The sequence below is a fragment of the Grampus griseus genome (genome assembly GCF_964374135.1).
Source record: "Grampus griseus genome assembly, chromosome: 5".
Lineage (NCBI taxonomy): Eukaryota > Metazoa > Chordata > Mammalia > Artiodactyla > Delphinidae > Grampus > Grampus griseus.
Window position 1 is genome coordinate 76,307,955 of NC_138998.1, and position 134,447 is coordinate 76,442,401.

At 40.1% G+C, this 134,447-nt stretch overlaps 1 protein-coding gene and 1 pseudogene across 2 annotated transcripts; both read right to left on the reverse strand.

The window, feature by feature from the left end:
- Positions 1 to 2,952: 2,952 nt before the first annotated feature.
- LOC309823334 (large ribosomal subunit protein uL22-like) lies at positions 2,953 to 3,505 on the reverse strand (annotated as a pseudogene). The gene has a single exon. The product of its transcript is annotated as a large ribosomal subunit protein uL22-like (transcript).
- A 52,404-nt stretch (positions 3,506 to 55,909) lies between these two features.
- CD86 (CD86 molecule) lies at positions 55,910 to 116,010 on the reverse strand (the record flags this gene model as incomplete). The annotated part of the gene is made up of 7 exons (XM_082654799.1): positions 115,887 to 116,010; positions 82,669 to 82,718; positions 71,453 to 71,788; positions 69,555 to 69,863; positions 66,450 to 66,602; positions 58,811 to 58,856; positions 55,910 to 56,006 (listed from the first exon to the last, which is right to left on the reverse strand). The coding sequence occupies exons 1-7, from the start codon at positions 115,937 to 115,939 to the stop codon at positions 55,910 to 55,912; spliced, it is 1,044 nt and encodes a 347-aa protein (XP_082510925.1). The 5' UTR covers positions 115,940 to 116,010.
- Positions 116,011 to 134,447: the final 18,437 nt, after the last annotated feature.

Consider the following 134,447-nt stretch of genomic DNA (forward strand, 5'->3'; position numbering starts at 1 on the left):
AAGTGAAACTATGAAAAAGAGTTAAGATTCAATCTTAATTATAATAGTAGAAAATAGTCACCGTAAATGGGATAAAGTTATGCTAGTTTATGTTATTCAATCATGTTCTCCTGATAATAAAGTTCTGAAAAACCTTTACGTTTTTAAAGCTTTGAGGATTTTCGAATTGTAAACCTATATCAATTCATTTAAGTCACAAAACTACCCTATTGTGATAGGTACTCTGGTCATCCCCAGTGTATAGATGAGGAAAGTGAGACGTGGAGAGGTGTCTAAGCTTAAAGGGCTAAAAACTGGCAGAGCCAGGATTTGAAGCGAGGCGGTGAGACTCCAGATCCATGCTTCTAGCTGCTAGTCTGTGCTGCTTCACCCCCACCATAAATGACTTAGCCATCCCCTGACTATTGGGCACAGTGGTTGCTTCTAGTGTTTCAGGTTCATTAATAAACACTGTGAAGAACATATTTGGGTATAAGTTTTTAACCATATTTCTGATGATTTCTTTAGGATAGAGTTCCAGAAATTGAAATCCTTGGTTAAGGGTGATCAACAATTTTAAGGCAATTGTTTTCCAGACAATATGTTAAGAGGGTAGCCACTTCCTTACTCCATCTTCATTATCTTTAAAGTCTTAGTATTCTTGATCAACAAACTGGTATATCATTCTAAAAATTCTTACTTCTTTTGTCGAGTCAAAATGTTTGTATATGTTCACCAACCATGTGCTTTTCCTCATTTGAAAAGTGTTATAGCCTTTGCCCAATTTTTTGAAGCCATGGTTTTAAATTCTATGAGCTCTTTAGATATTGAAACTTTTAACCAACTGGCATACTTGCTACAATATTTTTTAGTTTATTTTCCTTTTAATTTAATTATGACTTTTTATACATAAGTATTTTAAATATTTATGTAATACAATCTATCAAAATTTTCCTTTATGATTCTCTGTTACTTTCTCACTTTGAAAGAACTTCTGCATTCTCACAAAAAATATCCTCTGCTTTCCTCCCCACACCCCAAAATAGAAACTTTCCAAACTTCAAGTTTTAACTTGAAGTTACTATTTGAGGATATTTACAGTAAGATTCATTTTTTTTCAGAGAGCTAAACAAGTTATGTGTGTTCATTTTTTTCAGGTGGATATTTTTTCAGGTGGATATTCACAAAACCTGTATAGGATCGAGAGTCAGATAGTGGGAAGAGCAGAGGGCTAGAGATAGAGTCAGGAGCATTAACCAGGTGTGTCATTTATATCATTTATAGCTGTGTTTCTCTTGCAAGTCACTCTACCTTTCAGTTTGCTGGTTTCCTCATTTGTAAAAGATGACACCTAGCCTGCCCATATCCCTTATGAGTGCTTTGTCAGTCACTTACTGCTATACCAGCCTGTGTATTAGACTTGTTCATTCCATATGCTCCTCCAACGTACCAGGCACTGTGCTGGATTCTGGGGTTTCAGTGTTAAATAAGACATGCTGTCTGTGCCTGACGACCTTGAACAATGTGTATTAGCTCAATGAGTCCTTTAACAATCAATGAGGTAGATAATATTAATAACCCCAGTTTATAGATAAGGAAAGTAGGGCCTAGAGTGATTGAACAACTTGCCCAAGGTCACACAACTGATAAGCTGTAGAGATGGGACATAAGCCCAGGTAATCTAACTACAGAGCCCAGACTTTTAACCAATGTACTGCACTGCCTCTCCTAAGATGAGGCTGAAAATTGACTGACAATGGCACAGAGCCATACTTTATTTGGAATATTTTCATTTTTAAGAGTGCAGAAAGAAAAGGTCACTTGGCCTCCTCACTCCCTTCTTCTCCTGATCACTTAGCACAGAAGGTGCCCTGTGGACGTAAGGATGAGCAGATCTGGATCCTGACCTGAAGGTGCTCAAGATCTGATGGACTTGTGGTCTGAAGAAGCTCTGAAGCTTGTGGTGGAGAACCTTGGCCTGAGGGTTCCCCTCTCACCAGTTCTTTCAGATCAGCTGGCAACCCTCCTCTCCCTGGCCACCCTATTCCGCAAGGGCTACCAGACTGGAGATCTGGGTACCACAGCTGGCGTCTCTGAGTGAATGGTGCCAACATAATGCCTGACAAGCAGTTGGAACTCAACTGATGCTTGTTGAACTAAACTATGTCAAATTATAGAACATTTAGAGAGACTCTGAGGATAGGATCATTCTTTCAACCATCAACCTCCATTATGAGGTGAAAAACAAAACTTTTTCTCTCCTAAGTACAAACAGTTCACAGTTATTAGGGGGAACAATTACAATCTCTTTGAGCCTGCTTCTTTCTTTCTACATGAAAAACAACAATTTAAACAAGAAAAATGCATATTAGGAACTCCACCAACAAAGCAACATGGGTGAAAGAAGTCAAATAATTCCATTTTTCTATTTGATAGTAATTTTGCTTGTGTGTAACTGAAAGATTTGTTGAAAGAAGAATATCTAAAATTAGCTTCCTCTCTGCAGGTATCATATTACCTTTGCCCTCATCACTGATAAGCATTCCCTGAGGGTGGAGGAAAACAGGTTTCCAACCCGGTTCCCAGGGGGCGGGGGGGTGGGTGGGAGGGGGGTGATCAATCATAGATGAGAAATACATAAAAGCCAATTAATTCAGTTTACTTAACCTAAGAAACCTTCATCCTTCCTGTTTTTTCCATGTAAGGATAAACCTCAGAGACAAGCAGGGGCAAAGGATACGGGCCAAGTAAGCAGCTACCATATGCCAAGCACTGTGTTAAGCACTTTCCATATATAGTCCATTTAAACCTGACAACTACCCTTTGGAGGAAACATTACCTCAGATTTATAGATAGCAAAGGGATAGCCACCAGTGAAAACTGAGGCTCACAGAGCTTAGATATATTGCCGAAGGTCACAGAGATGGAATGTCCACTTTTTTTACTTTTATTTGCATTTATTTTTTGTGGCATTTATTCCCAGGCCATAAGTTTTTGTTTCTTCAGTTTCTTCTAGCATATCTTTTTCTTCTGTGCAACGTCCTCTTCTGGTTTAGGAACAAACTTCTTTTTCTGTAAGGATCATCTCAATGTGGCAGAGAGAGCTCATGTATGGGTTGATCCAACCATGATCTCTGTAAGTCCAGTGCCGCATCTTGGCGGCTTTGTTCACCTGGATGTGCTCAATGACCAGAGAATCTACGTCTAAGCCCTTAAGTTCAGCATTACTCTCTGCATTTTTGAGCATGTGCAGTAAAAATTCAGCACTCTTTTTGGGTCACCGACCCTGCATCCAGCCCCACTGTTTGGCCTGGGCACACCTACCAGCTCCACCATCGTAACGACGGAATGGCACACATTGCTTCTTTGAAGTGACATCCTTCACATACTTGGTGGCTTTTTGGATATGCATACCCTTAATGGCCTGGGCAGTTTCACGAGTGTTCTTAAAGTGAACATGAAGATTTGAACATCTTGACTTCCATGGTTTTGTGGGGTTTTCTGGGTCAGGTGAATAGTGAACCATTTTTAGAGGTCACCTCAGGCTGCTGTCCCTTAAAAGGGAAAGTCCACTTTTAATCAAATTCTAGACTGTCCACGGCAGAAACAGACCTTTTTTTCCCCTCGTTTCACATTTTGCCACCTCACTCATTGGCCCTGCCTAATTTAAGGTCTGTTCATTTCTGTGGCTTCAAGTAATTAGACAGTTGTTCAAGCAACTGAATCCAAGAGAACCACATTCAATCAGCATTTCCCAGGATCCACATTTGGGGGATACAGGCATAAAGCTCCCAGCAACTTTTCAGCAGACACTATCCATATGTCTGGATTATTTTCTGTCTTATGAATGGACAAATGTGGTTACCAAGACTACACTGTATTATAAAATAGGAACCACCTAAATCCTCTAATTCTCACTGACTTTAATAAAGGCACCTCGGCCAGAGGTTATTGGACTGTGGGAGGACACTTGAGAAAAAAAAAGGAAAAATTCAGTCATGCTAGTGTCAGGCAAGAATTGAACCAAAAGTACCAGGCATGAGTGAGGGTTATATGTGCCACATTATGACAATGGCAAATGGATGAAGTCTAACGTTCGTCCACCTTGAGCTAAAAGCCTCCCAGAAATGAGAGAGAGAGAGAGAGAGAGAGAGAGAGAAACAGAGAGACAAGATGAATGAATGAATGAAATTTGTTATGGATGAACTAGACTTTCCTGATCCTTTTTAATGTTATGAGATGGAAATTGTCAAGGGGTCTCCTAAATTAGAAAGGCAGCTTTTTTTTGGTACCAATCACTGAGTCCTCAGTATATAAGCACTTCCTAAATATCTGATCCCCAGTTCTGCTTGACACCTGGCTTCCTTTTGTTTATCCTAAGAACACTTGGATGACAGTACCAAAGGATGACAGACCAGAATCCCACTTATCACAGCTAAGGAGTAATTGAGTTCTGTGGTATTTACCTTGCAGACATCTCAAGCACTTGTCTCCTTTTCTCCATGCCCATGGCCACCATGGTTCAGGCCATCATCACCATCATCTGAACGGTTATAATCTCTTTAAATGGTTGCTCTCCTCCAAACTTACCCCCCATTAACTCAGCCATCCACATGCAGCCAGAATGACAGCACTCCAAACAAAAATGCTCACTAAGTCACTTCCCTACGTAAAACCCTCCAGTGGCTCCCTTTGCCCCAGGATAAAAAATGAAGATAACAGCCAACAACAAGTGGGTGCATAAAGTGCCAGGTACTCCACGACTTAATTCAGTTCTTGCAGCAACTTTATGAGAGAGATACAACCTTCGTTACCATTACTTATTGAGGCTAAGTGACTTGACCAAGGCCCCACAGCTAGAAAATGGCAGAACCATGACTCATACCTGGGACTGTCTGACCTCAGAGCACATACTTTAATCACAATGTTATCGGTGTGATGGCATGCAGGTTCTGTGACCTGGCCTGCCCGCCACTCCAGCCTTATCTCTTCATAAGACCCTCTTTGCTCTTTATGCTTCAGCTCTTTGAGACACTTGCAGGTCCTTGACCTTGACACTCTGTTTCATGTGTGTCTTTGTTTGTTTGGGCACATGGATCCCTCTTCTATAATGCCTTCTCCCCTTTGTCTATCTTGTGGTATGTCTCATCTTTCAAGATTCAGCTCAAGTATTAACTCTTCCTTGAACCTTTTCTGGACCCCTCCTCTCCTTTTCTACTAGAATTGACCACTCCCCTTCCTTGTGCATCACTGTACCTTAGTTATGCTTCCATTCTAGCAATCACAATGCTTTCGTACCCTTACATAGATAAGTATGACTCTCTCCTCTTACACTTCTGGGAATTCCTTAAATGCTGGGACTGAATCTTACTAATCCATTTTACCCACAGTATCTAACAGAGTGCTAGGCATATTGAAAGTTCACTGTAAATATTGTTGAATGAATAAAAATATTTGCACATGAAATATGATGCTTGGTCAAAACTCACCATGCCACTATATTGTGAGATTTATGTTAATTTTACTTACAGCGTCAATGCCATTAGTAATTTTTTTCTTTACCTAACGACTGTATATGAAACTTTGAAGAGGTACATGCAGCTTTAGGGTAACTAAAACTAGAGCAGTGGATAGGGGTGGAGAGAAGACACTGTAGCTGACCTGCCACACCTGTTTTCACCTGGGAAAGTATTCAGTGACAACAATGAGCTATCACCATACAAGCCAAATTTGGTATGGGAGTTATGTACATATCTACCTTAGCAGTGGAAATATGGATGATTCACATTTGAACCACAATGCACACATTTTATTGTGCGCAATAAACTAAACTGACAAGAATAAAATTAATCTAAACATTTAATTTAGAAGCAAGAACAACAATAATGGAAAACCATGACCAACTCAGGGCAGTACAAACAATGCTGTGATAACAAAGCATCCTTGCCCCAAATTCCAGAAATTCCAACTCTACATGTGTGCATATGCAGTATTGCAAACAGTAAACCTGGCTTCTTGATTACTGGCAGCCAAATGGAATTCCTAACTGATACATTCTGGTCCTACCTCAAAGCCATATACATCCCCAACATTCCCACCTACCCTTGAATCTCATCTCAAGGGAAACCTCCTTGAGAAAGCCTTCCCTGATCTCAGAGGACAGTCTGTATACACCCTCAAAGACCTTTATTTCTTTCCTTTAGAAAGCTTATCTTAGGGACTTCCCTGGTGGTGCAGTGGTTGAGAATCTGCCTTCCAACTCAGGGGACGCGGGTCTTGATCTCTGGTCAGGGAACTAGATCCCACATGCATGCCGCAACTAAGAGTTTGCATGCCACTAAGCAGGCCGTGAGCCGCAACTAAGACCTGGCGCAATCAAAATAAATAAATAAAATAAAAATGAAAAAAAGAAGGAAAGCTTAAAAAAAAAAAGAAAGCTTATCTTAGTTTGTAATTACATATTCAATACTCAGTTATTTTACTAATGGTGGCCTCCCCAAAGCATCTGTAAACTCCAGGAGATCAGAGACCTTGCCTGGTTTTATTCATCATTTTTCTCCCAGTGATTGGTACATAGCCAGGCATTCTGCAAACATTTTGAATGAACGAATGAATGATGAATGAGTCCTTCACGTCTTACTTACTCATTATTGCCTTGTTCTAAGAATTATACCCGATTCCTTACCAGTCTCAAGCTGGTACTCAGTGCATCCCTCTTCATTATTCCCCTACCCTACCACAAGGCTCAGTCCTTATTTTCCAATCCTCTCCTCTCCCAATCCTTCATTTAAAAAGGCTCTTAGAAGTGGCAGCTTCTAACCAACCTGAACTTCCTGAACTGTGTGGGATGCAGGTCAAGGTCATGCAACATGAAAAAATGAACACAGCAAAGGAAAATGTAGTGACTGGAGTAGCTATTAGGTTATTTTAAACAGTCTACACAACTCCTAAAAAACCCTATTAATTCAGGAAAAATAATTTAAACCACTTCTATTTTATCACATAGACTAAAGTGGGTTAATTTGCTGATTTTTTCCCCCACTTCTCAGTATGTTTTTGCCTTGCATAGAAAAAGTCTTGGAAAGTAGTTGATTGTGTTGGTTGATGGCAAGAAGTAAGCTGCATGTGTGGTCTGCTAGCCAAATTATCTAGAGGTTGTTCCTAAATGACAGGGCCCCACTTCCAGGATTCTTCTCCTCTTAAGGGTCTTGGCCTGCTCCTCTCTTTCTAATCCCCTGATCCCCTCTAACTCCTTCTTCTATATCTTCCCCTCCCGCCTTGTCTACCACAAAGGTATGTCACTGAGCCCCTTCACAAATATAAAACATCCACCCTATGAGATTCCTACTGATGAAAAATCCTATTCCTGTTACTTTGCTGGTCCTAGGTGAAGGCAGCAGAGAAAATGGGAAGTGTGACTGGCAAAGTTCTGCTTTCAGGAATAGGAACTAGTGAAGTGTTAATTTCTGGAAATCTAGAACACTTTAGGAAATTTCCTTCATTAATTTTCCTCAGTACCAGACTCTACTTAAACTGCATTTGCAAAGTCCAGTTTAAGGGAAAGAACAGGTAGTACAGAATTCATCAGGGGCTCTTTCCCAAAGCTCCTTTCTTTAAATCTCTGGGAGAGTTAAGACAAGTAAAAGAAATGTCCTCTCGGGAGTGGGCTCCCTACCCCAAGGGCCACCCGGGTGAAAGACTTTTGAAGAGAGCAGGGGTGGGACCAGCGAGTAACCCAGGAGATTAAGGGATGCAGCCAGTGGCAGTGACGTCATTTTCTTTTGGTACTTTCATTAGGCAGGAGGTGAGATAACGAATCAAAGGGAGGGGACAGAAGAAGTAGAGTTGAAAAAGATATGGGTAAAAAACAAGGAAGGTATAAATAGACACAAATACAAGTATAGGAATATCTCTAGAAGTTAAACTTGCATTGTTTGATTTTTTAAAAAATCATCTATTTAAACTATAATTTATTGATTAAAAAATAATAAAAGATTCTATCAAACTGGTACTTCTTTTTTCTCCCCAAGGAATATAGCGGCTGGTGATAAAGCCCTGGGACTGACACCTTAGTTTGGTGTCACTGAGACAAGGTCCCCAAGGCAGCTGGAGGCTTGGGCCAAGGATTCTGCTAGGGGACTCATGGCCCAGAAGGATGGGTGCTGACGCTGTAGCCTTCCATATGCACACACATTAGAAAACTGCCCGTTCTCTCATTAACACACGGAAAGGGAATACTTTCTGATTGTGTCACGGGCAGAAACAAGGCGGAGGCGCAAGACGCTACCCAGAAGCCGCGTCTTCGTGCGCACTCCCGTTCATCCGCGAGGGCGACCCACTGCCCCTTCTGAGGACCGGTGAGCCCTTGGTCCGGTAAGGTGGACCCTGACTTCCCCCACGCCCCACGCCCAGTGTCCCGAGGCCTGAGCTGCTCCAGCGTGCGCCCTTCGCTTAGCCCCCAGCCCGCGGCCCCCAGCCCCGTCACTGCCCCTCCCCTACTGGGCCCTTTCTGACCGCCCTCGCGGCCGGTGGTCCAGGTTACCTGGCGCCCCGGCCCGGGCTGCCTCACCGCGGGCAGCGCTGGCCCGTCGGCCGTGGGTTTCCACAAGGCGCGCTCAAGACGGCGCGCGGGGTCAGCTCCCGAAGCCAAGGTCACGGTCTCGGAGAGGCGCTCGTCCTCGGATATGTCCAAAGCAGCCCCCGCAGACCCTCTGGGCTGCAGCCGCTGCCCCGGCCTCGGAGCTCCGCCCCTCTCCCGCTCCCGCCCCCTCGGGGTCCCCGACTGCCGAGTCCAGCTCCCCTCGGACCCGCTCGCGGGCTGCTCTTCAGCCCTCCACCCCGGGCAGCTCCGTTTCCCTCACCGGCTTCCCAGGTCGTGCTGAGCTGACTCCGCTGGAGCCAGGAGCCGAGGGCCACGCGTCGGGTCTGGTTCTCGGGGCGGCGGGCCCCGCGCTCGCGTCCTCTCCTGTTCTTTCCGGTGCCGCGCTGGGAGGTCCCGGACCCCAGATCCTGCTCCGGAGGTTGGAGAGACCCCCACTTTCCTCCTCCTCCTTGGAGATGGAAAGAGGCTTAAGAGGTTGGGGGCCTACGACTCCTCCAACGTTCTCTGTGCTCAGTGCTAAGAGTGGGAAACTTTTTTTTCCCCGATAAAAGGCCAGAAAGTCACCGTAAAATAAATACAAATCGCGTACCAAAATTCTTACTCATTCTGCAAGACTCAGGTCAGGTGCTGCCTACGTTGCGAGATCTCCTCGGTGCTTGCAAACAGCTCCCTCCTTCCACTCTCTTGTGCGAAAGGGCGCTTCGGCCCTCCCTGGTTAGAGGCAGACACCTGTTGCGTGTCATTTCCTCTGCCCGACCTGACCGTGCTCTCCTTGAAGACCGCGACTCGGCCTGCCCTGCTCATCCCTGTACTCAGTCCCTGGCACGGCACCTGCCACCTATCAGGGGATCGAATCCTTTATGAATAAGTGGAAAATTGATTTCTTTTGTAAACAGCCAGTTATTTCTTTTTATCCTCAAATAACACATACTCCTTTGGGTGAGCAATTTGCTAGTCTCTATAAAGAGCCACAAAAGTTGTTATCCTCTTTGATGCATTAATTCCATTCTTGGAGAAATTTCCGGAACAAAATAATACTTATGTGCAGATGTTTGTAGCAGGATCTTTTATTACAGAAAACAATAAAAAAACCACAAAAAGCAAAGAAACAAAATCAAACTGTCAACAATAGGAAACTGGTAAAATAAATTATGGTAGGGTAACTTAATGAGATATTATACAATCGTTAAAATGAGAAACATCAAGGCAGGAGTGCCTCAAGATGTTTTTAGAACAAGGAGGGAGTATTTATTTACTTATAAAGCAAAAAAAAAAAAAAAAAAAGGAAAATATGAAGCAATGTGATAAAGTGTTTACAAAATAATATTAAGCCAAAAGAGTAAGAAATTGCATAGTTACCATGCTTAACAACTTCAAGTGAAAAAGCAGATTTCTTCTCAGTAAAATGGGGTTAACACCTACCTTAAGGGGTTCTTGGAGCATTAAATAAGTTATTGTAGAAAAGTGCCTGATACCTAATGGGAACTCAGCAAAAAGTTTCCATTTTCCTACTCCAGAAGAACAGATACATCTTGAATCACAAATACATCCTCATCCTAGCCCAGTTCTGCTGACCTCCTTCTCTTCAAATGTAGGGTAAGAGAAGGAGTTGAACAAATGTTGAAGCACCAGGTTAAAGTGAAGGGGAGAATCTAGTTAATAAGAATAAATGCCTAGTCCTCCCTCAGGCCCAAATGCCCAGCAATACAAGTTCACAGTGGGGGATTTGGCTCAGCAGCCGTCCATATCAAAATATCTTAGAGATTTTAGTTGGCTACCAGCACAGCCTGGTCAGTGCCCAAAGGCTGAATTAATTCAGCCCAAAAGCTGAATGACACTGCAATCTTAGCCTGAATTTATATTCTTCAATCATCAACTTACAACTGGAGCAAAATATTCAAATGTCTTTAAGAAAACATCACTCTGAAGAGCTATTGTTACTTCCACTTTGAAGATGAAGAAACTGGTTAAGGTGTATAGGATTGGGCAGCTAGAAAATGGCAGAACAATGACCTGAATCTGATCAGGTTGACCACTGCCAAGCTGCTTTGCCAGTGGGTCCCAGTGTGTACATCTCCCACTAGAAGTATAGGCAGTGCTTTTGAGTGGTACACAGACAATGTTAAATAACAGTGGATCACATGGTGAAAAAAGTTATGCTTTCTTCAATTCTCTTGAACCTATGAATGTTAAGAAAGAAGTATCATTTCTGTGGTGCTTTGTCTTCACACCTCTCAACACTTGCTAATCTCCTGTTCTAACAAAGCGAGAGCCTGCCTCAGGAGCAGCACTCTTGCCAGGCAACAGTTCCTGAGTAGAATTTAACATCATCACTTTCTCTTCCTTCTGATATTATTCCTTATGCTGTTAATTTGTAATTGGTGTGAGGTTTTCACTTACAAGGTGATGTAGTTTCCATTTAAGGCAAAATTACTTGGCTAAGAAAATTGGGTAATTTGAAAGGGAGATGTTAAGGAGCTAATAGGACCAGTGATACTTAGATATGGTAAAAAAGACAAAATGTGGAGGTGGTACACAGGTGTTTGATGTTTGGGAAATACTGCCCTACACTCTGTTATGATCAGTGGGTGCAAGGTATGGTGAGGTGGGTTTCAGTTCAAAATGAATGAGAACTTTCTGACAATCAGAGCTGTCTAGGAAGATGAAAAAGGGCTGCCTTGGGGGTGTTAACCACATTTCCCTCACTCTGGGGTTGAAGCAGAGGTTAGATGCCTGTTTGTCATGAATGATGCCATGAGAGGTCAAACACCAGATAGTCTAGAAGCTTTATAGTTCCTGCGAACCAGAATCTGAGATTTTTGAAAGCAGAGCTTCCCAGGGATCTGACCACCTCAAAGACTGGATTTTGGAGTAAGTTACATTAACTTCCTTTGAGGACAAATCCCAAAGAAGAGTTCCAAGTGAGCTTTGAGCAATAGCTGCACCACTGTGCCAACTGTATAATTTATGGAGCACTTGAAAATGTTAGGATGCTTGTTTACAATTCAATTATCTACTCTCTAATTACACTTTCTTTTGAGTAGCCTGTATTCATAACCATCCCCAAGGGCCAAGAGTATGGAGTTGCTCCTTCCTTCCACACATCAGCATCTCCCAGCTCCAGGCTTTTGTGGTATCTGCTTACCCCAAAGCAGCTGCTTCTGCTGTTCACTGTAACCTGTTTTGACTGGAATAAAAATATGTGTGTGGGGAAAAAGGTAAATAGCAGTTAAAAAGTTACTTTGGTTTAGGAAATTTACTTCGCAACCATTTAGCCTAAAATTGATGATGTATAGACCACGTTCTGACTGCCTTAAAGTTCTAGAATATTTTGCACATGAACTATCTTAGAGGTCACCTAGGTCCACTGCCTCAAAGGGCAGAGATCCTCTTAGTAGCTTGTTTGGCAGGTGAGCTGGAGGGAGAAGAGCATTCAGAAGGCCCCATGAAGTAATAACTGCTTCCACTCAGATAACTGCATCAAGGGAAAGCTCATCTAACTGTCAGACAGCTCTTTGGGTTAGGAGGTTCTTTCCTGAGGCATTCATGATACCTTTCTTTCCCTCACACTCCATATCCAGTCCATCTGCAAGTCTTGCTGGCTCTGATTTCCAAATACATCCAGAATCAAACTCTTTTCTCCACCTTCACCACTACCAGTTTCTCTAAGCCAGAGTGATCTTACTCTTAGAAAACCTCCTAACTGGTCCTGCATCCACCCTTGCGGATATCTCTATAGTCTATTCTTCACACAGCAACTGGATTGATAGATTTGGAACAACTTGGATATGTAATTTCTCTGCTTAAAACCTTGTCTGTAATGGCTTCCTGTCTCTCTCAGAGTAAAACCTAGTAAAATCCATGCCCCATGGAGACCAGCATTATCTGGCCCCTCGCTATTTCTATGACGTCATCTCCTACAATCTTTGTTGGCCCCATACACACTGGTTCCTTTACTGGTTTTTGGATGTGCCCAGCATATCCTGCCTTGGGGTCTCTGCATTTACTTTTCTCAGTCTGGAGCACTCTTCTCCCTAACTTCTTTTGCTCTCAATTCTAAGTGTTACCTTTTCAGAGAGACCTTCCTTTGGGATTCCTGTCCTCTGATAGCATAGCCTCTCTTTCACCCCTCTTCATCACTGTTTATTTATCCTGCTTTACTATGTTTTAAAGATGTTGTAAAGTTTACTGATGGTTTGAGAGCAGTAAATTTGCGGGGTGTGTGTGTGATGGGGTCATAGAGGGATTAGAGCAAATCACAGCACAGAAAACAACTTAAAAATGAATATTAAATACTCTGTTCTTTAAAAACACTTAAGGAATCCAGCTACTGTGAATTTCTTGTTGGCCGTCTTTCCTCCATGGTTCCCAGTCTCCTGTTTCATTGCTGTCGGGTTTTCTCACACTCTCACTTGTAGCCCAAGTGCTCTTTTTATTCTAACCCCGCTCAGGATACTCTAAAAAACTCAAATGGGGCCTATCTCTTTTGTTCATTTTTGTTTTAATTAACTAATTTCATTTAAGTATAACATATGTTTAGAAACATGTACAGTTTGACCAGCGCGTATATCATTTTCCATCTAAACCCTCCAGAGAGTAACCACTAGCCTGACTTCTAATACCATAGATTATTTATATTTATACCAATGGAATCATTCAGTAAACACTCGTTTACGTCTAGCTTCTTTCACCCAATAATTTGTGAGATTCAACCATACTGTGCAGTAGTTTGTTGCTTTTTCATTTCTGTGTCCTATTCCAATGTGTGACCATGTCATAATTTATTGATTCATTTTACTATTGATGGGCATTTGAATTGCTCTCAGTTTTGAGCTATTATTAATAATGCTGCTGTGAAATTCTTGTATATGTCTCGGTGTACATGTGCTTGCATTTCTGTTGGGCAATATGTAGGAGTAGAATTACTTGGTTAAAAGATATGCATATGTTTAGCACTAGAAGATATTGCCAAAGAATTTTCCAGAATGGTCATACTAATTTATATTTCCACCAGTAGTAAATGAAAATTCTTACTTATCTCCTTACCAACACTTGGTGTAGTCTTTTAAAAAAAATATTACTCTTGCGTGTGTAAAGTGATGTCTCATTGTAGTTTTACTTTGCATTTCCCAGATGACCAGTGAAGTTGAGTGCCTTTTCATATGTTTATTGACTATTTAGATATTCTCTTTAATGAAGTGTCTGTTTATGTCTCTCTCCCCCTTCTCGTTTTAAAAATTGGGTTGTCTCTCTTTTTCCTTATCAATATATGTTTTTTTCTGATATGCTAGGCTTATATTTAGGGTTTTTTTGGTCAATTATTGATATTGAAAATACCTTTTCCAATTCTGTGGTTTGCCTTTTCACTCTTTTTATAAATTGAAGTATAGTTGATTTACAATATTGTGTTAGTTTCAGGTGAACAGCCTTTTCACTCTCTTGATAGTGCCTTTTCATGAACAGAAGTTCTTTTTTTTTTTTTTTGCGGTACGTGGGCCTCTCACTGTTGTGGCCTCTCCCGTTGCGGAGCACAGGCTCCGGACGCACAGGCTCAGCGGCCATGGCTCACGGGCCCAGCCGCTCCGCGGCATGTGGGATCCTCCCGGACCGGGGCACGAACCTGTGTCCCTTGCATCGGCAGGTGGACTCTCAACCACTGTGCCACCAGGGAAGCCCAGAAGTTCTTATGTTTAATGTAGTCCAGTTTATCTATATTTTCCTTTATGGTTAATGTGTTTTGGTCCTGCTTAAGAAATCTTTGCCTACACCAAGTCATGAATATATTCTCCAATGTTATCTTCTAGAAGCCTTTTTGTTTTGTCTTTTACATTAAGATCTACAATCCTACTGGAATTGATTTTTGTACGGGTCAACTTTCATTTTTTTCCCAATGAATTTCCAATTGACTTGGCACCATTTATTGAAAAGATCAACCTTTCTCTACTGTTTTGTGTGTCACCATTGCTTTGAAGTACCCATATATGTGTGGTTCTGTTTATGAACTCTCAATTGTGTCTGGTTAGTCTATTTATCTATTCTTTTGCCAAAATACCATACTGTCTTATTTATTGTGGCTTTATAGTAAGTTGTAAAATCTGGTACAGTAAGTTCTCTAACTTTATTCTTCTTTAAGATCATCTTGGCTACTCTTGGACCTTTGCATTTCCATATACCTCTTTAGAATCAGCTTGTCACACACACACACACACACACACACACACACACACACACTCACGAATTGTTCATTGGGGTTATGTTAAATCTCTAGAACAATTTTGGAGAAAATTGACATCCTGAAAATATTTAGACTACTAATCCACAAACACAGGATATCCTTCCACTTATTTAAGTCTTCTTTAGTTTCTCTCACCAATAATTTACAGTTTTTTGTGTATGTGTCATGCACATACTTTGCTGGATTATTCCTAGGTATTTGATGCTTTTTGATGCAATTGTATTTGACATCCTTTTAAAATTGTATTCTTAATTGTTTGTTGCTGATACCTTGTTATATTTAACTTCTTAGGATACATCACCTCATCACTTGATATACTATATATTTATGTTATTGTCTATCTCTCTTCCAAAATGTAAACTATGTGAGACTAGATAATTTTGTCTATTTTGATCATTTCTTTATGCCCAGTGCCTTAACCAGTTCCTGACACATAATAGACTTCATATATATTTATTGAATTGGATTGACTTATATTGAGCTGAAATCTTCTTGCAACTCATACTTCCTTCCTCCAGAACAATACAGAATAAGTCTCCTTCTTCTTGTATACTGTGGGTTGTCATCTATCCCCCAGCACTGTTCCTTTCCCAAAGCCAAGCACTTCAGTACTTTCAGCAGTTCCTCATGAGGCAGGTTTCAGAATTCCTTCATTATATTGTCTGCTTCCCCTTAGTACATGCTCTGGTTTGCCAATATTCCCTTTCAATCTGGGCTCCCAGAATTGATCTGATCAATGTATATGGTAAATTTAGAATATTAATTGCCTGATCTGGATCATTTTTATTTGCTGTGTCACAATATTGATGCATAGTAAGATTGTGGTCAAACAATATCCCCCAGCCTGTATTTTTGAAATAAAGTTTAATTATTTTAATATATATGAAGGAGTATTGCCAGAAGTACTTATACCCTGAAGCTAAAAAAGTTTAAGCTTCAGGGTCTTTTATTTGTATGGCCCCTGTGAATGTAGGGAGATGTTGGGAGTTGGATAAAGAGATCTAGCTCCAAGCCTGGGGTGATTTCTTTACCATGCTGATAAATATTCACTTTTGTATTTTATTTCTTTTTTTTTTGTATCTATAATTTTTTTAAATTAAAGAGGCCCCTCCAAATTCTGTAGGCTTCAGGCCCCACAATTCTTGGATCTGCTCCTGCTAAATTTTAACCTAGCATTACAACTCATTGAGATCATTTTGAGTCTTGAACCTGTCATCAATCATATTATTAAACCCTTGTGTATCTAGAAAATTTGATAAGCAGGTCCTCTTATACATTATTTAAGTAACTTAAAACCTACAAACCTAGATAGGGTTAAAGACCAGGCCCTGCAGGTCTTCACTTATTTACACCTCTGGGTAAATACCATTCTCTTTATCAACTCTCTGAAGATACACTTGGTCAATCAGCTGCAGAATTGCTGGCTATATTATCATCTAGCTCTTATTTAACCATACAAGTAACATTACTATCACGAGAGACTTGTCCAACTCAAGGAATCTAATAACACCCTTCCTGTTATAATCCTAGTAATTCTGTAAAAAAAGAAATGACATTTGCGTGTTTCAACTTGTATTATTGAACTGAATGACCCTTCCTTCTAAATACTAAAAAAAACAAAAGTTTAGTTTTTAAAAAATTTTGTCTGGAATCAACACCTACCTTATTGGTCTTTTGTGTCCAGAATCCATTTGTTGCCCCTTATTTGAAAATAAGGAGAGTATTTGCCTTCTTTATCCATTCTTTACGGTTTCTCAGTGTTGCATACAGGGACTTTTAGATCATACCTTTAATGTTTTCTACCTCATTAGAATGAGGTTTTCTGGACTCTGAGGATTCAAACCCGTTCATAGGGGTTAGGTATCTTTATTATCTCTCCATCTACCTTAGACTTTCTTTCCAATGTTAATTCTCCCCTTTTCTGTTGGAAGGCCACTTTGATTGATTGAGAAGATAGAGGCAAAACAGATCTAGAATAGTTTTGCCTTTTCTGCACTGGTAAACAGCTACCTAGGCGTATGGTTGGAGGAAATTTAGTTTTCCTCTCTTTGCCCCAGTCCCAGCACAGTGTCCTCCCTGAACTACCATCCTTTAGGAATGTTAGGATTGCTAAACTTTTCGTATTTACCAGGTTCTATTTTCCTAACCCAACTTCTTGCCAGTTTTTCATGATTCAGCACTGATAGCCTGGTTATAAATTATTTTTGAGCTAGCTATTAAATTCCTTTTCCATAGAGAGTTTTAGTCTCACTGGGAAAAAGAGACCACACTCATGCAAGTGTCAGAGAATTAAAAAAAACACAAAACCCACACAATGAAGTCTTTTGTTTAGCAGAACTGGCAAAAGTCCTGGGACAGACAGACACTACTCTTCAAATGGGTGTAATTTGCAATTTGAGATAGCTCTCTGGACCCAAGCTGTTGACCGTCACCCTTCTCCAGCTTCTATACGCATAAGAACATTCCTTCACCTTCCTAACTCCATGTACCAGTCTTGATATCATCTGTAACAACACAGGGGCCAGCTGGGCCAGTGGTAGGTGTGCTGTAGAGAACATATACCCTCTCCTGACCTCTGCTTCTCTTTCCTCCCGTTGATTCCACCTTTGCTTTTGTCTTTTCTCTCAAGTCTCCTCCTTTTCCAGCTTGGAGGAGAAGGGGGAGGAGTTGGAGCAGCTCCCAGGTACTGGAGAGAAGATGGAGCTTAGCCAAAGAAGCAATTTGCAAGTTTTCTTCATCCAATTTTATGGTGGCAACAAAGGAGAGCTAGGAGATAACTTTTTAAAAACCATTAGAGGAAAAAAAGTGAACAAAGGAAACTTGATCAAGGAACAAAAAGCAGGAAACAGAAAAACAAGACCCAACAAGAAGGCATAATAAATGGAGAACATAAAAGAACATGACTGGAATAGATCCAACACATCACTAATCATAATAAATTATTAAAAGGCAGAAAATCGCAAGGATAGTTTTAAAAGCATCCAGCTATATGCTGTTTCAAAAGACACACCAAAAATAAAATGACGTGAGGATATTTAAAATTATAGGAATAAAAATGTAACTGATAAACGCTTACAAAAACAATAGTAGTAACAGAAAAGGCTGAATTAAAAGCTAAAAGCATCAAATGGAAAAAAATTTACACTGGTAGAAAGTATGATCCATCTAGAAGATAGGACAGTTGTCAATTCTTTATGCATCTATCAAGTTAATTTTGAAATAGATCTTGTGGGTATTGTTTTACACCTTAGGTATAAAAATTAAAATGAAACAAATTTTTATGTAAGTGAAATTAAATTTTGTTTCAACTGTTCATGCTGCTAGATGGCAGAAATGTAATCTTATTTGGTTTAGGCGAATCTCAGTTAGTTCAGATTTTCCGTATTCCATTTATACTACCTGACAAATTCTTTGAGTTGAATTTGTGTTCCAGGGGACATACTTAATGCCAGGGGGACATGATTTTCTGTCTGTTCTTAGCATCTGCTGAAATGCTTGTTCCTGATAGGTCTCTAATCATTGGCCCATGTGAATCAGTGAGGCAGTATTCTTCTTGTCCTCATTTCAAGACCTCTTCAAGTCTGACCCTCTCTTGGTTACTTCTATGCCCCTCTTGGGAAAATTTGGAAACCTCTACAACACTGTATGAAATATTTGCCTAGTCAGTGAATGCAGCCACCTCTACTCTACTGCTCCCATTCCATATTTCATGATAGAGAACTCTGAGTATTTGCCACTTCTTCAAGCTTCACTCAGGAAGCAACGTGCAGGTCCTCTATGCTCTTAGATCTTTCATCCCTGTCTGGAGTTTTTAGTGTGTCCTCTAACCAAAGTAAGTTAGCCCACAGTGGGGAGGGGAGAGGGAGCTGGTCACTTTCTCAAGGAGACACACCAGTCTCCAACTCTCTTAATTCCTTTCCAGTCTCCTGATCCTAGCCCAAGGAATACTGATCTAGTCTGAGAAAGTAAAACCTAGCTATTATAACATCAGGAATTCTTGCAAATTTGTTTTATGGCTTTGGGCTTCTAATCCATCATGATTTAGACCTTTGAAAGCCAGGCATGTGCAACTCAAAAGCTTTTGACTAATATCGGACTTTATTTTCTTCTGTTTTTGTGTAGAAGCCTTCCTCTCTCAAAGAAATGAATGATTCAAGGTCTAGTTTGAATGGGGGAAGAAACACTGGGAAAAAGACATTACCAAGAGGAAAAAGCACATCAGCTGATACACCAAAAATTATCTTGAAACATATAAAAGAATATGTATTAGAAGCACAAAGATAATTGTCAAATTGACATTCATAGAGGGAGAATTGACACTTTTTTTTAAAAAGATACATTTTTAAAGAAATTAGAAGATCAAGTAAATTAAAAAATGAGTAAGAATATATGCTATGTGAGTAGTACAATTGAGGTTAAACACACACGTGTATGCATAAAATTTTGTGGTCCATAGAGAATATTAATTCCTTTCGCTCACTTCTAGAATATATTTTTTAAATTGTCCATGTATTAGATCACAGAGAAAATCTCAACAAATTCTCCAAAGTAGACGTCATAAAAGCCACATTTCTCAATTATAATAAAATAATGAAATACACAGACATTTAAACTCTCTACAGTTGGATATTTAAAAATCTTTATTTAATTGAACTATAGTTGATTTACAATTTTGTGTTTTTTTCAGGTGTACAGCAAGGTAACTCAGTTATACATACAGTATTCAGTTATACATACATATATATCTAATTTTTTTCAGATTCTTTTCCCTTATATGTTATTACAAAATACTGAGTATAGTTCCCTGTGCTATACAGTAGGTCCTTGTTGGTTATCTATTTTATATTTATTAGTGTTTACAGTTGGATATTAACAAAAATTATTCTAAGTAACACTTAGATTAAAGAAGTAAAAACTGACATTATAGATTACTTAGCAGTAAGTAGAACATAGAAAAACCTGTTGAATTTAGCCAAAGCATTATTCAGAGAAAAATGTATAGTCTTAAATTTTCTCCTTGGGAAAAAAATAAAGACTAAACATAAAGTACCTAAACATTTAAGTCCATAAAAGGACAATAAATTGTCTAAAAGTGTAGAAGACAGGAATTAATAGATGTTAAAGACAGAAATTAATGAAATACAAACATACAAAAAAAAAATCCAGTGCTTCAATTAAATCAGATACTATTTTTTCTTGGGGAAAACCAATAAAATAGATAAATGTTGTCATTCAAAAAAACAAAAAAAATCATAAAGTCATTAGAAACAAAAAAGTACACAGAACTACAATGGTTGAAAGGAAATTCATTATATCAATATATTAGACAATGTGGATAAAAATGGAAAAATTAATAGGAAATCATAAATGATCAAAATTTAATCAAGCCCTTGACTTCTGGAATGACAGAGTAAGGACTTCTGAAAATCTCCATAAAAGCAATTAATTAGAACACTGGCAAAAATGGACAGACCAAGTTTTTCAGAGCTCTGGAAATTCACTAAAGTCTTACAACAATCAGAGGAGTGTTTATTCAAGAAAATCTGCTGAAGCTTACTTGGAATGGCAAATCTTGTGGCATTTTACCTTGCCTTAATCCTATCTCCCTCTCCCCAGTTGTGTGGTAGCCTTGAAAGCCAAGAGTAATGCAGTTATGGTAGCTGTGAAAAACGCAGGCTAGAAGCTACTGAGTGAACAAAAAGAGTTGGAGCTCCCCAAAGCCCCATCCCCAGAGAAAAATCACCATTTTACCTGCCTAGAAACTTGTTTAAAAGCTCCATTCTCAGGGCTTGCCTTTATTAGACCTCACTCAGAGCTCACCACATGCAAACTGCCCTGCCTTCTGGGTATTCCTTGGAAACAAGCAGCAGTAATTAACATCACAGCTGCCTGATGTGGCATTACCAGTGAGGCTAACAAGAAGTTGAAAAACTTGATAAAACATGGGGAATAAGATGTCCATAGGGAACTTTAAAAAGCTGTGACATATTCCTTGGACTCTAATGTGCAGGGCTGTGTGGGAAAGTTCTGAGAAGGCTCTAACTTCTCACTTCTGGCCTTGAGATTCTGTGCAAACAGGAAGTGGAGGCTAAAACACAGTTGTAAACTGCCTGTGGGAGCATTGAAGGCATATCCCAACACACAGAGCCTTTCAGCAAAGGCTGAGGCTATTGGTCCCAGGCATTTAAGGAAATCCCTGTCCAATCATTAGCTGACCACTAAACTAACTAAGCAGAGATTTCAGTGGCTGCACACCACAAAGAATATAGACTTTACAGAATTAGTCCAGGAATGTTACCAAGCAAACAAACAAACAATAAATAACAACAGACTTTGCAAGAAGGATCTGATTTCCATAATTGATACACTATGTTATTTTAAATGTCCAGCTCTCAACAAAAAAATTACGAGACATGCAAAGAAACAGGAAAGTATGGTCCATACAAAAGAAAAAAGCAGTCAATAGAAATTGTCCCTGAAGAAGCCCAGACATTGGACTTAATTAGACAAAGACTTTAAATCAGCTATTTTATATGTGGTAAGAGAACTAAAGGAATTGATGTCTAAATAATTAAAGGAAACTTTGAGAACTATATCTCATCAAATAGAGAATATCAATAAAGAAATAAATTATGAAAAGAAACAAATAGAAATTCTGTCACTGAAAGGTAAAATAATTGAAATAAAGTTTTTACTGGACGGACTCAACAGCATATTTAAACTGGCAGAAGAAAAGAATCAGCAAACTCAAAGACTGATTAATTGAAATTATTCAGTTCAAGAGAAAAAAAGAATAAAGAAAAAATAAACAGAGCCTCACAGACCTGTGGGATAATATCAGGAATATCAATATACACATTATGGGAGTCTCAGAAGGAGAGAAGAGACAGAAAAGGGCATAAAGGATTGTTTAAAGAAATAATGGTGGGAAACATCTCAAATTTGATTAAAAAAAACAACTATTAATCTGCACATTCAAGAAGCTCAATGCATCAAAGTAGAAAAACTCAGATAAACCATATCTAGACATCATAATCAAACTGGCAAAAGGCAAAGACAAAGAGAAAATAACTAGAGAAAAGCAACTCATCACATACAAGGGATCCTAAATGAGATCAACTGCTGATAGAATTCTCAGAAACTATACAGGCCTTCAGGCCCCACATGATATAAGGCAGAGGGATGGCATGTTCAAGTACTGAAAGAAAAAAATGTCTAACAAGAATTCTATAATCAGCAAAATCATACTTCAAGACCAAAAGAGAAATTAAGACATTTTCAGATGAACAAAAAGTGAGAGACTGGCCCTACAAGAAATATTAACTGTTATACTTTAGATTCAAATGAAAGGGCACCAGATGACAACTCAAATCCACTTAAAGAAATAAAGAGCATGAGTAAAGGTAATTACAGAGATAATTATAAGAGAGGATATAAATGTATTTTTGTTTGTAATACTTTTCTTCTCCTATCTAGTTTATTATTTTTTTTCTACCAAGGAAAAAAATAATTTTTTTTTCTTCTCCTATCTAATTTAAAAGATAACCACATAAAGAATAATTATAATGTTGTGTTGGTGAGCTTTGAAAGAATTTTATACACTATTGAAATTAAGTTGGTACTAATCTAAATTAGATTGTTTTAAGTTAGGGTGTTAATTGCAATCACTAAGAAAATAACTAAAAATTATATACTTAAATAAACAAAAAGGGACTTAAGGTGTTACACTAGAAAATATTTTATCTGATAAAAGGCAGTAATGGAGAAATAGAGGAACAAAAAGACCTAAGATTCACACATAAAACAAACAACAAAATGGCAGACATAAATTCTACTTTTGCAGTAATGTAAGTAAATGTAAATGGATTAAAAACCTCAATCAATAGGCAGAAATTGGCAGAATGAATTAAAAAAAACATGCTCCAACTATATACTGTAATAAGAGACACAAGATTCAAAGACACACTTAGGTTTAAAATAAAGGGATGGAAAAAGATGTACCTTGCAAACAGTATCCAAAACAGAATTGGAGCAGCTGTACTAAACCCAGACAAATATGCTTTAGGGCAAAACTTATGACTAGAGATAAAGAATGTTATTTTTTAGTGATAAATGAGTCAATCTATCAGAAAGACATAACAATTCTAAACATATATGTACATAACAAGAGAGCTGCAAGATACATGAAGCAAAGACTGATAGAATTGAAGAGAGAAATAGACAATTCAACAATAATAGTTGGAGATTTCAGTACTCTAGTTTCATCAGCTGAAACAACTAGAACAACTAGGAAGAAGATCAACAAGGAAATAGAAGACTTGAGCAACAGTATAAACCAATTAGACCTAAACAGATAACTGTTTAGAATATTCTACCCCTAAACAGCAGAATATGCAGTCTTCTCAAGTACACATGGTCATTCTCTAGGATAGATTGTGCTATAGACTAAATGTTTGTATCTCCCCCAAATTCATATATTGAAACCTAATCCCTAATGTGATGTTATTTTCAGGTGGGGCTTTTGGGAGGTGATTAGGTCATGAGTGCTGAGCCCCATAAAAGAGGCCCAGAGAGCTCCCTTGCCTCCTTCCCCATGTGAGGGCACAGAAGAAAGACATTCATCTCTAAACCAGGAAGCAAGCCCTCACTAGACACTAAATCTGCTGGTGTCTTGATATTGGAGTTCCCAGCCTGCAGAACTGTGAGAAATAAATTTCTGTTGTTTGCAAGTCATGCAGTTTATGGTGTATATATTTTTAATAGTAGCCTGTACGAACTAAGACAGACCATATGTTAGGCCGTAAAACATACTTCAATTAATTTAAAAAGATTGAAATCACACAAAGTATGTTTTCTGACCATGATGGAATGAAGTTAGAAGTTAATTACATTAAAAAATTCAGGAAATTCACAAATATGTGGAAATTAAACAGCATTACCCTTAACTAACAAATATAGCAAAGAAGAAATCATAAGGTAGATTAGAAAATTCTTTGAGATGAATAAAAATGAACAACATACCAAAATGTGTAAGATGCAGGCAAAGCAGTGCTTAGAGAGAAATGTATAGCTGTAAGCAACTCTATGGGAAAGGAAGAAAGATCCCAAATCAATAATCTAGTTTTCTACAATACCTTCCATAAGAAACAATCTGCAAAAGCAGGCAAACTAAATCTAGAGCAAGCAGAAGAAAGGAAAAAAGGACTGGAGTGGAAATAAGTGAAACAGAGGCTAGAAAACTAATAAAATCAGTAAAACAAAAATTTGATTCTTTGAAAAAATCAACAAAATTAACAAACCTTTACCTAGATTAACTAGGAAGAAGAGAGAAGACACAAATTATTAAAATAAAGAATGAAAGGGGATAATGCCTTTCTGACTTTACAGAAATAGAAAGATTATAAGAGAATATTATAAAAAATTATATGCCAACAAATTAGAAAACCCAGGTGAAATGTATAAGTTCCTCAAAAGACACCTACCAAGACTGACTCAGGAAGAAATAGAAAACTGGAATAGATCTATAATAAGTAGATATTGAATTAGTAATCAAAATTCTTCCTACAAAGAAATGTCCAGGCCCAGATGGCTTCACAGATGTATTACACCAAACGTTTAAATAAGAATTAACACCAATCTTTCACCAACTCTTCCCAAATATAGAAGAGGAGAAAGAACTCCCTAACTCATTGTATAAAGTCAATGTTACTCTGATATCAAAACCATTGAAAGAAACCACACAAAAAGAAAACTACAGACCAATATCCCTTATGAACATGGAAACAAAAATTCTCAACAAAATACTAGCAAAGCAATGTTGGGTTAACATCTGAAAATCAATTATTGTAATACACCACATTAATAAAATAAAGGACAATGTTCATCTCAATAGATGCAGAAAAATTATTTGACAAAACCCAACACCCTTTTATGAAGATAAAAACACTGAAAAAACTAGGAATAGAAGAGAATTTCCTTAACCTGAAAAAGGGCATTTTTGAAAAATCCACAACTATCTTCACACATAAAAGTGAAAGACTAGACGCTTTCTCCTTCAGATAAGGAACAAGACAAGTATGTCTGCTCTCACTACTTCTACTCAGTTCTGAAGGTTCTAGTAAGAATAGTTAGGCAAAAAAAAAAAAAAAAAAGCATTTAGATTGGAAAGAAAGAAGTAAAACCATCTTCATGACATGGTCTTCTATATAGAAAATATTAAGAAATCTACAAAAAACTATAAGACCAAATAAATGAGTCCAACAAGGTTGAAGAATACATGATCAATATAAAAATCAAGTTACTATACACAATGAGCAAGCTGAAAATGCAATTAAGAACAAAATTCCATTTACAATAGTATTTAAAAAATGAAATACTTAGCAATAAATTTAACAAAACAAATAGAAGATCTATACTTTGAAAATGACAAAACATAGTTGAGAGAAATTTAAGAAAACCTAAATAAATAGAAAAACATATCATATTCATGAATCAGAGGAGCTAATATTATTAAGATGACAATACTCCCTAAATTGGTCTACAGATTCAATGTAATTCCTATAAGAATCTCACCTGAACTTTTGGGTAGAAATTGGTGAGTTGATTCTAAAATTCATATAGAATTGCAAGGCACTCAGAATTGTCAAAACAATCTTGAAAAAGAACAAAGTTAAGAACTCACATTTCTTGATTTCAAAGCTACTATAAAGCTACAATCATCAAGATTATGTGGTACTGCTATAAGGATAGACATATAGATCAATGGAATAGAATGGAGAGTCCAGAAATAAACCCATGAATCTATGGTTAACTGATTTTCAACAAGGGTGCCAAGACCATTCATTGAGAGAAAGAATAGTCTTGTCAATAAATGATGCTGAGAAAACAGGATGGCCACAAGCAGAAGAATGAACGTGGATCCTTACTTCAGATCACATACAAAGATTAACTTAAATAGATCATAGACCTAAATATAAGAACTAAAACCAAAAAGCTCTTAGAAAAAAACATAGGAGTAAATGGAAGACATGAAAAGATGCTCAATATCATCAGTCATTTGGGAAATGAAAATCAAACCCACAATGAATACAACTTTATTCTCACTAAGATGGCTATAATAAAAAATGGACAGTAACAAGTGTTGACAAGGAGTGGAAGAAATTAGGATTCCCATAAATTGGTGATGGGAATGTAAAATGGTATAATCACTTTGGAAAACAGTTTGGCAGTTCCTAAAAGTGTAATAAATAGAGTTATCATATCACCCAGTAATTGCAGATATATATAGGTATAAGTATATATGCCTATATCTATACCCAAGAGAAATGAAATCATACCTCCACCAAAAACTTGTACACAAATATTCATAGCAGTATTACTGTAACAGCTAAAAGTAGAAACAACCCAAAATCCATCAACTAATAAATGGATAAACAAAATGTGGTACATCCATATAACAGAATATTATTTGGCCATAAAGAGAAGTAAAGTTCTGATAACATTCTACAACATAGATGGACATTAAAATCATTATACAGGGCTTCCCTGGTGGCACAGTGGTTGAGAGTCTGCCTGCTGATGCAGGGGACGTGGGTTGGTGCCCTGGTCCAGGAAGATCCCACATGCCGTGGAGTGGCTGGGCCCGTGAGCCATGGCCGCTGAGCCTGTGCGTCCGGAGCTTGTGCTCTGCAACGGGACAGGCCACAACAGTGAGAGGCCCGCGTACCCCACACACACACAAAATAATCATTACACAAAGTGAAAGAAGACAGACACAAATGGCCATGTATGATTCAATTTAAATGAAATGTCCAGGATAGGTAAATTCACAGAGACAGAAAATAGATTAGTAGTTGCCAAGAGCTAGGGGGAGGAAAGGAATGGGGAGTGACTGTTAATGGGTATGAAGTTTCTATAAGTAATGATAAAAATCTTCTGCAATTAGACAATGGTGATCAATGCACAACTCTATTAAGACACTAAATACCAGTGAATAATGCACTTTATTTTATTTTATTTATTTTTTTACATCTTTATTGGAGTATAATTGCTTTACAATGGTGTGTTAGTTTCTGCTTTATAACAAAGTGAATCAGTTATACATATACATATGTTCCCATATCTCTTCCCTCTTGCATCTCCCTCCCTCCCACCCTCCCTATCCCACCCCTCCAGGCGGTCACAAAACACCGAGCTGATCTCCCTGTGCTATGCAGCTGCTTCCCATTAGCTATCTACCTTACGTTTGGTAGTGTATATATGTCATTGCCTCTCTCTTGCTTTGTCACAGCTTACCCACGCCCCTCCCCATATCCTCAAGTCCATTCTCTAGTAGGTCTGTGTCTTTATTCCTGTCTTACCCCTAGGTTCTTCATGGCATTGAATCTGTAGATTGCTTTGGGTAGTAGAGTCATTTTCACAATGTTGATTCTTCCAATCCAAGAACATGGTATATCTCTCCATCTATTTCTATCATCTTTAATTTCTTTCATCAGTGTCTTATAATTTTCTGCATACAGGTCTTTTATCTCCTTAGGTAGGTTTATTCCTAGATATTTTATTCTTTTTGTTGCAATGGTAAATGGGAGTGTTTTCTTGATTTCACTTTCAGATTTTTCATCATTAGTGTATAGGAATGCCAGAGATTTCTGTGCATTAATTTTGTATCCTGCTACTTTACCAAATTCATTGATTAGCTCTAGTAGTTTTCTGGTAGCATCTTTAGGATCCTCTGTGAATAGTATCACGTCATCTGTAAACAGTGACAGCTTTACTTCTTCTTTTCTGATTTGGATTCCTTTTATTTCCTTTTCTTCTCTGATTGCTGTGGCTAAAACTTCCAAAACTATGTTGAATAAGAGTGGTGAGAGTGGGCAACCTTGTCTGGTTCCTGATCGTAGTGGAAATGCTTTCAGTTTTTCACCATTGAGGACAATGTTGGCTGTGGGTTTGTCATATATGGCCTTTATTATGTTGAGGAAAGTTCCCTCTATGCCTACTTTCTGCAGGGTTTTTATCATAAATGGGTGTTGAATTTTGTCAAAAGCTTTCTCTGCATCTATTGAGATGATCATATGGTTTTTCTCCTTAAATTTGTTAATATGGTGTATCACGTTGATTGATTTGCATATATTGAAGAATCCTTGCATTCCTGGAATAAACCCCACTTGATCATGGTGTATGATCCTTTTAATGTGCTGTTGGATTCTGTTTGCTAGTATTTTGTTGAGGATTTTTGCATCTGTGTTCATCAGTGATATTGGCCTGTAGTTTTCTTTCTTTGTGACATCCTTGTCTGGTTTTGGTATCAAGGTGATGTTGGCCTCGTAGAATGAGTTTGGGTGTGTTCCTCCCTCTGCTATATTTTGGAAGAGTTTGAGAAGGATAGGTGTTAGCTCTTCTCTAAATGTTTGATAGAATTTGCCTGTGAAGCCATCTGGTCCTGGGCTTTTGTTTGTTGGAAGATTTTTAATCACAGTTTCAATTTCAGTGCTTGTGATTGGTCTGTTCATATTTTCTATTTCTTCCTGATTCAGTCTTGTCAGGTTGTGCATTTCTAAGAATTTGTCCATTTCTTCCAGGTTGTCCATTTTATTGGCATATAGTTGCTTGTAGTAATCTCTCATGATCTCTTGTATTTCTGCAGTGTCAGTTGTTACTTCTCCTTTTCCATTTCTAATTCTATTGATATGAGTCTTCTACCTTTTTTTCTTGATGAGTCTGGCTAATGGTTTATCAATTTTGTTTATCTTCTCAAAGAACCAGCTTTTAGTTTTATTGATCTTTGCTATCATTTCCTTCATTTCTTTTTCATTTATTTCTGATCTGATTTTTATGATTTCTTTCCTTCTGCTAACTTTGGGGTTTTTTTGTTCTTCTTTCTCTAATTGCTTTAGATGCAAGGTTAGGTTGTTTGTTCGAGATGTTTCCTGTTTCTTAAGGTAGGATTGTATTGCTATAAACTTCCCTCTTAGAACTGCTTTTGCTGCATCCCATAGCTTGTGGGTCGTCGTGTCTCCATTGTCATTTGTTTCTAGGTATTTTCTGATTTCCTCTTTGATTTCTTCAGTGATCACTTCGTTATTAAGTAGTGTATTGTTTAGCCTCCACGTGTTTGTATTTTTTACAGATCTTTTCCTGTAATTGATATCTAGTCTCATAGCATTGTGGTCGGAAAAGATACTTGAAACAATTTCAATTTTTTAAAATTTACCAAGGCTTGACTTGTGACCCAATATATGATCTATCCTGGAGAATGTTCCATGAGCACTTGAGAAAAATGTGTATTCTACTGGTTTTGGATGGAATGTCCTATAAATATCCATTAAGTCCATCTTGTTTAATGTATCATTTAAAGCTTGTGTTTCCTTATTTATTTTCATTTTGGATGATCTGTCCATTGGTGAAAGTGGGGTGTTAAATTCCCCTACTATGAATGTGTTACTGTCGATTTCCCCTTTTATGGCTCTTAGTATTTTCCTTATGTATTGAGGTGCTCCTATATGGGGTGCATAAATATTTACAATTGTTATATCTTCTTCTTGGATCGATTCCTTGATCATTATGTAGTGTCCTTCTTTGTCTCTTCTAATAGTCTTTATTTTAAAGTCTATTTTGTCTGATATGAGGATTGCTACTCCAGCTTTCTTTTGGTTTCCATTTGCATGAAATACCTTTTTCCATCCCCTTACTTTCAGTCTGTATGTGTCTCTAGGTCTGAAGTGGGTCTCTTGTAGACAGCAAATATATGGGTCTTGTTTTTGTATCCATTCAGCCAATCTGTTTCTTTTGGTGGGAGCATTTAGTCCATTTACGTTTAAGGTAATTATCAATATGTATGTTCCTATTCCCATTTTCTTAACTGTTTTGGGTTCGTTATTGTAGGTCTTTTCCTTCTCTTGTGTTTCTTGCCTAGAGAAGTTCCTTTAGCAGTTGTTGTAAAGCTGGTTTGGTGGTGCTGAACTCTCTCAGCTTTTGCTTGTCTGTAAAGGTTTTAATTTCTCCATCAAATCTGAATGAGATCCTTGCTGGGTAGAGAAATCTTGGTTGCAGGTTTTTCTCCTTCATCACTTTCAATATGTCCTGCCACTCCCTTCTGGCTTGCAGAGCTTTTGCTGAAAGATCAGCTGTTAATTTTATGGGGATTCCCTTGTGTGTTATTTATTGTTTTTCCCTTGCTGCTTTTAATATGTTTTCTTTGTATTTAATTGTTGACATTTTGATTAATATGTGTCTTGGCGTGTTTCTCCGTGGATTTTTCCTGTATGGGACTCTCTGTGCTTCCTGGACTTGATTAACTATTTCCTTTCCCATATTAGGGAAGTTTTCAACTATAATCTCTTCAAATATCTTCTCAGTCCCTTTCTTTTTCTCTTCTTCTTCTGGAACCCCTATAGTTCGAATGTTGGTGCATTTAATGTTGTCCCAGAGGTCTCTGAGATTGTCCTCAGTTCTTTTCATTCTTTTTTCTTTATTCTGCTCTGCAGTAGTTATTTCCACTATTTTATCTTCCAGGTCACTTATCTGTTCTTCTGCCTCAGTTATTCTGCTATTGATCCCATCTAGAGTAGTTTTAATTTCATTTATTGTGTTGTTCATCATTGTTTGTTTCATCTTTAGTTCTCCTAGGTCCTTGTTAAATGTTTTTTGCATTTGTCCATTCTATTTCCAAGATTTTGGATCATCTTCACTATCATTATTCTGAATTCTTTTTCAGATAGACTGCCTATTTCCTCTTCATTTGTTAGGTCTGGTGGGTTTTTATCTTGCTCCTTCATCTGCTGTGTGTTTTTCTGTCTTCTCATTTTGCTTATCTTACTGTGTTTGGGGTCTCCTTTTTGCAGGCTGCAGGCTCGTAGTTCCCGTTGTTTTTGGTGTCTGTCTCCAGTGGCTAAGGTTGGTTCAGTGGGTTGTGTAGGCTTCCTGGTGGAGGGGACTAGTGCCTGTGTTCTGGTGGATGAGGCTGGATCTTGTCTTTCTGGTGGGCAGGTCCATGTCTGGTGGTGTGTTTTGGGGTGTCTGTGGACTTATTATGATTTTAGGCAGCCTCTCTGCTAATGGCTGGGGTTGTGTTCCTGTCTTGCTAGTTGTTTGGCATAGGATGTCCAGCACTGTAGCTTGCTGGTCGTTGAGTGAAGCTGGGTGCTGGTGTTGAGGTGGAGATCTCTGGGAGATTTTCGCCATTTGATATTATGTGCAGCTGGGAGGTCTCTTGTGGACCAGTGTCCTGAAGTTGGCTCTCCCACCTCAGAGGCACAGCACTGACTCCTGGCTGCAGCACCAAGAGCCTTTCATCCACATGGCTCAGAATAAAAGGGAGAAAAAGTAGAAAGAAAGAATTAGTAGAAGTAGAAAGAAAGAAAGAAGGGAGGAAGGAAGGAAGGAAAATAAGATAAAGTAAAATAAAATAAGATAAAATATAATAAAGTTATTGAAAAAATAATTATTAAGAAAAAATTAAAAAAAAAAAAACGTATGGATGGAACCCTAGGACAAATGGTGGAAGCAAAGCTATACAGCATAAATCTTGCTCTCAAAGTCCACCTCCTCAGTTGGGGATGATTCGTTGTCTATTCATGTATTCCACAGACATCAAGTTGATTGTGGAGCTTTAATCCACTGCTTCTGAGGCTGCTGGGAGAGATTTCCCTTTCTCTTCTTTGTTCTCACAGCTCCTAGGGGCTCAGCTTTGGATTTGGCCCCACCTCTGCGTGTAGGTCGCTGGAGGGCGTCTGTTCTTCGCTCAGACAGGACGGGGTTAAAGGAGCCGCTGATTCTGGGGCTCTGGCTCACTCAGGCCGGGGGGAGGGAGGGGCTCGGACTGCTGGGCGAGCCTGTGGCGACAGAGGCCGGCGTGACGTTGCACCAGCCTGAGGCGCGCCGTGCGTTCTCCCGGGAGAGTTGTCCCTGGATCCCGGGACCCTGGCAGTGGCGGGCTGCACAGGCGTCCCTGAAGGGGGGTGTGGATAGTAACCTGTGCGAGCACACAGGTTTCTTGGTGGCGGCAGCAGCAACCTTAGCGTCTCATGCCCGTCTCTGGGGTCCGCGCTTTTAGCCGCGGCTCGCGCCTGTCTCTGGAGCTCCTTTAAGCAGCGCTCTTAATCCCCTCCCCTCGCACACCAGGAAACAAAGAGGGAAGAAAAAGTCTCTTGCCTCTTCGGCAGGTCCAGACTTTTCCCCGGACTCCCTCCCGGCTAGCCGTGGCGCACTAACTCCCTGCAGGCTGTGTTCACGCTGCCAATCCCAGTCCTCTCCCGGCGCTCCGACCGAAGCCTGAGCCTCAACTCCCAGCCCCGCCCGCCCCGGCGGGTGAGCAGACAAGCCTCTCGAGCTGGTGAGTGCCGGTCGCCACCGATCCTCTGTGCGGGAATCTCTCCGCTTTGCTCTCCGCACCCCTGTTGCTGTGCTGTCCCCCGCGGCTCGGAAGCTTTCCCCCTCCGCCACCCGCAGTCTCCGCCCGCGAAGGGCCTTCCTAGTGTGTGAAACCTTTCCTCCTTCACAGCGCCCTCCCACTGGTGCAGGTCCCGCCCCTATCCTTTTGTCTCTGTTTATTCTTTTTTCTTTTGCCCTACCCAGGTACGTGGGGAGTTTCTTGCCTTTTGGGAGGTCTGAGGTCTTCTGCCAGCATTCAGTAAGTGTTCTGTAGGAGTTGTTCCACGTGTAGATGTATTTCTGGTGTATCTGTGGGGAGGAAGGTGATCTCAGCGTCTTACTCTTCCGCCATCTTCAATAATGCACTTTAAAAGGATGAACCTTATGATACATGAATTGTACCTCAATAAAGCTGTTATTAAAATTTAATCAAGACAAAGTGAAAAATTTGAAAATACCAATAAAAATAAATTGAAAAGTAGTCCAGTAAATAAATGAATGGAGAGTAATGCCATTTTATGCATAGAAAGATTTAATATTATAGCAAGGTACTATTCATCCCCAAAGTAGTATATAAATTCAGTGTAGTCTCAACAAAAATTAATTGTTTAAAAAAATGCTCTTCAGATGATTCTAAAGTTCATCTGGAAAAGTTAATATACAAGAATTACTCATAAAATTTTAAAACGGGAAAAATATCAAGGAGTAACTTGCTCTAGCAGAACAAAACCTATTATTAAGGTAATAATTAGAGAGTATAACACTAGATCCAAGGGAATTCCCTGGTGGTCCAGTGGTTAGAACTTGGCACTTTCACTGCCAGGGCCCAGGTTCAGGGAACTAAGATTCCCTCAAGCCACGTGGCCCAAAACAAAAAAAGCTAGATACAAGAAGACTATGAATTTATTATGTGATAAATGGACAATTGCTAATTGTTTTTGAAAAATAAAATCACACTTTATTCAAAACTAAATTCCATATAGATTAAATAGCTAACTACAAAAAACAAAAATATTAGAATAAATCTTCTGAGAATATTTTTATAATCTTGGATGGGTAAGACCCTTCTAAGGTAGGTAAAAAGCACAGGTGTTCAAAAGGGAAAGACAGATGGATCTGACTACATACAAATTAAAATTTTCTGTACAATAAAAAGCATTAAAAACAAAGAAGGAAGGAAATATTTGCAATATATGTAATAGGCAATATATTTTTGTAATATTTAGAGCTCTTCTACAATCAGTAAGTAAAAAATGAACAATCTAATAGAATAATGGTCAAGGTATGTGAACAGGCAATTCACAGATGAAAAAAATACAAGTGGCTGATAATATGAAAAGACAGCCCCTCTAGCAGTTGTGGAAATGTAAGTTAAAATAATAATATATCTTTGACCATCAGATTGACCAAAATAGTTTTATGATGAATTTTATAATACCCATGTTTGCAGAAATGTGGAGGAATGAGTATTTGCATACATGGTTGATGAGAGTTTAAGTGGTCTAGCCTTTTTGGAAGGTAATTTGGCATTATCTACCAAAAGTTCAAATATGCATATCTTTTGACTTAGCAATTATACCTCTAAGAATACCAATCAATCTTAAGAACATCTCCCTCCAGAGAATAAGTGGAAGTTAACAGAGAGCTTCTTTTGTGTAAAGAAAATGGGATTCCCCTAGTATTGATGGAAGTAGAAACTACTTTACCCATATTAACAAGAGTTCAAAAATTTCATGTCATCTGAACTGGTAAATTCCATTGCTGGCAATTTATCATGAGGAAGTTATCATAACTACGAAAAAGCTTTATACATAAAGATATTCATAGCATCATCCTTAATAGCTAAAATGTTGAATTTATTTAAAAGTCCAAAATAGGAAAATGTTAAGTAATCCATGGTAAAGCTGCTCAGTAGACTATTATGACACCACTGAAAATGATATTCATGAAGATAATATATTATTAACATAGAAAGTGCTACTGAGATTATATTTTGCAAAAAATAGTCAAGGTACTAGATTTTCATGAATTATCATCCCAGATGTGTTAAACAAGTACATGCCTATCACTTGGAAAGCCCCTTTCTATGTAACAGCCCCAAGGCCTTCTAGCCCCGTCTACCTGTTTTCCCTTCCCTGTCCCCTCGACTGCAGGGTTTCTCCTGTGTCTGTCTCTCTTAGTCTGTCCACACTGCAGCCAGCCTCTCTACTGTTTCCTGGCTTCTACCCTGTCTTTCAGCGTCGGTAGCTGTGGTCCTGTCTCCCCCTGCTTCACCCCACACAGGCACCACCTTTCTTCCTTTATTCCCCAACTCTTCAGGAATACAAGGTGGCTGTCTATCCTAGACTCTGATTGAGGAATTAGGGATAACAGAGAGGAATTTGAAAATAGCACTGGAAAGAGCATCAACATGAATGTACATTACTGTTGGGAGAAGTGGTTGTACTCTTCCCTTAGTGGAATTCTGGTGTCAACTATTAAAGTAGTAATGTGTTTTCTTCTCCTAGTGAATAAAAAATATGCATCTTTGAACTGAGGAAATATATGATGGTTTAGATCACACATGCCTCCTGTGGTTGATGCGGCTGCCAAGAGCTCTGTATTCTGAGATTGGAGCGAGGTTCAGTGAGAAGGATCCGCACTGCATCTGTGGTGGCCCAGGGCTGGCCATCTTAGTAAGGTTAGTGTTAATAGTTTGTGATTAAATAGGCTTATATGCTGAACCCATTTCCACAGGTAAGACAGGAAATCAAATTCTCTCGCCTCAGATTAGGGACAGCTTGTGCTGTCCCAGAACCACATTAGACAAATTAAAACAAACCTGTGCTTTCCTGTGAAATGGTGCTGCCCTCATATCCATATGCTGGAAGAAAGATGACACATGTGGCTCCGTGCCCTGGTCAGCCATGCCCACAGGCTGTAGCCGGTAGTCAAGGACAAGGCAGGAAATGACCTTGAGCTGCTCACCACAATTTGCTGCTGGAGAGGGAAGTGGCTGGTGTCTTCAGGATATTTAAAGGGTCTGCAATCTTATTAAGCTCCTGTTAATAAGCACAACTTCCTTATTTATCAGGATAATACGGTCTGGGATTAGAGAGAGAGCCTGGTCTTTAGCTTTCAGGAAATAAACCTTTCTTTGAGTCTTACCCCACAGCCGTGAACCCAAGATTAATCATTTTACTCTTTCAGTATTGTCCTTAACTGCGATGTACCAAGCTCATATCTGAGTGTTTAATTCTATCTCAGTTCTCAATTTTTAAAATTATTGTCAGCTGATTACTAAGAAAACCATAATTAGAAATATCAAACTTCCTTTCCAAGTAGTGGTTCAGGCTACTTTGAGAAGGAAAATTCTGGCCTTATTTTTCTTTGCGGTAGAAGAAAATCTCCTTGAGTTTCAGATGATCTATTGATTGGGTCCATCAGAATTTCCATCAGAATATCTCGGATGATCCTTCCCCTTTCAGGTGGAGATGTGCAGACTGCCTCTCTACTTCTCTGAGCAAATCCCATGTCACAGACTGGTTTGGGACTGAGTGCGGTTCAGAGGGAGCTCCTTCTGGGCCCCCGTGAGCAGAGTTCCCTGCAGAGCTAAAGCTTCCATTAAACAATCAGGGAAGCAGCCAGAGGTGGTGCCCTTGCAGGCAGGCCCCGAAGCCATCCTCTGACAGTTCATGATTTGGCGTGGGGTGGTGACGAAGCAGATGACAGAATAGAGAAGATAGTTCCTGCTGCTCCACTGGGAAAGTTAAAACATGTGAGCTGACTGAAGACCACCACAGTGTGGGACGGATAGAGCTCTGGTTAGGAAAGAAAGCTCCAGATCCAGGTATGGGGCTTAGGACAGGGTTAGTGTCCAACTAACATCATACAACCTTATGTGTTGAGCAGGTGGTTGGCAAAGCCTCTGGCCAGCTTGAGATTTCCTTTTAGCTAAACTTGACTAAGAGTGTGCAATATACATTACCCAGTGCTTTTAATTTATTCACTTAAGCAAAGAATATCCATATTGCTGTCTGCTTTTGTGACTAGGTCTGCCTAGGAAGTTGGAAGGTAAATAAGTCCAGCAAGGCACTTGAGCAGGTAAATGGAGGAAGGCTCTTCTTTTCCATCCCTGAGGGCCTTATCTAGGCTCAGCTGTCTTTGAATGCCCCTGAGTCACTCTGTAGACTTATCACCAGGCCTCTGAAAGCCTCTGTGGGGTCACAGAGACCACCTACTCATTTATCTCAGAGATGCAGCCTCACTATTTCAGAGAGCCCCCAGTAATAAAAGCACGGCTAATCAAACAATAAAACGTTTATTGGGTACCTAATATGTGCAGCACTGAGCTGCGTGCTGAAAAAATTAAATATTATAAAAGTGTAATGCCTTTTATATATTAAATATTTAAAAACTCCTAGGATTCTTAATAAAACTGGGGGGTGGGAAACATAGGAGACCCATTATTATTCACATTTTATGCATGAAGAAACTGAGCCCAGGGTGAGTAAGGTTAAACAACCTGCCCAAGACCACGCAGCTGGTGGAGCAGAGATTTGATTGGAAATGCCAGGCCCTGAGTTCAGGGAAGACACTGGAAGGCACTTTCCTGTCATTTTAGGACTTCTAAGATTCTGAAACCCTGAGGCTATAATGGCTTGTTTCCCAGATGATGAACAGAGAAAATGTGGATTCATTGACTGCATGTTCTATTTTCTGTTTTTTTCATAGTCCATATATTTAGGTTTGGTTTTGTGACAAGATCTCCCCTATTATTGTGAGGGCCTCTCTCAAGGTATAGGAGGCATTTACATGCCAGTGCTTCAAACAGTACTCACAATGTACTTTTATTTACCGTACTATCTGTTTGTTCATCTAAGCACAGAGTATGTTATCTGGATCAGGTTCATCTGACAAACTCCAGAGTGATTTTTCCACCCCTACATGCTCCAAATCCCTTACGCTAGGAGTTTTATTTTTCTGTCACCTGTTTGTTGGCTCAGTTTTCTCAGAACTTTGTTTCTCAGAGCCAGAGTGACCCAGGCCATGCTGAGTCAGCAGGGCAGCCAGAGAGAGGGAAGCAGAGTCAAAGTAGAGTCTATCACTGTTAGGGAGGAATGGTGTCAGGCAAAATAATAGCCACAGGGATCAGACAATTAGAACAAATCATGATGAGAGCTGTTGTGGAGGTGAGCCAGGCACAGTGGAAGCGCTAACACTCATTCTCTCTCACAGCACCTTGTTTTTCTCTTGCATCATATTTACTACAATATGAAATGAATGTTCTTGTTTAATTACTTGTTTAATGTATGTTCTTTCCACTAGACTGTGAGCTCCATGAGAGCAGGGGTCTTGTGTGCTTTTCACCACTGTATATCCAAGGCCTAGTACTGTGCCTGGCACATGGAAAGTACTCAGTAAGTATTAATTGAATATATGAATGAATGCATGGTAACCATTACATCCCGAGAAGGACCAGGGATTATATTTCATAGTAGGTACAATGTCAAAATATTTAACAGCAAATTAAATATAGGTAAAGATATATTTAGTGAATTACAAGATAGGACAGAAAAAAATGTCTAGAGAAAAAAAACTGGGGGGAATACAAACGAACAGTTAAGAGACAAGGAGGATAGTATGGGAAGGTCTAAATCAATTCATCAGAGTTGCAGTAGGAGAGGAAAGAGAAATTCGGAGAAATAATATATGAAGAGATAATGGGTAACTCACTGAAAATGAAAAAGACACAGCAATATACCAACTTAAGAAGCTAACCAACATAAATAAAAAGAAATCCATATCTAGGCACATCATAATGAAACATCAGAAAGACAAAGACAAAGAGACTATCTTAAAAGAAGCCAGAGGGGAAAAAATACAGACTGCTTTCAAAGGTGTGACAGCTTGTCAGTTGACTTCTCAACTTAACACGGAAAGCTAGAAGACAGTGAAGTAGTATCTTCAATGCAAATAATTGCCAAAATAGAATTTTATATCTGTCAAAAATAAGGGTAAATAAACAAGAACTGAGAGAGTTTTTCAACAGCAGAGCATCACTAAAAGAAATTCTAATGTTTGAAGTGATGGTTTGACTGGGGTGTACTTATCTCCAAACTCATTAAGTTGTATATGTTAAATATGTACAGCATTTTGTATATTAATTATATCTCAATAAAAAAATTTTATTAGAAAGAAAAAAATTCTAGAACATGTACTTCAGATAGACAGAAAATTGTCCTACAGGGAAGATCTGCAATGTAAGAAGAAATAAAGGACAGGCTTCCCTGGCAGTCCAGTGGTTAAGAATCCGTGCTTCCACTGCAGGGGGACCAGGTTTGATCCCTGGCCGGGGAGGTAAGATCCTGCATGCTGCATGGTGTGGACAAAAAAAGAAAAAAAACAAGAAATAAAAGGACAATAAACTAATAAATATGTGGGTAAATTGACTATATAAAACAATAATGACATCTTGTGGTATAAAAAAGATATTAAAATGCATCATCAAAACAATAAATGTTGGAGAGGGTGTGGAGAAAGGGGAACCCTCCTACACTGTTGGTGGGAGTGTAAATTGGTACAGCCACTATGGAGAACAGTACGGAGGTTCCTCAAAAAACTAAAAATAGAACTGCCATATGATCCAGCAGTCCCAATCCTGGGCATGTATCCAGAAAAGATGAAAACCATAATTCAAAAAGATACGTGCACCCCAGTGTTCATTGCAGCACTATTTACAATAGCCAGGACATGGAAGCAACCTAAATATCCATCAACAGAGGAATGGATAAAGAAGATGTGGTACATACATACAATGGAATATTACTCAGACATAAAAAAGAATGAAATAGTGCTATTTGCAGAGACATGGATAGACCTAGAGACTGCCATACAGAGTGAAGTAAGTCAGAAAGAGAAAAACAAATATCATATAATATTGCTTATATGTGGAATCTAGAAAAGGGGTACAGATGAACTTATTTGCAAAGCGGAAATAGAGACACAGATGTAGAGAACAAACTTATGGATACCAAGGGGGGAAGGGGGAGTGGGATGAATTGGGAGATTGGGATTGACATATATACACTACTATGTATAAGATAGATAACTAATGAGAACCTACTGTATAGCACACGGAACTCTACTCAGTGCTCCGTGGTGACCTAAATGGGAAGGAAATAAAAGAGGGGATATATGTTCACTTTGTATACAAAGTGAATGTATAACCAATTCACTTTGCTGTACAGTAGAAACGAACACAACATTGTAAAGCAACTATACTCCAGTAAAAATTAATTTAAAAAAATACATAATAAAAACAACATGTAAGTTGGAAGGGGTTTAAATGGTATTAAAAGTGTTCTGTGGGCTTTGTATTGTCCAAGAGGAGATAGTGATTAACTGTACACTTTGGTAAGTTTGGCTGTTGTAATTTCTATAGTAATCATTAAAATAATGGGAAAAAATTGTTTAATTTCACACCTAGTAGAGGAAAAAACTAGAATGTTTGGAAATAATCTAAAAGAAGGCAAGAAATGATAGAAAAATATACACTGAAAAGGTGGGACAAATAAAAATCACAAAATAAAATGATATAAACTGAAATATATCAGCAATTACAATAAATATAATAATAATTGATAAACTGCATTTATCAAAACTAAAAATAAATGTTTAGACACATCTAAAATATAAGGACACTGAGAGGTTAAAAGTGAAAGGACAGAAAAAGATACAGTATACAGATACTAACCAAGAAAAGCTGGTATGTTAATTAACATCATGCAAAAAAGACTTCAAGGCAAAAAGAATTACTGTTAATGAGAATCATTCTATAACAATAAAGGGCTCAATTCACAGGAAGACATTACAATTTAAAATTTATAATGCACCTAATTATATAGCCTCAAAATATACAAAGCAAAAATTGACAGAATTACAAAGAGAAATAGAAAAATGGACAACTATAGTGGGAGATTTTAAGTTTCTCTCAGTAATTGATAGAACAACAGTCCCCCCTAAAATTCAGTAAGGATTTAAATGATTTAATTAACATGATTAAGAGATTTTTACATAATGAACTTATATAGAACACTGCACCCAACAACTACAGAAAGTACTTCCTTTTCAAGCCCAAACGGAACATATTAAAGAATTTGACCACATGCTGAGCCATAAAGAAGTCACAACAAAACCAAAGGCTGGAAATTATGCAGATCGTGTTCTCTGACCACAATGTAATTAAGCTAAAATTGGTAAAAGCAAAAAGAAATAAAAAAACTAAAAAATCCCTAAATATTTAGATAAGAAACACATTTATAAATGACCCGTGTGAAATTTAGAAAATAGTTTGAACTGAACAATAATGAAAATGCTTCATAGCATATTTTGGGGATACAGTTAAGACAGATTTTAAAGGGAAGTTTATAGCCTTAGGTAGATCAGAAAAGAAGAACGAAAAGACAACTTATGGAATGGGAGAAAATATTTGCAAACAATGCGACTGACAAGGGGTTAATATCCAAAATATACAAACAGCTCATACAATTCAATATCAAAAAAAACAAACCACCCAATCAAAAAATGGGCCGACTTAAAAAGACATCTCTCCAAGGAAGACATACAGATGGCCAACAGGCACAGGAAAAGATGCTCAACGTTGCTAATTATTAGAGAAACGCAAATCAAAATCACAATGAGGTATTGCCTCACACCTGTCAGAATGGCTATCATCAAAAAGTCTATAAATAATAAATGCTGGAGAGGGTGTGGAGAAAAGGGTACCTTCCTACACTGTTGGTGGGAATGTAAGTTGGTGCAGCCACTATGGAAAATAGTATGGAGGGTCCTTAAAAAACTAAACTAGAGCTACCATATGATCCAGGAAGCCCACTCCTGGGCATATACCCAGAAAAGATGAAAACTCTAATTTGGAAAGATACACACACCTCAATGTTCATAGCAGCACTATTTACAATAGCCAAGGCATGGAAACAACCCAGGTGCCAATCAACAGACAATTTGTTTGAGAAGATGTGAGATTATATATATGTGTGTGTGTGTGTGTGTGTATAAAATGGAATATATATAATGGACTATTACTCAGCCATAAAAAAGAATGAAATATTGCCATTTGCAGGAACATGGATGGACTTAGAGAATATCATACTAAGTGAAGTAAGCTAGGCAGAGAAAGACAAATATCATATGATATCACTTATATGTGGAATCTAAAAATTAATACAAATGAATCTATATACAGAAACAGACTCACAGACACAGAAAACACACTTATGGTTACTGAAGGAGAAAGGAGGGAGGAGATAAATTAGGAGTATGGGATTAACAGATAGAAACTACTGTACATAAAATAGATAAGCAACAAGGATTTACTCTACAGCACAGCGAACTATATTCAATATCTTACAATAACCTATAATGGAAAATAATTTGAAAAAATATATGTAACTGAATCACTTTGCTGTACACCTAAAACTAACACAATATTGTAAATCAACTATATGTCAAAAAAATAAATAAAAAATTTAAAAGATTTAAAAAAAAGAATAAGTGGATTCTCAAAATTATGCTGAGTGAAAGAAGCCAGTAACCAAGCCAATACACACTGTATGATTTCATTTATGTAAAATTCTTGAAAATCAATCTACTATCTATAAACTTATCTTTAATGACAAAAAGCAGATCAGTAATTGTCTGGGATCAAAAATGAATGAGATGAAAATTGAGGTCAAAAGCCCACCATTCCCCCCAAAGGTAGTCTTCATCCTGCCTTTGTGATAAACCTTTTCTTGTTTGATTTATGGTTTTACAGACTATGTATTCACCCTAATGAATATAGTCTAATTTGTCCAGGACTCCAAATTTTATATAGAGTTATACTGTATGGTTTTTTATGTGTGACTAATTTCTTTAAAATAATATTATGTTTCTGAGACTTATACATATAGTGTGTGTACACCTATAGCATCTTCCTTTTAAATGCTCTGTGTTGTTCTATTGTATGAATATTTTATGCAGGGTCGGCTTCATGGGGCATACAACTAGGGCAGTCACACAGGGCCTCTGATGGCAGCCTATCTCCTTGCCCCCAGGAATACCGTGTTCTATGAGCCATCTCTAGGCATCTCTGAGGCCCCCCTGGCTGCTGTTCCAAACTTGCTGCCCATCACATTAACTATGACCAATACCTCTGATGTTTAAGTGCCACCCCTGGTCTCTGCTATTCCAGAATTTTGTCATCCCCATTGATACTGTAAAGCCCACTTCTGTAGAAGTGTCTTCTACTGTCAGTCCTGGCCTACAGAGAACAGATATTACTGGACTTTTGAAAATGTGTGTCCCTCTCTCACCAGCATGTTTCTCATCTCCTTGGTTAATGAAGTATCTTCCAGGCCCTGCTGAGAAACAAAGACAGTGATAGGTTTTCAGGTTTATAAGCAGGCTTATTCTAGCATTCCAACTTCCCAAAGCCCTTTGAGACTTTCCTCCACAGTTTGCATCTCTACTTCATTTGCTACGTACGTGTCATGTTTTTTTCTAATCTTCAGGCACCATTTCAGTGGTGTATTAGAACTGTCACTCAGAAGCCTTTAATAACCAGATGTTAAATCCCTTTTTTAGATTTTTATTCTTCCTCCCTCGATCCAGCACCCCCAGGATCTACTCCCAGTTCCTGCCAGTACATGTTAGCCCGGTCCTGCAGTTCTTTTGGTGTATTTTCTCTTTCTTCTCTTATCAAACCTGTATTCCCTCAGTCAGGTTTTACAGAGTCTTGGTCATAACTGTGCATCTCGTGGCCAGATGGAGGTGGGAACAGATCCTGAAGAGGGCAAGGATTGCCTTGAAAGTGTGGGTGCCAGATTTAGCAAATAAAAAAATAGGATACAGGAGATTAGGATACTAAAATATTATTCATTATTTATCTGAAATTCAAATTTAACTGCACATCTTGCACATTATCTGGTGACCCTACTGCCTCATTTGAGGCCTCTTTATAGCCTTTAAGCAGCGGAAGTCCTCTCTCTTCCAACAAGGGAGAGTTGGTCACTTCGGTAGGCGGAGAGGGTTCAGGCAATTCAACGTTCTCATTAAATCCTCAGCCTGATCTTCAGCTGTGCCTCCCCTCCAGCTGTAGGATATGAGTGTCTTTTTAAACGCTGTCAAGGAAATACTCTGACTCTTTCACTGCTTAAAGTTGTTGATGAGTACAGCTGAGCCTGTGATTTTCTCTCTGCAAAGAATCAGTGGTGATTACCAACAGCTATCTGATTCCACGGTTCTTCCTTACAGTTATTATTGCTCCCATACCCCTCAACTGCCTGACACAGTAGTTCCTAAATTGGTCAACACATTGGAATCATCTGGGAGCTTCTAAAAATACTGCTGTCCCTGTCCTACCCCAAGAAATTGCTATGTCATTAGTCTTAGGTGTGGTCTTGGTTCGGAATTTTTAAGAGATTACCAGATGACTTTAATGCTAGGACATTGTACCAGTTAGTACATCCCATTGTACCTGTATCCCTCTATAGCTCATTACAGGTAAGTTTTAGTCTACTACCACAGCATCCAGGCAGTCTCAAAATCTAGTCCTCATGGTCATCCAGCTGGTGAGTAATCCAACTACAAAATCTCACACTTAGTGTCTACTTCCTAGGACCTTCTTTGGTATCAACTATCTTAGGTAGGGTTCCCTGAAGACAGGGAATCTTTTTTTTTTTTGAAAGTTATAATTCTTTATTTTTATTTATTTATTTATTTATTTATTTTTTGCGGTACGCAGGCCTCTCACTGTTGTGGCCTCTCCCATTGCGGAGAAGACAGGGAATCTTATCCAAGTAACTTGCCATGAATGCTCTTAGAAAAAGAGAGTGAGGAAGGCAGGAACAGGGCAGGAATGAAAACCAGCAGGAATGTGGTCCTAGCTAAAGACTAGCTGTAGAATCTGATCCCATGGGGAGTTCTAGAACAAAGTTCAGCTGCAGAGTTAGTCCTATCTTGAGGCAAGGGGGCTAACCTTTTGTACCGCTACATCAGTTAATCATTGGCTGAGGTCTGCTCCCAGAGGGGATGGCAGAGGGCTGGAGTGCAGCTTCTTAGCCAGGGCTAGGACTAGGGTGAGGTGAGCAGGGTAAAGTTAGAGGAGTGCCAAAATCTCAGTAATCAAGGTGAATACTATTTTAATGCAATATTTTAAATAAATCAAAATTAACCCCCAAAACTCACAACGAACAAAGTCAAATTTTAAATAAAGAGAATTAGGGGAGGAGGTTCCTATTTGGCCAAGGGCAAGTCTCAAAGAGAGGGCAGCTGTGGCTCGTTGTCAGTCAACATTCACAGCATCTGGGGGATCCATGCATATAAAAGGGGCCTGGGCGGGGCACCAGCAGCATCCGGTACACCACCTTTCCCCAGTTCCATGTATTTAAGTTTGGGTTGACTCCATTCCCCTAGCATTTTGGAGAGGGAGAAGAGGAGAATAATACTTGGACCTGTTTCATAAGGTCAAAAATCTCTGGCCATGGTGATTACTTTAGGGATGAACATGTGACCCAAACAAGCCCAATCGGCTTCCTCTCAAGGATATTTCTGCTGAAGCTAACAGAAAAGATGCTCTGGACAACATAAGTTAGAGTTGCTTGTGGATGTCTTTTCTAGCTCCACCGAAGGAATATGCCTGTAATAGGAGAAGAGATCAAGATGCAGAGAAAATCTGAGCCAAAACTGAAGCTAGAGAGAGAAAGAGAGTGACCTAAAAATATTGATTGTCCTGGACTCAGGTGAGCCAACGTTTTTCTGTTCTATGATGTTTCAATTAGGAATATAGTTGTTGTATAGAACAGAAAGTAGGACTTAAGGAATAAAACCAACTTGAGGAATAAAAAGGGTGGGAGGAGAGGAGAGGGAGAGAGAGAGAGAAGGAAAAACATAACTGGAGAGCCCAGGAGTACATTTGTTTCAGGTGAGGTGGGAACAGTGCCTGCATAACATCACCAGGATCTATCTCCTGGATCTGCTTCTTAGGACTGGCTCCATCTTCAGGCTAAACATGAATCAGACAATAAGCTGAGGGACAGATACTCTGGTTTCCTCAAAATCTACTTACCTCTCTTGGCAATAGTTCCATGATTCTTGAATCAAACATCTATGCCTGGATTCTCTCTTTTTTTAGGATGAATTATTCCCTAGCATCACCAGTTCTTCCCCACCAGTTCTCTCCTCATGATCACTTATACCTGTCTTAGTGTAGGACGATTTGTGTTTAGACTGCACCTCCCCACTCTGCCCCACTACAGTAACATACTTGCTCACTGTTCTGATGCTCTCATAATTTTTTTTCTTCTCTGAATTCTCATACTATCTCATATCACTACACTTTCCTTTTGGTTCTCCCTTCTCGTCTTAAAATGAGTTCTTAAACTTCTACAAGATGATGCAGCCTTTCTTCCTTCTTCCCAAGATAATATATGTAAACTGTTTAACACAGTGCCTGGCATGTAGTGTGCTCAATAAATAGCTATGATGATGATGATGACGATGACAATGGCAGTGAGGCAGCATCGACCCCTTACCTAGTGTTGGGAAGATTTGACAATTGTTTCCAAGGCTAAACACCCTGATACGAGATCTTTTTCATATCTTACCTATATTTCCTGCTGCAAATAAACCATTTCTATCAAGTTCTTAATATAAGCAATTACTCAGGGAGAATGAAAATTCTTAAAATTCTCATTGATATGTCATCTTGTTTCTTTGAGTCTTGCTACAATATTTTTTTTCCAGCCAGAGTTTAAACCCAGGGGACACTCACCCATGTTAATATGCATGGCTGGTTTGGACACAGGAACAAGATTTATTTTTAATGTTAAAAAAGCATTCCTTCTTTTTCCTTTCTTTTTAAATTGATAATGAAAGTCTCAAATATAACTCTGAAGCTGTGACTCCAAGAGAGTTCAACAAGTAAATTGAAAACTGGAGAAAAAAAAAAAGTAAAGGACTGATTTAATTGTTTGGTTTGGCTTTTTTTTAATGGAATGGGCTTGATGTTTTCCCATCAAGTGGACACAGCTCAGCTGTTCTTACAGAGATTGTGAGACCTGAAGCCTGAGGGTAAATACTTGATGTGTGCAGTTAAAAAGTGGCAGGTGGACTGGTGGAAACAGCATGCAACTAGTTTGTGTTACCAGTTAGCAGAGTGACCATACCCTGGCCTGTTCTAATAATAAGCTTCAGGTATATGCTCTGGGTTGAAAATATGAATTTAAGGGAGGGTTTTAATTATTAGGTAACCAGGGTTCTGGGAGCAAAGAGCCCCTGCTTCCCACTCTGTGTCTCTGGGCTCTCACATCTTTGCCCTAACCCCATGTTGGGTCTATAACATAGAAAAAGTTTTTTTCACTTTGGTGACTAAATCAAAGACTATGATTGATAATACTATTTTCAGTCTGCCGGCTATGCCTGAATCATATAGTTTTTCTAATATCCAGTGTTAGGATTTCTTTCCTCCCATTAAGATTGAGTGCAGAGAACTCCCGTGGTCCATATCTTCTAAAGCAGCTCACTTAAGTTTTCATTTCCCTGTCATTTGCATCTGCTTCTGTAGTGGAGTCTACTTGATCCTGCCTTTGGTCTGATGAGCCTGGGCTCTGGGGTCCAGCCTGGAAATGTCAGGAGGCTTCTCCTAGCTCATCTCCTTAGAAATGCCAAACTTGTAGGGGTTAATTGTACCAGTTTCCTGTTTTTCCTGTACACCCCTCCCCCAACAAACCATCCTCTGCACGACTTTAAGACTAAGTCCTCCAGAATCTTAGCAGGGAGGCCCTAGCCCTTGAGAGATCCCCTTTTTCCTCTCAGTCCAGCTGCTTAGAATCTCATGGTATACTTAGTAAGGACAGAGCTCTCTGCCACCATGACAGAGAAGTAGATATTATTGCATGTCTGGAAATAATCTTGACAAAGGAAATATAAAGAGGGTCTTAGAAAGATGGCTTTGGCCTCAGTCGGTAAGGATGGAAAAGTCCCATGAGCATAACATGATTGCATGAATCATCTCAGTCCCTGGGTTTAGATGCTGAGAGACTTCTTCAAGTGAGGCTGATGCGGGAGGTATTGTAGGAGCATTTCTGGCTTTCAGCAGGGTGTGGAGGGACTTCTGTGCTGAGTGTTATATGAAAGAACCCACGCCTACCCCTATTACTCCACGATGGCTTCCTGTTCCCATCCTCCTACTTCTAATGCTCCCTCACCACCGCCAGCCCCACCTTGCTGCAACAAGGTACGCAAATTGCTTGTTTGCTGAAGCCCCTTCCCTTCCCTTCTTTAACTGTATAATCCTTGTATCTTTTGGATTGCCCCTGATTCTATGAGGTACGTAAGGAGGTATTATTAACCCTATTTTACACATAAGAAAACCTAGAATCAGAAAGATTAAGTAATTTGCCTAAGGTTACATGCCAACTATAGCAGTGTCTGGTCTACTTGACCGAAAGTCCACGCTTTTGCTGCGTTATACTCTGTCAATGCCCATTTCCCAGATGGTCTGGGTAACAGGAAGCGTGGAAAGCACCCTTGACTGAAGCTGGGGAACCTGACTTTTGGTCATAGCTCTCTTTAACGATTGGTGAATCCCTCTCCTCTGCCCTTATTTGCCACATAAAATGGAAGGGCTCTACTGGATGCTTTCTATGTTTCTTCCATTTCTAATAGACTGTTAGGACTATTTAGTGGCTCTTTACTCTGTACTCTCCATATTTAGGAAATCCATGAGTTCACAGCATTTAACCTCAGGAACAATGATTTACAATCAGATCATGGGAAGAGATGCCACTTTGCCATGTGCTGAGTAGTATCAAGCTGGCACTACTGCCAGGGTGGAGAGCTACTTTCTGAAATCAGTTTATGTGTATTTTTAAAAGGCATCTTTTCATAATAAAAACACTTAAAAGGTACTAAGCACTCTAATCTTTGTTGAGTTACACTTGCTTATGAAAAATGCTTCATTGTTCTTGTGTACATATGAATAGGGAAGAACATAATTGGTACCAGCATGAGGAAGGCTAGGTATAAGTTTCCTCTGAAAGCGTCATTAGTAGACAGCCTTGACCTAAGGCATAGCATCTGTGGTTCCCCGAACTCTGTGATTCTGATTTAGACTCTACTAAAGTAGAGTACTACTTTAGGACACTATACATACTGAGACGTATTGCCCTCGTCCACTAAAGAAAATTTATTAATCACTCTAATTGAAAGTGTAGATTAATAAGAAATAAGTTGAGCAGTGGGAAATCTTATGTGCTTCTTATAAGATGTGGAAACTACTGATTCTGATCTCTTTTTGTTTCCTTCATTATCATGCCTTTTATCCTTAATGTTTGTTAATGCACTGTCAACAGGAAAGTATTTTCTTAAGAAAGTTATAAGGAACAGATAGATAACTGCCTACATAATTAGAAGCATTTTGTTACATGCTGGCAAACAAAGTGTAGCACGGTTCAGAAATGTTGCTCTAATGGACATTTTTCCTTTTCTAGTCTAATTTAACCTTGCCACCACCCCACCCATCTCTGACTGAATCTTCACTTTCTTTCCCACCTCTCCAGACCCTGCTTCCCAATTCCTGTGGTACCTAGCCTCCGTCTCCCATGAGACCAAGGAATATTTGACTTCTTTTAAGCTCTAGAATTATATGATTTCATGAAATGAGAGGTTTTACTTTAGTTAATAAGGATCTCTACTAAAATTGAGGGGTAGATACAGGGTAGATACCTCTACCTCCTGTATAGAGTCAAGTATGTACTCTGTGATCCTGCTTCCTGTTGGCTGGGAAGAGCTCGTCTGGTGTGAACGCTCTGAAATAATGGGTTCTGAAAGCTGAGATGATGGGGGGTTGATTATCCCGGGTGGCCAGAGGCAGCTTTTTTAAGGGAGTAAATCCAAGTCATTCTTAGAGTGGAAACTAAAGTTCTAACCTGGGAGGTGGAGCTGATTGTCAGGTCTGAGTGTTGTGGCAAGGACAGGAGGCAGCTGGGCGGTTGAGAGCTAGGATGGTTGGGGTGAAGATGGCAGGTAGAGCATGAAACTACCCAGACCAAGAAGTTTAGGACTAAGGCTGTGAACAAGAACACTTGCTTATTCAGTGGCTTGAGGTTCCCCTTGGGAAACCTGGAGCTGCTCTATATACTGGCCAGTGACCAGAGTCATGGTGCTTGGTGGGGAAAGGAAGTGTTGGGACAGGAATGAATTATTGCTGGAATGGGTATTCTTGGATCACAAGATACTGTGTCAATTGTGTGCAGCCTGGCTAGTGGTGAGGTATGTGGCCCAACAGAAGCAGTGGTATTTGAGCTGAGCTCTAATGATGAACAAGAGTCCGATAAGCAGAAAGAGATGGTGAGAAATATTCCAGAGACAGAATAGCACAAGTGAAAACAACCCAGATAATACAAGCTATATTTTGGAAACTATTAGTAGTTAAATTTGGCAGCATCATGGTTATCCAATATGAGAAGAGGGAAAAATAAGGTTGGTAAAGAGTTGAGTTAGTTTTGAGTCACATTGTTGATGACTTTGGATTTTAGGCTGAAGGCAGTCAATGGTAGAGTCCTTGAAAATTTTGAATAGTGGAGTTCCAGGTAAGAGGGTTGATTAAATACACACATCTAATTCCATTACCTCCTGAAATTCCACTAAAACTAAAGAAAAAATATTTTTTAATTTCAAGTACAAGAATAAGAAAGGAGACAACAGTTTGGAATCTGAAAAATAGACGGATGCCTGGTAACTAACTTAGGAAGGCAGGATAGCCAAATCTTTCCTGTCAGTGTAGAAACCAAGAAACAACCCAATTTGTACCCCAGAGTCATCAAAAGCCTCAGGAAATGGCAAGACTGGGAGCCAATTGACAGTGAGTGTGAGGGCCAAAATAAGGAATACTGGGTAAAAGTTGTTTAAGAAGCTGAGCTCTCTTTCCCACTCCATACCACTGGACAACTTTCCTCTCCCACCCTGGCAGAAATCTGGAGTTTTATTATCTGGAGAGGGAAAAGCAGAAAGTTTTTGAAAAGAGGGACATCTCACACATTTGAGGATGGAGTTAACCCTACTGAAAACATAGGAACAGAGTAAATTTGTACATACTGAATAAAGATTGCAGAGACTCCACCACTTGTACACACACACCCCTCTTCTCTCACTTGTCTCCCAAAATTCTGACAGCCAGACTTCTACCTTTCAGGCAAGATACTGGAAAACTACCAGCCCAACAGGAAAGACGTAAAGATGGTTTCCTGACAAAGCGCTCCTGCCAGATCCCTTTACAGTAAAGCTAAAGTTAACAAGGCCATCCATAGACTCAGATCCTCCAAACAGATCTTCAGTTCTGCACTTTTAACATGAACAGGCAATCAAGGAATATTAGATATTTAAGGAATCCCCCAACATGGATGATATATACCAAATCAGGAAGAAACAACTTGGCGTATACAGAGACAATGCAGGAAAAAGAAAGCTTAACCTATCATTAATATCTTCAGAGAGTTGATAGATGATATTGCAACCATGAAGAACAAGGTTCTTCAAGGTCCTTGAAGAATAAAGAAGTATTCAGAGAACAAAAAAGAGCTCTTGGACATGAAAACATGATAGCAGAAATTAAAAAATACAACAGACAGATTGGAAAATTAAGTTGTGAAAACCTTTAAGAAATAGAACAAAGACAAAAATACAGAGAAGAGGAGAGAAAGATAAGAAAATAGGAGGATCATTCTAGGAGGTAGAACACTGGAATCCAATAATCTAGAATGAGAGATGAGAGAAACATAGGGAAAAATAATCAATGAAACAATTCAAGAACATTTTCCTGGAGTGAAGGACATGAGTTTCCAGATAGAAAAGGCCACCTCAGTGCTAATAACAGTGGGTGAATAGGTATTTCATTACAAAATTTAAGAACACTGGAGGTAAGAGAAGATCCTAAAAACTTCCACATAAAGATAAGGAATCAGAATATCTACCGATTTTTCAAGGGCAACACTGGAAGCTAGAGACAATGGAAATGATTTCTAGTCCAAAATTCTCTATTGAGCCAAATGATTAAGTGAGAGTAGGATAAATACATTTTCAGATACACAAAATCTCATTAAATTTAATCTCTACATACCTTTCTCAGAAAATTACTGGTGGATATGTATGTACAACCAAAGTGATTGAGTAAATAAAGACAAATACATGAAATGCAGGAAACAGGAGATCCAGTGCAGAATTTGTTCACCAGACCTAGGATCTAGCTTGTTCAGATTGGAACAGGTTTGGAAATTTGTGTCTAAAGACACTGCAGGACTCTGTATCTATATGTATTTTTTCTCCTGGTGTGAACAGGTAGCCATGGTGAAAGCCAATGGAACCTCACTTTTATAAGATCCATAATAATTCTGGCATATGGGTGAGACTGAAAACTGACACATGAAAGAAGTACGTTTTTAATTTGAAGGGTCATACTAAAGACTGGTATCTCTCTTAATTATCTTTGCAAGATCCTTAGTTTAGGCTCTTTTGGTTGCTTAGGTATAGAGTAAAAGCAAATCTGCCTGAATAAGGGGAAAACATACACACAAACACACACCCACATATAAATGTATGTGTATGTATGTATATGTATACACATACTATATATGTGTGTATATATGTATACACATGTTAAACACACATGCACACTTACCTAGAGGCATAGTGTATCTATAGAAAGATGCATAAGAAGCTGGAGATCAGTGCTGCCTCTTCATGGCTAGGGAAAAGGAATGTGAGGAAGACCTTCATTTCACTATTTATCTCCTTATTCCTTTTGATGTTTTGGACAAAATGCAGGGTAAGAGAGACAGTAGACTGGGATTATTTGGTTGGTGATTGTCATGTTCTTGGAACGAGGAAATACGGGCTTGAATGAGAAAAAAGTGGGTGGATGCTAAAGCTGGAGGAATCTTTGCCTGGCCTGGTGATGACCAGATGTGGCAGGAGGGTGGGGGTGGGCAGTGGGCGCCAAAGGAAAGGTCAGAGGGCAGTGGTCAGAGATGACTCCTTGCTTCCTAGCCTGGGTTCACAAATGTGAGGACACTGAGTAGATGAAACTGGCTTCAGAATGGCAGAGGGAGGAGGGTGGATTGCAAAAGTATAATAAGGGGAAGGAGTTAAGAGTCGGCAACCGTAGCTCACGTTTTCTCTGACCAAAAACATTCATTGGTCATATCATGTGCCTTATCATCCACAGCTTCTGGACTTATGAGATGATGCAATGGCTTCTGGAAAACTCAGTGATGGGACTTCTGGAGGCACCACCTTGGAAGGCTGAGGTAGTGTAGTGTAAGATGGAGTGTAGGCACTCAACCTGTAACCAACCAAGATGCGGCCTCTTCCATGGCCAGAAAGCACAAGGCTGGGAAATAAAGAGGTGGAAGGGATGATGATTCACAAAATTTTCCCCAGCTCTGCCACTTACTAAGTTAATGACCTTGGGTAAATCACTTTGACTTCTCTGTGCCTATGTTTCCTCATCAGCAAAATGGGCATAATGGCCCAGTACCTTCATCACAGGGTTGTTGTAAGGATTAGATGGGATAGTGAGTGTAAAGGTTTATAAGAATGCCTGGTACAAAATAAACACCAGTAATATTAGCTAGTACTGTTTCACTTTTCACCTTTCTTGGGGTTCTTCCTCTCAGACTTGGAACACAAAAGGCCTAGAGAATTTAATGTACAAAGAATGGATGTTTTCACCAGAGGACATGTTAGTGTTTTATTCAATCTTTATTTTTTAATTTATTCATTTTTTTAATTTAAATTTTATTTTTGGGCTGCATTGGGTCTTCATTGCTGCATGCAGGCTTTCTCTAGTTGCAGCAAGCAGGGGCTACTCTTTGTTGTGGTGCGCGGGCTTCTCATTGCGGTGGCTTCTCTTATTGCAGAGCACAGGCTTTAGGCACACGGGCTTCAGTAGTTGCAGCACGCAGGCCCTAGAGTCCATGGGCTTCAGTAGTTGCAGCACATGGGCTCAGTAGTTGTGGTGCACGGGCTCTAGGGCACGCGGGCTTCAGTAGTTGTGGTGCACAGGCTCAGTAGTTATGGCACGTGGGCTTAGTTGTTCCACAGCATGTGGGATCTTCCCGGACCAGGGATCGAACCCATGTCCCCTGCATTGGCAGGCGGATTCTTAACCACTGTGCCACCAGGGAAGTCCTTTTTAAACAAATAGTTTTGAAGTACTACCTTAGGTGCCTGGGATCCACTGGTGAAGAAATTAGACACATTCCTGCCCTCACAGAGCCTGGACAGTTTTCTTTTTTCTGTAATTTCCATAATTTCCATAATGACTCTTCTCACATGCCATGTATTTATTTATTTTTAATTGAGATATAGTTGACATATAACATTGTATTACTTTCAGGTGTACAACATAATGATTTGATATAGTGTATAGTATGAAATGATCACCACAATAAGTTAACATCCATCACTACACATAATTACGAATTTTTCTTCTTGTGATGAGAACTTTTAAGGTGTACACTCTTAGCAACTTTCAAATATACAATTACATGCATTTATTTTATAATCAAAGTATTTTCAATGAATAAATTTTTATACTAAGCTTTTGTTTAACGTACATGCAAGCACACATTACATGGAATAAAACATTACAAACTGAAAAGCAAGAATCCCTTCCTTAACTTCAGATTTCCTAGTTATCCAGAGAAACAACATCCCTTACCTGACATATGTCTCAGTAACTAGATAAACATAGAATCATATGAGACACAGAGGAAAGGGAAGAGGAGAGGGTTTAGGGTGAGTCAGAGGCTTTTAGCTAGGTGACTGGAGAATGGGGCTACCTTAGAGCTGTTAAGAGGAAGGACATACATTAGGAGGATAGAGGGAGTAATATCAGACTATAAGTACTGTTAAAATAGAAGAAGAAAATTCAGACTTTTACATTATTTTAATAGAAATTTACTGAGAACTGCTCTGTATAAGAATAGATACACGTATATGTATAACTGAATCACTTTGCTATACACCTGACACTATCCCAACATTGTTAATCAACTATACTCCAATATAAAATAAAAAGTAAATTAAAAAACATGTTACAAAACAGCAAGATGCTTAGAGCCTAATGAAGGCAAGGGCAGGGCAGAGCACACAAATGGTACTATTACAAGTACCAGCATGGCTAGCATAGCCATCTATAACCCTTTAGGGTCCTTTATGTAGAATAAGAAGAACTATTATTTCTGGGGCTTTCCCAAAGTTCTCTTTAGGTTTGGACTGAGGCTTCTCCATCCCTTAGTGATGCTGCCTTAGAGCCAGAGTCTCCTAACTCATTTCTACAGGGCTAATATATTCCTCTCTTGCGCCCAGGTTTCCTTTCATTGAGAATGACGCATAGACAGTCCTCAGACACAAGTTTGCTAGCCCTGCTCCGGGCCAACCATCACCTCCTTAGGACATCTGCAGGCTAAGTCAGCCTCTGGGCAATTTGTATTCTGGTCCTTTTAATTCTGCCCCAGCTCCTTCTCTCTCAGCCATTCATTGAAAGAGCCCTAAGCCTCCTTCCATTCACCCCATTATTAAGATGATAGCTCTCCCCCGCCAGCTCTGCTTCCAGCCAGATGAAACATCACAACAACCTGGCTATCATCAAAACCCCTCCCCAACCTCCAAGGAAACTGCAGTTGGCCTTAAGTCCATTTGGACAGACTGTCCATCTGTTGCTCTTCCTATGGCTTGTCGAAGGACTGGACAGACTGAACATTCATGTGTATTTCTGTTGGTCAAGATCTTTCATTTTCTTTCCTGTTTTGAGTATTGCGATCTCTCTCTCTTTGCTCTTGAACAGTTGCCCCAGGCCATCGTCTCAGTCATTTTCTCTGAGAAGAGCAGCAGGGTTTATGGTGCACAGCACTCTCCTGCTGTATCCAGCACTCTTTGCTAAGGCTCGGCAGTAGCTTCTTGGGCAGGTGGATCCTCCTCAACATTAGCAACAGCCCAGATGGTAATGGCTGCAGGACTGGTTCCTTCTCTGTCTCTAATTTCCCAGGTTTTGAGTTGGTCTGCTCATTGTTGTCAGCACACTGGGCCACCACTTTCCTTACCCTCACAGAGGGACAGGAACTCCTTAGCAGAGGGTGGACTTTTCTCAGTAATTACATTATTATAGTACATATTTCTTTATACTTCAAAATATTAATATTAACACTATAAGGCCATAAAATACATAACTCCCACCCGGACTGAAAAGGTAGTTGTTCAGTCACAGGTATACAAGATGGAATGAGGCACTACCTGAGATTCAGAGTAGATAAAAGCCACAATTCCAGGAATTGGGAGTTTTACATAAAACACAATGTATAACATTAAGAAAAGAGACTGAATCTGAAACAGGAGGTGTTAGTCTTACACAGGATTCCTGAGCCAGGAACCAGTTAGGTGGGCTTGACCCACAAGTGTGCTCTGAAATGAAAAGAAACAGTTAAAATCTGCTCCTGGCATAGAGAGCAGAGCTGGCATTGTAGGGAGGCTATTTCACTCAGAGGGAATCGTGAAGCCCCCTCTATTATTAATAGTAATATTTTCTTGCCTTCTGGGAAGGCTTAGAGAGACAAGAAAAAGGTCAGTCAAAACTTGAAAAGAAAAGCATATAAAAACAGGATAGTCGTATGGCATTTACTCTTTAATTAAAAATGCATAGCACTTTTGTCGCCTGAGACTGTCTCTGAAATGTTAATATCACACTGGGCTTCATCAGATCTTTCAGGTTCTTGGAGTTCTACTCTGGAAAAACAGAGAAAAGAATTCAGTGAGATTTCACAGTAGAGCCACTTTCTCTTTCTAGATTTCAGTGATAGGGCAGAATATAAGGGGACATTGCAATAGCAATGAGGAGAAATAAACTACTGAAGAGAGGTGGAGATGTACTGTCCATACTTCCTAAATTACTATCTTTGATTTTTGTCTGGGCCTGCCCCTGCCCTATGCTGATTCTCTGCTGCCTTCCCTCCGCAGCTCTTCCGGACCACTTCTGAACTAAGTCTGACAGGGCAGGCAAGATCTCAGCACCTGGGCTCACCATCCTGGATTCCGAGACTCACAGCGACTGGTGTATCCAGATAAGTGCTAGGCACACTGGGAGCTGTGCACCCTGGGATCATGACTTGTGTCTCTGTGACCAGGTTTTTTTTTATTAATTAATTTATTTTTGGCTGCATTGGGTCTTCGTTGCTGCGTGCAGGCTTTCTCTAGTTGCGGTGTGCAGGGGCTACTCTTCGTTGAGATGTGTGGGCTTCTCATTGAGGTGGCTTCTCGTTGAAGAGCGCGGGCTCTAGGCGTGCAGGTTTCAGTAGTTGTGGCTCGCGGGCTCTAGAGCGCAGGCTCAGTAGTTGTGGCACACGGGCTTAGTTGCTCTGCGGCATGTGGGATCTTCCCAGACCAGGACTCAAACCTGTGTTCCCTGCATTGGCAGGCGGATTCTTAACCACTGCGCCACCAGGGAAGACCTGTGACCAGGTTTTTGGCTTAGGGTTGCTTTGACCCCATGACTGTGTGACCAGAGCCTTGATATTCTTGAGAGTCCAGTTTCTCAGGGTGGGTGGAGGTACAGACAATCTGATTGCATCATGCTGTGAAAGGATGGATCACCAGGAATCTTTGTGTATTCCTTCATGCATACATTCATTCTTTCAACAAATATTTATTTTTATAGCCAAGATATGGAAACAACCTGAGTGTTCACTGATGCATGAATGGATAAAGAAATTGTGATACACACACACATACACACACATACAGTAGACCATAAAAAAGAATGAAATCTTGCCATTTGTGACAACATGGATGGACCTCGAGGGTATTATGCTAAGTGAAATAAGTCAGACAGAGAAAGAAAAATACTATATTATTTCACTTATATGTAGAATCTAAAAATAAATGAATAATAATAACTTTAAAAAATCAGTTTATAGATACAGAGAACAGATTGATGGTTGCCAGAGGTGGGGGGGTATGGAGGTGGGAGAAATGGGTAAATTTTTTTTTAGTTTAAATAAATTGAATTTTTTTTTTTTTAAAGGACCATTTTGGGTTTTTTTTTTTGGTATTTATTTATTTGTTGGCTATGCTGGGTCATTTCTGTGTGAGGGCTTTCTCTATTTGCAGCAAGCGGGGGCCACTCTTCATCGCGGTGCGCAGGCCTCTCACTATCGCGGCCTCTCTTTTTGTGGAGCACAGGCTCCAGACGCGCAGGCTCAGTAGTTGTGGCTCACGGGCCTAGTTGCTCCGCGGCATGTGGGATCCTCCCAGACCAGGGCTCGAACCCGCGTCCCCTGCATTGGCAGGCAGATTCTCAACCACTGCGCCACCAGGGAAGCCCAATAAATTGAATTTTTTAAAACAATCTGAAAACTTGAACTCTTAAAGAAAAAAAGCACCTCACCAAATTTTGCCTTCCACAGCCCTCGTATGTGAACAAAGGAAAATATAAAGAAAAGGGTATACACACTTCTCCCTATGCCATAATTAGGGTTACTTAAGTGCTGTTCTTATTTGAATTTGATTAGGTAAAGGATCTAGAAAGAAAGCCAAATAAATGAAAAATAAGTACAAATCAAACAAACAACTTAAATTATTGCTCAGCTGAAAGCAAACGTAAGAGAAACTAAAGCCCAGAATAATGTTTACTTTTCCACAAAACTCCTTTTCAACATGTTATATACTTATCAAACCATCAGAGTGTAAATTCTATAAGTCCTATCATCTTTCAACCAGTATTCACCATGAAAATTACAACTACTGAAAACTGTTAATATTATTAAAAGGCTACTTTCTATAGATCCAAACATATCTGCTGCTGCAGTTTTACAGTTTAAAAAATTTATTGAGCACCTACTATATGCCAGGCACTGTGCTAGGTTCTGGCAGCACAATGATGAGCTTCGATGATATGTTCCCTGCCCTCTATAAAGTTTGATTTAGTTAAGTTTATAGAGTTTAATAATATAATTACACCAGTATATAAGTATAACCTGGTGTTATGAAGAAAAAACACAGGAATCCACATGATACTATAACAGGCTGACACAATCTAGTTTGGGAAGGGTTTTTAAGAAAGTGCAACTTGAGTCAGGATCTGAAGAATAAGGTGAAGAAGTGGCAAAGAACATTCCAAGCACAGGGCACAGCAGATGCAAAGACACTGAAGCTAGAGGGTACATATTATCACTCCTCACTTATTTATTTATTCATTCCACACATATAGGACACCCAGGCACTGTGCCAGGTACTGCAGTTACCATGTTGAATAAGATGCAGCCCATGCTCACCACATCAGACCCTTTTGGTATTAATTTTTTACTTGACCACAACTGAACTTGCCATGACCCTTGGGCATTGTGCATAGGGCACACGCCATCCGTTTATAGCTAGAGCATTTCCCTCCAAGTCCTAACTAGTCTCACTTTCCTTTTCCTCTCCATTAGTTCATGTATGCTGAGATCCCAGCATGCCTCAGACCAAGCCTAGTTAAATTATAGACTCTCTGGGGATTGTACCTCTTTCAACAATGTTGTAGGGTCAGGACTCACCTTTTCTCAGTCTGTTCACTCTCTGTCCCCTCCAGTTTGATGGTTTCTGAAAGAGACAAAAACAACTTCAGAAAATGTATTGCCCATAAATACTAAAAGAGGGAAAGTTTGAAGAGGCTCCTAAGTCCTAGGACTCAGAGAGAAATCATTGTTGCCATATATGTGGAATAGATGGTTCCTTGATGAAATTTCATGGGGACTGAGAAGGAGCTTCCTTCATCCAAAAAGTAAATGCCTTCTTTTGTTCATTGTACCTTAAGTTCTAATGTTGGGAATAGGTTTTACTTACAGCTCTATTCTTTACTAAACTAAAAATACTACTGGGAGGTATAATACATTTAGTTTTAGCAATCATTTAGTGATGGGGAAAAAAGTTTCCAATCCTTTTCTGAAAGTAAGGTTTAGAAGGAGGAGGAAAAGGAAATCTTGCAGATGTTGGTGACTAAATGGGTTAGCCAGCTGGTGCTACCAAATAATACACAAGGTTGCATGGAGAGGTTCAAGTGGGAAATTTCTAGTGGGCTAGACCTCCCAAAGCCTGAGTTCCTACTGGCATGGACTTACTACTGATGCAACTTTGGGTGAAAATTCCTCTATGCTGACTGTTATGACCGTGCTGTTGTCCCGCTCTGCGCCTTATAGCAGGGGTTGTTAACCCAGGGTCCATGGAGGAATTTAGGGACTGCAGCAATCCTTTCAACAACACCCCTGATGGTTTTGAACACTTCCTGTCTTTGGCAGTTCTCTTTGTGTGTGCATGTGTGTGTGTGTTTAAAAATAATCAGTTTTATTGAGGTAAAATACACAGTAAAATCCAATCATTTTCCATACAGATTTTGATGAGTTTAACAAATGTATGCAGTCATGTAACTACCACCACAACCAAGATATAGAACATTTATATAAGCCCAACGAGTTCCCTCCAGCCCCTTTTCAATCAATTCCTTCCCCCCACCCCATCCCCTGTAACCACGGATCTGCTTAATGCCACAGTAGTTTTGCTTTTTCTAGGATTTCATGTAATGTATAGTCTTTTCGTGCCTAGTGTCTTTCATGTAGCGCAATGCTTTTGAAATTCATTCATGTTGTTTCATGTTACCAGTAGTCCATTCCTTTCTATAGCTCAGCAGTATTTCACTGTATGTATATAGCACCATTTGTTTATCCATTCACCAACTGCAAAAATTCAGGATGCCAGATTTTCAGTATTATGAAGAAAGCTGCTATGGACATTTGTGTGTGTGTGTGTCTGTGAAGACATATGTCTTTATTTCTCATGGGTAAATATCAAGGATTGCTGAGTTGTATAGTAGAGCATAAGAATTTCAGTTGCTTCACATCCTCTCCAACATCTGATATTTATCAGTCCTTTTAATTTTAGCCATGTTAGTGGGTATGGGGTGGTATCTCATTATGGTTTGAATTTGTATTTCCCCAACGACTAATGGTGTTATGACTGTGTAACTGTGCTTATGGGCCATTTGTGTATATTTTTATGTGAACTATCTATTCAAGTCTTTTACTTTCTGCCTTTTGTTATATGGATTGTCTTCTCATTACTGAGTAGTATTATATAAGTATGTATTCTGGTTATAAGTCCTTTATTATATTTATATTTTGCAAGCATTTTGTCCCAGTCTGTGTCTTGACTTTTCATTTTCTTAAAGTCAAAGGGCAAACATTTTTAATTTTGATGAAGTTCAGTGTATCAATCTTATCTTTTTATAATACAGTTTATGCTTACCATGTCCTATCTGAGATTTGCCTAACCTAAGCTCACAAAACTTTTCTTCTATGTTTTCTTTCAAAAGTTTTTAATTTTAGCTCTTATTTTAGGTTTATGATCCACTTCAAGTTATTTTTTGGGGTGTCTAGGTTCATACTTTCCCATGTGGATATCTAACTGACCCGATACCATTTGTTGAAGACTATCCTTTCTGCATGGAATTAACTTGGCACTTTTGTCAAAATCAGTTGACAAAATCATATTTTTTGACTCTCCATTTTGTTCCATTGGTCGATATGTCTGTCCTTTCACCAGTGTCACACCTTGACTACTATAGCTATATAATAAATCTTGAAATTAGGTAGTATAAGTCCTCCATCTTTGTTGTCATGTTTCAGAATTGTTTTGGCAATTGTAGATCCTTTGCATTTCCACATAACTTTTAGAATAAACTTTTTAATGTCCATTAAGGAGCCTGCCAGGATTTTGATTGATAGTGCATTGAAACCAAAGATCAGTTTGGGAGAACTGGTATCTTAATAGCTAGTCTTCTAAACCATGGACATAGCATAACTCTCCATTTATTTAGGTCTACTTTAACTTCTGTCAGTAGTCATGTTTTTTAGTTTTCAGTATACATACAGGTCTTGCACTTGTTTTTAAAAATTAATTCCAAAGCCTTTAATATTACTTGATGCTACTGTAAATGGTATTAAAAAATTCAGTGTACAATTGTTTGTTGTTAGTATGTAGAGAAACAATAGATTTTGTGTATTGACCTTGTATCCTGATACTTTGCTACACTAAATCAGTTGTAATAGCTTTTAATGGATTCCTTAGGCTTTTCTACAACCATGATCATGTCATCTGCAAAATAAGGCAGTTTTACTTCTTTCTTTCCAATATGTATGCCTTTTATTTCTTTTTCTAGAGTTGTGGCACTGGCTAGGACCTCCAGTACAAGGTTGAACAGAAGCAGTGAGAGTGACATCCTTGCCTTATTCCTGATCTTAGGTGAAAGCAATCAGTCTTTTATCATTAACTATGATGCTAACTAAAGGATTTTAGTAGCTGTTCTTTGCCAAGTTGAGGAAATTCTTTTGTATTCCTACTTTTATGAGAGTTTATCTTTCTTTTTAAAAATTATGAATGGGTATTAATTTTGCCAAATGCTTTTTCTGTATCCATTGACACGTATTCTGTATCCACATGATTTCTCTTTTCAGTCTGTCAATAGGTGAGTTTTATTGCTTGGTATTTGGATGTTAAACTTACCTTATATTCCTGGAATAAACCCCACTTAATCATGATGTATAATACTTTTAATACATTGCTAGATTTCAGTTGCTAATTTTGTTGAGCATTTTGGCATCTATGTTCACAAGGGATATGTGTAGTTTTCTTTTCTTGTAATGTCTTTTTCTAGTTTTGGTATTAGGGCTCCCCCTGCCTTCAGAGCAGCCTAGAAACCGACTCCAGGCAGTAAGTTGTGGAAAAATCATAGGGCTCACCTTATCTTTTCCCTTCTCTCAGGGACTATAGTTTTCTGTAGCCTGTTGTCCAATATCTGAAAACAGTTGTTGCATATATTTTGTCTGATTCTAGTTGTTTACGGCAGGAGGGCAATTCCTGTAGCAGTTAAGCCTTAATGGGAGGAAGGAAAAGTCTGTGTCTTCTATATAATTTTAAAAGAGCTTTAACTGTTAGAAAAGTCTCTTATTTCCTTCTACCTTCTTATAACCTTCATCGAGATACCCTTTAGAGCCTCAGTTAAGTATGATCTTTGCACTCTATGGCAGTTTTTAGATATTTAAAGGCAGCACTTGTGTCCTCCCCAAGGCTTTTTTTTTTCCCCCCTGGCTGAGCATTCTGAGTTATTTCAGATATTTCTTTCTTTTTTAAAATACATCTTTATTGGAGTAAAATCACTTTACAATGCTGTATTCGTTTCTGTTGTACAACAAAGTGAATCAGCCATATACATGTATATATATCCCCATATCGCCTCCCTCTTGAGCCTCCCGCCCACCCTCCCTATCCCACCCCTCTTGGTCATTGTAAAGCACCGAGCTGATCTCCCTGTGCTATGCAGCAGCTTCCCACTAGCTGTCTATTTTACATTTGGTAGTGTATATATGTCAATGCTACTCTCACTTCGCCCCAGCTTCCCCCACCCCACCCGCCATGTCCTCAAGTCCATTCTCTATGTCTGCGTCCATATTCCTGCCCTGCCACTAGGTTCATCAGTACCATTTCTTTTTAGATTCCATATATATGTGTTAGCATACGGTATTTGTTTTTCTCTTTCTGACTTACTTCACTCTGTATGACAGACTCGAGGTCCATCCACCTCATTACAAATAGCTCAATTTCGTTTCTTTTTATGGCTGAGTAATATTCCGTTGTATATTTGACTGATCTTCCAGATACTTTGTAAATCTAATTACATTCTATTTTTGTCAAAGTTCCTCTTAAAAATAATGGTGCTTATAGTGAATACAGTATTTCGGGATGTCTGTACACCAACACAAATAATATTATCCTTTCATACTCATGACAAAATCACCACTGTTTTTTTTTTAAAAAAAGCTTCTTTTTTAAAATGAAAGCAGACAATAAAAAGACAGCTTCTAAACTTTTGGATTTGATTACAAATTTAGCATTTTGAAGAGTAGATATGATGGTATCACCTGGTTTCAGTTTTTAAGCCCTGTGAAACTTTCTGTTTAAATGGTGGTTAAAAATAATTTATTTTGGAAAAGGCATTTGCCCTTTAAGAAATCATTCCTGAAAGAGCTGAGACTCTTCCAAATTTGGAGGAGGGAGGCAAGTTGTAAAAATTGTAGGTTGCTAGGCACTATTACAATACAGATTTTAGTTAGACAAGAACCAAATGAGGAAGTAAAACTTCAGGAGGAGCTATTTTAGTCTTTCTCCCCAATGGGTAAGCTGAGAGGGTAACTTCTGATTGGGAAAAGACAGTAATTGAAGGTTACAATTTCTCATGCTTTAACTGCCCTATTTGACAAAACAAAAAAGGAGAAGAGAGATTAGAAACCAGCTAGAACAACCATGGCATTTCCCTTTTATTCATTTAACAGCCTAAACAGGGTAAATATGTACGGTTGAGGAATAGAAAAACTGTAACTACTGAACAATCACTGGAAAGGACTTTTGACACCAGGTTAGTTAGTTGGAGGGCTGTCTCCTCTGAGAAAAGGATTAATATTGGATTAAGAGGAAGCTGCACTGTTGGAAAAATTTCTACTCATCAGTAAGCTTGTGTCACTGTGGATGGGTCATGACTGTTTCCATGTTTGTCTACTGGCAGAATTTAGTTCCTTGTGGACTGAGATCCCCATTTCCTTGCTGGCTTTCAGCTGGGGGCTATTTCCAGTTTCTAGAGGCCACCCACATTTCTTGGCTTACGGCCCCTTCCTCCATCTTCAAGGTCAGCAGTGGTGCGTTGAGCCTGTCTCAAGCTTTGGATCTCTCCTCCTTCCATTTCCTCTTTCTAATCCATGTGGGAAAGATTCTGTGACTCATGTGATTAGATTGGGTCTACTTGGAAAATCCAGGATAAACCCATCATTTTAAACTCAGTATTTAATCACGTATGAAAAGTCCTTTTTGCCATGTAGGATAACATGTTACAGATTCTGGGGTATATGAGATGGATATCTTGTTGGTGGCATTATTCTGCCTATCGTACAGCCAATGCCAGGGGTATCCACAAACAAGTGCAGACATTGCTAAAGTTACAAAACCCAGTTTTACAAACATCTCATATCTACGTGGCATGGTTACTTGGTACATCTCCCTCCTCCAGTAATATCAAGGCTCTTCTCTTTGACCAAACTTACTGGCACATGTGACTATCTGACCAAACAACTTTTTTTTTTTTTTGCGGTACGTGGGCCTCTCACTGTTGTGGCCTCTCCCGTTGCGGAGCACAGGCTCCGGAGGCGCAGGCTTAGCAGCCATGGCTCACGGGCCCAGCCGCTCCGCGGCATGTGGGATCTTCCCGGACCGGGGCACGAACCCGTGTCCCCTGCATCGGCAGGTGGACTCTCAACCACTGCGCCACCAGGGAAGCCCCAGACCAAACAACTTTTATCTACCAATATTCTTTATCACATTCTTGAGGGGGTCGTATATGTACTATGCTCTCTTGTGGTCTTCTGCCTTTTAATACTCATAGCTCAATTTGACCATCTCAAATGCAACAGACACCCTTACAACTCTCTCATGTGTACAGACACATCCTCTTTAACTCCCTTTATCTAGTCTCCTGAATTTTTCTGATAGCTTTTTAGGGGAAGAAACATTTTACTTGGCTTTTCTCCATCCCTTTTCTTTGTTTCGTTTGTAAGCTAATCATTCCAATGCAAAACCAAATTTAGGAGACAGCTTATTTCCAAGCAGAAGGTTGCTTCTGCACATTTAGCTAATTCTAAATGGCAATGAGATTGACAGAAAGAGAAGTTCAAAACGCTCACTTTGAAAAGTCAAAGCCTGGACAAGCATGATATATCTGTACATCTGACCCTGCACTGTGAATTTTACACTTTTGTATCATAGAAATCTCTCAGTATACCCTGTACTTTGGCAGTTTGAACGGCTCTGCTATATGCTTTGTGTTAATGTATTGAAACTGGATTAGCACTCCTAAATTTCTTGTTTTTGGAATACAGCTGGATGAAATGAATGACTGCTAATGTCATCCGTCTATTTTCTAGATGGATCTTAAAATCAGTACTCTGAAATCTTAAGATGCTGACCAGAAGCCTTACTCATCTTGTGCTTTTTACCATAAGCGAGTAAGAAGGTTTTACCTTAATTATTAGCACCAACCAAACTTTTACTGGAGGCAGTTACTGAGATAAAGTCCAAGCTTATCTTACAACTTCATCCAAACCAGCCCAAACCACAAACAGGCATGGGATTCTTATAAAGTCAGGGACCACTTTGCCCCCCATTAAACACAGGGCATTTTTACAACAGAAGTCAGCGGGGAGGCAGCTCAATGCAGTGCTGTTTAAAATAGCAAAACTATGGGAACAACCCAACTGTCCCACAATATGGACTTGGTTAAATAAATTAAGGTGTGTCCCCATAACGGAGTATCTTGCAGCCATTTTAAATGATGCTGTAGGATAATACTTAGTGACACTGAAAATATTCTTCCAACATTTAGTATAAAAAAGTTAGAAAACAGTACCTGTTATATTATTCAAATTGTGAAAAACAGTCCTCATAATACTGTCCCACTTATGGAAAAATAACGGGTTAATACATAGAAAAATCTGGAAGTTATACACTAAAAAGTCAGCATAATCATTTTTTCTTACTAGTAGAACTGTAGGTGATTTTTATTTTCAGTATATTTGGTAATGGATATGTACTACTTGGTAATCCATATGAGTTAATATTATTTTTTAAAGTCAGTGGGGAATAGTTCATCTAACTTACTTCTCGGTAAACCGAGACTCTTAGAGATGAGAAGGCAAATCTTATGGTCACCTAATCCTCCCCTTCTCCCACCAAACATTCCTGCTTGAACATCATCAGGTCCATAATCGTGAACATTTAGAAGTGTTTTCACCATTTTACTTCATTGAATTCTCACAGTAACCTCATGAAATAAAGTAGGTAAGGCAAGGAATCATCAGCTTTGTTTGGAAACCAGAAGTACATTTGTAAACCTTAGGTTAGAAGTGTTGCCTTTCCTGGAAATCCAGGCAACCTTATCAGCTGCTGAGTCCATATGGGCTTGAAACCCTGAGGGAACCTTTTCCTCCAAACACCTGCTGACTTTTTGCCAGCCTGGGCTCAGCCAACGAGCTCCAGAAGGCAGCTGATTGGGAAGTTAGCTGCAAAGTGGCAATCTGCAGAGGACACGCACTGACTCACCACATTCTTTAGAGGGGCCAGCCTGCGGCTTCTTCCTTTTCTTTAGTGTTAGAAAGAACACCATCCCACACACAACGACCAATGTTACAAGTAGAGCTGCAATCCAGAGGATGTGGTCTGGGACAGGGGGGCTTGGCACAGGTGGCTTTGCATCTAAAAATGAACCCAAGTTTTCAATCAGCCAGGAAGGTTGATTATAAAAGCTTTATAATTGCTGCTCTTCTCTTTATTTGCATGCCAGAATCTCCTCAGGGCTCTCCTGCCAGAGCAGCCTGAAATCCACGTGATTTGGGCCATAGAAAATCCCAGTCTCAGGGCCTCGGCAGCTGACTGAGAACCAAGCCAGCGACTCTGACCAAGTGCCTGGACTGAGCTGCCTTGCCTTCCCTTCCCACAGACTGAGACGACAATGACCATGATCTAGAAGAGGGTCACCTTGGCCCTTGGTTCTGGAATCTGGGTAATGTACCTGTACTGAGGCTCTGAAGGTACAGTCATCTGGGCAGCATCCGGCTTCCTCAGCCCCCTATGTGGTCAGGCCCCAAGTTTTTTGGTTTTTTGTTTTGTTTTGTTTTGGTTTTTTTTTTTGCGGTACAGGGGCCTCTCACTGTTGTGGCCTCTCCCTGTTGTGGCCTCTCCCGTTGCGGAGCACAGCCTCCGGACGCGCAGGCTCAGCGGCCATGGCTCACGGGCCCAGCCGCTCCGTGGCATGTGGGATCTTCCCGGACCGGGGCACGAACCCGTGTCCCCTGCATCGGCAGGCGGACTCTCAGCCACTGCGCCACCAGGGAAGCCCTGGGCCCCAAGTTTTGACGTTTCTCTTATAGTAATTCCTCCATCCACTATCATCTCTAAATCAGGCTCCAGACACCTGTCACCCGGACAAACATAGCAGCCTCTTTACAGGCACCCATCTCCAGCTTTGTTTGTTCTTTCCCCTGATGTCTGGGTGGACTTCCTCAAGCATGGCGTTCAGCCTCTCTCTCCTACTGGAAAACTTTTGATATGTCTTCATGCCCTGAGGATCAGGGTCAGAATCAGCTCCTGGGAAGTCAGGAATTACTTCCTTGCACAAGGACTCCTAAACTTACGGGAAGTTAAAAAACAGGCTTTGCGTGGAAAAATCAGGACTGAGTGGCCCATGTTATAGACATTTATGGGAAGAGGTCTGGTAGTTAATCTCAAATTACAGGAGAATAGGACCAGCTGACCTTCCATTAGCTTAGAGGCATTTTGTGGACCGATGCCCTGTTTCTGGGACCTTAAGAAAAGGAATTGTTGGTACTGCAGGCCACATTCAACACTTTTTGAGTCTATCCCAGTTTAATCTCACTTGAACCTGTTTGGCATACCAGTGAAGGAGGGTAATACTTGTTAACATGGAGGCTGCTACCTTTTGATACCCCAAAAGATTCCTTGACACAGGGCCTAACCTATATCTTATCTAGCCCCATTTTCCTGAGGCAGCTAGAGCTGAAACATTTCTGAACATGGCGGCAGCTAGGAAGGTTTTGGCAGCAGCTGAGAAACGGCAGAAAGGTGAGCCACGGTGAGGCTCTAGTGGTGGCGAGGCTCTGTTCCTGTGGGAGTCATGGCAGAAAGCCCCAGGGTGTGTCATGTGTGGTGATGTTGGCAGTGCCAAGAAGGTGCTAAATTTCAGGACAGCATGGGAGAGGCTTCTATCAGGCCAAGAGAGGCTACAGTGGAAGCAACCAGGACAGACAGGGTGACCTCGCCAGTTACTGAACTGTCAAGAGTCAGAGGTGTCTGATCAGAAGGAAATCAGCACCTGCACAGGGGACTGGCCCACTGGTACAGCTAAGCTGACTGGTGGGGACTGGCCCCAGGGGCTGTCCGTAAGAATGCATCAAGAGGCCAAGTTATGTTTGAACAATGAAACACCAGGAGAGGGGAGGCATTAAAGCCAGAGGATGGAGCAAGGAGCTGGATGGATGCCTTAGGAGGGGGCAAACCAAGGGGCCAGAGTTGGAGGAGGGGCCAAGGCAAACAGAAGGCAGATGGGTGGGGGGAGGGGTCAGGATCAGAGCAAGCAGTGTTGAAGGCAGTGTGGGTACAGAGTGCCTTTATTGCAGGAGAGACTCTTGCAATTACTGCTCCTCAAAAGTGGGGTCTCAAGTATGGATGTATTCTAGGGCAAAGCCAGGAATTTAAAATGGCAGGCTCCTATTAGTGTACACGGCTTAGTTTCAACCCTTTCCCAGTGGGATTGGCCCCCGTACTACACTGTCAACATGCCACAAGCATTTCTGCTTCTGCATATTTCCTTGACACATGTGTGCTGATGGCCACCACTGCCTGTGCCCATGGCAGATACTGCTAATACATTGTGGCCCTCTCACCTCCCAAGCCTGAATGCTGTTTCAGAATTTTTCAGAAGCTACCACAAGTTTGAGTACCTGTCATCTCTTTATCACACTTATTAAGCCCAGTTATTTCTGTTATGGTAATATAAGGTCCCATGTCCTTTAGGAAGCCTTCACTGACCCTCAAGGAACTTGCCTATCTCTGAATGCTTATAAATCTTATTATCAGGCACTCTTGTTTTTAAATTTAGTTGTATATTTCCATGGGATATAATTTAGATTCTAATTCAGTCCTTCTACAATCCAATTTACCATGTGTGTCCATTGTGGAGTTCTGATTCTATTAGAAGGGCAGAGAGCGTGTCTTATACCTTTTGGTTTTCTCCCCTGAAACCAACAATGTTTAGAATGGTTTTGTACTCATAACAAGTGCTATATGTATATATGAATGTGTGTGTGTGTGTGTGTTTTAATGAGTGGAAGAATTTTAGCCTGGAGAAATCCTGGCATCTTCTAACCTAAGCTTCAGAATCTTCTATCTAAAGGTAGCCCAAAAGACTGGGCCAGTGTCAAGGCTAAGAACATGCTTCCTCAAGAGCGGCATAGGTTCATAGCCTCTTGGACCTTGTAGCACTCAGATGAAACAAGAGCCCTCTGTCTGGGTCTTTCCTAACAGTATGAAAATGGCCCAGTTGGAGGTTTCCTGGCAAGCAGGGGACACTGGATGATCTGCTTTACCCATCTGTGTATAATACCTGATAAAAGAAACTGTCAGGCTTACCTATATTGCAAGGTGGTGAGAAAAGCAGTGTCTTCGTTGGCTCAAGTTGCAAGACACAGAAGATGCTCACATTTGTTTCAGGAGGGATGGAAAAAGACATGCTGATAGAAATGTTGTACAGTTCTGTGATATTATTTTGAGATTTCTTCATGACAGTGTCATGCTCAGTAGTAGAATTCTTAGTTTTTACCAATATGTACATCCTCTGAGGTTCTGGGTAACCTTGTGTAGATGAGCAGGTCAAATTTATGATGTTAGAATTTTCTGTTTGATTAGGAATTAGATTTATTTCTGGTTGACTGAAGTTAGCTGAATGCAGAATAGAGATACAAAAAAAAACAAATCAGTTTAAATTTAGATGTATCTAGAAGGGAACAACAAATAACTAGGTATCCTGGGAACTCACTGGGGGCACACCTGGCAGGCCTCAGGGTGTCTAAATTGTGGGCCTCAGCCCACGGTGAGAGCCACATAATGATCCCACATTTATTTTTCAGGAATGGAGTTGGGGCCACCATGCTTACTTCCCGCTGACCCCAATCAAGGATGTGCTCTCTGAGCAACAGGAGGGGCTCTCTGAGCAACAGGAGGGCTAGCTCCTTCTGCCAGCCAAATCCCTTGCTCTTCTTCTGTAGTCAGTAGGTACTGTGCAGGTTCTACATACTAATTTATAATTTAGTATATTGTTTCTAAAACTTCAGTGATTCGCATGATATTGTTACAAGTTTTGCTATATCCAACTACTCCTTAAGCGCTCTGCTTGTACGTGATGTGGCCGGTGGAAGGTAGATTGCCATGGTGTTACCTACTTTAAACCTCATTAACAATAATTAATCTGGACCTAGTAATCCCACACCTGGGTATCTACTCTAGAGAAATGAAAACTTACGTTTACACAAAAAATTTGTGCATGATTTTTTACAGCAAATCTATTCATAATAGCCCCAAACTGAAAACAACCCAATGTCTTTCCATGGGTTGAGTGGATAAACAAAATGCTACTTAGTAATAAGGAACAGATTTTTGATACGTGCAACAACTTGGATGACTCTCAAAGTCATTACGTTAAATAAAAGAAGCTGGTCGTAAAAGGTTACATACTGTGTGACTTCATTTATGTGATATTCACACAAAGATAAGACCATAAGTTGCAAAACAGGCGTTATGGGTATAGAGAGGGTATGACTATAAGGGCATAGCATGGGGAAATTTTTTTAGGGTGCTGAAAATGATTTGTATCCTGTTTATATTGCTGGTTATATAAACCTATACATAAGTTCATATTAATAGAACTGTACGCCAAAATAAAAATAATTTTACTGTATTTTAATTTTAAAAAGTCTGTAGTGACATTTAGGTTTTTCAAGGCCTGGAAAAACAAGGGAGCTGTTTTGTCAGCTTTCGGGTTGTGTGCCTTGGGTTATTTCCCTCCTGTCTACTGGGCTTATGGTTGGGCCGCAAACAAGTCATAAGCAACCTCCAGGAGGCTGAAGGGAAATCCCAAATCAGCCAGCTGTCACCCTTGGTAGGAGCTCCAGGCAAAGATTTAGTGGGTGAGAACTCTTGGACTAAAGGAGAAAATGAATGTAAAAGAAATTTGAGACCTATATGGTTCATATAAACTTAAGGGCCAAATCACCCATGGTTTTCACTTAGCCACATTACCTTGGTTTCCTTAGTTCTATCTGGTCCCCAAAGCAGATTCTTACAGATCATTCAGAAGTAAACTATAAAAAGTACGAAGGACTTTTAGTTCCCTCCTCCCAAGCCCCGCACTCCCTTCAAACGGGCTTCCCAGAATTGGCTGTCCTCTGCCTCTCTCGAGGCGGCCCTCTCCCCCACCTATTGCAGTCTCATCTGAGAAGTCCCCGGATCTGAATGCGCCATTGGCTACATACCCAGCACTGACAGGTCAGAGCTCATCTGGTAGGTGGGAATCAGTCCTTGGGGTCCTTTATGATGGATGAAACATTGATACGAGCCCTTGTCCTTGATCTGAACGTTGTGGAGTCGCAGTGTCCAACTGTCCTGGTCAAAGCTCGTGCGGCCTATATACTTGGGATGAACATTGTGAGGATTCTCTTGGCCTCTGTACAGCTCATAGAGAACCAACTTATTCTGGTCCTGCCAAAATATCACCAGGTCATCCAGGCTTAGGTTTTGCGAGTTTGGAAAGTGGCATGGCAGGTCTCCAGTCTCATTGAAAAATGCCTGACTTTCCAAGGAAGCAGCACCTAAAAGAAGGAAAGGTGGACAGTGGGGAAAGAGACACAAAAGGGAAGAAAGAAAGAAAGAAAAAAAAAACCCAGAAACTCCATTTCTCTTTATACAATACCCAGATGCTATCTTATCAGTAATGATCTTGAAGAAGTAGATATTAAACTCTGGAACTGTGCATACACATTGGCATGTGCAGAAAGGAAGGGGCTTTTGTCCTCACTCTACTGATAACTAACTGGGTGGCCTTGTGCAAACTGCAACGCCTATGAGGTTCAGTTTCCTTATCTGTTTAATGAAGGGGTTGACTAAATGTTCTAAGGTTCTTTCCAGTACTATGGTTCTGTGAATTTAAATCCGAGAACAGAGAAAATCAGCAAAGTTAGACAACTCATTCACCCATTGGTTACTTCCCTATAATCTGAATATTGATCCTCTTCACTGTAGCTGTTACAGGTTCCATTACTTCTTCACCATGACCAAAAGCTCCCTATCTCCCCTCCCTATCCCCTTATTCCTTGGCCTGCTGTGGTGAAAAGAGTTCCGATATCCCTCCTTTCATTATGCCTCGGTAGCTGGGGATCACAGTGACTAATATCTTTGAAATTCAAATAGTTCCGTTTATAGACTTTCCCTCATGACTGCTGCTCCCATGGCCAGCTCTCCCAAGGGTAAAAACAGTTTGGAAATGACACAAATGGTCAACCAAGGCCTCTATTCTGTGACCTCTCTAAGCTCTTTCGGAGATCAGAAAGAGAACTGGGCAGATTTGATGGTTGTTTTGGGATTGTGGTGGTCGAAGACCATTTAAGGTACATGAATGAAATGCTGGAAATGAATCATAAATGGGAAGGTGAGGATGTACTTTTGGAGTACTGGGGAATCCCCAGGTACCACAGACTTGCTCTGCCCAGGACGCATTGCTTTTGGAAATGTTTTCAACCCCTGGAGAATGTGCTGGGAGAGTTCAGAGAAATGCTTTCATCCCTGAGGGCATATTGGGGTTTGTGGAGGGATTTGGGTCTCCTCACTCCTTAAATGTGATTGCTTGTAGGGTTTCTGTAGGACCTATTCTGGATCACAGAATTACTTGAGACCCGGCCAAGAAATTAAGTAGTGGTGAGTGAGAAGTGCAGGGTTAGGGGAGAAATGCTGTTTCTTAGTTAATATGAAGTTAGACGCCACCTTGGGGAGGGAGTTAGGATGGGTTCTAAGTAAAGCTTCATCATTCCAGACTTCAGTAAAGGGATGTTGACATTAAGGAGGAAAGGAGAAGCAGGTTGGTGAGGGAGATGAGAGGAGTTATCTGAGGCGTTCTTTGAGGGGTGGCAGGAGAAATTAAATTGATCTGATCAATAGGGTTCTCTTCTAAGAGGGAGTAGAAGAGAAATAACAGTGACATGCACTTGGTGAAATTGAACTGTGTGCAGAGTGGCCCAGTGAGAACCATAATCAAGGGGGTGGGTGCCTGGGGTGGTCTTGAACTCTATGGGAAGGGACTCCAGGCATCAGTGAGAGTCAGCACAAGTTTGAATCACTGCCTATTGCATTACACTCACTAGAAGCCTGTGAAGCTCTTGAAAGCAGAAAGTACAGTCTGTACAAGATGCATTCCTGTATTGGAGGGAGGAGGGAAAATCTACCTGGGTACCTGGAACAGCGAAAGGGGGACCTAAAGAAGTCTTACTGTGTTCAGTAACTACTTATCAGGCACTCCTGGGGTGCTGCTACTCCTCTGCTAAACTCTGAATGATAATGTAAGGGTGTCACCTACTGTAAAAGCTTCTAGCAACTATCTCTGGGGAAACTCATGCTGGTTTTATCACTAACTTGCCATATGATATAGAGCAGATGGCCTGGTGGGGAAACCAAACACATAGTTGAAAATTCTGCCAGTTAACAGTCACCATTATGTTATTATTCAGCAGTGCCTCTGGCCTGGAAATGACTTTGCCTTTGGCTTCTTCTGTCTTCCTGACTTAGGGTTGCTTCTCTACAGAGCCTCACAGAGCCTCTTCTCCTGCCCACCCACTCTCTCCACTCACAGAGGGGTCCAAGACCCAGGCTCCCTCTCCCAAAGATTATATGGAATTTTTCTTCCACCCATGTAACTGCTCCCCTCTCACCTGCCAACCGAAAGTGTGGTCTGTGCTCTAAAGGCATCGGCATCCCCAAGGGGATGCAGAATCCCTGGCCCCACTCCAGACCTTCTGAGTCAGAATCTGCATTTTTAACAGACCTCCAGTTTGAGAAGCTGCAATAGAGTATTTCTATCTCTGCCTCCAGAGTGGAATAGAGAGATGACGGAACAAGAAAAATTTGTTTCCATCCATCCTTCCCCAAACCCTCTCTCTTCATCCTGGGGTGGAAATCACGCTGAAGTCCATTCTGAGTGGAACTGAAAGTATTTCACAACTTACTCCATAGTTCCTCGCCAACCACTGGCTTCCATGACATCACTTAGAGCTACGTATGCTAATTGCCTCTCTGATGATATGGGAAAACTTAGCTCAAAGTCCGTTTTTTCTAAGTGGCTTCAGGCCTCCCCTGTTATGACCCTAAACCTTAGGCCACCCAGCTACGGGACTTGCTGGGCTCCCCTGGAGGGTAAGCATCGAGATTCTCTCTCTTTCCTAGCACTTGAGTCATAGAAATGGTCTGGGTCTAGTTAAAACTGGTTGCTATGATGATGTTAGGAGCTAGGCACTCAAGAATCCATCTAGACACCTCCCTAATCAGCTGAAGACATTTCTTTCAAAGGATACTTGAGGACGTCATCAGCAAGAAACTGTTTGGCTGTCAGACAAAAACTACAGTCTTCTAACTTTGTGAGGTCTCTGACCCCACCTGGGACTTCAGTCTTCCCCAGCTACTACCCCGCATGCATGTCTTATGTATTCTAGGGTCATATCTGCCTCATATTACTATGCTTATCTGTACTCATGAATTTCCCTTCTTTTACTAAACTTCCTCCAGAGCTTTACTAGGCCCTATGGAAGCCTCATTCCATTGTAATAAACTCCTCTATGTCTTCAACCTCTTCATCAAATGTTTCTCCCAGGGTTGTGCTTTCATTGAAATCTGGCCCAACCCAAAGAACGTCGCATGCCTCCAGCCGCTGCTTGTTTTATCACACATCAGAGGGACCTTGAGCAGCACTCTTCCCCTTTTGAGGTGTTCTCCTCCCTCACTGCTGTTAGCTACTAATCATTTGTCACTACTTCCTTGCTCACTGAAGATTTTTGGCATTAGATGCAAGGTCTTTCTTTCCAATCAGTTATTCCTATCAAATTGGGTGACTTTGGCATGGATGAGTTTACCAACACCCTTGCCTCAAAGTTCTTTGATCTTTCCCACTTCAAAGATCTTCATCCACAGGCTATTTCAGCAGCCCCTTTCCCATGACATAATCTTAAACCTTATCACCAAGAACACCTCTGCCCCTAGAATCTTAAACCTCAATGTACCAATCTCTGTCCACAAGATATTTTCCACCAAGATTTGCTCTTGATGCTACCTACATCTGTTCTTCAACTTTATTAAGACCTCAGCTCTGTCCAGTCTAGACCCTATAATGCAGTGCTTTCCAAAAGCACTCTCTTAATAGGTAGCTAGTATGACTGAGAAACTGAATTTCCATCTTATTTAATTTTAACTAATTTAAATTTAAATAGCCACATGTGGCTGGTGGCGGTCATATTGTTTGCACAGTGATAGAATATTTTTTCAATCATTCTCTTGCAAGCAACTTCAATAAACTTGCCCCTTTGTGCAGATTTCATCCCAAGAGCAATCTACTTTTGATCTGCATATCTGTTCCTTATGACTGAATGTTTGAGCACTCCTGGAGGAAATTATGCAGTTGATCAGGCTGGTGACATTACAAATTGGTAGTCTGTAGTTCCACTTAACTTGGCCTCTGAGCTGCTCGCCCTGCTCACCACCCTCTCCCTTCCTCACAGCACTTACTTCAGCAGTACCCTCTGCTACTGCTTTTAGTTTCTCTTTCTCCTATTTTTTTAAACATGTTTATTGGAGTATAATTGCTTTACAATGGTGTATTAGTTTCTGCTGTATAACAGAGTGAATCAGCTATGCATATACATCCATCCCCATATCTCTTCCCTCTTGCATCTTCCTCCCATCCTCCCTATCCCACCCCTCTAGGTTGTCACAAAGCACAGAGCTGATCTCCCAGTTCTGAGCTGATCTCCCTGTTCTATGCTGATCTCCCTGTGCTATGTGGCTGCTTCCCACTAGCTATCTGTTTTACATTTGGTAGTGTATATATGTCCATGCCACTCTCTCACTTTGTCCCAGTTTACCCTTCCCCCTCCCCGTGTCCTCAAGTCCATTCTCTAGTAGGTCTGTGTCTTCATTCCCATCCTGCCCCTAGGTTCTTCATGACCTTTTTGTTTTGGATTGCATATATATGTGTTAGCATACGGTATTTGTGTTTCTCTTTCTGACTTACTTCACTCTGTATGACAGACTCTAGTCAACTCTCTGAAAGAGTAAGTGGAGATTGCTGCCTCCACCCCCAGCCTCTGTCCCCACCTCTGTGCTGAAACTTCCCTGGCAGATGTTGTCAGTGGCTTCCCCCCACTGCCAAACACAGAACACTTTTCAGACCTCATCATCTCTGACCACGCTGTTGAACGCCACACTGTTGGCCATTGCTCCTTCTGAAACTCTATTCTTTCCCAACCTCTGACATCCTGGTCAGTTTTCTCTCATCACTCCTTAAATGGTGACTAGGGCAGGGATGGTTCTCCAGGAGTTTTCATGGCTGATATGGTATTTCTGTTAAGATTAGCTTTGCTTTGATCTCATACTCACCATGGATCCCACTATAGATATAAACATAATGTATATACAATTATGTATATTTATATATTATAGATATATAATGTGTATATTTTATAAAATATAGAACTATACTATATGTTATATGAAATACGATCTATTAAAATATATGGAGCATCATATAATGTAAAATGTAAAACACATCATTACATGCCAAAAAATTCAGCTCCTGTTAAGTCCAAGCCATCAGATTACACTACCCACTGCTCCCAGTATCCATCTCCTCCTAGGCACCTGGCTTCTCCATCACTTCTCTTGCCTAAGCAATTTCGGTCTCTTGCGCACAGTGCCTAGCCTCTCAGTTTCTTGTCCTCTTTTCCTCCAGTATCTTGTCGCCCACTCTACCCCAGCCATTTCTTCCCTGGACCAGACCCCAGACCCTATTGTTACCACTGCACCCCATAAAGACTCTCAATATCAAGCATCTCACCTTGTGACCACCACCTCTTATCTTTTCATTTCATTCTTTCTTCTACCACCACTCCATCAATTCTCCCACCTCACTGGGATATATTATGCATTGGAATATTTCTCACTGTATCTGCAGATACTACCCTAGGCCAAGACTCCATTACCTCTTGATTAGATAGTTGCAATTGCCTCCTAACTGATCTCCCTACTTCCACCCTTGCCCACAAATCTAATTCCTTAAGCCCAATTGATCCTTTAAAATATGTCTCAGATGGTATAACCCTCCTGTTCGAAAGCCTCTGGTGACTTCCCACCACTCTGAAAATTATATCCAAATCCTTTCCCATCACGCTGAGAACTATACCCCCAATCCTTCCCATGACCTACAAAGTCTTATGTAATCTGGCCCCTGGTACCTTTCAGACCTCTTCCCTTCACTTACTCTGCCCCAGCCATACTGGCTTCCTTGCCATTCCTCCAAAATGCCAGGCACATTCTATCTCAAGACCTCCCCCCTTCACTCTTGCTGCACAGCCAAGAAGGCATTGCAGTCTCTGAAGGGAGTTGCAGTCAAGGACTCGGCCCCGTCACTGGCCAGTCACGCTCTTTCACATATTTATATTTGTAGCCCAGGCACTTTCGTTCCTCAGTTTCTTTATTGGGGCCTTGGGCAGATGTCTTCTTCAGATGCTTCTGCTCAGGCTGCCTTATGGTAGGAGGGAAGGAGGACCTTGGAGACACTTTCCCCATGGAGAATTACTTTTCCCCAGCTGACTCAGTATTTCTACTCTTAGCCCTTTCCCCTCATCCTTCCCTTCCACCTCTCCCCAGGGTCCATAAAACTGCTGGAGCCTTTTGTCTGGGGCTCCCTCAACAGTGAGAAGAACCCCCATGTCTGTGCTGATCCACCTGATCCTTGACTGGTGTGCTGCACAGAGGGAGAAAGAAATAAAAGTGTGGAAGAACAAGTTAAGAGTCAAGGGGAGTTAGTCTGAGAAGCTCTAGTATTTTCTAGAAGAAGAGAATGCGAGGAATGGTAGAGAAACAATATTTAAAGAGATAAAGATTGTGACTATTCAAAATGGAAAAAGACGCAAGTCCTCAGATCAAAAGTGTGTTCTAAGTACCGAGTAAGATAAATGAGAATAAATCCACACCTAGATATGTTGTGGTGAAGCTGATAAACAAAAAGCATAAAATATTTTTTCAAATTTACAAAGAAGAAGAATTGAATTGAATCTTTTCATTCTTTAAAAAAATGAAGAAAGAATACCTATAAAACAATGACAGTTACAATGAAAGCTCCTTAGCAACCATAAACCAAAGAAGACAATGGGGCAATAACTTCTGAATGAGTAAAAACACACACACATTCAAATAAAGCAAATTACAGCATTTCAACCCACTGGACTAATACAATTTCAAAAATTATAAAAATGAAAAGAATTTAGAAACATGAGAAAGTGTGTATGAAACAATATTGAATAGAACATATTCAGGGATTTGCCTATATATTGTGGTCACAACTATATATAACTAATTTTACTCTCTTGTCTGTTACACTGTAGTAAGGACCAGAGGAGTGATTTTTATGTATCTTTTTATTTTCTATATTTTTAAAGTTTTTTTTTTTTTTATGTAGACCATTTTTAAAGTCTTTATTGAATTTGTTACAATATTGCTTTTGTTTTATGTTTTCGTTTTTTTGGCTGTGAGGCATGTGGGATCTTAGCTCCCCGACCAGGGATCGAACCCACACCCCCTGCATTGGAAGGCAAAGTCCCAACCACTGGACCACCAGGGAAGTCCCAGAGGAGTGATTTTTAAGTAGTGGAGGGAGCTGACTACTTTTTAATGGAGACATCTATAGGGAGAATGAATGAAAGAAAGAGTGAAAATGAAACCAAGAATGGGTAAATACTCTTAGAGACTGTTGAAAGAGTTTTCATAATTTTGAGGTCCTGGAACTTGGCCCTGTGACTGGCAATGGCTATAAAGGAAGGGCTACAAGTGTTTTTGTTTCTGTAAGTCTTAACAGTACCGAGGGGGCCAAAATCCCGAGTTGCATACTCTGGAAATGGTATTAAGATCTCTCACAGAGTAAAAACAAGCCACAGTCTCTCAAACTCTTGCTGCTTCCCAAAGTAGTCTGTTTGCCATTGGAGCCTCTCTGTTCCCTACAAATTTCACTCTTGCTCCCAATCAGCCCTCTACTTATTCCTATTCAGTGACCATCTTCCACTAAATTAACTTGTCTGACAGCCCATTCTCTCTGGAACCTACTAAATACTAAAATGATCCACTACTTCGGAAGTAAGATACTCCCTACTGGGGAGCAAACATCTATTTCAAAGGCCTCTGAGACAGTACCTTAACATAAAGGGGTGACTCCAATAGGAGAACTACTAGGCTCCATGACAGTTCTTTGGGAATTTGGGAATTACGTCTGAACTATCTATCTATTCACCTCTGTGATTATAGTGACAACTATCAACAGCAACAGGAAGTGGGAGTCAAAGTAATCATATAAACATAATCCTCATGCAGCCACCCATGTAGGAACCTGCAGAAACCTGGGAGGAAACAGTAGACCCTTACACAAGATACGAAATGAGGGTTTGAGCCAATTTTATGTAAATCTTAAAGTGAATGAAGACCCCCAACTATACTCCTGGTACATTCATTGAACCAGAGGTATTGTTCAAGAGAAATGAGAAGCCTTAGGACCCAGTAAACCCCCAGACAATAAGAGCAACCATAAAAAGTCAAACTAGGAAGAAACTTCCTCCTGATACGTGAGCTACTGATTTTCCAAACACCACTCTGACTCCAGCTTTAAGTGCTACTGGAGGTGCTGGGTAGCAGCCAACAGAGCTGGACAGTTAGAGGTGCCTTTGCAAGTGGCACTTCAACATTCCTTTGGCTTTATGAATACAAAGCACAAATTATAACCTAATTCTGCAAGGCCATGGCTGCCCTCTCGCCCTTTTAGGTTTTAAACTCTCATCCAATTTTCGCCTCATGGGCCAGGGCAGCAACTATAATGTCTGATTTCCATGACTAGGGGAGGACACAAAACATACGGAGGAAAAAGGAGACACAGAATTATTTCACTGTCCTGTTTTATCTCTGCTGTCAAATGAATTATTCAGCCCTGCATTTTTGCCGTGGATTATCTGGGTCAATTGCATCTCCTTTCTCCCTTTGGATTCCTGCCTATGGGCAGGTCACTGCTTGCCAGCCCAGCAAGCAGAGATGTGCCCTGAGAAGAAAGATAAAATTCAAATAGATTCTTTTCCATTCTTTAAAAAAGAATGAAATCTGTTTTATTATTTTTAATCGTGTGTTAAGTATTGGCAATGTTATCTTCCAATCAGGTGTCACCATTTTCCTATCCCACTTAAAATTTCTACTGCCAAAAATATAACTACTATTCTCTCACCACCATAAAGCTTAAATGACTTCCGTTTGGGGGAGTTATTTTTAAAGTTTCAATATTGATAACTCTCTTTTTAGAATTTAGGAAGTATCCAGGTATCCAAGTATCTGGTACATTTTTCTTTCTTCTCTCCCAAGTCATAAAAGCTGGGCTGGTCACTGTATGAGAAGGGCCAGGGCCCGAGCTGTAGGGACAGCTAAGGTGTCAGCTGCTGGGAAGGTGGAGGATGGACCTGGTGGGGAACTTGTGAACTTGACTAAGGCACAAGCCACATTATCTATCAAAGTTGTTTGAGTCCCCAAGGGACAAATCCTAGTATTATGGAGAGTTCCCTAGCAAGAGTTAGGAGGAACAGCATAATGTCAAGGTGAAGTGAAGAGAGGCTGAATCTATACCGCTAGGTGTGAATCCAGGCTCTGCCACTTATTAGCAATGTTGTCTTAGGCAAATTACTGAACCTCTCTGGGCTTTAGTTTGCACAGCTGTAAAATGGGGAATCATATAACAAGACCTAAAGCAGAGAGTTATGGTGACGTTTGAGTTAATATTTATAAGATGCTTAGAACAGTACCTGGCACAAAGTAAGCACTACATCTCTGTATTTGTCAAATAAATAAGAAGTGGGATAGGAAGGAGTTCTTGCTGGATAATGTCCTGCAAAGCTTTGTTTTATCCCCTTTCTCTCTTGCTCTTGCTCACACATCACTTCTACCTCCCCAAGAGCTAGAGTAACAGGTCATATTGGTGCTGGGAGGTGGAAGCTGCTGTTATGACCTAAGTCAGTAAAGTGATCAGTTAGCCCATCTATAGATCAGGCAGCACATGTATAGCACAGACCCAACAAGCTCCAAGGTGCTAAACAGAAAACACATCACAAAAGGCCTGTCCCAGCCAGCATCAATCTGAGGGAGCATCTCTTCCTTGTAGCCTGACTCCTTTTACCCACAGCAGGGACAAGGACAGTGGCCAAGGGCCTGGTGTGTGGCTATCAGAAGGAGGTAAGCTCGTGGCCGGACCAGTTAGTCAGGGGCAGCCTGTGTGCCGTTGTAGCCAAACAGCAGGCTGGGCTCCCCCTCCATGTCTGCCCCACACCAGGACCAGATGCCTTCCCTCTCGGTGCTAAGGGTGGGGAAAACAAGCAGCAGGAAGGGGATGGGCCAGGAGAAACTAAAGGCACCCAGTCGCAGGATGGGTGGCAGGAACCTTGGCCAACCCCAGTTTACAGATGAAACTGAAACTCAAAGAGATCAGTAAACAGGGAAGGTCTGAGTTTTGTGAGGCCTGACACTGCTAAAATTTCTTTTGAGGGGGAAGAGCTCTTTCAGAAAAAGAATACAGAACACAAAACAAAATGCCCATGGCCACTACGGTGCCACTCAACATGGGGAGAATGTGATAGAAAAGTCGAAAAGTCGCAGTGGAAAGAGACAGTGGTCTTAACTTATTGTGGTTAAAATATCTTATTAATGAAAATTTTACTAAGGCTTAAGACACAGGACCGCACTGTTAGGGCTCCTCCTGGGGTCTCGGAGGGGCTTGGAAAGAGCTGTGCAAGTAGGAGCCCTGAAGCTTAGTCCCTCAGCTTCATGGTGAATCAGCTGATACAATTAGCTGAGGCTCACTGAAGCAGGTGGTAGCAGAGCTGGGTTTCTTGATCCTCCCAGTAATCAGTGCCAACTATGATCTATGGGCACGGGCAGGTGGGGAGGGCAGTGGATTGGGGGGGAGAGGGAAGGTAGGGAACGAGAAAAACAATGATCGCTAGTGGAAGGAGACTTCTAGAAGCCTGTCAGCCATTTCCTAAAAGTGTGAGAATGCAGAAGTGGGGACAGAGGAGCAGAAGAGTTAAGCCTCAGGCGTGTCAGAGTAGGGACCCTCCCCCAGCTCCCTGGGCACCAATGGACAGGCCAGGCTACCCTCCTCTGTGCATCCAGGACCACGGGTGTGAGATGACAGAAGGTGTAGGGCTGCATCTCAGGCTGGGCCTGCCATCAGCTGAGATACTTGTTCTCGATTGTGATACTTCCTTCTTCTCCATGAAAGTCTTTTGCATGTGGTATTGTGAACGCTGAATAGAAAGTGAGTAAAACCCATCAAATCTCAAACCCCAGCTTGGAGGTCAGGTTCATCGGGAGAGAGTGGGAGGATTCTAGGACTTTATAAAGCCCCGAGGGTGCTTACCAGACAGCAGGAGGGCCATCACAACGAGAGTGTTTCTCAGTCCCATGGTGCTAAAGTTAAAAAAGAGAGATAAAACTTGATTAGAAAATGAAACCAAAAACCAAAATATAACAAGTGGAGTTTGAAATTCACTTAGGCCCATGGGTGTGGCAGAGATCAAACAGTGTGTACACCAAAGCCATTTTCTTTTCCTCCTAACCCCACAGACACGCTCTATTTCCCAGTCCCCCCCACCCCATGTTAGGTGGGCCATGTGACTGGTTTTTGGCCAATGGAATTGTGGGCAGAAGTGACAGGTGTTACTTCCAGATACAGCAGCACTAAAGCCTCTCTCTTGCCTCCTTCCCCTGCCTTCTTGGATGCAGAGGCTCCAGAGGAGGAGTCCAAGGCCCTAGAAGATGGAAAGCCTCACTATGAAAGAAGCTGGTTTGCTGGACAAATTAATAAAACAGCTCTCAACACCCCACAGTGATCTATATTGGGCTGTGACATGAGCAAAATATAAACCTTTATTGTGTTCAGCTAATGAAATTTTGGGAGTTGTTTACTGCAGTAGCTAGCATTACTTATCTTGACCAATAAAAGGGTATGGCGGGGCAAATAGAAAGTATTTATGTTCAGAAATCAATTTTTCTTTGGCTTCCCTGTGGTTTTCAAACTTTATTGTGCACAAAAATCATCTGGAGGGCATGTCAAAGCAGTTTCCTGGGCCTTGTCCACAGAGATTCTGATTTAGTAGATTGAGTGAAACCCATGACTAACAAACTCACAGGTGATAGCGATGCTGGTCTAAGGACCCCACTTGGAGAACCACTGCACTAGAGTGTTCACTTAATCTATATGATGGAGCCAAGGAAAATGACAGGCATTGCTCTATAAACTCCATCCTCTCTTTTTAACTCTCCTGCCCTCTGTCTTTCTTCATTCACCCACTTACCCCAACTTAGACCAAAAGGGCTGTAGAGTGGCTTACAGGGAAGCACAGAATAGGAAAGATGACCAACATTACAAACAGGGGAAAAGCAAACCAAATGCAGGAATATAAAATGGAGCCGAGTACAAGGCAAATGCCAAATGCTTACCATAGAACTCTGCCCACTTTGCATGGTGTGGGTCACAAGTTTGGCTTGTAGCTTTTTTAACAGCCAAAGAGAAAAGGTAAACCTAATTGGTGAATTAATTTACAGATCTGTCCATGAGATAAAAACACACCAATGCTCAGGGGAAAGTATGCAACTATTCCTGATGCAATAGCAGAAATTTCTTTCTTAGGGGTGATTTGTCTAGAAGCCATCCCTGATGACTTTGGGCTAGGCTAGACACCCTTCCTTTCTTTTCCCATAGCACCCAGCACACAGCTTTGGGCCAAAGGTGTCTGTTTCTTCCCTTCTGGACTATAACCTTTCATTTTTAATTAAAAAAATTTTAGTAAATCATACCTGCACGTGGTACTAAATTTAAAATGTAAAGGTGATAAATAGTGGGAAGCAACTCATTCCCAACCCTGCCCCCTAGCAGTCTGATTTTCCCCCATAGTAATAACTGGAGTGACCACTGATACCTGTTAGCAGTTTCTTGCCTCTACTTGAAGTTATTTTAGGTAAAACAAAATGAAAACTTATACCCATATTTTTTTTCATTTTATTATAAAACACAACTGTTAGCATACTATAATGCAGTTTTGCACACTAACCACTCCCCTGGAGATTGTTCTATATCCGCATGTACTGAGTATCCGTATTCTAACAGTCGCATATTATTCTGGTGTATTCTATTGGTTGGCAATAATTTACTTTACCAGCCCCTATCAATAGACGTTTAGGTTTTTCCAATCTTCTGCTGCAATGAAAAACCTTGATCATATGCCAAATCACATATGTGAGAGTAAGCTATCTTCTATAAGCAGAATGCCTTGACCAAAAGGTCAAAAGGTCATTGCAATTTTAATCTTCACAGATACTGAAAAAATTGTTCTCCCCTAAAATTTTATGTTTATGCTCCCAGCAGCAAAACATGAGTGTGCTTAGTTTCATGTAGCTTTTGCCAACAAAAGCTAATTTGCGATCTTTATCAATAGGGAAGGTTAAAATGACATCTCAGTGTAATTTTTAAAAATTTTTTGTTGTCATGAAATACACATAAAATTTACCATCTTACTCATTTTTTGAGTGTGCAGTGGTATTAAACACATTCACATTATTGTGTAACTATCACCACCACCCATCTCCAGAACTTCTTTCATCTCGCCAAAATTAAACTCTGTACCCGTTAAGCACTAACTCCATACTCTCCCCCACCCCTTCGTCCCTGGCAACCACCATTCTACCTTCTGTCTCTATGAATCTGACTACTCTAGGGACCTCACGTAAGTAGAATCAGACAATATTTGTCTTTTTGTATCTGGCTTATTTCACTTAGCATAATGTATTCAAGGTTCAACCGTGTTGTAGCATATGTCAGAATTTCCTTCCTTTTTAATGCTGAATAATATTCCATTGTATGTATATGCCACATTTTGTTTATCCATTCAACTGTTGATGGACATCTGAGCTGCTTCCTCCTTTTGGCTGTTGTGAATAATACTATGATCATGGATGTGCGAATATCTCTTTGAGACCTTGCTTTCATTTCTTTCAGGTATATACTCAAAAGGGGAATTACTAGATCATATGGTAATTCTATTTTTAATTTTGGGGGGAACTACCATATTGTTTCTCATAGCGGCTGCACCATTTTACATTCTCACTAACCATGTACGCGAGTTGCAATTCTCCACATCCTTGCCAACACTTGTTATTTTCTGTATTTTTTTCTTTAGTACCCATGCTAATGGGTGTGAGGTGGTTCTCACTGTAATTTTATTTTATTTATTTATTTTTTGCAGTACGCGGGCCTCTCACTGTTGTGGCCTCTCCCGTTGCGGAGCACAGGCTCTGGACGCTCAGGCTCAGGGGCCATGGCTCACGGGCCCAGCTGCTCCGCGGCATGTGGGATCTTCCCAGACCAGGGCACGAACCCGTGTCCCCTGCATTGGCAGGCGGACTCTCAACCACTGCGCCACCAGGAAAGCCCAATGAATCACGTTTAGTTCAAACAATTACATGAAATTGGTATGGCCCTGGGAAATCCTGGACAGATGGTCCATGTAATTCGTGCAGTGGGGAGGAGCACTGGATATGAGAAGGAAGTCAACATCGTTTCTGACTTCTCTGTTTGGAAACTCTTTCTTCCCAAGGGAGAAGCTGCCTCTCCTTTATTTCCTCTCACTGATACTGGTGTTGTTCTCTCAAACTATGCAGAATAAGCCTACCACACTTCTGTCTCAGCCCTTCATGGATTTGGGGGGTAGAGATCATGTTTGTTCTCAAAATCCTGGCCCAACAGTGACATTCCTAGTAAACTTCACTAACATTAATTTGGAGACTGCCCACCATCCTGGCCAACACTTTAGACACTTAGTTTATGAGGCCCTTTTAAAATATAGGGCTAAAACACTTGAGATTGACATGATTCTCTCTTATACGGTATAAATGCCCCATGTAAAAAATTTCTCTCACCTCTAGCCATGGAGTGTGCGTGAGGGTGGAGGCTTGACTTAGGAAGCCAGTTTTCTTCAATGTCATCGGCTCTGAGGAAGAGCAGAAATGTCACTGCTTCCTGTGCAATGAACTCTTAACCCCAACTATGAGTCACTGCTTTTTCCAGAGGGCCTGAGAAGTAGACACTCTAGGCTTTGGAGGGAGAGAGCAAAAAGGGGAATGGGAGAGGAAAGAACCTAAGAATTTACAGAGAGGATTCTCTGAGAGGAGATTTCTGTCAGCTATGAGCAGAGTAAAGTCTGTAGGTGTGTGAACTGGTCAGAAACCTAGAATGAGTAGCTTCCATTTAGCTGGAGGTTCAACTTCAGAAACCAAAGAAAAGTACCCATCAGACACTACTTTCCCTTGCTTTACATACCTGGCCATCATAGAATGTGAGTGAGAGTCAGCTGAATGACTAAGTATATTATTATGCCCCACAACAAGGTGAGATTATTTCTCCCCGTGTTACAGATGAAGAAATGGAGTTTCAGAGAGGTTAAAGAATGTTCCGAGTCACCTGGAGGTTGAGATTGAGATTGAGAGGTTGAGATCCAAGGTTGGGATTTAAACCTGCACAGCCTCCTTGCATTCTTTTTAATAAATTCTTTTGAGGTAACATTGGTTAATAACATTATATAAGGTTCATGTATACAACATTATATTTCCACTTCTGTATACACTATAGCTTGCTCACCACCAAAAATTTAGTCTCCATCCGTCACTCACTGTGTTCTTTTTAACACTGGTGTGGTTCCTTTAAAAGTTCCAGCTGGTTTCAGATGTGCTGTAGGACCCAGTGAAAGGATCCCAGTTCTACCCTCTCAGGACAACAGGAGAGCAGCACATCCCTGGGGCCAAGTGTGACGGTGGCTCCTGGAATCAGAGTGTGACACTCAGGGGGACGGGCTGGGCTGCGGGCAGGAGGGAGCCGTAAGTGTTCCTGTATATCAGGAAAAGTTCTGTCCTGAGCTGCCATTCAGTCCACAAATATTGCTTGAGCACCCACTATGTGCCTGGCGGAGGATGCTCCTCTCCATTCCAGCCCTAGACAGGTAATCAGTTTCCTGGCCTGGGCTGACCTCCAGACACATGTTACTGTGTTTCAGCTAAGCTTCACCTAGAAGAGCTCGGGGAACTACAGGTATTGGGGCAGAAAAAGGAGAGGATTAAGAAGAGCTCTTTTTCATCTCAGGTCTGCAGGAGGATGTGGGATCTAGTTCAGGCCAAATGCAATATGCAGAGGTGTGGTGTAGTGGTGGCCAGCCATGGGGTGGGACAGGGGAGCACAGACATGATGACTCAGGAAGTGAGAGAAGGATTCCAAGGCAGAAGTTGGGGAGCACGAAAAAAGTTCCCTATTTCTCAACTTTGTCTAGACTATTAGTGGTGATCAGGGCACCAGGAAAAATGATGATAGGTTTGCTGGTGTCTAAGGAAGGTGTTCATTGAGACCGTCTCCTGCCAACATGTAGTGAATTTGCTTGGCGTCAGGCTTGTTCTAGAGGTTATGGGGGAGTGTAAAGATCTGCAGACCTTCGTCCCTGACCCAGCATTAAAAAGAGAAACAGAATGTCCACAAATAGCTACCATTCAAGCTCCAGGCCAGTGTGGAAGGTGGACTCATTTATCTCCTCCTGGCACATACGAGAGTCCTTGCTCCGAGCGAAGCGGGAGACGCCACAACCTCCATGGAGGGAGGAGTAGATGGGCCTCAGCCCAGTGCTCAGGCCCTGGCCCTTTGCCTTCTGCCAGCTCAAACTGTGACTAGACAAGCCAGGTGTGCTGGATGGGCACAGCCAGCCAGGTGAGAAGAGAGTGAAGGCCAGGAGGAGGACAAGTTTGCCCAGGGCTTTGGCTGGCCTCGGGGTGACGTGCTGCATGAATCACTTCTCAGGGCACCAGAAGCTCTACCTTTAGAGCAGCTGTGATAACCCCTGAGGCCCTGGGAGGAATAGGGTAGGCTTATTTCCTTTTTTACGAAGGTTCTGAACTGCAAAATAAGAAGGTTGCTGGGACTTGACTATATCTGAATTTTAACTTCTGACAGGGTGTCTCATGATATGCTTGAGAGCAATGGAGAAATATGGGATATATACTCGCACAGTTACTTGGCTGAAAAGCTGTGCCCTGATGTCATTCATTCATTTAGCAAATAGTTAGGAAGCCAGGCCTTGTGCTAGGTGCTGGGAATAGAACGATGAGCAAAACCAGAAAGGACTCCTCTTCATGTGGTTGCTTACAGTTTAGCAGAGGAGCAGGATAATGACCATACAAATAAACGTAAAATTACAATGATGACAAGTGCTACAGAAGAGAGGTTCATGGTACTCTGAGGGCCCATAATAGGTCTAGTCTAAACTTTGAAGAATGTTGTGATAGATTAAAGATGGACACATAGTCTTTGCTAATCTCCTCTCTTGAGTCTGGGCTGGGCTTAGAGGCTTGTTTGACCAATAGAGTGCACTAGAAGGGATGTTTAGGATTTCTGAGGCTAGGTCAAAAGAAGCCTTGCAGCTTCTGTCTTTCTTGGAATACTCGTGTAAGATGTCCCACTACTGAGACCACCATGCTGGAGAGGCCATGTGTAGGTGTTTGGGTCAATAAACCCAGCTGAACCCAGCCTTCCAGCCGTCTCTGCCAAGCCACCAGACATGTGAATAAAACCTTGAATCATCTAGGTCAGAGGTCAGCAAACTGCAGCGTGAAGACCAAATCAGGCTATCACCTATTTTTACAAATAAAGTTTTGTTGGACTACAGCCGTACCCATTTATTTAATTATTATCTATGACCCATTTTGTACTACAATGGTAGAAATAGTAGCTGTGACACAGACCATATGGCCTGCAAAGCTGAAAATATTTTCTATCTGGCCTTTTATAGAAAAAAAAATACTGACCCTTGCTCTAGATCAGTACTGTCTAACAGAAATATAATGCAAGCCACATACGTAATTTGAAAATATCTAGTAGCCGCATTAAAAAATTCAAAAAGAAATAGGTGAAATTAATTTTAATAATATATTTTGTTTAATCCAATATACCTAATATTATAATCTCAACATGTGATCAATATAAAAATTATTAATGGATTTTTTTTTTTTGTGTGGTACGCGGGCCTCTCACTGTTGTGGTCTCTCCCGTTGCGGAGCACAGGCTCCGGACGCGCAGGCTCAGTGGCCATGACTCACGGGCCCAGCCGCTCTGCGGCCTGTGGGATCTTCCCGGACCGGGGCACGAACCCGTGTCCCCTGCATCGGCAGGCGGACTCTCAACCACTGTGCCACCAGGGAAGCCCTATTAATGGATATTTTACATTCTTTTTTCTGTACTAAATCTTCAAAATCTTGTGGGTATTTTATACCTACAACAAATCTCAATTAAGATGAGCTACCTTTCAAGTGGTCAGTAGCTGCATGTGGCTAGTGGCTACTGAATTGGACAGTGTACTGCCAGACTAGCCCATTCATCAGTTTAATACCGCCAAGTGACCTCAATTGATGCCATGAGGACCAGAAAAATCACTCAGAAGCCTGCCCAAATTTCTGATTCCCACATTGTGAAAGAGTAAGATATTCATTGTTGTAAGCTGCTAAGTTTGGGAGCAGTTTGTGATACATCAATAGGTAAAGAGAACAGATTGAATAGGTGCTAAGTAGGTGAAGGGTTGTGGGGGTGACTTGGAAGGATGCTAGGCAAAGGGAATAGCATGTGCAAAGGCATTGAGGGCACATGAGAGGAGGTCAATGTGGACAGAGCAGTGGAGGACAAGATTGGAGAGGTCGGCAAGGGTCAGACCATCCTCATTTTATGGGTCAGTTAAGGATTTTGGTCTTTATTCTGAGAGCAACATCAACAGCAGAGGAGTGACATAATCAGGTTTGCATTTTGAAGATGACTGGCTGCTGTGTAGCAAATGGATGGTAGGGAATCAGGGCAGAGGCCAGAAAACCAATCAGTTGGCTACTCTCGTTGTTTAAGTGAAAGAAGATGGCCTTTGGTTGTGGTGGCAAAAGTAGATAGAAGTTTATAGGTTCAAGCAGGATTATAGCCAGCAGGACATGATGATGGGTTAAATATGGGGAATGAGGACAAGGTATTGATTGATTCATTCACTCAACAACTGAGTGCCAGGAATCATTCTTGTTTAATAGACTGACACCATGGTGGGTGCTGTGGGGCTGTTTTTTCACTTTCACATATTTAGTAAAACTATGAATGAAAGCACAGAACTCATACTTCTGCTTTCAAATGTGCAGATGTGCATAAAAATGTGCACAAGAATGAGCCAGATAGCTGCTGGTCAGTTGGTAAGCTGAATTAATATTTATAAAGCCTGAAAAGAAAGTGGGATACTAGCATGCTGAATCTCAGGGTACACATGAAGATCTGCACTTAAGTGAAGTAGTTAAGTAGACAACAGAGAAGTAGCTTATCCATAGTAAATGTAAAAATCATATAAGCGTTCGCATGGCAAGGCTAACCAAAAGTTAATTCACTCTTAGTGTAGAATGTGGTCACTGTGCTCTGTGCTAATCAGACCACATCACTTGTGGTTATACTTGAATGACAATGACAAATTAGAATTTATCAAGGGATTCACCGGGGAATAGTGAAAGTATGTCAAATGAGGAACAGTTAAAAGGCCTGGGATTAACTAACTTAGAGAAGAGAAGCCTGTAAGTACCTGATGGCCCTCTGCAAATATTTAATGGCCCTCCCACAGGAAGACACATGCACTGTTGTTAAAGGGCCAGTAGTTCCAATAATTGGAAGTTACAGGGAGCCAGAGCTCAGCTTCAGATAATGAAGAACTTTGAATAGAGTGGTACAACCAAGGACTGGACTTTCTTGTGAGGTAATGAGCTCCTCATCACCAGACTTGCTCAAGCAAAAGTGGAGTAATAATGCAGAGAGACATTTTAAGAGATGCTTGAATTGGGTGGGTGGTTGAACTTCATAACTTTTAAGTTTACCTTGAAGCTTCTCATTCCATTCCCAGGAGGGAGGAAAAATAAGGGAGAAAACCTGGACACACCACCTTTCCCTGCCCCCACCCAATTCCATTCCTCTTATTTTTAGCATAGTATATGGTAGGGTGCATTTAGAGGATCCCAGAGTCTGTGGAGGGTCTGCTGAGCTGACATGTGGTCTAAGGCTTCAGAGGAGATGGAGAACAGCAAGCACTCCTATAGTCCAGAAGGGTGGGGTGAAGATGGTGATAACTGACCTGGGACTTAAAAGTAGGTCAGATTTGGTCTCAGATCTGTCCTCTGGTGACAGGAACAGAGTAAGCTAGGGGTGTTAGTGCTTGCTGGAGAGAGTCAAGTTCTGTTAGAGCAGATGAGGCTTCTACCCAGCGCTCCACCTAAGCCCACTCATTCTGATATTCCCACTCCAGAGACTTGTCAGCCTAGGCCACTGCGTAACAGAATCTTTCTCAGAGAATTTCTGTCTTCCTTTCATGTTAGCAATTGTTGATTGTCCAGACCTCGATGTGGTGGCTATCTGCCTCTGTCCTTGAAAGCCTTTGCAAGCTTCCAACAATTCTTCCCAGGACAGCCCTTCAAACAGATTCCTGAAGAAGTACCATCCTAGGCATCCAGTTAATGTGTCTCAAAAAACTGCTGCCTCCTGATGAACCACTTTTAAATGTTTGATTGAGTTTAGCTGGATAAGTATTTTAGCCATATTCTTATTTATTTTATTTTATTTTATTTTTTGCGGTACGTGGGCCTCTCACTGTTGTGGCCTCTCCCGTTGCGGAGCACAGGCTCCGGATGCGCAGGCTCAGCGGCCATGGCTCACGGGCCCAGCCGCTCCGCGGCATGTGGGATCTTCCCAGACCGGGGCACAAACTCGTGTCCCCTGCGCAGGCAGGCGGACTCTCAACCACTGCACCACCAGGGAAGCCCTTTAGCCATATTCTTGAGGTGCATGCACATGCATAAGAACAGAGGCAGAACCCTGTGTTCAATGTTTCCTACTAGTATAAAAGTCTTTGGCAACTTCCTAAGCCACAATCAAATATAGTAACGTTATGACACCTGGAAATAGGGGAAGTACCATGGTCTTTTCATAGGACAGTAAGAAAATCAGGCTGGACTGAAGAGAGGTTGATGGTTGACTCTGGACAAGTAATGGGAAATGAGTTTCTGTAAGCAGCGTAGGATAGCTTAACAAGGCCTAGAAAGTCAGATAAAGAGTTTATATTTGATTTGATAGAGAATTGGGAGTTTGGGATTAATAGTGTGGGAGCAAAAGAATTATGTAATGAAAATTTAAAAAAAATAGTCCTGTCAGTGGCCTGAGGAAGGAGGCGAGGGCTGATATCAGGGTGATCAAGAAAGCCAATGTTAAAGGCTTGTAGACCTTGAGATGAAGAGGCTGAACCAGCTTAGGGGCAGCAGGCATGACATGAAAGAAGATGGGCATGAGTGATGCCTTGATGAAAACGTGAACACTTCCTGGTGTCTGGTGGACATGGGAGGTGATTGGTACGGACACACGTCACCCATCCTGAGCTCTGCTCTCCTTGAGCTTCCCCACCAGCCACATCTCCTAGCTTAGGCTGGATCATATGTCTGACTTGGTTTCCAGTCTCTTCTTGGAGCAAATCCCTTTGGGCCCTCATTGGTGGAGAAGTTTCTTACCTAACACTGCCTTCCTTTCGTTAGCTGTCCTTTTGCTCACCCATTTGGGAGCACAGTGTTTCCACACAGATATGAGGGGAGCAGTATCAAAGATGCCTAGGTACAAAGAAGAAATGTCTAGGCAGATTCATAAGGAGCAGGGGGATGCTTTTCTTCACTCCCCAATATTGTAGGTAACTAAAGTCTTAAAATTGAGTCCATTCCCCTCACTTGCCCAGAAGAAGGAGCGTAACATGGCAATAGTAATTAGCTTTTCCAGTCTCCCAACAGCAAGTTTGTGTATGAGACAGATGACCAGTTTTCCTAGTCGTATCTAGAATCGGACCTTTCTGAGTCAAGAAGCACTGCTTTTTCAAATTATCAATGGTTTTGGAAACCACTTTTCCCCTTTTGCCAAAAAGTTCCTATGGGTAAGTATTATGCAGAGTTTTACAAGTTCCTCTCTCTGAGTCTGTAAACATCCAGTTAGGGGCTCTGCCTGCCATGAATAAGACCCACAGAACTTACCAAAAGGCAGCCATGCCAATTCCGGCAACCTAAGGGAGCCCCTTCCTGTTCTCTCAGAACCAGAATCATGGTCAAAAAGAGAAAACCAAAGTTTCAAGGGCACAATCTTCTCCCCAATCCATGTACTAACCCTACCCTGGTACTTGGAATTCCCAAATTACTCATTCCTTGGGTAAAGGCATTTTTTGAAAGCCCCTGTTAAAATGCAAATGCTATCTGGAAAGGAGAAATGTCTTTTGTTTTTAGCTATTAAGAGTTAAGTTTGGGCTTCCCTGGTAGCGCAGTGGTTAAGAATCCACCTGCCAATGCAGGGGACACGGGTTCGATCCCTGGTCCAGGAGGATCCCACATTCCGTGGAGCAACTAAGCCTGTGTGCCACAACTACTGAAGCCTGTGCTCCGCAACAAGAGAAGCCACCACAATGAGAAGCCCGTGCACCGCAACGAAGAGTAGCCCCTGCTCCCTGCAACTAGAGAAAGCCTGCGTGCGGCAACGAAGACCCATTGTAGCCAAAAAATAAATTAATTAATTTAAAAAATAATAAAAGAGTTAAGTTCAAGTTAATTTATCTAAATAGGAAATGGAACTCGGAAAGAAATCATATTCATGAAAGGAGGGAGAACAGGGAATGGGACCTTTCCCATCTTGATGGAGAGACAGAAAGTGCTGGATACTTTTCTTCTTCTACATATATTCAAAATGGTTTCTCTCTCCCAAACCTCAGCCTAAGTATACTCTGATGTGCACCTCAGAAGGTCTCTATATCAGATTCGAGGTGAGGATAAGGGTCTAATAAAGGGTTATATGCTCAGCCTAGGGCCCTATCCGTCCTTCCTGGCCATGAAAGGTGAAGTGTCCCCACTTGCTTGGACTCTGAATGACTCCAGGAAACTCCCCACCACCTCCTCGCTTGTTTAGACATGTTTGCTCTAGTTCTGTGTCTTCACAGCTTCAATCTCCTGGCCCAGAGACCCCTAAACTCAACTCCCACCTCTATCTGATTTTTTTTAAATAAATTTATTTATTTGTTTATTTTTGGCTGCTTTGGGTCTTCGTTGCTGTGCGCAGGCTTTCTCTAGTTGCAGAGAGCGGGGGCTACTCTTTGTTGCGGCGTGCGGGCCTCTCATTGCGGTGGCTTCTCTCGTTGTGGGGCACAGGCTCAGTAGTTGTGGCTCGCGGGGTCTAGAGCGCAGCCTCAGTAGTTGTGGCGCATGGGCTTAGTTGCTCTGCGGCATGTGGGATCTTCCCGGACCAGAGCTTGAACCTGTGTTGGTGGATTCTCAGCCACTGCGCCACCAGGGAAGCCCATCTGATTTTTGAAGCATGGTATCTGAACCTTGATTCTTCTCCTAAGGAATCTAGCTTGGCTCACCCTTTCACCTTTCATGTTCTCTCCCCTCCCACCCTAGCCTCAATTTCATGAAATCCAGTCCTCACCTCCACCAGGAGGGGACATCTGTTATCTGGGGATATCAGAGGAGCCAAAATATCAAGCTCAAAGGCATAGTTATTGAACAGTGAGCACAGTCACAAAGAACCATTTCTTCTCTTCAAAGCACTGTTGCTATATGGTCATTTTTTAGTGTGACTATTTAATTAGCACTGTTTTCCCACTAGGTTAGAAGCTTCAGGAGGACAAGGACCATGTCTTTTATGCTCCCTGTTAGAAACCCGGTACCTAGGATGTAGGAAGCATTCAATAAATGTATTTAGAACACACAAATGAGCAGAGATTTGAAAAAGCTTCCATTATACACAGGATAGCTCATGTAAATAGAGTTAGTGGTATCTGTAGCAGCAAACAGAAGATATAATATAACACTGTGAACTTGTGCACATAATTAAATTGACTTATTTTAGTCTAGAGTCTGAGTCCCAAGATTGAGGTTGGGAGGAACAGGTCAACTCCTCAGTTATTACAATTTGAGAGGAGTGGGAAGTTCCCTTGGCCAAAAATTATTTTCACCTGTCTCTCCAGAGCCTTAAATAACTATTAGTGGAGGCACTATTTTAAGCCTATTTGCAAATGCAAATATGTTCATGGTATACAGAACATGATAAACCACTGCCTGGGCTCTCTTTTGACCTAGGACTATTTCTTTCCAAAGAAGCTATTGGTCTCTGGTGCCAGAAGGGGCCAATATTGGGATGGGGCACTTGGATGGGAGGAAGAAATGGGCAAAGGTTTCTGGACAGGAGAAGGGAAAGGCCAAACAAGAAAGCAGAGGCCATTTCAGAGGGTGTAAGTTTTGTCCCCGTCCTCTGGACTTTCTGCTGGCACAAGGGGCTCAGTCAGGGCTAGAATACTTGGACAGCTTCTCCTGGAGCAGAGCTACTTGTTGCCCCCAGCACTCCAAGGCCAAGAGCGACTGCCAGTTGTTTGGTGAGTGGTGGCCTCTATTTCCTGCCTGTCGCGTCTCTTAGCTTACCAAAGCAGACAAAGGGATCTGACTGGAAGAGACACGGTTCAATAATGTCCCACCTCCGACGTAGCTGGTCTGAGAATCAAGCCTAATGGTCAAAGGTTTTAAACACGTACCCCTCACCCCTTCTTACCCACTCCCTTGTTGGCTGTCAGCCCCACCTCTGAACATCTGCCCCAGATGCAGCTTGATCCCATACCATGCTCCCCCAGGCATACAAGCTTCATAAGAACATACCTGTCACAAATGCCCATCCACTGCAGCTCCCAGAGACCAGAGGCATAAGCCCAGTGGCATTCCCGAGGAACACAGAAGCAAGGTATTAAGAATAAACGAAGAGGAGCCTTTGTGAGCTCCCCATACCTCCTAACACTCCTAATAGAGAAAGAATGTCAGGGCTGAGGCTAGATCTCAAATGCAGAAAGGGGAACTGACCAGAGAGAAATAACACCACAGACAGTACAGTGTTCTCGCTGGTTCCAGATAACTTCTGCTGACAGGTGGGCATTTCCACTGATGAGAATGACTACAGATGCACTCCTGAGAGCGAGTGACTGTAAAGCCCTGAGGAAACCCCCCAAAGACAGCCCCACCACAAACATGGCAAAGACACCTTCCCTGACAGATTGCAGAGGTCTACAGGTAAAGAGTCAGCTCAGTTCAGCAAATGTTTTACTGGGCAGCCATGTGCCAGATGCTGTGTCTGGCTCGGCCGGGTTGCAGGAGACAGTCCTCAACGAGAGAGAGCAGAGAGTCCCAGTGTTTCACCTGTCGCCTTCCCCACAGAATCATTCATTGAGTTTCACTCCATGGATCCTGTGAGAACCCAATGAGCCTACACAGCCCCTATTTTCAGATTACCCTAATCTAATCCTCATTGTCGTAGCCTAGAATGTTTCTGTTACCTTGGTTTGCTATTCCTGGAAGCCGATGGTACTCTTGAGTCTGGGGAAAAGTCACAAGAAGAAATATGAAAGTATGTGAATTCCAAGTGGATTTTTCCAAATCCAGTGCTTAGGCAGAAATAGGCCTCACATATATAATCCTGCCCCAAACGCATAGCTTCTTTTTCTGACCCGATCAGGCCCTACAATGCCCTCTGCTCAATTTTGGGGGCAATTATGTGCCTCTGAGTCTGCAGCTCAGGAGAGAGGCAGCCCCCCTCTGAGCATGCCTCCCCACCTCTTGGAGGCTAGCTGTGCCCTGCAAGGCTGGAGAAATTAAGAGTGACAGAGTGAAAACTGCTTGATGTTGTCTGAGTGGAGGAGGTCCACCCAAGCAAGGGCATGTGGTGCAGGGGAAGTAGTGCAGGTTTGGAACTGGTGATCAGCCCAAGGGCAAAGCCTGGCTTGAGCCACTGGACCCTGGGCAAGTAATTGAACGCCTCCCAGTCTCAGTCTTCTCATCTATGAATTGTGACTAGTAATAGCTTCCTTGCCGCGTTGTTGTGAAAAACAAATGAGGTCTTGCATGTAAAGCACCCGACACAGAGCATGCTCTGCACTGTTTAGTCTTCGTTACTACTTTCCTACCTTCTTTTCGGACTTTCCAATTCTCACTTTGACCTTTCCACAAAAATCTTCCTTCTATCACTGGAAAGGTGATGATCATTCTTTCCCACTACTTCCCCTCAGCCACTCTGTGTGCATACCTTGGAAACGTCATCCTTTACTCAAATAGGCCCCACCTGGGGTTTTCCTCTGGATTTTACAGTCATATAGTTTTTAATTTGAAAGGGTCCATTTGGTTTCCTTATTGTAACACATGAAATTACCCCACCTATCAGAGCACAGGGAACTAATTCACATTCAACTTACTCTTCAACTTTTCTTCTCTTCCTTGTACTCAGCCATCAAAATATAAGATTGACTAAATTGCAAAGTCCTGCTATCAAAATATTTGGAATAGTATTTCCCAAACTTCAGTCATTCTAGGTACTCGTACCACTTCATACCCTTGTAAAATCTGTACTATTCTTTGTACAATATTTTTCTCTTAACTTACTTTAAGTAAATTTATTTTAAAAGGAATCCTTATGTCAATACTAAAAATTTTAAAAAGCAGTATCATTTGCCATAAGTAAAGGATGAGTAAAAATAACACGCCACACTGGACTTTGGGATGACAGAGACCTGTGTTCAAACCCCAGCTCCAATAGTTAATAACTGTGTGCTCTTGGGGAAGTTACTTAACTTCTCTGAGTCTTAGTTTCCTCACAGAAGTAATACTAAGTATCTTATAAGCTTGTTGTGAGGGTCAAATAGGATGACATATATACATATATATACATGGTACCTAGCACAAATTCTGGCATGTAGTAGGCCCTTTTTTAAAAAAGGGTTTTGGTTTTTGTTTTCTTTTTTCCATATCCCTTCTTTCATACATTTATTTTAGTTCTTGCTTAGAGCAGCCTCCTCCAAAGCTGTAACATAGAAGTGCAGGGAGATGAGACAGGCAGCAGAAATAAAAGATGATACAGTGTCATGGAATTCTCCTACTCTATGACTTAATTTGAGTTGCAGGGTTGTTTAAGGGACCTCAGAAGTCATTCCAGTCTCTCACTCAAGTAACGACCCCCCTCGATATCATCTCTGATAGATGGATGTCCAGTCTTTGCCTTTTCACTAATATTAGAAAACTCACTACCTGATAAAACAGTTATAAGACAAAGGTCTTTTTCAGAGAAAGACAAATACCATACCATATTGCTCATATGTGGAATCTAATTTTTAAAAACGATATAAATGAACTTATTTACAAAACAGAAACAGACTCACAGACAACAAAAACAAACTTATGGTTACCAAAGGGGAAACATGGGGGGGGAGGAATAAATTGGGAACTTGGGATTAACATACACACACTACTATATATAAAATAGCTAACCAAGAAGGACCTAATGTATAGCACAGGAAACTCTACTCAATATTCTGTAATAACCTATATGGGAAAAGAATCTGAAAAAGAATGAATGTATGTATATGTATAACTGAATCGCTGTGCTGTACACCTGAAACTAACAAAACATTGTAAATCAACTATCCTCCAATAAAATTAATTTAAAAAAAGACAAAGGTCTTCTTTATAATAATCCCAAACCTCCCACTCCTTACTCCTCACCCCCATAAGTACCATCTAGTTGTCCTTGACATGTTTTCTAGAACTACCAGAATATATGTATGTGTGTGTCTATATCTGTATCTATATCTATCTAGATATAAAATCCTCCAAATAGTCAAAAGCAGATATTGCACATTTCCTTAATAGTCTCTTCTCTCAACTAAATATGGTCAGCATCCTCAACTGTTCCTCATGTGATTTGGTCTCTAGAACCCTAATCAACTTGGTGGCTCTCGTACTGGCACCCATCTCCCTGAGTTTGTCAACTGTCTCTTTGCTCACAGAATGAAAGGTGCAGTGACAAGATCACTTTTGTTAATGAGTCAGAGATCAAATTAGCCTGTAAATAGTTGCATTGGGAGGTTGGCTGACCATGATTTTTTTCACATGTCGAGTCAGATCACCACCCTCTGGCCCCATCTTGTTTGTGTATCAGTATTTGGGGCCAGCGTTCAGCCAATCGAAATTACTCTGAATCCCACATATGTCATCCATTGTAAATTAGCCATCCCTCCAAGCCTGTGCCACTCGAAAATCTGATAAGGAGGCCTTACCAAGGGTCATCAGGGCCAAGGACAGAGAGGGTTCAACAGTGATGGCGGTCAACAGTTTCAAATGCTAAGAGGTCAAACAAAATGAAGATCAGTTCCTTGTGTTTAGTGAGGAGGAAGTTGCTGGTAACCTCAGAAACCTGCCTTCTGTGTGGGGCTGCTTCCTCCACTGCCTCACTCCCAGGTGCTGTAAGGTCTGAGGAGGCCAAGGCTACCAGGAAAGCAGCAGGAGGGGAGCGGCTTATAGATGGTGGCTGAGTGGAGGAAACAGATCCCTTCCCTATGTCCTTGCTCAGCTTTGCTCAAGAGATGTTCCTCTGGGACCACATCGTTAGGGTCCACTCTGGGAGGCAAAGCTAGAAACCTGTGGTATTTGGAAACAGCCAAACACTTAGCTGAATTTTCCAATTCCATTCGTATTTGTTGCTTTATATAAATGGCTTCCTGTGGCCAGTGGTCAAGAGGCACTCTAAAAGTATTCCAGGTGGTGGTTCTGATACTGGATAAAATAGTTTCCACAAATAATTGTAGAGAAATGATTTATTGAAATGTTAATTAGTGTTTGTCTTCTGAGCTTCCTTGACACGGAGATTTTTGCAGAGAAGAAAGCAGAAGAGATCTAAAGTCAAAGGCACTTCTGGACTTTTGTGAAAGCCCCTGGAAAAGACAATACAGGTGCCCTAGAGGGTGAGAGACAACACGGAGAGTGCCTTTGAGATGCAGAAGGGAGAGAGGGCAGAGGGGCATGGGGACCATGTGTAGTGGGAATCAAGCACCACTCTCACTGCTCCCAAAGAGACAACAACCTCAGGGGCAGTGGCTCGTGCCTAGAGAGCCAGCGCCCTTGGCTCAGGGGACCCAGCCTCAGTATGTGACCTCATTCCCCACCGTGGCGTGGGGCAAAGGGCTGCCAGACTTCAAAGACCACTGGGGGCTAGAAAGTAAGGCTGCCAATGGCAACCAATACAGACTAGGACTTCCACCACTTCTTAGGCACCAGGCAAACTTCCTGAATTCTGACTGGGCCCCAAGAGGGGAAGGGCACCCCTGTATGATCAAGATGGAGTCTCCTGTCCGATTGGCAGAATGGGGGCTCAGAGTTGGGGTTAAGAAATAGGAAAAGTGATCATCTCTTACACACTTGGATTCATGGACAGAAATGCATAGCCTACACATGGTATAATCCATGCAGGGGGCCCAGGATCGGACTGTAAACACAGTTTCTGAATTTTTCTTTATTTAGAAGTGATGCAGCCTAGGGCTGGGTCCTGTTCTTATTCCCAGCCTTGTCGCACAACCTCTAATAATGCAGGATGGTCAGCCACCCAGCATCTGACTCTACTTTTAATGAAACTCTGCTGGGTCCACAAACAGGATTCCCTGACACCACCTGAGAAAGAGCATAGAACATTTGCTATGACATTTGCCTTTTACTGCTGTTGTAAAATTGTATTTTTAGAACCTTCGTCCTTAAAGCATAAACACACTAACCACTAAGAGAATGAAAAGACAAGCCACAGACTGGGAGAAATATTTGTAAAACACAAATCTGATAAAGGACTGGTGTCTAAAATGTACAAAGAACTCTTAAATCTCAAAGATAAGAAAACAAACAGCTCAATTTAAAAATGGCAAAAGATCCGATTATACAAAGTCACCAAAGATATACTGATGGCAAATAAAACATATGAAAAGATGCTCAGTTTCATATATCATTAGGGAATTGCTGATTAAAACAACAACGAGCTACTAACTACATAACTGTTAGAATGGTTACAATTCACAAAACTGACGGTACCAAGTGCTGATAAGAATGTGGGGCAAAAGGAACTCTCATTCATTGCTGGTAGGAATGCAAAATTATATAGGCGCTTTGGAACACAATCTGACAGTTTCTTATAAAACTTAACATAAGCCTACCATATGACCCAGCAGTCATGCTCCTAGGTATTTACCCAAATGATTTGAAAACTTATGTCCACACAAAAACCTACACATGAATATTTACAGCAGCTTTACTCATAATTGCCAAAACTAGAAGCAACTAAGATGCCCTTTAATAAGTGAATGGATAAACAAACCGTGATACGTCCGCACAATGGGATATTATTCAGTGATTAAAAAATGAGCTATCAAGCCACAAAAAGACATGGCAGAACTTTATATGCATATTGCTTGATGAAAGATGCCAGTTTGAAAAGCATACATACTGTATGATTCCCACTAGATGACATCCTTAAAAAGACATAAACCATGGAGACAGTAAGAAGATCAGTGGTTGCCAGGATACTTGAGGAGGGATGAAGAGGTGGAGCACAGGGGATTTTTAGGGCAGGGAAACTACTCTGTATGATACTGTCATGGTAGATACAGGTTATTATAAATTTGTCAAAAACCATAGAACACAAAGAGGGAGACAAAGTATGGACTTTAGTTAATAATGTATCAATATTGGTTCATTAATTGTGACAAATATGCCACAGTAATGCAAGATGATAATACTAGGGGAAACTGTACAGCGTAGGGGGTATACGGGAATTCTCTGTATTATCTGCTTAATTTTTCTGTAAATCTAAAACTGTTTTAAAAATAAAATCTATTAATTAAACACACACATGCACACTCACCACATGCAATGATTCCTGGTAAAGCAACCAAATGAACGATGTGACATTTTAGAGGGCTTCTAGACTAGTGGGTAAGAAATTAGCATGAATTTCACAGTCCAGAGGTTCACTTCTCCATGTTGCACATTTATCAGATGCCATGCATAAAATGTTGCAGTGAAAAATCTGCAGTTTTGTGGTTCTGCCCTCTATTTTGACATTTTCTGCATCTTTCTGGTGCAGAGCCATAGATTTTTATGTCAATTACTTAGGTAAATTAAAGAAAAAGCCCCTGTTGTTTTCTAAGGGCCAGATCAATTTAAAAAAAAAAATAGCTTTCAGTTCCATGTTTCTGGAGGAACATTCTTAGAAATAAAATGTTTCTTTTTTCTTTGAGGAGGAGATACAATCTTGAACTACACTTAAAAAAGATTTTATATAGTTAAGCATCAGAGTCTTTTTCTCTGAGCCCAAATTCTGCAGCCTCAGTATTTATATCCTGCAAGTGGGTCGACAAGGTAGGAGAGACCCTCACCCTTACAACCTCTAGCACGGGCTCCCCTCCCGTCCTAGGCTGGCTTGTTTGGTCTCCCTAGCTGCCCCTCCTTCTATTCACTTTCTCATGATGCAAATTCACACCTATCATTCATGCATGCTAAGAAAGAGGCCATGTGTATTGTTTCTTAACTTGTATTTGATCAGCTTCTGAACACCGAAACTAGGACCCAGTGATACACTTTTGCCTAGATGTCCTCTAAGAAGTCAGAAAGGCAAGAGGCACCAACAGTTGTTTTGCAAGATTCTATCAAGTGAATACAAAACATTCTCTCAAAAATCACACGGTGGCTTAATATTCAGCAGCAAAATACGTCTATTTGGATTGAAGATTACATTAGAATGTATTGAAAAGTAGGTTAAGGAAAAAAACTGTCGAAAGGGTAAGCGTCAGGGTACATGCATTTTAGAAAAAGAAGTACTGTTGTACTGGAGATGAGGGTGGCCTTTAGATGAGCTCTTACTTTAGTGGTCTGGGTGAGTGAGGAAAGGGAGGAAGATGGAGCTGGGGGCGACAACCCCAGCATGTGAGGAGCCAACAGGGCAGAATGGGATGGGGGTGTGCTACGACACACCCAGAATCAGGAGTTTCTGAGAAGTGTGATATCTACAGTGTGGTGAATGGAGACACTTCCTTGTTTGTCCCCATGGAACAAGGCCCTTCACTGGGGGACAGGCCCTAGGGACCAGCGGGGAACTGGACCACAGGTCAGAAACAAGGTTAAGCCAGAGAAGAACGGCAGCTCAAGAGAACCAAGGAATTCACAACTCAGTGGACAGAGATCAGGATTATACCAGCAAGATCACAACTAGAGCATCCCTCCTGCCTTGCCTGCCTGCTGAGTGCACAAACACCTCCTGGAAGGGCTGGGCAGAGCACCAAGGCTGGTGCCAGAGCATGTATGGGAACTGGTAGTAACTATAGACTCTAGTGACGTCCAAATACATACATTTTATGCTTCACCTGTGTTCCCACTGACCTTTGTATCTCAGTTAACATTTCCCATTTTTCAATAATTCTTAAAAATCCACAGATGTAATTGCACCATTTGGAATTTCTACTTTTTAATTTGCCTTCATTCACCAACAAATGCTTAACCAGCCTTGATTAAGTACAGGCCCTGAGCTGGTCCTGGGATCCAAGGTGAACAAAAGCAGAGGGTCCCTGTCCTCCCAGATCCTGCAGGTGAGTGCAGGAGACCTACGCGATCTAATAATGTCAAGGTACTTGTCACCAACTGATTTTCAACATAAACAACTTCAGTTACATATGATGTCCTAATGATCAAATACCATCTTAAAAGCATGAGGCAGATTCTAACTAGATCATGCAGGCCACAGTTAAGAAAAATTTCCCCAGGCCCTCCATCTCAAGGATAGGCTCTCTGAGAGATATTTCATATTTTAAATGGTCACAGTGTCTGCATGACCATTAGTCATGGGTGGAACAATCGAGAGAGCTCACTTGAGGGAGGCGTAGACTCAGTGATCCTTAACTAATTTAATAATTCTGTGCTCTAGCTATTCAGTAAGGTTTACAATACAATTTTACAATCCCAGGACTTTCTCTGATAGTTTACTCAAAAGATAGTTTACTCGAAAGATAGTTAACAGGTAACATAACCACATAAAATCTTTCCAAGAGGAAGGAAATATATACAGTGGCAAGTTTAAAAATTGATACAATAAATTGCCAACATTGGTGATGGAACTTTTCACAATCTAACAGTGAATATCTGATTCCAAACTTAAATCCTTTCAATCTTTAGCATTACCTGGGAACATTAAACCTCAGCTCAGAAGATTGTGATCTCTGAATTTAAAGAGGCCCCTTGCTTAAGAGTATGCACTTACGCATTCTGAGAAACTGTCATTTCTTTCACAAAGCGTTTGACATTTGCCATTTCCTTTATAACCTCGGTTAGAAGAAATAAAATGAGGTAATATTCTAAATGTAAAAGATGCTAGAAGAGTTAAGTCCATTTATTTTTTGCTGTGTGTGCAGAGGAGGGAATACAATACATAACAAAACTAACACATTTTAACAAATGGCAGTATATTTCAAATTTAGGGAAGCACAAAGACCTGAGAAAGCACCTTTTTATGCAAAATATTTATATAGGAGTATAAATAAAATGTGCACTACAAAGTAAAATAAAATAGACTGGGGCATACAGGACACAACTATTATGACTAAGCTTGTTTAAAAAAAAAAAAAAAAAACCACTGGATTTTTTAAAGCTTCCATTTCACAGCAGGGTTGAGGGAGGGGGTACTTCATACCCAAAGGCTCACTTCCCTGTGTCATCTTTGTAACCAAAAGCAATGCACATAAGACTTCTGTGAACCCTTAAAATATGTATTTGTCAACTTGAATTTGCAATTTTTAAAGTTGGTGGTGCAGAACCATAGAAGTGTAATTTTTGCAGTTCCCTTCACACACCTTTATCTGGAAAATTCTAAAGGTCCACCACCCGCAGAGGTGTTGCTATATGAAAGAAATTTTCCAGTAAAACAAGATGTTGCTCTTCCTACTCTGCAGCAATGTCAGTAAAGCTTCTTTTGAAAAGTGCCTTAAATAGATTTCCACATATCTGGTTTAAGACTGAAAACAATTTCAAATAAGCCTTGCGCTGGTTAGCTACAGCTTTAAGGTGAGGAGTTGGAATTTTTAAGAAGGACAGCATTTGTAAACCAGTTCCATCTTCGTGTTTCATGGATTGAAGACAGAATATTGTATCTGTCATCACACTTGAGTTGCATTTTCACTATGCACGGCCTATTTGCATACAAACAAAAGAGATTATTTTTAAAAGAGGTTTTCTGTGTTTTTGTTTTGGTCCTTTGGGATGACTGTGGTAAGAAGGGACCAAGCCATTTTCACACCTTGGATTTCACACGTGTTTAAGTGACCCCCTCACTTCCCCTTCCTCCCCACCCACTTCCAATGTCAATGGCGGTCAATGTTAGGATCTTTGTCACCATTTGTCTGGACTATTGCAGCAGCCTCCAGGCTGGTTCCCTCTCACTATCCTTTACCCTACCATTATCTTTCATCAAAAACAATCTGATTATGAAACTTCCTTGCTTTAAAGACTTACTCCCTGTTCCTCATAGGCAGAAGTCACACTTACTTAGCAAGACACATGAGGCCCTTGACAGCCTGAATCCAAGTTTTCTCTCCTGCTTTTATCAGTCAACTCATATAACTTACCCTCGAGTCACACTTGAACTGTTCACTATTCCCTGACCCTCTCAAATCCTTTCAAGGCTTTTTTGCCTTCTTTGCCTTTGCACAGACTGTTCCTTCTGTCTGGAATGCCTTTCCTGCCTTCTCTGTCGGCAAAATGCTCCCCTTCCTTTAAGATCCAGATCATTCCACAGTTCACAGCTGAAACCTTTTTTTTGGCCATCCTCCCCTCCTCTTTTCACAATATCTATACCTTCCTTGCTCCCAAATCACATTACTTATTCTTCCATTATAGCTATTTCCTCATTGTGCTACAATCTCACTGCTCACATGGCTCTCCTGTCCCGAGTTCCACAAGGGCAAGGGACATGTTTCATTCCCCTTTGCGTTCCTGGTGCTTAGCAAAGGAACAGGTCCAGTAAATGTTATTAAAGTTAATATCTGTTAGCTGATTGCTTATAAGCTAGGTGCTCTGCTAAGTACTTTAAATCTATTACTTCATTTAATCTGCACAAAAAACATACAAAGTTTTACAAGTGAGGGAACTAAGTTGCAGAGAAGTTAGGCCACTTGCTCAGGGACACACAGCTGGCAACCTCAAGGTTTTAGTGGTATATAGAATTGAATCTGTTTAATTTCTAACTGATAATACTATGTGACTATCATTAGAATGTCAGGCATCAGCGTACTTTTTTGGTGTGGTTTGGCACTTTTTTGAGTACATGTCTCTACTCTGCCCCTTACTAATTTTGTGATGTTGAGTAACTTACTAAACCTCTCTAAACCTCAATTTCCTCATTTTTTTTCAATGGGGAAAATAATACCAAGCTCACACGGTCATCGTAAGGATCCAGGGACAACACCTATGTAAGTTCCTAGCCCTGTCCCTGCTCATCACAGCCATCACTGTTCCTTCCTTCTTGGAGCCCCGCATTTCATATTCCTCCATTAGTTCACTTAATCCTTACCCTCTGAAAAACTGAAACTATTCAACCTTCTAACAGATGAAGAAACTGAGGCTTAGAGAATTAAGTAACCTGCCCAAAGTTCCTTTAAGCAGATGTTTTTCCTAAGGCGCCCCAGAACTGAATAAGCCCCTGATATCAATAACTAAGTAGTGTTTAAAGGGATCATGCTGCCTGTATGTGTGAAAATTCAGCTGGAGGCATTAAAGAGCCTGGGTTTGAGCCTGTTTTCCTTTTTTTAACTTTTATTTTCTGGCAACCATGAACACTTAACCAGCCAGGGAATTCTCTTGGAAATAAAGTCTTGGGTGAGCCACTGAATGGGCACATTAACTTTTCTACTCCCTACTGTCTAAATTCTCCATGTTCCTTGAATTTCCACCTTCTCCACTGAGCTCTCAATCAAGTTCTCCCCTCGCTCCCAATCCACTTCCTTCCAACCCCCCGGGGGAAGATCATGGGAACACTCCCAACTCAGTCAGAAGAGAAGAAGATAAGTGGCCTCTGCCTTAGGATCTGGTTTCCATAGGGAAGTGTCTTGCTGGGTCCACACTTTCAACCCCCTTAGCTTCTGTCTCCCAGCTCTCACCTGTCTTGTTCCATCACTCACTTCTGTTATCTGAGGGTCTCAAAGGTGTTCTATGTTTGCCACTTCTGACTTTGAGTCTGTACCCTGCTACTAGATGACTTTTTACCTTGATTTCATCCTCCTTAGCAGAGCAATGAAATCCCTATTTCTAAAACCCACCAATCTAGAGGTAATCACTATGACTATTTTGACGTATTTGCTTGCTATCTTGTTTCTCTGCATTATTTTCTTTATAATTCCATAGTCTTATGTTTTTTTCTGTCATCAAGAAGTCATCATCAACTTCACTTTTAGTTTACTTAACCATTCACCTACTATGACAAATTTAGGTTGATTCTTATTTTTCATTATAGTAAATAATGGTGTAATAAACATTTTTGTGCACAAATCTGTTAACATCCCTGACTGTCTAATTATATAGATCCCTAAAGGTGAAATTATTAGAACAAGATAAATAAGTGTATTTTTATGGTAAAGAAAAATGATAGTTTATGTATCTTCTAGAATTAGAAGTATAAATTTGAATATGTTACCCATGATGACTAATGAGCAAAAACGTCTTTATAAATTAAAAGCAGATAAACAGAACTAAAATATTTGAGGTCCAAAAGGCTACAAAGGGGGTTTCAAGGACAACTTCATGAAGACACTCACTTGATTACCAATCACAGGACAGGGTTTCATTTTAATGTTTTTGGCATCCTACCTCATATAAATATATTTTAGGTGGCTTTTTTGTTTGGCTTTCACCTTATTCACTTGCATTGAGCCTGGCCTTCTCTTATCTATAATTAGGAGGTCTATTATAGCAACTTTTGAGTTACAGGTAAAAATCCATTTGCTAGAACTGAGTCAGAAAAGGCAGAGCCAAAGAAATTTAAGACTTCATTTAAAAGATAGGAAATAATAGATTTTAAAGAAAAGAATGTGAAGCCTAAAATATTTCATTTTCACAAGACTCTACATCCATTATAAATTCTTATAACCCTCATAGCATTGGTGAGTACCAGTAGCCTCATTTTACAGATGAAAGCACTGAAGTTCAGGGAGCTGGATAGCTTCCCCAAGGTGACATCACTAATAAGTACAAAATTACTTATTAACTACTTATTATTTGACACCAGCCCGATGGACTCAAAATGCTGGCACTTATCTAAGACACAATACTACCTACAGACAAACAGAAAACAGACACCTTTGTGCTCCTGGGGAACACCACACACTTCACTCATAAAAATATCACCACATTTGATATATTTACCACTAAGCTGAGCTCTTTCAGGACAGAAATCATATTTGCTCGTCTTTGGTATATTTCAAATGTGTGGCATAGTGCCTGGAACAAAGGTGCTGAATGAACTGAAAAAATTACTTAGAACATAGAGAAATAGGCAGTGGCCAAGTGTGCTTGTATCTGAATTTTTAAGTCTCTTGATACAGCGTCTTAAATTGCTTTCCAGAAAAGTTATAGCCATTCACAATCCCACAATCAGTAGTATATGAAAGAACCATTCTTCCTGTATACTCTGAGCATTAATACCCCCATCCCCTAATGAAATATAAATTATTAATTTGATAAATGAATATATCTCATTGGTGTTTACACTGGCATTTCCTTAATACTTAGTGAAGATGAAAATTTTGTCTTTTAAAATTACATTTTAAACTGTTTATTTTGAAATAATTAAAGATTCAAAGGAAGCTGAAAAAATGTGTACAGGGAGGCCCTATGTACCCTTCAACCAATTTCCCCCAATGGTAATGTCTTGTATAACACTAGTACAATGTCAAAATCAGGAAACTGACATTGGTTTAATCCACAGAGTTTATTCAGATTTCACCAGTTTTATGTTTTATGTGCACTCCTCTGTGTGTGTGTGTGTGTAGTTCTATGCAGTTTTATCACACGTGTAGATTCATGTAACAACTGCCATTATCAGGATACAGAACTGTTCCACCACCACAAGGCTCCCTGGTGCTATCCCTTTGTAGCCACACATACCTCTTCCTTTCCCCACCACCCCTAACTATGGCAACCACCAACTTGTTCTCATCTCCGTGATTTTGTTGTCTCAAGAATGTCATATAAATGGAATCACACAGTAGCATTTTGGGATTGGCATTTTCACTTAGCCCTGGAGATTCATTCAAGTTTCTGTGTGTACCAGTAGTTCTTTCCTTTTATTGCTGAGTAGTATTTCATGGTATATGTGTAGCACAGTTTGTTTAATCATTCACCCAAGGAAGGACATTTTTCCCCTTAGTTTTCGACCATTAAGAATAAAGCTGGTATGAGTATTCATGTACTGTTTTTTGTGTGAACATAGGTTTTCATTTCTCTGGGATAAATGCCCAAGAATGCAATTGCTGGGTTATATGGTAAATGTACGTTTAGTTTTGTAAGAAACTGCCGAACGCTTTTCCAGAGTGGCTGCACCATTTTACAGTCCTAGCAGCCACGTATGAGTGATCCAGTTTCTCTGCAACCTGCCAGCATTTAGTGTTACCATTATTTTTTACTTTAGCCATTCTGATAAGTGTACGATAATAGCTCACTATGGTTTTAACTTTCATTCCCATAATGGATAATGATGTTGAACATCTTTTCATGTGCTTACTTATCATCTGTATATCCTCTTTGGGGAAATGTTTTTATGTCTTTTGCCCATTTTGTAACTGGATTATTTGTTTAACTGTTTAATCTGATAAGTGAAAACACCTCATTGGTGTTTCTTCAATGTCTACTGAAAATGAACATTTTTTTGTTATTTGTATATTTTTAAATCACTTAATTATTAACGGCATTGGATTGCTTTTGTCACTTCATAATTGTTGTTTTCCATTCGCAATTAGATTATAAAAATTGTATGTCTGCTTTTTCTTCTGTATCCTCCATACTGCCTTAAAACTATCAGGTTCTTGATAAAGATTTATTGTTTACTCGGTTGAAAATAGTTGTAAGATGGAGGTGATGATCTAGGTTTATCTTTTGGGTACTTATTTATTTCAGGTTTTACCCCATGGTTATTTCCTGGCTGCTATTGACTAATTCATTTATTTTGCTAAATGTTCATTTAAAAAATTTTTATTAGATCTTTTAGTAGAGTCAAACCTGATTAATTTGATCCCCAATAATATAGAAGTGTGACATTTGCATTGCTTGGCCAATAATATCCTGAGGCTACAGAAGGCAAATTTTAAACTCACTTTGACTTCCAAGCTTTCTAAGACAATGCTTTAATACTTCCCTATTCCAATTCTACTATGTTTTTTCCTGCTTATTGACCTAAGTTATAATAATCCCCCAAATTCCACTCAGGCTTGTTTTTTCCTTTACATCATTAGGTTCACCACAGTCTTACAACATCCCCCTTACAACATCAGATTCATCATAGGGTTCATCTCTGAGAAGCTTTGAAAAACACATTTCTTATGGCTTAACAAAAGAGAATGGAATCTATGTCAGTACCACAAATCCAACATGTGAAATGACAGCTGCAGAAAGCACAGGAGACTCCAGGTCTGGCCGATTGACTCTAGGGTGTCTCCGTGTGGCTCTTTATGGACAGCAGAAGTGAGTTTGGTTCAGTGAAGAGGTCCCCTTTCATCACCTAATGTTTTGTGGGAGTGATCTATCTGCTGTCTCTGTTCTCAGCTCTCTAAGATCTACCCCCTCTACTCAGCTGGGCGTGTGCTCCACAAAGGTCACCACGGACCTCTGGACTGACATTTTCAGTCATTTTCCTACTTCACCTTTCTGCAGAATTTGACACCGTGACTACCCTCTACTTTTTGAAATATTTTTCTCCTTTTAGCTTAGGTGACCTAATCCTTTATTGGTTCCTCACCAACCTCTCTGAGATATTTATTCACAGTTTCTTTCTCTGGCTATTTGCACCCTCACCAAAGGATTATGTACACCCACCAAATGTATTAGTTTGTTAGGGCTGTGATAACAAAGTACCACAAACTTTGTGGTTGAAACAACCCTCCTTCTGAGGGTTTTAAGGGAAGGATCTGTTCTAGGCCTCTCTTCTTGGCTTGTAGATGGCCATCTTTTCCAAGTCTCTTCACATGGTCTTCCCTCTATGCATGATTCTGTGTCCAAATTTCCTCTTACTTTTAAGCATATCAGTCATCTTGGATTAGGGCCCATCCTAATGACTTCATTTTAGCTTGATTATCTCTGTAAAGACCCTATCTCTAAATATAGTCACATCCTGAGATACCATTAAGAAGAATGGTGGGCTTCCCTGGTGGCGCAGTGGTTGAGAGTCCACCTGCCGATGCAGGGGACACGGGTTCGTGACCCGGTCCGGGAAGATCCCACATGCCGCGGAGCGGCTGGGCCCGTGCGCCATGGCCGCTGAGCCTGCGCGTCTGGAGCCTGTGCTCCGCAACGGGAGAGGCCACAACAGTGAGAGGCCTGCATACCACAAAAAAAAGAAAAAGAAAAAAAAAAAAAAGAAGAAGAATGGTATTTTCATATACTACTGATTGTGGGATTGTGAATGGCTATAACCTTTCTGGAAAGCAATTTAAGACTCTGTACCAACAGTCTTAAAACATATAAATTTTGAGGGGACACAACTAACCCTTAACCCTTAGTCCCTAGAGTCACTTTTTCTGTATCTCATGTGCTCAGTGTAGAAATTTGGTAAATATGCTTTGTCTTTCCATGAACATGTCCTCCTCTTTTTTTAAACTGAAGTACAGTTGATTTATAATATTATGTTAGTTTCAGGTGTACAGCTGTCCTTCTCCTTCTTGCATCTCTCCCCTCCCCTGGTTCCTATGACATCACTTTTCTCCTGCTCTGTTCCCATTCTCTCTAGTCCCTCCTTGGTGTCTACTGTGGACTCTTTATCCTCATCTACCTCCTTAAATGTCAAAATTTTCCAGCTTCCATCCTTGGCTTCTTCTCAATTCACCATCCCCTCTCCCTAGTGATCTCACCCACAACGAGAATTTCAACTATCACCTATACTTGTGCTGAAGCCTCTTAATGTTTTCTGCAGCCCATACCTCTTTTTTGAGCTTCACACCTGTATATCCACTTGTCTACTTGGACATCACCATCTAGCTGCTCCAAGAGATCTCAAATTCAGCATGTTAAAAAATGAATTCAACTTCTGTCCTCTTTCCCCTAGCCCAAACCCAATCCACTTGCTATATCCTCCATTTTGTGAGGATGCCACTGTACACTTAAATCTCTCCTTCCAAGCTCCATATCTGTCAAAAACCAAATCCTATCAATTCTGGTATGTAAATATCTCCTAAATGCATCCTCTCCTCTCTCACCCTACCATAACTGCCCTGGTTCTATGTCCTTAACGCCTCTCCTTGAATTAGTTTCCTATAGTCCTATTAGCCTAATAGTTTCCTAAATGAGTTCCTTGTTAACTCAGTTCTGCACTCTGCTGCCCGAGGCATTTTTAAAGCAAATTTTATCGTATTTTTGCTTGTTTATGGTTCTTCAAATGTAGGCTGTGACTTTAGGATAATCACAATGGATGCCTGGGCTTGGGGCAGGGGGGAGAGAGTGTCCTTGTTCTAACCCCTCCCAGTGTCCACCTCATCCTCTATGAGTACTACTTGCCAGGCATCTTCTCACAGCTATACCTGCAATTCCCCCATGCACCCCATTTGTCTACTTAATTACCCAGACCTTGGGTGTTTAAATTATGTTGACTTCCCATGAAGCCCACAGCTGGTGGTCTAAAAACCCTCAGGAGGGTCTCTGAGCCATCTTTTCTCTCCTGTACTAGTTCTCTGCTCCTGGCTTCATCCTTGCATCTAACTTGGCTCTTGGCTTCCCTACCCTCATCCTCCTTTCCAGCATTTGGCTTCCCACTGTGATCAGAGTCATTTCCTGGAAGTGGCTGGTCTTGTCCTTGGGCTCTGCCTGTTTCACTGTCAGCTCCCCTGGGAGCCCAGCCTAGGGTTGTCCTGACAGGCTCAGAGGGGATTGAACACTTCTGCTGGGAAAAAACTTTCCTGATTCTAATCCTAGCATTGACATCAAGTAGCTGTATCATCTTGGACAAATGACCTCCCTTCTATTTCTTAATCCTAACAGTAATAGTAATAAACAACAACAATAATAATAATCACTGAGTACTTATCGAGGCAAGGTTCTAAGTACCTTACATGGATTATCTCATTAAAATCTCACAATTATCACAATTATCCCAATTATACAGTAAAACACTAAGGATTTCAATTGTTAAGCAATTTGTCCAAGGTCACACAGCTAGAAAGTGAAAGAATCCGGGACAGAAACACTAGCACTTTGGTTCCTAACTGTGGCCACTTAACCCCTGCACTGTTCTTCCTTTCACCGTGCAGCTCACTCCAGAGCCATGAGATCCATTTGTAAAATAAGGAAATGAGCACTCTGGTCTCTTCCACATAGAATATTCTATGAAAATAGGCTTATCAGGATCTAGTGATTTATGGGTAGAGTGAGTATATTTTGAGAAGGAGTTAAGAGACAAAAAAGTTAAACATAAAGGGCCAAAGCCCTAACAGTGGAACTCCACAAATTATGAGTGATCACATACCACTAGGTAGCTGACTGCTTTTCTGAGAGAAGCCAGCTATTGGTTACTTTTTCTTAAATATCTAGTTTTATTTTTCTGCCTGCAGATGTGATCCAAGTTCAAAAGCACAAAGTAGAAAATAAAAATCATCTGTATTTCTAACATTGTATGTATAGAGGTATCATGTATAAAAGTAGTAGCAGTGTACATTCTGGTTTTTGTCTTATACAAAATACATTAAGAATTGTTCTACAATAGAGTTTTTAATGATTGCATGGTATTTCATCATGGATGTTCCATAATTAACCAACTACTTATGTTTAGATATTTAAGTTGTTTCTAAGATTTTCCCTATGAGAAACAATGGCAAGAAAAATATGCTTACGCCCTTACAATAAATTCCTAAAAGTTGAACTACTTGGTTAAAAGGCGTATACATTTTGCTTTTGGTATGTATCACTAGATTATTGTCTAGAAAGATTATATTATCATCAACAGGTAATAAGGGTATAAATGTTCCTCCCTCCTTAGAAACACATAGGATTCTTGCTTGCTTGCTTTTCAAACAAAATATTTGCCAAGTTGATAAAAGAAAAATGACATTTCACTTTTAATTTGCATTTCTTTTATTTCAGATAAGACTAAATAGTATTGGCCATTTATATTTTAAAATTTCCTGTTCATGGTCAATTTTCAGGCACTGTGAAACAAAGAGAATCTTAACAAGAACAGTATAGACAGTGGCCTGTGGTTCTATAGACATCTGCAGGCAGTGTTAGCATAAGGTACCACTTCTGTGGTTCCACAAAATTATATATTCTGAAATTGCTCACTTCATACGTGGGTAACATTTCAAAATTTCACTGGAGGGAAAAGGAGTCTTTACTTGGAAATTAAATTCTAATCTTCTGAAATAAAAGCAGCAAAGCTGTCTACCAAACCAGTAAGCACTGGATAGACGAGGGTTACGTAGATTTTCAAAGAACAATAAGAAATAACCAGTGACCCCAGCTGCCACCATCCAAGAGAAGGGTGGATGTGACTTCTTCCAGTAAGTCACTGCCATGGGGGCCTGCCGGGACATGGAGAAACCTTGTGCAGGACAAAGTGGAAAGAAACATTTTTACTCCTTATGACCAGCGTGACCTTGAGTTAATTATTTAGCTGCTTTAAGCCACAGTTATCTCATCCATAAAACACAATGATGATATCATCGGCCTGAGAGTCACTGTGAAGATTAAAATTCAGTGAAATCACACTAGTAAACTACACAGCATATCATGCATATTCAATACCTTGTAGCTAACTGAATTACTGAAATAATGGCCTCTTTGTGACTCATGATCTGGGTTCTGCATTTGCTTTTTACACCTCTTATTCCTCTTCCTTTTCCTCAGCCTCTCTCCTTCTACTTTCTCTATCTCATTCCCCACCCCCAGGCCAAACTGACCTTGGTGTCCATTGAATTTACTCCCTGTCATTTGTTATACATGTACAGACATTTTAAAATTTCCTGATTCTTGAAATCAGTAACTGTAACATTTAAATATCTGAAAAAAATTTTCAAAAATCAAAATTAAATCACTTAAAAAACCCCCAACAACCAATAAACATTTTGACATTTCCATAATTCTCATCTTTAATTAGTAGTCAAATATCTTCGGTAGACATTTTTTAAAAGCTCTCCTGCCTTGGAGGTATGGGATCATCTTAGAGTGATGGAGCAAGAAGGTGCGAATGGCTTCAAGACTCTAGCTAATCTTCCATAGCATAGATTGCTCTTTCTCCCAGATATTCCTGCTGCATAAATACATCCTTAATACATAATTAGCATTCTTGGGCAGGAAGGACAGAAAACAGTACCATCCTCGATCTCAGCCTGACACTGAGGTCACTTAACTCATAACTGCCTTTCAAGAATAAGAATGATCACTCACCATCCGAGACCCATCTTCACTGGTTTCTGCTGTTGGGGTAACTGTCTGGGCATGACCTCGTTTGTTGTCTGTCTGTCTGTGCTAGTTGGCAGTGGGAGGAGGAGCAACCCCTCCTACACCCCTGAAAGCTTTCCTCCTCAATGACTGTATACTTTGTAACTTTCTTTATTAAAGGCTGTTCCTCTTTTTTTCTACAGATTTTGCCAACACTTGTGGAAGAAATTTAACCCTTTTCTTGCATTTGAATTTGTTGACCTAGGTCTAAATATATTTAAAAAATAATAATTCAGTGGCTTGAGTTCCAGACATGGCATTAAGATGAAGCTGACTAAAAATCCCCCCTCTTGAAACTCCCTCAAAAAGCCTAGAAAATAAGATAATAAAAAGAGAAAAAAAGAAACCCACAACACTCTGCATCTGTAAGATAGAATAAAAGAACGTTCTGTAGATTTTGGTAAGACAATAAAAAGTGTGATTTATTATGGATGTGTATTGGAAGTGGGTAGCCTCCCCCTGTGATTTCCACCACCAGGATGATGGAGGATTTCACTGAACTTCAAGGGCAAGGGGGTGACCTCCTATGAGAGCTGCACAACCAAGGGGTCAAACAAAAACTACCACTTTTATTATGTCATTTCTACTATAGCCAAAAGTTAGATTGGTCAAAGAGAGGATTCCTGAAATAGAGACCTGAAAAAAAAAAGCAGAACCCTAAAATTAAAAGATGTACTTGAGAGAGAAACATAAAATTCATCAAGTGGAATCTATTACCAGAAGAAAAGAAATTTCCACGTATGAACTAAAAAAGGCACAATTAAGGAACTCAAAGGGTTCAGATGGTCAAAAAAATGTTTTTAAGAAAATGGATTTTCATCCAGAGAAATCATTATGAGCATTTTAAATTCCAAAGACAAAGAAAACTAAAAAAAAGAGAAAAAAAATTAAAGTAGGATGACTGCAGAGAAAGTTAAACCAGCTTGGCATCTTAATCAACCCTAAATATCAGAAAACTACAGAACAATATCCATAGTGTTTTGAGGTAGCATTCTCTGCCCAGATAAGATGCCAGTTAAGTGTGAAGTCAGTAGAAATATATTACCAAGCAGACAAAAACAACAACAACAAAAATACCACCACTAAGATAACCTTCCAAAATAAATTACTTAAATATGTGTGTTCCCAAATAATTAGAAATGAATTAAAATTGAAAGCCTAAGAATGGAAAAGCTATGATTAAAGAAAGAAATAAAACTTTGGTAAGCTTAAAAGCCAGTAAAACATACAGAGATAACACTAAAAAAAATTGTTGTAAATTAGTTTAGAAGATCAGAATGTTAAGAAAAATTATTAGAAATAGATTACCTATATTATTTTTAATGAAGTTTGAAAATAACAGGTGATAGGATTCTGGGAAGATGGCAGAGCAAGAAGCACCAGGAATCTCTCTAACTGCCTAGACAATTGCACTGGCAGAATCTGTCTGATGTAACTATTTTGGAACTCTGTAGTCTATTGAAGGCTTTCAATTTCCAAGGGAAGGCTTGGACTGTAAATTGTGGTTAATTTCAATCAATTTCAGCTCGTGGCACAGGGGAGCGGCTACGCATCTGCCACTCCCAGTTCCACTGCAGGCAATTGTGTACAAGTTCCTGGAGCATCTTGCACACAGCTTGCATGTATCAAGGTGGGCAAAACAAGACCCTGTACTCCAAATATCTGGGATATATGTCCTGATCCCTGATTGCTGCTTCAGGTACAGAAGTGCAGACAAAGAGATGAGAAGCCGTTTTTGTTGCACCTCCCCAGCCGCCAGCTGAAGTGACTTACAGTGGATTGAAAGGACTGGTGCCCTTCCTCTTCCTTCCTTTTTCTCTTTTTCCACTCTTTGGAGCCAGACATTAAAGACTAGGAAATTCAAAAGCAACTGCATATATGGGGAAAATTAGAAAGTGGGAAAGACAAAGACTCAACAAAGACCTGAAAGGACCTTAAGTTTATACCTCAGTGTGATCCTTGGCACAGAGACAGCCTACAATGATTTAAAAAAACAAAAAGAATAACAAAAAGCAAACAGTGGGAAAGGTGGCTAATCTGATGTCCAGAGTTACCACAGTAGATTCAAATGTCCAGCTTTCAACAAAAAAATCATATCACAATGTATATAAAGGAAAATATAAACTTCCTCTTAGAATTTTCCATTAAAAGGAAAAAATAAATCAACAGAAACTGATCTTGATAAAGACTTGATGGCACATCTACTTTAAAACAACTATCTTAAAGATGCTCAAAGAACTAAAGGAAGATGTGGAGAAAGTCAGTGAAATGATGTATGAACAATATGGAAGTATCAATAAAAGAGATAGGAAACCTGAAAAGAAACCAAAAAAATTGTAGAGCTAAAAAGTACAATAACTGAAATTTTAAAATTCACTGGAAGGAGTCAAAGGAAAATTTCAGTAGGCAGAAGGAAGAATCAGTGAACGTGAAGATAAGACAAAAGAAATTGTCAAGACTGAGAAACAGGAAAAAAGATGAAGAAAAATTATCAGAGCCTAAGGTACCCATGGGACACCATGAAATCAATCAACATATTCATTGTGAGAGTCCCAGAAGGAGAAAAGAAGGAGAAAGGGGCAGAACACTTCACAAATTTGATGAAAGACATGAATATAAACATCCAGGCAGCTCAACAAACTGCAAGTAAGACGAACTCAAAGAGACCTACGCTGAGACATATTATGATGAAGTTTCTGGAAAGCTAAATACAAAGAATCTTCAGAGCATTGGTTGAGAAGGACTTGTAATATACAAGGGATTCTCAATAAGATTAGCACCACATTTCTTATCAGAAACTTTGGAGGCCATGGGCCAATATATTCTAAGTACTAAAAAAAAAAAAAAAAGAAAAACCTGTCAATCAACAACCCTATATATGGAAAACCTGTCCTTCAAATGTAAGGGAGAAATTAAGTCATTCCCAGGTAAACAGAAGCTGAGAGAGTTGTTTACTACTAGATTTTCTCTGCAAGAAATGCAGAGAAAGTCCTGTAGGGTGAAATGAAAGCAAACTAGAGAGTAACTCAAAGTTGTATGAAGAAATAAAGATCTCAGTAAAGGTTAATACACTGGCAATTCTAAAAGCGAGTATTATTGTAACTTTGATTTGTAACTCTACATTTTGTTTTCTACATAATTTAAGAGATTAATGCATTTAAAAGACTTATTAGTTTATGTTTTGGAGCACACAATGAATAAAGATGTAATTTTGTAATATCAGCAACTGAAAGAGGTGGTGACAGAGTTGTAAAGGAGCAGAGTTTTTGTTTATTATTAAAGTTAAGCAAGTATAATTCAGATTAGAATGCTACAGCTTTAGTATGTTTAATTGTAATCTCCATGGTAACCACAAAGAAAATAGATATAGAATATGTGTAAAAAGATATAAGAAAGAAATTTAAACATTTCACTGCAAAAAATTCAACTAAACACAAAGGAAGATGATAATGTAGGAAAAGAGGGACAAAAAAGTCTATAAGGAAGGTAGAAAACAAATAGCAAAATGACAAAAGTAAGTCTCTCCTTTTCAGGAAGTATTGATAGTTGGAGACTTCATTAGACCACTCTCCATAATGGATAGAACAACCAAATAGAAGGTAAGTAAGGAAACAGAGGACACAGTAGACTGACTAGATCCAACAGACATACATAGAACACTTTACCCAACAACAACAGCATACATCTTCTCAAGTACACTTAAGATATTTTCCAGGGTAGACTATATGTTAGCCCTCAAATTAACTTTCAATAGATTTTAAAGATGTCATGCAAAATATCTTCTCAGACCACAATGGGATGAAGTTAGAAATCAATAACAGAACCCAAACTGGAAAATTCACAAATTTGTGGAAATTAAACAACATATTTTTAAGCAACTGCAGGATCAAAGGGGAAATCACAAGGGATATTAGAAAATACTTAGAGATGAATGAAAACAAAAACAAAACACGAAAACTTATGGGACACAGTGAAAACTAGGACTAAGATTGATATTTATAGCTATAAACACTGATGTCAAAAAACAAGGATCTTTGTTGTAAAGCGGAGACTAACACACCATTGTAAAGCAATTATACCCCAATAAAGATGTTAAAAAAAAAAAAAAACAAACAAGGATCTCAAATCAACAATGTAGGGAACTAGAAACTTTACATCTTAAGAAACTAGAAAAAGAACAAACTAATCCCAAAAATAGCAGAAGGAAGGAAATAATAAAGAATACAACAGAAATAAATGAAATAGAAAAAAATAGAGAAATCAATAAAATCAAATTTGGTACTTTTTAAAAGATCAAAAAAATTGAGAAACCTTCAGCTAGGTGGATTAAGAAAAAAGACTAAAATTACTAAAATCGGTAGTGACCAATGGGTCAAAGAAGAAATAAAACAAAGGAGTCAAAAAGAAACTTTGAACAGACAAAAATGAAAATACAAATTACCAAAACTTATGGTATGAAGCAAATGCATTTCTAAGAGGGAAGTTTATAACAATAAATGTCTAAGTTAAGAAAGAAAAGAAGTTCTTTTCTAACTAGGTCTTTTAAGAACTTATCAGTAAATTTTAAAATTGTGCTATTTTTATCATCTATTTTACTTTTACTCATGTTTTAAACACACTCCATTGTCATTTTTTGCTTTATATGATCAGTTATTTTTTTAGCACATTTAATTCTAAGAAAAAAAGATTTTATTTTCTTTCATGTATTCCATTTTGTTTATTCTATTATTTCATTAAATTTTTTGTATATACAGCCATCCCTCATTTTATTGTGCTTTGGTTTATTACACTTTGCAGATACTGCATATTTTATAAAATGAAGGTTTGCAGCAATCCAGACTTGTCAGATAATGGTTAGCATTTTTCAGCAATAAAGCATTTTTAAATTAAGGTATGTTCATTGTTTTTTAAAACATAATGCTATTGCACACTTAATAGACTACAATATAGTGGAAGCATAACTTTTATATGCACTGGGAAACCAGAAAATTTGTGTGACTCACTTTGTTAAGGTGGTTTGGAAACAAACCAGTGGTATCTCTGAGGTATGCCTGTTAATTTCTGACCAACACATATTCCTTCACCTAAAGGGTTTTCTGTTTGCTTGTTTTCTGCTTTTTGTGTTTTTTTACATTTCTTGGGGAGTATGCATACTGGCAATGAATTTTATCAACATTTATCTGAAAAAGTATTTCTCCATCATTTCTGAAGAATATTTTTGCTGAGCAAAGAATTGGAGTTGACAGGGGTTTTTTTACTTTCAGCACTTTAAATATGTCACTCCATTGTCTTCTTACTTGCATGGTTTCTTCCTACTTGCAGGGGGAGAAAAAGAATTACAGTCTGCTGTAATTCTTATCCTTGTTCTTCTGCAGGTACTTTTTTTTTTTTTTTCCTATTTTTAAGATTTTCTCTTTGCTTTTGGTTTTCAGCACTTTGAATATTGGTGTGGACTGAATTGTATCCCCCCCTCAAATTTATATGTTGAAGTCCTAACCCCAATTACCATGGATGTGACTGTATTTGAAGATATGGTCTTTAAGGGGGTGATTAAGTTTAAAATGGCTGTTAAGATGGTTCCTAATCCAATCTGACTGATATCCTTATAAGAAGGGAAAGTTTGGACCCAAAAAGAGACACCATGGATGATAGTCATGGACAAAGGGATGACCACGTGAAGAGACAGAAAGAGGATGGCCATCTGCAAGCCACAAGGAGATGCCTCAGAGGAAATCAGTCCTGCCATAACTTGATCTTGAACTTGCACACTTCAGAACTGTGAGAAATAAATTTCTGTTGCTTAAGTCAACCAGTCTGTGGCATTTTGTTAGGGTAGTCTAGCAAATACAAATATTAGTGGGTTTTGGTTTTTTGTGTGTTTTTTTTGTTTTTTGGTTTGGTTTGATTTTGATATTTATCCTTCATGGTGTTCTCTGAGCTTCTTAGGTCTGTGGTTTGAGGTATGGCATTAATTTTAGAAAAATTTTGGCCATTATTTCTCCAGATATTTGTTCTGTCTCATATTCTTTTTCTTTAGTCCTCTGGGATTCCAATTACATGTATATTATACCATTTGGTATTTTCCTTCAGCTCTTGGTTGCTCTGTTCTGTTTTTTATTCCCCCATCCTATTTTTCGTCTTATCCGTTTATATAATTTTTATTGACCTACTTTCAAGTTCCATGATTCTTTCTTTTGCTATGTGGTCTATTGATGGGCCTGTTTAAGGCATTTTTCTTCTCTGTTACTGCATTTTTAAATTGATTCTTTCTTATAGTTTACATTTCTCTGCTAAAATTATCTTCAAAATACCTTTTCCATTAGATCCTTTAACATATTAATTATAATTACTTTAAATCTCCTATAAGATAGTGCCAACATCTGTATCATATTTGTGTTTGGTTCTGATGATTGCTTTGTCTCTTCAGATTTTTATTTTTCTTGCCTTTTTGTATGCCTCTGCTATACAGATTTGTATGTTGAGGCCCTAACATCCAATGTGATAGTATTTGGAGATGAAGTCTTTGGGAGGTAATTAGATGTGGGACCCTCCTGATGGGATTAGTGCCCATATACAAAGAGACACCAGAGAGCTTGCATGCTCACTCTCTTTCTCTCTCTTACCATATGAGGACACAGAGAGAAGGCAGCCATCTGAAAGTCAGGAAGAGAGCTCTCACTGGTACCAAACCAAACTTGGGTCTGCTCGCCCAATGCACAGCAAAGCCAGTCCATTGACACTGGGTTGTGGTGCAGGAAAGTATAGCATTTATTGTAGGGTGCCAAACAAGGAGAATAGGCAGCTCATGTTTAGAATACCTGAACTCTCCAATGACTTTCAGGGAAGGGTTTTTAAACACAGTGTGAGAGAGGGTGTGCACAATCTATGCACAGTTTTTTGATTGGTTGATGATGAGGTAATAGAGTGGTGTTTCGGGGATCTCGATCATCAACATTCTGGTTCCAAACAGTCTGGGGTTTACTTGCTGGTGGTCCCCATGCAGTTAACTTTTTTCCACCTGGTGGGGTTTTTAGTATCTGCAAAACAACTTAAGGATGTGGCTCAGGATGTTATCTACAGCTCTTGAGGAGGAACTAAAGACTTGACTTTCTTGACTTTGTTTTATGGCTAAACTATTATTATTTTGTTTTGCTTGATTGTGTTTCTTTGTTTTTTCACCTTTTTCACTTCTCTGATTAAATTTGCTCTTTGGAACTCAGGGAAGGCCTAGGAAGCTAAAGCAATTTTATGAAGAAGAGATGGGGAACACAGGGGTGGAGCATGTCCCTGGGAAGGGTCCTGCTTGTTTTCATCATCAGAGTCCAACCATGCTGGCACCCTGATCTTGGACTTCCAACCTCCAGAACTGTGAGAGATAAATTTCTGCTTAAGCCACCCAGTCTATGGAATTTTGTTATGACAGCTTGAGTCAAGTAAGACAGCCTCATAAATTTTTGTTCAAAATCATATGTGTTATATAAAATAATAGACGCTGAGGTAAATATGTTTTGTGCTTAGAGATAAACATGCCTTCCTTCTGCTAGGTCCTTAGCAATGTGGGGATTTGTGTTAAGTTTGTCTGGAGTTGAGTTGGGTTTGAAGTTTGTTGTTGGTATGGTTAACCTCAGTGTACCATAGGCTTCAAATTTCTCTAATGATAACTTGTGTGGGCTATTTACTAGGGTGTTTCTCCAGATGTCTGCTCTACACCTGGCTTCATCTCTTTCTGCTTTGAGTCTTCCCTTTGAACTGCTCCCCAGAAAGAAGCTGTCTTTTGCAGCTCTCCTAGCTGTATTCCATTCTTATCTTACTTGATGCTTATCAGAGTGGTTATGGAGGAGGGGCATGGGGAAGGCAGAGTTCTCTGATTTTCTAATTGTTTCAGTTTTAGTCAGACATTGTGAACCTGCTTCCTGTGGGCCTTCACTAAATGTTCCTGTCCCTCCTCCAAATCAAGCGCTGGGCTAGAACCTATTCCTGACTTTTTCCCAGGGATGAACATGGCTTTCCTGCTTTTGTCCCCCAGTGGCAATGGGCTTCTACAAGTGCCCTAAGGATATAGTTTTTGTTTTCATTATCCCTGCAGATTAAGCCTTTTGTTCCATAAGGGAGACAGGATAGATGGGTTTGGGCAGAGTTTCTGCAGCAGTTTCTAATCTCATCTACCCATCCCTGTGAAGAAAATTTCCTCAGGATTTTCTCCAGTTTTCCTTGTGAGCTCCTGATGATGTTCTCACAGAAAAACGATGCAAGCCAGGGGCTTCACTGTATCACACTAACCTACACTCAGTCTTTACAATTAATTGTTACAATTTTCCAGCTGATTCTTGTTACTGACATGTGGCATCTGGAGGCATCTGCCCCAGGTAATCAAATGCTCGCATCCTGTTTTTCCGTATAGGAGCTTGTCTCTCCCTAAATTTTGGGTTATATTTTTGCCCTGTCATAGAAATTCTTTTAAGAGTTCTTCATTGGTTTGCAGTTTGTCCAGCATTTTCTCGTTGTTAGGGTGGGAACAACTGTCCTTATAGCTTTCTACATCTTCTGGGGTGAAACTAGAATTAACCTCTATAATTATTCATGTACAATTTCTGGGGCTCAACAAAAATGACCAGACGCACAAGTCTGCTGAATACAAGGTTAGTATACAAAATCAACTTAGTGTCTATATACCAACTGCAAATAATAGAAAATAAAATTTTTTTAAGGATACAATTTGCCATCAAACAATATCAATAGAAATAAACCTCATGAAGATGTGTGGCATTTCTACCAAAAAAAAACCCCTTAAAATTTATTAAGAGAAATTGAAAAATATAAAAATAAATAGAGATATTGGAGGGCTCAAAATATAAAAATGTTAACTCCCCCAAATTGACCTACTGATGTAAGGCAATCCCAATTAAGATCCTAGCAGATTTTTCTGGAAATTATCACACTGATTCCAAAATGTGTGTGTCAATGCAAAGAGCTAAGAATAGTCAAGTCAGTCTTAAGGAAAAAATGAGGTAGAAGGACTTGCTCTAGCTGATATCAGGACTTGTTATAAAGCTCTAATTAAAAGAGTGTGGTATAGATACAAAGGTAGGCAAATAAATAGACCAATGGAAGAGAATAGAGAATCCAGAATCAGAGAGACACATGTATCAACACTTGGCTTTTGGAAGAGCTAACACTGCTGAGCAGTGGATAAAGAAATTAATTTTCAATAACTGGGCTTGGTCAATTGGATCCATATGAGAAAAAGAAACTTAACCCACCCCGTACTTCACAACTTAATTCTATGTGGGTTATAGCCCTAAATGTAAAAACCAAAATATAATCCTTCTAGGAGACAATAGAGGAGAATATCTTCATTACCCTAGGGAAGGCAAGTATTTCTTAAATAAAATACTAAAATATTAAGGACATTAAAGGAAAATATTTTAAAATTTATAAATAATAAATTATTAAATAAATAAAAAATGTTTGTTCATTAAACAATATCATTAAGAGAGCAAGAAAGCAAGTCCTACAAATTAGGAGAAGATATTTTTAACCACGGAAAGGACCATATCCAAGACACATAAGAAACTCCTAAAAATCAAGAAATTAATAGAAAAATAAGCAAAAGATTCCACCAAAGCCAAAAATAAGATATCCAAAAGTCCAAAAGGCCAATAAACATATGAAAGTTTACTAGTCATCTAATCAACTTCATTAGTCATTAGGGAAATGCAAATTAAACCACAATGCAATACCATTACACACCTACCCATAGAGCTATACACGAAAAGACTGTCAGTTCCAAGTATTGCCAAGGATGTGGAACAATTAAAACTTTCATACACTGGTGGTGTGTGGGTAAATTTGGAAAAAATCTTTGGCATTTTCTACTAAGGTTGAACATAAGCTTCCTCTGCTCGTAATTTATTGCTGCATAATAGAAATATTGTTTCAGTGACTTAAAATAATAAATATATTTTCTCTTACTCTTTCTGTGGGTCAGGTATTTGAAAGTAGTTTAGCTGTAGGGTTTTTGGCTCAGGGTCTCTCACGAGTTTAGTCAAGATGTCAGTTCTTTGGAAGACTTCACTGCAGCTAGACAATTTCCTTCCAGGATAGCTCACTCACATGGCCACTGGAAGGAGGCCTTACTTCCTCAGTGTGTGGGCCTCTCCATAGGACTAGCTAAGTATCCTCATAATATTGCAACTGCTTTTCCCCCAGAGGAGACAAGGAAAAAACTGTAATGTCTTTTATGACCTAGTCTCGGAGGTAACACGGTATCACTTCTGTTATTTTATTCATTAGAAGTGAGTCACTAAGTCCGGCCTACACTTGAGGGTCATGGATTTAGGCTCCCCCTTTCGGAGACAGGAAGGTCAAAGACTTTATGGACGTATATTAAAATCACCACACATACCCTATGACCAAATAATTTGACCCTGAATTATAGAAGCAAAAAAGGGTGGGTGTATGGCCCCCCAAACATTTACAAGTATGTTTATAGCATCATTATTCATAATAGCCAAATTGTAGAAACAAATCAAATGTCTATCAACAATAGAATGCATAAATAAATTGTGGTATATTCTAACAATGGGAAGCTATTCAGAGATGAAAATTAGTAAACTACAGATTCATAAACTACAGGTACATGTGAAACCATAGATGAATCTCACTAATTCTTTTGCTCACTAATATTGAGCAGAAGAGACAAACTCCAAAAACTGTGCTACATTATTTCCTTTATATAAATGTTAAAAGAAGCAAAACCAATCTACAATGTAAGAAATCAAGATGGTGGTTACCTTTGAAGAGGAGAAAGGAGGGAATGACTTCGAGGGGTAATGAGGCGGAGCTTCTGAAATGCTGTTAACTGTTCTGTAACTTGCCCAGAGTGGTGGTTGCAAAGGTGTGTTTACAGTGTGATGGTTCAATGAGCCATACACCTCTTATTTGTGCAGATTTCAGCATTGTTTTATACTTCAAATTAGGAAAATTTTAAAAAGATACCAAGGAAAGAAAAGAATACTCTTCAGGCAAAGACAGAACAGGTCTTTGTGCTGAATTTGGCTTTCAACTAGCCAGTTTATAATACCTGCTCTAGACCAGGGTTGGTAAATGTGATCTTCAGCAGGCCTCAAAGCATATGGGTTACAGTAGCCTTTGGTGGTAGCATAAATCTATTCCTATAGAATTTGGAATTGTTGAATGTTGGTTCTGGAAAAGACCTTCTGGATCATTTGATCCAGTCATTTTTCAAACCAGCCTCTCTGGCAGAGGCAACCCCTTAGATATTCCACAGAACAGTTTCTCAGAACAGTTTAAAAACCACTGATCTAGTTTAACTCCCTTGTGCTACAAATAAACAGGCTTAGAGAGTGTGTGTTACTACTGTGTTATAACTGTTCAGAGTTATACAGCTATTACTTGGTGGTAATGACCTGAGATTCACTGCCATGTGAAGGTACCATATTGTGCTGCCCTGATGGAGAAGCCAAAAGGGAAAATTACACATCTCAGGATCATAGTCTTTGGAGTAGAAACTCTCCTATTGTGTCACTCAAGGTGGTGGCAAAGCAAAGTTACTAAAGAGAAGCTGACGTAGGAGATGTGTTGGAAAGCGTTTCATTTAGGGACTGCGCTAGGGAATACCCTGTTTGGTAACAAATATGTGGGGCATTCTTTTATCCAGCTCACCCTTCAACTAGCTTCTCAACTCTGCCTGCACATTAGAACCACCTGGGAACTTTAAAAAAAAATACTCCTTCCTGGGCCTCCCCATAGACTAATTGAACCAGATTCTCTGAAGTGGGCTGGAAAGAACTGGATATTCTGACCCTCATTGAGCTTTACCGAGATGTGCATGGAATGAGCTCATCATCTTAGAGGAGCTCTGAGTCTGAATAGCAAACTGGGCCTTGACACAAGAGGAAGAAACACTAGAGAGGAAAAAAAAATCCCTCTGGTGGTAGCAAAACTCCAGGCTTTCTGCCTTTGTTGCTATGACCTGAGGACATGGACCTCTTCTCTATGGCTCCAGCCTCAGGAATGCAGCCCCATCCCCCCAGCCCCCCCCCCCCCCACAACCCCAGTTCGTCTCTGGTTTCTCTCCTTATAATAAAATATTGAGAGAACCAGATTCTTAGGCCTTTCAATGACAAATGCGATTAAAGTACATGAGTCTCATGCTTTGGCAGAACATGGGGTCTACCCCTTTGCTCAGAATGGGCAGAACCCAACAGGACCCTTCTCTCAGGGAGGTCACCCTTAGAGATGCATTGGTTCTGTATTCCTCTGTCCAGCTAAGGGACCCTAACATCTTCCTCATCTGGGTTCTTCTCACCTTTGAACTGTAGAATGCCAGAGCTGGGAGGGACCAAGGAGGTTATCTCATGCAGTTTCCCATTTGATAGATAAAAACTTCTAGGCCCAAAGTGACTTACATAAAGTCACACTGAAGCCAGTGGAAATGTCATGACACAAACACACTTGGTCTGATTCTACACCCAGTGCTCACTCTCTTTTTTTGTCTTGAAAGTATTTTTTAAATACCTAAGATACCAAAGATACAGAAAAGCACACAAAATAATATAATCTCACACTTATACTACCTAAATTTAACTGATTTTACCTTTTTAGCATATTTGTTTCAAATATTTAAAAAAATATAAAATATTACAGATTCAGCTACAGTCCCTTCCAACCCATTTCTCTCCTCCCCCTCTCTCAGGAGTAACAACACTCTAATGTTGGTGAATCCCATTCCGCTGAATGTTTTTATACTTTGTTCTACATATATATGAATCTTCTGTAATACTACACGATATTATTTTGTGCCTTAACATTTGACAAAACAGTATCTTGCAACTTCTTTATTCATATAACATTATATTTGTAATGTTCATCCATGGTATAGATCTAGTTAATTCATTTTAACAGTGGCATATTATCTCATTCCATTGATAAGCCCTATCTTATTATTTCCCTCCAGTAGAAAGTTGTTTCCAAGTTTCGCACAAATTGCTTTGCAGTGAACACCCATGCACATGTATCTGTGTTCACAAGAGTTGAGAGTATCTATAGAGTGGAGACCTAGAGGGGAAATCACAAGATCCTAGGATATGTTCACCTTCAACTTTATGAGGCTTTGTAAAATTGTTCTTCCAAGTAGTTGAACCAATTTACACTTCTCACATCTTTACTAATGCTTAGTTGGCTCAGACTTTTACATTTTAACCAATTTGTCAAATGTGAAGTAGCATTTGTTGTTTTAAATTTCCAGTTTTTGATTACTAGTCAAGTTGAGCATCTTTTAATGTTTAATACTGAATCAGATTTCCTCTAATGTGAATTGCCTGTTCATCTCCCTTACCATTGGATTGTGTCCTGCTTACTTTTTAGGAGTTTTTTAATATTTGTTGGTTATAATCTTTTTGCCTTTTAAATGCACAGCAAATATATTTTTCCAGTTTGTGGTTTGTTTGTTCACTTTGTATATGTTGTCTTTTGTTTATAGAACTTTTAAATTTAATATAGTCTTATGTATCAGTCTTCCTTAATGAATTATTATTTTTGTTTTCTGTTTAAGAATTCAGTCTTTTCTACAAGGTCATATGGGTATTCTATATTTTCTTATAAAAAATTGAAATTCTTGCCTTTAATATGTAGATTTTAATCAGTTTGGAATTTTGTATGTGGTATAAAGAAAAGATACACCTTATCTTTTAATACAACAGACACTAATTGTCCCAGCATCACTTATTTAATAGTTTATAGTTGTCCCTTGCATTGTAATGCCATCTCTGTTATATATCAAGTTCCCATTATTATGGGTGCCTATTTCCAGAATCTCTTTTACGTTCCATTTGTCTGTCTATCTATATGCCAGTGCCACATTGTTTTAATTACTCTAGCTTTATCATTTGAAGAGGCAAATTCCCTCTTCCTCCTAATTTTTCGTCAAAATTATTTAGCTACTTATCACCGTATAATTTCCTTTTAATCTTAGAAATGGCTTGTGAAGTTTTACAGAGTTTTTTTTCAGAATTTTGTTAGAAATATATAGAATTTGATTAATTGGGGAAATATTATCATCCTTAGTGATATTGAGTGTTCTTATCTATGAGCATGGTACATCTTTATATTTATTTAAATCTTTAAAAAATGTCTTCAGTACCTTTTTTCAAATTTCTTCATAAAGCTGTTCCACATATATTTTTAAACTTATTCCTAGTTACTTTATAGATTTATTGCTATTGCAAATGTATATTTTAAATTCATTTCTTCTAAATGGATATTGTTGGTATATACAAACACCAGTGACATTAGTATATTGACCTTGTTTCCAGCAACCTTTCTTGTTAGTCCTTATATATAATTTATAGATTCTCTTCAATGTTTTGTGTAGATAATCACAATGTAACATCTTTATTCTTCATTTTCAGACTTTTAATTTTCTTATTATACTAGTTATAATATCCTGTAAAATGTTGACTAAGTATGGTAATAATAAACGTATTTGTTCTCAAACTCCTTTTACTAGATTCTACCACCTTCTGCTTTTAGCCCTACTCCAAGATAAATTGTCTTGTTATATCCCACTAATCCAGAAGGTTTCTCAGTCCCTACTAACCCAGACCTCCCTATATAGTTGTGCAGCTCCTACTAACCTAATGTAACCAGATTGCACTTAATAAAGATGTCCAACCCTCCATAGGATTTTCATTTGAATGGTCCACTATTCTCTCAGGTGCAATGTGTTTGAAGTGATTCAAAACCTTTCTATATATCTATTTTCTTTAAAGGCATCACCATCCACCCAGGCTCAATAGTCAGAAACTTATATTCTTCTCTCAATTCCCACATCTAATTTATCACCAATCTTGTCAATTCTATATTCGAAATATCTGCCCAAGTATTCTCTCCTCTCCATTCCCAACACCAACGACTGGCTTAAGCCCTCAGTATCTCCCACCTTGACTATAGTATCAGTTTCCTAACTGGTCTCCCTGCCTTTCATCTCCGTTCTCACCTACCATTCTTCTTACTGCTACCAAGTTTATTCTTCTAAAATGCAAGTCTGATCATGCCTCGCCCAGCTTAAAACGCTTCACTGGCTTCCCAGTGTCTATTATATGAAGTCTTAGTAATCCAGCTGGTCATGCGAGGCCCTTTATTTACCCTGGCTAGCTCTCTAACATACTTTCCTACCACTCCCCACCTTGCTCTATAGTCTAACCGAACTCAACTGCTTATAATTCAGCTATGCTATTTCCTGGTTCCATGATTCTTCACATACTGGTCTCTCTGCTTGGATTACTCTGGCAAAATCTTATTTGTTTTCAAACCCAGATCACATGTCACTTCCTCTAGAAACTATGGATTAACAGCTCAACAAATATTTATTGAGCACTACCTATATGCCAGGTACTATGCTATATGCCAGGCATACAAAGATGACTAAGACATACTCCAAATGGTGCAGCATCAGTTGGTGACTTTCTTTTCTTGCCCTCCTTTACCTTTAACTGCCTGAAGCATAATTTTTATTTACATGTTCTTTTGTTTTCTCCATTCTTGATAAATACACATATAGATATAGAAATATCACAGTATTCTCAAATACAGATGCATATGCACATATAGACTCAGTATTCAGAACATTCATGGATACAGTTTCAACTAGGAAGTGCAATTATAAAGGGTGAGATCATAAGCTCAGTACTTTGTGGTCAGAGCCTGGACCAGTCGACTCATAGAAGCACAGCATAACGAGAGTAGTAATTAAGGGTGTGTGCTCTGAAGACAGGTTGCTTGAGTTTGCATCTCAGCTCTATTACTTACAAACTGAGTGGCCCTGGGTAAATAACTGAATCTTAGTGCCTCAAGTTCATCAGCTATAAAATGGGGTCAGTGTTAGTCCTTGCCTCATAGTGTTGTTGAAAGAATTATTGAAGTTAAAACAAAAAGTGCTTAGAATAGTGCCTAGCACAATGTAAGTGTTTAATAATAGTAGCTATTATTATTTTACAGATGAGGACACTTTTGTCTCAATCAGTATCAGCAGGTCAAATGATTTTTACTTCTATATCTAGCAATGAAAAAACTATTTGTTCTGAGCCAAATGTATAATCTTATCTAATCTTTGTTGAATGAATGGTACATATTGGCAAAATGACTGGCCCAGGAGAGCTCATGACAGTGGAATGGAGTTTTTCTTTGTCTGGAGCTAAATGGCATATGTGGAAAGAAACTGCATTAGCACACGCTGATAGAGTCAACTATACACATTGAGACGTAACTAGGTGAGAGTGCATGGTGGTATAATAACTAAGAGCACAAGATCTGGAATCAGATTGCCTCACTTAGACTCATAACTCCACCACTTACTAGCTTTGTCACCTTGGGCAAGTTACTTCTTTGTATTTCAGCTTCCATTCCGTAAAATGGGATTGATAGTAAGTTCCAATTTCATACAGTTATTGTGGGAATTTACTGAGATAATGCATGTAAAGCACGTAGAACATTACTTGGTACATAATATGTAATAAATGGTGAAGAAAAAAAGATGCACATAGTAGACAGAGGACCATATAAAGTTAACCTAAGTGTTCACTACAAGAGAAGAAATGGAGGTAGATGTTCAGTTGAATGAGTGATTCTCAAGAGAAAATAAGGGAATCTTCTAATTCTACTACACTTGGAATAACCTTTGTTAAAGTCATTATTTTGTTGTTGTTGTTCCTATGTAAGTCTCAACGTATTCCCGCAGTTATGTTTGGGGTAGACCACCAGGCTTTCCCAGAATATGTTCCATGGGACATCTGCCCTAAGATATGTATGAGAAAAAAGGGTTTTGTGGTTGAACAATGCTGCATGACATATTCTCTTGGAAATTCAAATGTATATTAGCACCCTAAGAGGTTGATAGGTCCTGGAAAAATGTTTCATTTAGTTTAACTCAGCATTTCTTGAATATATTTGATCAAAGAGCCCTTTTTCCATATACTATTTATTAACATTCCATGGAACTACTGTTCCATGAAATAAACATGGAGAAATGCTGACTTCAGTGAATAGCAAAATGACCTTAATACCAAAGCAAGGGCTAAGGGAGGTATAGGTGTGGGAAGGAGAGGGCTCATACTTTTTTAGACTGGATTGAAAATTTCCCTAGAACAATTCTCAAAGCCAGGAATCACACAAATCCCTCAGGGTCACAAACTCTCAAACACATACAAGGTTCCTGGGAGCACATGCAGGATCCCTGGAAGGCGCTGGGGGAGCACCCCTCACTCACATTGTGTCCTGCTGCTCCTGCTGTGCTGGGATCCCACTGTGGAAGATCCAAAGGCTCCTAAACACACTGTGCCATCTGCCTTTGGCCATGCATTTCCTGATTCTACTTCCTACTTTTTAGAAGAGAAGAGGCTACAAGAAAACTATTTAAAGTGGAGAGGCCCTATAGGGGAACCAGAGGCCAGACACAGGAGTGGAGGGGGGAGGAGGGGATTTGGAGAGAAGAGACTGGGTTGAAACCTCCAGTCAGATTCAGGACAAGGATGCTCCTCTGGGTGGAGGCGAGATGAGGGACTCCAGTAGTGCCAAGCGAAGAGGAGCCTTCGTGGCAGAGCAAAACAGGAGATACACTTATGAGAAGTAATACTGACTTGTAAGGTCGGTGAGCAGAATAGGAGCTCCCTGAGGGCAGAAACCATGTTCAATGCATTTTTATAACTATTTTCTTCAGGAAAAAGGTGGTGCCTAGGAGGAGGGGGGAATTGTGTTTGTTACAGAACGGAGAGCACAGTGAGAAATCCCTGATAAAGGAGAGGTGTATAAGGTGGCTTGCTGTCTATTTATATTGGCCAGTGTCCATGTCACTTTCCAAATTAATGTCATTGGTTGGCTGGTTCCTGAAGGCAAGTGTGCCTTCCTCCTCTGATTTGCTTTACCCCTTACTTCCTACCAAGGAAGAAGGAGAGACTGGGAATACATCCTAGGTGGCCTGGTGCAAAAAGACCTAGAATCTTTCATCTTGGGCGGCTGAGGTCTGTGAGGGGCTGCTGAGCTGCATGCAGGATGGCAAATAATAAGGCCTAAACCAATATTAACGATGCCTAACTATGGATGGTGGGAGCACGGTTTTTTCTTACTTCCATTAATTTATATTTTTTCTAACTTTTCTATAATGAGCACCCTTTTCTTTTATAACTTGGAAAATTAGGTCTATTTCTCTAGTTCACACCCCACCATCTTTATTTATAGAAAACCTGAACAATCATTACACATAAACTTCCTATTAGTGTGTTTTTAGTGGGGAAAAAACATGTTTTCCAAGCACGTGTGAGTGAATGGAAACATACGGCAGGAAATATTCCCTAGAAAGTTATATCCACATAATTCTACGAAGAGTGAGGGAGAAATTTGCTAGGGGTAAGATTTCCCAAGAACTTCTGGGGAAAATGGTAACAGGCTCTTATAGGTGGGAGGCGAGAGTGGCACGAGATGGTGTTTCGG